Source organism: Oncorhynchus nerka, linkage group LG28 (genome assembly GCF_034236695.1).
Source record: "Oncorhynchus nerka isolate Pitt River linkage group LG28, Oner_Uvic_2.0, whole genome shotgun sequence".
NCBI lineage: Eukaryota > Metazoa > Chordata > Actinopteri > Salmoniformes > Salmonidae > Oncorhynchus > Oncorhynchus nerka.
Window position 1 is genome coordinate 20987701 of NC_088423.1, and position 144179 is coordinate 21131879.

The window sequence follows — 144179 nt, forward strand, 5'->3', positions numbered from 1 at the left end:
TTTTATCAATACAGCTAACAACATCATTTATAACTAGGGATACAGCAGAGATAGTGCTATAACCTGGTCTAAAACCTGGCTGTTTTATCAATACAGCTAACAACATCATTTATAACTAGGGATACAGCAGAGATAGTGCTGTAACCTGGTCTAAAACCTGGCTGTTTTATCAATACAGCTAACAACATCATTTATAACTAGGGATACAGCAGAGATAGTGCTGTAACCTGGTCTAAAACCTGGCTGTTTTATCAATACAGCTAACAACATCATTTATAACTAGGGATACAGCAGAGATAGTGCTGTAACCTGGTCTAAAACCTGGCTGTTTTATCAATACAGCTAACAACATCATTTATAACTAGGGATACAGCAGAGATAGTGCTGTAACCTGGTCTAAAACCTGGCTGTTTTATCAATACAGCTAACAACATCATTTATAACTAGGGATACAGCAGAGATAGTGCTGTAACCTGGTCTAAAACCTGGCTGTTTTATCAATACAGCTAACAACATCATTTATAACTAGGGATACAGCAGAGATAGTGCTGTAACCTGGTCTAAAACCTGGCTGTTTTATCAATACAGCTAACAACATCATTTATAACTAGGGATACAGCAGAGATAGTGCTGTAACCTGGTCTAAAACCTGGCTGTTTTATCAATACAGCTAACAACATCATTTATAACTAGGGATACAGCAGAGATAGTGCTATAACCTGGTCTAAAACCTGGCTGTTTTATCAATACAGCTAACAACATCATTTATAACTAGGGATACAGCAGAGATAGTGCTGTAACCTGGTCTAAAACCTGGCTGTTTTATCAATACAGCTAACAACATCATTTATAACTAGGGATACAGCAGAGATAGTGCTGTAACCTGGTCTAAAACCTGGCTGTTTTATCAATACAGCTAACAACATCATTTATAACTAGGGATACAGCAGAGATAGTGCTATAACCTGGTCTAAAACCTGGCTGTTTTATCAATACAGCTAACAACATCATTTATAACTAGGGATACAGCAGAGATAGTGCTATAACCTGGTCTAAAACCTGGCTGTTTTATCAATACAGCTAACAACATCATTTATAACTAGGGATACAGCAGAGATAGTGCTATAACCTGGTCTAAAACCTGGCTGTTTTATCAATACAGCTAACAACATCATTTATAACTAGGGATACAGCAGAGATAGTGCTGTAACCTGGTCTAAAACCTGGCTGTTTTATCAATACAGCTAACAACATCATTTATAACTAGGGATACAGCAGAGATAGTGCTGTAACCTGGTCTAAAACCTGGCTGTTTTATCAATACAGCTAACAACATCATTTATAACTAGGGATACAGCAGAGATAGTGCTGTAACCTGGTCTAAAACCTGGCTGTTTTATCAATACAGCTAACAACATCATTTATAACTAGGGATACAGCAGAGATAGTGCTGTAACCTGGTCTAAAACCTGGCTGTTTTATCAATACAGCTAACAACATCATTTATAACTAGGGATACAGCAGAGATAGTGCTATAACCTGGTCTAAAACCTGGCTGTTTTATCAATACAGCTAACAACATCATTTATAACTAGGGATACAGCAGAGATAGTGCTGTAACCTGGTCTAAAACCTGGCTGTTTTATCAATACAGCTAACAACATCATTTATAACTAGGGATACAGCAGAGATAGTGCTGTAACCTGGTCTAAAACCTGGCTGTTTTATCAATACAGCTAACAACATCATTTATAACTAGGGATACAGCAGAGATAGTGCTGTAACCTGGTCTAAAACCTGGCTGTTTTATCAATACAGCTAACAACATCATTTATAACTAGGGATACAGCAGAGATAGTGCTGTAACCTGGTCTAAAACCTGGCTGTTTTATCAATACAGCTAACAACATCATTTATAACTAGGGATACAGCAGAGATAGTGCTGTAACCTGGTCTAAAACCTGGCTGTTTTATCAATACAGCTAACAACATCATTTATAACTAGGGATACAGCAGAGATAGTGCTGTAACCTGGTCTAAAACCTGGCTGTTTTATCAATACAGCTAACAACATCATTTATAACTAGGGATACAGCAGAGATAGTGCTATAACCTGGTCTAAAACCTGGCTGTTTTATCAATACAGCTAACAACATCATTTATAACTAGGGATACAGCAGAGATAGTGCTGTAACCTGGTCTAAAACCTGGCTGTTTTATCAATACAGCTAACAACATCATTTATAACTAGGGATACAGCAGAGATAGTGCTATAACCTGGTCTAAAACCTGGCTGTTTTATCAATACAGCTAACAACATCATTTATAACTAGGGATACAGCAGAGATAGTGCTGTAACCTGGTCTAAAACCTGGCTGTTTTATCAATACAGCTAACAACATCATTTATAACTAGGATACAGCAGAGATAGTGCTGTAACCTGGTCTAAAACCTGGCTGTTTTATCAATACAGCTAACAACATCATTTATAACTAGGGATACAGCAGAGATAGTGCTGTAACCTGGTCTAAAACCTGGCTGTTTTATCAATACAGCTAACAACATCATTTATAACTAGGGATACAGCAGAGATAGTGCTGTAACCTGGTCTAAAACCTGGCTGTTTTATCAATACAGCTAACAACATCATTTATAACTAGGGATACAGCAGAGATAGTGCTGTAACCTGGTCTAAAACCTGGCTGTTTTATCAATACAGCTAACAACATCATTTATAACTAGGGATACAGCAGAGATAGTGCTGTAACCTGGTCTAAAACCTGGCTGTTTTATCAATACAGCTAACAACATCATTTATAACTAGGGATACAGCAGAGATAGTGCTGTAACCTGGTCTAAAACCTGGCTGTTTTATCAATACAGCTAACAACATCATTTATAACTAGGGATACAGCAGAGATAGTGCTATAACCTGGTCTAAAACCTGGCTGTTTTATCAATACAGCTAACAACATCATTTATAACTAGGGATACAGCAGAGATAGTGCTGTAACCTGGTCTAAAACCTGGCTGTTTTATCAATACAGCTAACAACATCATTTATAACTAGGGATACAGCAGAGATAGTGCTGTAACCTGGTCTAAAACCTGGCTGTTTTATCAATACAGCTAACAACATCATTTATAACTAGGGATACAGCAGAGATAGTGCTATAACCTGGTCTAAAACCTGGCTGTTTTATCAATACAGCTAACAACATCATTTATAACTAGGGATACAGCAGAGATAGTGCTGTAACCTGGTCTAAAACCTGGCTGTTTTATCAATACAGCTAACAACATCATTTATAACTAGGGATACAGCAGAGATAGTGCTATAACCTGGTCTAAAACCTGGCTGTTTTATCAATACAGCTAACAACATCATTTATAACTAGGGATACAGCAGAGATAGCTATAACCTGGTCTAAAACCTGGCTGTTTTATCAATACAGCTAACAACATCATTTATAACTAGGGATACAGCAGAGATAGTGCTGTAACCTGGTCTAAAACCTGGCTGTTTTATCAATACAGCTAACAACATCATTTATAACTAGGGATACAGCAGAGATAGTGCTATAACCTGGTCTAAAACCTGGCTGTTTTATCAATACAGCTAACAACATCATTTATAACTAGGGATACAGCAGAGATAGTGCTGTAACCTGGTCTAAAACCTGGCTGTTTTATCAATACAGCTAACAACATCATTTATAACTAGGGATACAGCAGAGATAGTGCTATAACCTGGTCTAAAACCTGGCTGTTTTATCAATACAGCTAACAACATCATTTATAACTAGGGATACAGCAGAGATAGTGCTATAACCTGGTCTAAAACCTGGCTGTTTTATCAATACAGCTAACAACATCATTTATAACTAGGGATACAGCAGAGATAGTGCTATAACCTGGTCTAAAACCTGGCTGTTTTATCAATACAGCTAACAACATCATTTATAACTAGGGATACAGCAGAGATAGTGCTATAACCTGGTCTAAAACCTGGCTGTTTTATCAATACAGCTAACAACATCATTTATAACTAGGGATACAGCAGAGATAGTGCTGTAACCTGGTCTAAAACCTGGCTGTTTTATCAATACAGCTAACAACATCATTTATAACTAGGGATACAGCAGAGATAGTGCTGTAACCTGGTCTAAAACCTGGCTGTTTTATCAATACAGCTAACAACATCATTTATAACTAGGGATACAGCAGAGATAGTGCTGTAACCTGGTCTAAAACCTGGCTGTTTTATCAATACAGCTAACAACATCATTTATAACTAGGGATACAGCAGAGATAGTGCTATAACCTGGTCTAAAACCTGGCTGTTTTATCAATACAGCTAACAACATCATTTATAACTAGGGATACAGCAGAGATAGTGCTGTAACCTGGTCTAAAACCTGGCTGTTTTATCAATACAGCTAACAACATCATTTATAACTAGGGATACAGCAGAGATAGTGCTGTAACCTGGTCTAAAACCTGGCTGTTTTATCAATACAGCTAACAACATCATTTATAACTAGGGATACAGCAGAGATAGTGCTATAACCTGGTCTAAAACCTGGCTGTTTTATCAATACAGCTAACAACATCATTTATAACTAGGGATACAGCAGAGATAGTGCTATAACCTGGTCTAAAACCTGGCTGTTTTATCAATACAGCTAACAACATCATTTATAACTAGGGATACAGCAGAGATAGTGCTGTAACCTGGTCTAAAACCTGGCTGTTTTATCAATACAGCTAACAACATCATTTATAACTAGGGATACAGCAGAGATAGTGCTGTAACCTGGTCTAAAACCTGGCTGTTTTATCAATACAGCTAACAACATCATTTATAACTAGGGATACAGCAGAGATAGTGCTGTAACCTGGTCTAAAACCTGCTGCTGTTTTATCAATACAGCTAACAACATCATTTATAACTAGGGATACAGCAGAGATAGTGCTATAACCTGGTCTAAAACCTGGCTGTTTTATCAATACAGCTAACAACATCATTTATAACTAGGGATACAGCAGAGATAGTGCTGTAACCTGGTCTAAAACCTGGCTGTTTTATCAATACAGCTAACAACATCATTTATAACTAGGGATACAGCAGAGATAGTGCTGTAACCTGGTCTAAAACCTGGCTGTTTTATCAATACAGCTAACAACATCATTTATAACTAGGGATACAGCAGAGATAGTGCTGTAACCTGGTCTAAAACCTGGCTGTTTTATCAATACAGCTAACAACATCATTTATAACTAGGGATACAGCAGAGATAGTGCTATAACCTGGTCTAAAACCTGGCTGTTTTATCAATACAGCTAACAACATCATTTATAACTAGGGATACAGCAGAGATAGTGCTATAACCTGGTCTAAAACCTGGCTGTTTTATCAATACAGCTAACAACATCATTTATAACTAGGGATACAGCAGAGATAGTGCTGTAACCTGGTCTAAAACCTGGCTGTTTTATCAATACAGCTAACAACATCATTTATAACTAGGGATACAGCAGAGATAGTGCTGTAACCTGGTCTAAAACCTGGCTGTTTTATCAATACAGCTAACAACATCATTTATAACTAGGGATACAGCAGAGATAGTGCTATAACCTGGTCTAAAACCTGGCTGTTTTATCAATACAGCTAACAACATCATTTATAACTAGGGATACAGCAGAGATAGTGCTGTAACCTGGTCTAAAACCTGGCTGTTTTATCAATACAGCTAACAACATCATTTATAACTAGGGATACAGCAGAGATAGTGCTGTAACCTGGTCTAAAACCTGGCTGTTTTATCAATACAGCTAACAACATCATTTATAACTAGGGATACAGCAGAGATAGTGCTATAACCTGGTCTAAAACCTGGCTGTTTTATCAATACAGCTAACAACATCATTTATAACTAGGGATACAGCAGAGATAGTGCTGTAACCTGGTCTAAAACCTGGCTGTTTTATCAATACAGCTAACAACATCATTTATAACTAGGGATACAGCAGAGATAGTGCTATAACCTGGTCTAAAACCTGGCTGTTTTATCAATACAGCTAACAACATCATTTATAACTAGGGATACAGCAGAGATAGTGCTGTAACCTGGTCTAAAACCTGGCTGTTTTATCAATACAGCTAACAACATCATTTATAACTAGGGATACAGCAGAGATAGTGCTGTAACCTGGTCTAAAACCTGGCTGTTTTATCAATACAGCTAACAACATCATTTATAACTAGGGATACAGCAGAGATAGTGCTGTAACCTGGTCTAAAACCTGGCTGTTTTATCAATACAGCTAACAACATCATTTATAACTAGGGATACAGCAGAGATAGTGCTATAACCTGGTCTAAAACCTGGCTGTTTTATCAATACAGCTAACAACATCATTTATAACTAGGGATACAGCAGAGATAGTGCTGTAACCTGGTCTAAAACCTGGCTGTTTTATCAATACAGCTAACAACATCATTTATAACTAGGGATACAGCAGAGATAGTGCTGTAACCTGGTCTAAAACCTGGCTGTTTTATCAATACAGCTAACAACATCATTTATAACTAGGGATACAGCAGAGATAGTGCTGTAACCTGGTCTAAAACCTGGCTGTTTTATCAATACAGCTAACAACATCATTTATAACTAGGGATACAGCAGAGATAGTGCTGTAACCTGGTCTAAAACCTGGCTGTTTTATCAATACAGCTAACAACATCATTTATAACTAGGGATACAGCAGAGATAGTGCTATAACCTGGTCTAAAACCTGGCTGTTTTATCAATACAGCTAACAACATCATTTATAACTAGGGATACAGCAGAGATAGTGCTGTAACCTGGTCTAAAACCTGGCTGTTTTATCAATACAGCTAACAACATCATTTATAACTAGGGATACAGCAGAGATAGTGCTGTAACCTGGTCTAAAACCTGGCTGTTTTATCAATACAGCTAACAACATCATTTATAACTAGGGATACAGCAGAGATAGTGCTATAACCTGGTCTAAAACCTGGCTGTTTTATCAATACAGCTAACAACATCATTTATAACTAGGGATACAGCAGAGATAGTGCTATAACCTGGTCTAAAACCTGGCTGTTTTATCAATACAGCTAACAACATCATTTATAACTAGGGATACAGCAGAGATAGTGCTATAACCTGGTCTAAAACCTGGCTGTTTTATCAATACAGCTAACAACATCATTTATAACTAGGGATACAGCAGAGATAGTGCTATAACCTGGTCTAAAACCTGGCTGTTTTATCAATACAGCTAACAACATCATTTATAACTAGGGATACAGCAGAGATAGTGCTGTAACCTGGTCTAAAACCTGGCTGTTTTATCAATACAGCTAACAACATCATTTATAACTAGGGATACAGCAGAGATAGTGCTGTAACCTGGTCTAAAACCTGGCTGTTTTATCAATACAGCTAACAACATCATTTATAACTAGGGATACAGCAGAGATAGTGCTATAACCTGGTCTAAAACCTGGCTGTTTTATCAATACAGCTAACAACATCATTTATAACTAGGGATACAGCAGAGATAGTGCTGTAACCTGGTCTAAAACCTGGCTGTTTTATCAATACAGCTAACAACATCATTTATAACTAGGGATACAGCAGAGATAGTGCTATAACCTGGTCTAAAACCTGGCTGTTTTATCAATACAGCTAACAACATCATTTATAACTAGGGATACAGCAGAGATAGTGCTGTAACCTGGTCTAAAACCTGGCTGTTTTATCAATACAGCTAACAACATCATTTATAACTAGGGATACAGCAGAGATAGTGCTATAACCTGGTCTAAAACCTGGCTGTTTTATCAATACAGCTAACAACATCATTTATAACTAGGGATACAGCAGAGATAGTGCTATAACCTGGTCTAAAACCTGGCTGTTTTATCAATACAGCTAACAACATCATTTATAACTAGGGATACAGCAGAGATAGTGCTATAACCTGGTCTAAAACCTGGCTGTTTTATCAATACAGCTAACAACATCATTTATAACTAGGGATACAGCAGAGATAGTGCTGTAACCTGGTCTAAAACCTGGCTGTTTTATCAATACAGCTAACAACATCATTTATAACTAGGGATACAGCAGAGATAGTGCTATAACCTGGTCTAAAACCTGGCTGTTTTATCAATACAGCTAACAACATCATTTATAACTAGGGATACAGCAGAGATAGTGCTATAACCTGGTCTAAAACCTGGCTGTTTTATCAATACAGCTAACAACATCATTTATAACTAGGGATACAGCAGAGATAGTGCTGTAACCTGGTCTAAAACCTGGCTGTTTTATCAATACAGCTAACAACATCATTTATAACTAGGGATACAGCAGAGATAGTGCTGTAACCTGGTCTAAAACCTGGCTGTTTTATCAATACAGCTAACAACATCATTTATAACTAGGGATACAGCAGAGATAGTGCTGTAACCTGGTCTAAAACCTGGCTGTTTTATCAATACAGCTAACAACATCATTTATAACTAGGGATACAGCAGAGATAGTGCTATAACCTGGTCTAAAACCTGGCTGTTTTATCAATACAGCTAACAACATCATTTATAACTAGGGATACAGCAGAGATAGTGCTATAACCTGGTCTAAAACCTGGCTGTTTTATCAATACAGCTAACAACATCATTTATAACTAGGGATACAGCAGAGATAGTGCTATAACCTGGTCTAAAACCTGGCTGTTTTATCAATACAGCTAACAACATCATTTATAACTAGGGATACAGCAGAGATAGTGCTATAACCTGGTCTAAAACCTGGCTGTTTTATCAATACAGCTAACAACATCATTTATAACTAGGGATACAGCAGAGATAGTGCTGTAACCTGGTCTAAAACCTGGCTGTTTTATCAATACAGCTAACAACATCATTTATAACTAGGGATACAGCAGAGATAGTGCTATAACCTGGTCTAAAACCTGGCTGTTTTATCAATACAGCTAACAACATCATTTATAACTAGGGATACAGCAGAGATAGTGCTGTAACCTGGTCTAAAACCTGGCTGTTTTATCAATACAGCTAACAACATCATTTATAACTAGGGATACAGCAGAGATAGTGCTATAACCTGGTCTAAAACCTGGCTGTTTTATCAATACAGCTAACAACATCATTTATAACTAGGGATACAGCAGAGATAGTGCTATAACCTGGTCTAAAACCTGGCTGTTTTATCAATACAGCTAACAACATCATTTATAACTAGGGATACAGCAGAGATAGTGCTATAACCTGGTCTAAAACCTGGCTGTTTTATCAATACAGCTAACAACATCATTTATAACTAGGGATACAGCAGAGATAGTGCTGTAACCTGGTCTAAAACCTGGCTGTTTTATCAATACAGCTAACAACATCATTTATAACTAGGGATACAGCAGAGATAGTGCTGTAACCTGGTCTAAAACCTGGCTGTTTTATCAATACAGCTAACAACATCATTTATAACTAGGGATACAGCAGAGATAGTGCTATAACCTGGTCTAAAACCTGGCTGTTTTATCAATACAGCTAACAACATCATTTATAACTAGGGATACAGCAGAGATAGTGCTATAACCTGGTCTAAAACCTGGCTGTTTTATCAATACAGCTAACAACATCATTTATAACTAGGGATACAGCAGAGATAGTGCTATAACCTGGTCTAAAACCTGGCTGCTAACAACATCATTTATTTTATCAATACAGCTAACAACATCATTTATAACTAGGGATACAGCAGAGATAGTGCTATAACCTGGTCTAAAACCTGGCTGTTTTATCAATACAGCTAACAACATCATTTATAACTAGGGATACAGCAGAGATAGTGCTATAACCTGGTCTAAAACCTGGCTGTTTTATCAATACAGCTAACAACATCATTTATAACTAGGGATACAGCAGAGATAGTGCTATAACCTGGTCTAAAACCTGGCTGTTTTATCAATACAGCTAACAACATCATTTATAACTAGGGATACAGCAGAGATAGTGCTATAACCTGGTCTAAAACCTGGCTGTTTTATCAATACAGCTAACAACATCATTTATAACTAGGGATACAGCAGAGATAGTGCTATAACCTGGTCTAAAACCTGGCTGTTTTATCAATACAGCTAACAACATCATTTATAACTAGGGATACAGCAGAGATAGTGCTATAACCTGGTCTAAAACCTGGCTGTTTTATCAATACAGCTAACAACATCATTTATAACTAGGGATACAGCAGAGATAGTGCTGTAACCTGGTCTAAAACCTGGCTGTTTTATCAATACAGCTAACAACATCATTTATAACTAGGGATACAGCAGAGATAGTGCTATAACCTGGTCTAAAACCTGGCTGTTTTATCAATACAGCTAACAACATCATTTATAACTAGGGATACAGCAGAGATAGTGCTATAACCTGGTCTAAAACCTGGCTGTTTTATCAATACAGCTAACAACATCATTTATAACTAGGGATACAGCAGAGATAGTGCTATAACCTGGTCTAAAACCTGGCTGTTTTATCAATACAGCTAACAACATCATTTATAACTAGGGATACAGCAGAGATAGTGCTATAACCTGGTCTAAAACCTGGCTGTTTTATCAATACAGCTAACAACATCATTTATAACTAGGGATACAGCAGAGATAGTGCTGTAACCTGGTCTAAAACCTGGCTGTTTTATCAATACAGCTAACAACATCATTTATAACTAGGGATACAGCAGAGATAGTGCTATAACCTGGTCTAAAACCTGGCTGTTTTATCAATACAGCTAACAACATCATTTATAACTAGGGATACAGCAGAGATAGTGCTGTAACCTGGTCTAAAACCTGGCTGTTTTATCAATACAGCTAACAACATCATTTATAACTAGGGATACAGCAGAGATAGTGCTATAACCTGGTCTAAAACCTGGCTGTTTTATCAATACAGCTAACAACATCATTTATAACTAGGGATACAGCAGAGATAGTGCTATAACCTGGTCTAAAACCTGGCTGTTTTATCAATACAGCTAACAACATCATTTATAACTAGGGATACAGCAGAGATAGTGCTGTAACCTGGTCTAAAACCTGGCTGTTTTATCAATACAGCTAACAACATCATTTATAACTAGGGATACAGCAGAGATAGTGCTATAACCTGGTCTAAAACCTGGCTGTTTTATCAATACAGCTAACAACATCATTTATAACTAGGGATACAGCAGAGATAGTGCTGTAACCTGGTCTAAAACCTGGCTGTTTTATCAATACAGCTAACAACATCATTTATAACTAGGGATACAGCAGAGATAGTGCTGTAACCTGGTCTAAAACCTGGCTGTTTTATCAATACAGCTAACAACATCATTTATAACTAGGGATACAGCAGAGATAGTGCTATAACCTGGTCTAAAACCTGGCTGTTTTATCAATACAGCTAACAACATCATTTATAACTAGGGATACAGCAGAGATAGTGCTGTAACCTGGTCTAAAACCTGGCTGTTTTATCAATACAGCTAACAACATCATTTATAACTAGGGATACAGCAGAGATAGTGCTGTAACCTGGTCTAAAACCTGGCTGTTTTATCAATACAGCTAACAACATCATTTATAACTAGGGATACAGCAGAGATAGTGCTATAACCTGGTCTAAAACCTGGCTGTTTTATCAATACAGCTAACAACATCATTTATAACTAGGGATACAGCAGAGATAGTGCTATAACCTGGTCTAAAACCTGGCTGTTTTATCAATACAGCTAACAACATCATTTATAACTAGGGATACAGCAGAGATAGTGCTATAACCTGGTCTAAAACCTGGCTGTTTTATCAATACAGCTAACAACATCATTTATAACTAGGGATACAGCAGAGATAGTGCTATAACCTGGTCTAAAACCTGGCTGTTTTATCAATACAGCTAACAACATCATTTATAACTAGGGATACAGCAGAGATAGTGCTATAACCTGGTCTAAAACCTGGCTGTTTTATCAATACAGCTAACAACATCATTTATAACTAGGGATACAGCAGAGATAGTGCTATAACCTGGTCTAAAACCTGGCTGTTTTATCAATACAGCTAACAACATCATTTATAACTAGGGATACAGCAGAGATAGTGCTATAACCTGGTCTAAAACCTGGCTGTTTTATCAATACAGCTAACAACATCATTTATAACTAGGGATACAGCAGAGATAGTGCTATAACCTGGTCTAAAACCTGGCTGTTTTATCAATACAGCTAACAACATCATTTATAACTAGGGATACAGCAGAGATAGTGCTATAACCTGGTCTAAAACCTGGCTGTTTTATCAATACAGCTAACAACATCATTTATAACTAGGGATACAGCAGAGATAGTGCTATAACCTGGTCTAAAACCTGGCTGTTTTATCAATACAGCTAACAACATCATTTATAACTAGGGATACAGCAGAGATAGTGCTATAACCTGGTCTAAAACCTGGCTGTTTTATCAATACAGCTAACAACATCATTTATAACTAGGGATACAGCAGAGATAGTGCTATAACCTGGTCTAAAACCTGGCTGTTTTATCAATACAGCTAACAACATCATTTATAACTAGGGATACAGCAGAGATAGTGCTATAACCTGGTCTAAAACCTGGCTGTTTTATCAATACAGCTAACAACATCATTTATAACTAGGGATACAGCAGAGATAGTGCTGTAACCTGGTCTAAAACCTGGCTGTTTTATCAATACAGCTAACAACATCATTTATAACTAGGGATACAGCAGAGATAGTGCTATAACCTGGTCTAAAACCTGGCTGTTTTATCAATACAGCTAACAACATCATTTATAACTAGGGATACAGCAGAGATAGTGCTATAACCTGGTCTAAAACCTGGCTGTTTTATCAATACAGCTAACAACATCATTTATAACTAGGGATACAGCAGAGATAGTGCTGTAACCTGGTCTAAAACCTGGCTGTTTTATCAATACAGCTAACAACATCATTTATAACTAGGGATACAGCAGAGATAGTGCTATAACCTGGTCTAAAACCTGGCTGTTTTATCAATACAGCTAACAACATCATTTATAACTAGGGATACAGCAGAGATAGTGCTGTAACCTGGTCTAAAACCTGGCTGTTTTATCAATACAGCTAACAACATCATTTATAACTAGGGATACAGCAGAGATAGTGCTGTAACCTGGTCTAAAACCTGGCTGTTTTATCAATACAGCTAACAACATCATTTATAACTAGGGATACAGCAGAGATAGTGCTATAACCTGGTCTAAAACCTGGCTGTTTTATCAATACAGCTAACAACATCATTTATAACTAGGGATACAGCAGAGATAGTGCTGTAACCTGGTCTAAAACCTGGCTGTTTTATCAATACAGCTAACAACATCATTTATAACTAGGGATACAGCAGAGATAGTGCTATAACCTGGTCTAAAACCTGGCTGTTTTATCAATACAGCTAACAACATCATTTATAACTAGGGATACAGCAGAGATAGTGCTATAACCTGGTCTAAAACCTGGCTGTTTTATCAATACAGCTAACAACATCATTTATAACTAGGGATACAGCAGAGATAGTGCTGTAACCTGGTCTAAAACCTGGCTGTTTTATCAATACAGCTAACAACATCATTTATAACTAGGGATACAGCAGAGATAGTGCTGTAACCTGGTCTAAAACCTGGCTGTTTTATCAATACAGCTAACAACATCATTTATAACTAGGGATACAGCAGAGATAGTGCTATAACCTGGTCTAAAACCTGGCTGTTTTATCAATACAGCTAACAACATCATTTATAACTAGGGATACAGCAGAGATAGTGCTGTAACCTGGTCTAAAACCTGGCTGTTTTATCAATACAGCTAACAACATCATTTATAACTAGGGATACAGCAGAGATAGTGCTATAACCTGGTCTAAAACCTGGCTGTTTTATCAATACAGCTAACAACATCATTTATAACTAGGGATACAGCAGAGATAGTGCTATAACCTGGTCTAAAACCTGGCTGTTTTATCAATACAGCTAACAACATCATTTATAACTAGGGATACAGCAGAGATAGTGCTATAACCTGGTCTAAAACCTGGCTGTTTTATCAATACAGCTAACAACATCATTTATAACTAGGGATACAGCAGAGATAGTGCTATAACCTGGTCTAAAACCTGGCTGTTTTATCAATACAGCTAACAACATCATTTATAACTAGGGATACAGCAGAGATAGTGCTATAACCTGGTCTAAAACCTGGCTGTTTTATCAATACAGCTAACAACATCATTTATAACTAGGGATACAGCAGAGATAGTGCTGTAACCTGGTCTAAAACCTGGCTGTTTTATCAATACAGCTAACAACATCATTTATAACTAGGGATACAGCAGAGATAGTGCTATAACCTGGTCTAAAACCTGGCTGTTTTATCAATACAGCTAACAACATCATTTATAACTAGGGATACAGCAGAGATAGTGCTGTAACCTGGTCTAAAACCTGGCTGTTTTATCAATACAGCTAACAACATCATTTATAACTAGGGATACAGCAGAGATAGTGCTATAACCTGGTCTAAAACCTGGCTGTTTTATCAATACAGCTAACAACATCATTTATAACTAGGGATACAGCAGAGATAGTGCTATAACCTGGTCTAAAACCTGGCTGTTTTATCAATACAGCTAACAACATCATTTATAACTAGGGATACAGCAGAGATAGTGCTGTAACCTGGTCTAAAACCTGGCTGTTTTATCAATACAGCTAACAACATCATTTATAACTAGGGATACAGCAGAGATAGTGCTGTAACCTGGTCTAAAACCTGGCTGTTTTATCAATACAGCTAACAACATCATTTATAACTAGGGATACAGCAGAGATAGTGCTATAACCTGGTCTAAAACCTGGCTGTTTTATCAATACAGCTAACAACATCATTTATAACTAGGGATACAGCAGAGATAGTGCTATAACCTGGTCTAAAACCTGGCTGTTTTATCAATACAGCTAACAACATCATTTATAACTAGGGATACAGCAGAGATAGTGCTGTAACCTGGTCTAAAACCTGGCTGTTTTATCAATACAGCTAACAACATCATTTATAACTAGGGATACAGCAGAGATAGTGCTATAACCTGGTCTAAAACCTGGCTGTTTTATCAATACAGCTAACAACATCATTTATAACTAGGGATACAGCAGAGATAGTGCTGTAACCTGGTCTAAAACCTGGCTGTTTTATCAATACAGCTAACAACATCATTTATAACTAGGGATACAGCAGAGATAGTGCTGTAACCTGGTCTAAAACCTGGCTGTTTTATCAATACAGCTAACAACATCATTTATAACTAGGGATACAGCAGAGATAGTGCTGTAACCTGGTCTAAAACCTGGCTGTTTTATCAATACAGCTAACAACATCATTTATAACTAGGGATACAGCAGAGATAGTGCTGTAACCTGGTCTAAAACCTGGCTGTTTTATCAATACAGCTAACAACATCATTTATAACTAGGGATACAGCAGAGATAGTGCTGTAACCTGGTCTAAAACCTGGCTGTTTTATCAATACAGCTAACAACATCATTTATAACTAGGGATACAGCAGAGATAGTGCTGTAACCTGGTCTAAAACCTGGCTGTTTTATCAATACAGCTAACAACATCATTTATAACTAGGGATACAGCAGAGATAGTGCTGTAACCTGGTCTAAAACCTGGCTGTTTTATCAATACAGCTAACAACATCATTTATAACTAGGGATACAGCAGAGATAGTGCTGTAACCTGGTCTAAAACCTGGCTGTTTTATCAATACAGCTAACAACATCATTTATAACTAGGGATACAGCAGAGATAGTGCTGTAACCTGGTCTAAAACCTGGCTGTTTTATCAATACAGCTAACAACATCATTTATAACTAGGGATACAGCAGAGATAGTGCTGTAACCTGGTCTAAAACCTGGCTGTTTTATCAATACAGCTAACAACATCATTTATAACTAGGGATACAGCAGAGATAGTGCTGTAACCTGGTCTAAAACCTGGCTGTTTTATCAATACAGCTAACAACATCATTTATAACTAGGGATACAGCAGAGATAGTGCTATAACCTGGTCTAAAACCTGGCTGTTTTATCAATACAGCTAACAACATCATTTATAACTAGGGATACAGCAGAGATAGTGCTGTAACCTGGTCTAAAACCTGGCTGTTTTATCAATACAGCTAACAACATCATTTATAACTAGGGATACAGCAGAGATAGTGCTATAACCTGGTCTAAAACCTGGCTGTTTTATCAATACAGCTAACAACATCATTTATAACTAGGGATACAGCAGAGATAGTGCTGTAACCTGGTCTAAAACCTGGCTGTTTTATCAATACAGCTAACAACATCATTTATAACTAGGGATACAGCAGAGATAGTGCTATAACCTGGTCTAAAACCTGGCTGTTTTATCAATACAGCTAACAACATCATTTATAACTAGGGATACAGCAGAGATAGTGCTATAACCTGGTCTAAAACCTGGCTGTTTTTATCAATACAGCTAACAACATCATTTATAACTAGGGATACAGCAGAGATAGTGCTGTAACCTGGTCTAAAACCTGGCTGTTTTATCAATACAGCTAACAACATCATTTATAACTAGGGATACAGCAGAGATAGTGCTATAACCTGGTCTAAAACCTGGCTGTTTTATCAATACAGCTAACAACATCATTTATAACTAGGGATACAGCAGAGATAGTGCTATAACCTGGTCTAAAACCTGGCTGTTTTATCAATACAGCTAACAACATCATTTATAACTAGGGATACAGCAGAGATAGTGCTGTAACCTGGTCTAAAACCTGGCTGTTTTATCAATACAGCTAACAACATCATTTATAACTAGGGATACAGCAGAGATAGTGCTGTAACCTGGTCTAAAACCTGGCTGTTTTATCAATACAGCTAACAACATCATTTATAACTAGGGATACAGCAGAGATAGTGCTATAACCTGGTCTAAAACCTGGCTGTTTTATCAATACAGCTAACAACATCATTTATAACTAGGGATACAGCAGAGATAGTGCTGTAACCTGGTCTAAAACCTGGCTGTTTTATCAATACAGCTAACAACATCATTTATAACTAGGGATACAGCAGAGATAGTGCTATAACCTGGTCTAAAACCTGGCTGTTTTATCAATACAGCTAACAACATCATTTATAACTAGGGATACAGCAGAGATAGTGCTGTAACCTGGTCTAAAACCTGGCTGTTTTATCAATACAGCTAACAACATCATTTATAACTAGGGATACAGCAGAGATAGTGCTGTAACCTGGTCTAAAACCTGGCTGTTTTATCAATACAGCTAACAACATCATTTATAACTAGGGATACAGCAGAGATAGTGCTATAACCTGGTCTAAAACCTGGCTGTTTTATCAATACAGCTAACAACATCATTTATAACTAGGGATACAGCAGAGATAGTGCTGTAACCTGGTCTAAAACCTGGCTGTTTTATCAATACAGCTAACAACATCATTTATAACTAGGGATACAGCAGAGATAGTGCTATAACCTGGTCTAAAACCTGGCTGTTTTATCAATACAGCTAACAACATCATTTATAACTAGGGATACAGCAGAGATAGTGCTATAACCTGGTCTAAAACCTGGCTGTTTTATCAATACAGCTAACAACATCATTTATAACTAGGGATACAGCAGAGATAGTGCTATAACCTGGTCTAAAACCTGGCTGTTTTATCAATACAGCTAACAACATCATTTATAACTAGGGATACAGCAGAGATAGTGCTATAACCTGGTCTAAAACCTGGCTGTTTTATCAATACAGCTAACAACATCATTTATAACTAGGGATACAGCAGAGATAGTGCTATAACCTGGTCTAAAACCTGGCTGTTTTATCAATACAGCTAACAACATCATTTATAACTAGGGATACAGCAGAGATAGTGCTATAACCTGGTCTAAAACCTGGCTGTTTTATCAATACAGCTAACAACATCATTTATAACTAGGGATACAGCAGAGATAGTGCTGTAACCTGGTCTAAAACCTGGCTGTTTTATCAATACAGCTAACAACATCATTTATAACTAGGGATACAGCAGAGATAGTGCTGTAACCTGGTCTAAAACCTGGCTGTTTTATCAATACAGCTAACAACATCATTTATAACTAGGGATACAGCAGAGATAGTGCTGTAACCTGGTCTAAAACCTGGCTGTTTTATCAATACAGCTAACAACATCATTTATAACTAGGGATACAGCAGAGATAGTGCTGTAACCTGGTCTAAAACCTGGCTGTTTTATCAATACAGCTAACAACATCATTTATAACTAGGGATACAGCAGAGATAGTGCTGTAACCTGGTCTAAAACCTGGCTGTTTTATCAATACAGCTAACAACATCATTTATAACTAGGGATACAGCAGAGATAGTGCTGTAACCTGGTCTAAAACCTGGCTGTTTTATCAATACAGCTAACAACATCATTTATAACTAGGGATACAGCAGAGATAGTGCTGTAACCTGGTCTAAAACCTGGCTGTTTTATCAATACAGCTAACAACATCATTTATAACTAGGGATACAGCAGAGATAGTGCTATAACCTGGTCTAAAACCTGGCTGTTTTATCAATACAGCTAACAACATCATTTATAACTAGGGATACAGCAGAGATAGTGCTATAACCTGGTCTAAAACCTGGCTGTTTTATCAATACAGCTAACAACATCATTTATAACTAGGGATACAGCAGAGATAGTGCTGTAACCTGGTCTAAAACCTGGCTGTTTTATCAATACAGCTAACAACATCATTTATAACTAGGGATACAGCAGAGATAGTGCTATAACCTGGTCTAAAACCTGGCTGTTTTATCAATACAGCTAACAACATCATTTATAACTAGGGATACAGCAGAGATAGTGCTGTAACCTGGTCTAAAACCTGGCTGTTTTATCAATACAGCTAACAACATCATTTATAACTAGGGATACAGCAGAGATAGTGCTGTAACCTGGTCTAAAACCTGGCTGTTTTATCAATACAGCTAACAACATCATTTATAACTAGGGATACAGCAGAGATAGTGCTGTAACCTGGTCTAAAACCTGGCTGTTTTATCAATACAGCTAACAACATCATTTATAACTAGGGATACAGCAGAGATAGTGCTGTATAACCTGGTCTAAAACCTGGCTGTTTTATCAATACAGCTAACAACATCATTTATAACTAGGGATACAGCAGAGATAGTGCTAACAACATCATTTATAACTAGGGATAGCAGAGATAGTGCCGCTGTTTTATAACCTGGTCTAAAACCTGGCTGTTTTATCAATACAGCTAACAACATCATTTATAACTAGGGATACAGCAGAGATAGTGCTATAACCTGGTCTAAAACCTGGCTGTTTTATCAATACAGCTAACAACATCATTTATAACTAGGGATACAGCAGAGATAGTGCTATAACCTGGTCTAAAACCTGGCTGTTTTATCAATACAGCTAACAACATCATTTATAACTAGGGATACAGCAGAGATAGTGCTATAACCTGGTCTAAAACCTGGCTGTTTTATCAATACAGCTAACAACATCATTTATAACTAGGGATACAGCAGAGATAGTGCTATAACCTGGTCTAAAACCTGGCTGTTTTATCAATACAGCTAACAACATCATTTATAACTAGGGATACAGCAGAGATAGTGCTGTAACCTGGTCTAAAACCTGGCTGTTTTATCAATACAGCTAACAACATCATTTATAACTAGGGATACAGCAGAGATAGTGCTGTAACCTGGTCTAAAACCTGGCTGTTTTATCAATACAGCTACAACAATTTATAACATCATTTATAACTAGGGATCAAAAACATCAATACAGATAACTAGGGATACAGCAGAGATAGTGTAACCTGGTCTAAAACCTGGCTGTTTTATCAATACAGCTAACAACATCATTTATAACTAGGGATACAGCAGAGATAGTGCTATAACCTGGTCTAAAACCTGGCTGTTTTATCAATACAGCTAACAACATCATTTATAACTAGGGATACAGCAGAGATAGTGCTGTAACCTGGTCTAAAACCTGGCTGTTTTATCAATACAGCTAACAACATCATTTATAACTAGGGATACAGCAGAGATAGTGCTGTAACCTGGTCTAAAACCTGGCTGTTTTATCAATACAGCTAACAACATCATTTATAACTAGGGACACAGCAGAGATAGTGCTGTAACCTGGTCTAAAACCTGGCTGTTTTATCAATACAGCTAACAACATCATTTATAACTAGGGATACAGCAGAGATAGTGCTGTAACCTGGTCTAAAACCTGGCTGTTTTATCAATACAGCTAACAACATCATTTATAACTAGGGATACAGCAGAGATAGTGCTGTAACCTGGTCTAAAACCTGGCTGTTTTATCAATACAGCTAACAACATCATTTATAACTAGGGATACAGCAGAGATAGTGCTGTAACCTGGTCTAAAACCTGGCTGTTTTATCAATACAGCTAACAACATCATTTATAACTAGGGATACAGCAGAGATAGTGCTGTAACCTGGTCTAAAACCTGGCTGTTTTATCAATACAGCTAACAACATCATTTATAACTAGGGATACAGCAGAGATAGTGCTATAACCTGGTCTAAAACCTGGCTGTTTTATCAATACAGCTAACAACATCATTTATAACTAGGGATACAGCAGAGATAGTGCTATAACCTGGTCTAAAACCTGGCTGTTTTATCAATACAGCTAACAACATCATTTATAACTAGGGATACAGCAGAGATAGTGCTATAACCTGGTCTAAAACCTGGCTGTTTTATCAATACAGCTAACAACATCATTTATAACTAGGGATACAGCAGAGATAGTGCTATAACCTGGTCTAAAACCTGGCTGTTTTATCAATACAGCTAACAACATCATTTATAACTAGGGATACAGCAGAGATAGTGCTGTAACCTGGTCTAAAACCTGGCTGTTTTATCAATACAGCTAACAACATCATTTATAACTAGGGATACAGCAGCTATAGATAGCTAACAACATCATTTATAACCTGGTCTAAAACCTGGCTGTTTTATCAATACAGCTAACAACATCATTTATAACTAGGGATACAGCAGAGATAGTGCTATAACCTGGTCTAAAACCTGGCTGTTTTATCAATACAGCTAACAACATCATTTATAACTAGGGATACAGCAGAGATAGTGTTATAACCTGGTCTAAAACCTGGCTGTTTTATCAATACAGCTAACAACATCATTTATAACTAGGGATACAGCAGAGATAGTGCTGTAACCTGGTCTAAAACCTGGCTGTTTTATCAATACAGCTAACAACATCATTTATAACTAGGGATACAGCAGAGATAGTGCTGTAACCTGGTCTAAAACCTGGCTGATTTATCAATACAGCTAACAACATCATTTATAACTAGAGATACAGCAGAGATAGTGCTATAACCTGGTCTAAAACCTGGCTGTTTTATCAATACAGCTAACAACATCATTTATAACTAGGGATACAGCAGAGATAGTGCTATAACCTGGTCTAAAACCTGGCTGTTTTATCAATACAGCTAACAACATCATTTATAACTAGGGATACAGCAGAGATAGTGCTGTAACCTGGTCTAAAACCTGGCTGTTTTATCAATACAGCTAACAACATCATTTATAACTAGGGATACAGCAGAGATAGTGCTGTAACCTGGTCTAAAACCTGGCTGTTTTATCAATACAGCTAACAACATCATTTATAACTAGGGATACAGCAGAGATAGTGCTGTAACCTGGTCTAAAACCTGGCTGTTTTATCAATACAGCTAACAACATCATTTATAACTAGGGATACAGCAGAGATAGTGCTGTAACCTGGTCTAAAACCTGGCTGTTTTATCAATACAGCTAACAACATCATTTATAACTAGGGATACAGCAGAGATAGTGCTGTAACCTGGTCTAAAACCTGGCTGTTTTATCAATACAGCTAACAACATCATTTATAACTAGGGATACAGCAGAGATAGTGCTGTAACCTGGTCTAAAACCTGGCTGTTTTATCAATACAGCTAACAACATCATTTATAACTAGGGATACAGCAGAGATAGTGCTGTAACCTGGTCTAAAACCTGGCTGTTTTATCAATACAGCTAACAACATCATTTATAACTAGGGATACAGCAGAGATAGTGCTGTAACCTGGTCTAAAACCTGGCTGTTTTATCAATACAGCTAACAACATCATTTATAACTAGGGATACAGCAGAGATAGTGCTGTAACCTGGTCTAAAACCTGGCTGTTTTATCAATACAGCTAACAACATCATTTATAACTAGGGATACAGCAGAGATAGTGCTATAACCTGGTCTAAAACCTGGCTGTTTTATCAATACAGCTAACAACATCATTTATAACTAGGGATACAGCAGAGATAGTGCTATAACCTGGTCTAAAACCTGGCTGTTTTATCAATACAGCTAACAACATCATTTATAACTAGGGATACAGCAGAGATAGTGCTATAACCTGGTCTAAAACCTGGCTGTTTTATCAATACAGCTAACAACATCATTTATAACTAGGGATACAGCAGAGATAGTGCTATAACCTGGTCTAAAACCTGGCTGTTTTATCAATACAGCTAACAACATCATTTATAACTAGGGATACAGCAGAGATAGTGCTGTAACCTGGTCTAAAACCTGGCTGTTTTATCAATACAGCTAACAACATCATTTATAACTAGGGATACAGCAGAGATAGTGCTATAACCTGGTCTAAAACCTGGCTGTTTTATCAATACAGCTAACAACATCATTTATAACTAGGGATACAGCAGAGATAGTGCTATAACCTGGTCTAAAACCTGGCTGTTTTATCAATACAGCTAACAACATCATTTATAACTAGGGATACAGCAGAGATAGTGCTATAACCTGGTCTAAAACCTGGCTGTTTTATCAATACAGCTAACAACATCATTTATAACTAGGGATACAGCAGAGATAGTGCTATAACCTGGTCTAAAACCTGGCTGTTTTATCAATACAGCTAACAACATCATTTATAACTAGGGATACAGCAGAGATAGTGCTGTAACCTGGTCTAAAACCTGGCTGATTTATCAATACAGCTAACAACATCATTTATAACTAGAGATACAGCAGAGATAGTGCTATAACCTGGTCTAAAACCTGGCTGATTTATCAATACAGCTAACAACATCATTTATAACTAGGGATACAGCAGAGATAGTGCTATAACCTGGTCTAAAACCTGGCTGTTTTATCAATACGGCTAACAACATCATTTATAACTAGGGATACAGCAGAGATAGTGCTGTAACCTTGTCTAAAACCTGGCTGTTTTATCAATACGGCTAACAACATCATTTATAACTAGGGACACAGCAGAGATAGTGCTGTAACCTGGTCTAAAACCTGGCTGTTTTATCAATACAGCTAACAACATCATTTATAACTAGGGATACAGCAGAGATAGTGCTGTAACCTGGTCTAAAACCTGGCTGTTTTATCAATACAGCTAACAACATCATTTATAACTAGGGATACAGCAGAGATAGTGCTATAACCTGGTCTAAAACCTGGCTGTTTTATCAATACAGCTAACAACATCATTTATAACTAGGGATACAGCAGAGATAGTGCTGTAACCTGGTCTAAAACCTGGCTTTTTTATCAATACAGATAACAACATCATTTATAACTAGGGATACAGCAGAGATAGTGCTATAACCTGGTCTAAAACCTGGCTGTTTTATTAATACAGCTAACAACATCATTTATAACTAGGGATACAGCAGAGATAGTGCTGTAACCTGGTCTAAAACCTGGCTGTTTTATCAATACAGCTAACAACATAATTTATAACTAGGGATACAGCAGAGATAGTGCTGTAACCTGGTCTAAAACCTGGCTGTTTTATCAATACAGCTAACAACATCATTTATAACTAGGGATACAGCAGAGATAGTGCTGTAACCTGGTCTAAAACCTGGCTGTTTTATCAATACAGCTAACAACATCATTTATAACTAGGGATACAGCAGAGATAGTGCTGTAACCTGGTCTAAAACCTGGCTGTTTTATCAATACAGCTAACAACATCATTTATAACTAGGGATACAGCAGAGATAGTGCTATAACCTGGTCTAAAACCTGGCTGTTTTATTAATACAGCTAACAACATCATTTATAACTAGGGATACAGCAGAGATAGTGCTATAACCTGGTCTAAAACCTGGCTGTTTTATCAATACAGCTAACAACATCATTTATAACTAGGGATACAGCAGAGATAGTGCTATAACCTGGTCTAAAACCTGGCTGTTTTATCAATACAGCTAACAACATCATTTATAACTAGGGATACAGCAGAGATAGTGCTGTAACCTGGTCTAAAACCTGGCTGTTTTATCAATACAGCTAACAACATCATTTATAACTAGGGATACAGCAGAGATAGTGCTGTAACCTGGTCTAAAACCTGGCTGTTTTATCAATACAGCTAACAACATCATTTATAACTAGGGATACAGCAGAGATAGTGCTATAACCTGGTCTAAAACCTGGCTGTTTTATCAATACAGCTAACAACATCATTTATAACTAGGGATACAGCAGAGATAGTGCTATAACCTGGTCTAAAACCTGGCTGTTTTATCAATACAGCTAACAACATCATTTATAACTAGGGATACAGCAGAGATAGTGCTATAACCTGGTCTAAAACCTGGCTGTTTTATCAATACAGCTAACAACATCATTTATAACTAGGGATACAGCAGAGATAGTGCTGTAACCTGGTCTAAAACCTGGCTGTTTTATCAATACAGCTAACAACATCATTTATAACTAGGGACACAGCAGAGATAGTGCTATAACCTGGTCTAAAACCTGGCTGATGTACATTTAGAATACATTTCACAGATAACAAAGATCTTAGCTGAAAATGTATCAACTATTCTAATATTTTAACTAGCTAAGAAAGTTTTTGAAATAGGGCAATAGTTATTTAGGCCACAAGGGTCACAACGGGGCGGCAGGGTAGCCTAGTGGTTAGAGCGTTGGACTAGTAACCGGAAGGTTGCGAGTTGAAACCCCCGAGCTGACAAGGTACAAATCTGTCGTTCTGCCCCTGAACAGACAGTTAACCCACTGTTCCTAGGCTGTCATTGTAAATAAGAATTTGTTCTTAACTGACTTGCCTGGTTAAATATTAATTATGATTAAAAGCATCACTTATTCCATTCTTCTCAGTTATGATGCCAAAGAGTCTCTAATGCATTGTGTTGTGTCTACAATCCTAGGTTTCGGTACGCTGGTGGCTGTGTGACAGCTAGATTCTGCCTTTGCCAACGTGTTTTTGTCTTGCCAACGCATTGAGATGTTCTTAAATGCAAAACATTTATCTGCAGCATCTTTAAGTTGTCTTATATTCGTAAGAATGTACACTAGAGTTCTACAGAGGAGTTTCCTAGACTGGAGCGAGTTACAAATGTTTTGCCCTTTCTCTAAGACCTCTCCTCCCTCTTTGCTCTCTCCCTTCCTCTCCCCCTTCTCTCTCTCCACTCTCTCTCCGCCTCTCCCCAGAGTGCTGTCAGAGGTCTGTGTGGAGGCTAGAAATCGCCCCCTGTCCCGGCCGCTCCAGTATTATTGATAAACGTTTATTGTGCGGCAGGCCACTGTGAGTTGTGGGTAAGTCCAGGCGGAATGCTCTGGTGGCAGCATCATTTTTCTTGGTGACAGCCCCAGAGGGAGAGTCTTTTCCCCATTCTTCTTCTTTTAACTGGCATCTCTCTAGAAACCAACTCCCTAAGAATGGCTGCTTTTTGAGAGACACACATAAGTATGTTTCTGTGCATGGCATGCATATTAGTGGAAATCATTGTGTGCATGCATTGTGTGTGTGCTTGCGTGCGCATGCATTCATGTGTCAGAATTTGCTTGCATGCAAGCATGTGTGTGTTTAGTAGGTTATCCGTGGCTCTTTTCATTGAGTTACATTTGATTAATCAAAATTAGTCAATTTTTCCTCTACTCTGAATAAAAAAGACCAATGCATTTCAGTGTCTTAAGTTCTGCATCGGATAACATTGAGATGGACTTTCACCTGATGACAGTGTGTGCAGGGGGAAGAATCACAATCTAGCATTGTGTCAAAAGGCTCATATTTGAGCACAGACTTAATTTTCTGTCTCAATGCTCCTGGAGAGACTGTTGTCGCCGAAGGCAACCAAAGACAGAGGGTATTGTGGACCGGCGGAACACTGGATTCAGCGACAGTTGCTTTTTGGATAGACATCTAGAGAGACAGGCGGACAGAAGGACAGACGGACGGACAGACATCAGACAGACAGACAGGCAGACAGACAGGCTGACAGACAGATGGACAGATGGGCAGACAGGTGGAAAGGTTGGACAGAGAGACAGACCGACGGACAGTCAGGCAAACATTTAGAGGTGTCTGTATGCATCCTCAGTAGAGTCAGTAGAGTCTTCCTCTCTCTCTCTCTGTCTCTGTCTCCCTGATTTATTGACCAGTCTGTCTCTACCCTCAGCCCTAAGCCCTCGGCCTGGCCCCTGTGTGTGCGTGTGTGGTGTGTGTGTATCCTCTCCAGGTCTTTCTCTCTCTGTCTGTCGTATTGACCAGTCTGTCTAGGCCCTCTACCCGCTCTGTTCTCAGTCAGCCCATGCATCACAATACCACGTAACTGTCCTTCAGGGAAAGACCTGGCCCTGAGTGGGGCACAGGGGACAGATTTAACGTTGACACACACCTAGTTAGATCACAGAGGTCAGACAGCTGCGCTCGTTACCTGCCTGGTCCGTCCCTGTAATGGACCCTCCAGTGTCAGGGGGGAAGGAGATGTGTGTCGCGCAGCCGACCCTTGCCAATTTGGAAAATAGCGTTTTGGCTTGTCCAATGGGAGTCCTCAGGCTTTCTGCGATATGATTGGAGGATGAACTTGGGACTGTCTCTGTCTTGTTTCTCTCTCTCCTGATTGGTTGCCCTCACTGTCTGTAACTCCAGTGTATTTAAAAACACTTACCTCACCCCCTCTAAACTTTAGGCCAACAACTCTATAAGCACTTCAACATTTCCTATAGAACAGATATTGTAGGTCTCTGCTTGCCTACAGTAGGTGTGTATATTTTTGTGGGGTAAATTGCTAAGCCTACTCCCCACCACATTTCTCTCATAATGCAGTTCCACTAGCCAAAAGCCGCTCACTCATGAAACACTATTGTGTGTCCAATTTGTTGTGTTTCTTTCACACAGGGAGTGACGTTGGTTGGCCAACGTGTTGTGTGATTTATCTTGCCCATATCCCGAGGTTGTGTAGCGATCCATCACGTTTTGTACATCAGATCATTGAGATGAATGTATCGTCACTAAGGCTCCACTAATTATCACACACACTCAGATTTACAGCCCATACTGTCGCCTTCAATTCAACTTTTATTTCCACATCGTAATAATTTACATCTGGAGTCATAAATACACATTTATTACGGAGAGTTCTAATTGGTCATCTTGGTGGGTTTATTAGAGATGCTTAATGAGAGTGAGTGTGTTTGTGTGTGTGTTCCTGAGAGCAGCATATTAAAGGAGTTGTTAGTCACACTGCTGCTTGTTTTTCTGGTGAATAATTATGGAGGCGGTGGTTTTGGAGGATTTCTAGATGTGTTTTCTCTCTGTGTTGCTGTTTGGTGTTGTTTTACTGTATGTGAGAGAAAGAGGGAAAGAGAAAGCGGGAGTGAGAGAACGAGAGAGAGTGAGTGAGAGAGAACAAGAGACAGAGTGCATGAGTGAATGAGAGAAAAAGAGAGAGCAAGTGAGGAAAAAAGCGAGAGAGGAATAGAAAGTGCATCTGCACGCCCATGTTTTTCAAGATCCTAGAAAACTTTTATGTGAATTATTTTCCCAAAACAATATCCATTTCATGATGGTAGTTTGAGAAATTGAAATATATTCTTCATTCTGCTTACTTCTCCTCTGGCCAAGGTTTCCTAGGCATGTTTGATTTCTGGGTGTAGCTGGGCTATGGATCTCATTGATTTTATTGTTTTATCCAAGGACAGAATGTGTGTAAAGTACAAGACCTTGAGGAGCCCTGCTCTGCTGCAGGTTTCACACAATCCAAATATGATATTTGTGTGCCTGCATGTGCGTGTGCGTGTGTGGGGGTGGGGGTGTTGATGTGTGTGTGTGTGTGTGTGTGTGTGTGTGTGATGTTACTGTTCAGGGGATCGAGACAGTGATTTATTTATTCATTCCTTTGTGTCTGGAATGTTATTTTCTGCTGTACTCATCTCCTTTCATACCCCTGGAATAGCCCACATGCTTATTTGTGTGCGTTTGTGTGTGTGTGTGTATGTCTTTTCGACTTGTCAGTTTTGGTTTGTTTGTATATTCTGTTTTCTTCTGTGTGTGTTTTTTTCCATGTGTGTGTGTGTGTGTGTGTGTGTGTGTGTGTGTGTGTGTGTGTGTGTGTGTCTGTGTATGTGTTATTTGTCAATTTGAGTTGTCTGTGTGTGTATGTGTGTGTGCATGTTTTTTCTGTCCATTTGTGCGTGTGTGTGTGTTATCTGCTGTCAGACCTGTCACACTACACTCATCCTTAGGATGACGGTCCAGCGGAGGAAGAGAAAATGAAGGAGAGTGAAAAGTGTTATTAATCCTACAGCCTGCCAGACTGTTGGAGAGTATGCTGAGATGACCACAGAGACAGGCCACATATACACACACACACACACGCACGCACGCACGCACACACACACACACACACACACACACACACACACACACACACACACACACACACACACACACACACACACACACACACACACACACACACACACACACATATATACACATACACATACACACACACACACACACACACACATACATGCCCTCACACATGCACAAAGTGTGTAGGGGGATGGTATTGTCTGATGAATGGAGGGTTACAGGAGAGTTACATGAGGTAGGTAGCAGGTTTGGAGCACAGGAGAATCCCGAAGAGACACCGTTTCATTTGTCCCTAATTGTAACCTCCAATTCCTTCTCCCCAATCCCTATCTCTTCTCACTCTGTGTGTGTGTGTTCATGTGAGTGTGTGTGTGCATGCGTGTCTGTGTGTGTATGTGTATGTGTACAGGGAGTTGAAGTGATGCTGGCGTTGTGCCTGGACAGAGGCTGAGAGACTTGACATCTGGTAGAGAGAGAAAAGAAGGCAGAACAAGGCTATTAGATAATGAGAGAGAAAGGCAGATGAGAGGAGAGGAGAGGAGAGGATAGGAGAGAGGAGAGGAGAGGAGAGGAGAGGAGAGGAGAGGAGAGGAGAGAGGAGAGGAGAGGAGAGGAGAGATCAGAACATGGGGCACTGGCAAGTGCCCTGACACTGTGTCTGGAATGTTGATAGGTCAACAGTGTGTGCGTGCATGCGTGTGTGTGTGTGTGTGTGTGTGTGTGTGTGTGTGTGTGTGTGTGTGTGTGTGTGTGTGTGTGTGTGTGTGTGTGTGTGTGTGTGTGTGTGTGTGTGTGAGACAGAGAGCATGTCAGAACACACACTGCTCTGACAGTGATTTAGGCTCTGTCCGTCTCTAAACTGCAAGCAGAACACACAATCCCATCCAAAGCCAAGGCACTCAATATCCAATGGCTACAAATCACTGGCACCTTCAGTGCCAGACAGACAGAGAGACAGATAGGGAGGGGAGAAACCAGAGGCTAGCTCAAAGTCTGTGTCTTAAATGGCACCCTGTTCTCTATATAGTGCACTACTTTTGGTCAAAAGTACACTCTGAGAATTAATGGTGACTCGAGGAACCCTGGAGATACTCAAGGAATACCTGGAGTTTTTCAAGGAACCATTGCTAGTCAATGTTTCATATTTGCAACTTTGTTTAATTGAGGGGTTCTTGGAGGAACCTTTAATGGTTCAACGTAGTGGAGGCAAGGCTTAGTAGGGGTGTGGCTTGAAGATATATATTTTTTGGGCCACCTGTTAGAGTAAATGTCATTCCTGTTCAAACCCCTACAACTCATCCAGAACGCCGCAGCCCGTCTGGTGTTCAACCTTCCCAAGTTCTCTCACGTCACCCCGCTCCTCCGCTCTCTCCACTGGCTTCCAGTTGAAGCTCGCATCCGCTACAAGACCATGGTGCTTGCCTACGGAGCTGTGAGGGGAACGGCACCTCACTACCTCCAGGCTCTGATCAGGCCCTACACCCAAACAAGGGCACTGCGTTCATCCACCTCTGGCCTGCTCGCCTCCCTACCACTGAGGAAGTACAGTTCCCGCTCAGCCCAGTCAAAACTGTTCGCTGCTCTGGCCCCCCAATGGTGGAACAAACTCCCTCACGACGCCAGGACAGCGGAGTCAATCACCACCTTCCGGAGACACCTGAAACCCCACCTCTTTAAGGAATACCTAGGATAGGATAAAGTAATCCTTCTCCCCCCCCCCCTTAAAAGACCTAGATGCACTATTGTAAAGTGGCTGTTCCACTGGATGTCATAAGGTGAAAGCACCAATTTGTAAGTCGCTCTGGATAAGAGCGTCTGCTAAATGACTTAAATGTAAATGTAAATGTATGTGTTCCTGTGTATTGTCATGGCATGTTTCAGTTAGCTTCAACAAGGCTAACTGAGGCGTGTGAGTACCTTGAGAGCGAATGCAACCTAAAGTTAGAACAGTAACCACTTCATTACTGTATACAATGCTAATATTATATTACCGTATGAAATATGAAGAACTATGCAAGGACATTTTATCATGCAGTATACAAACTTAACATGAACAGAAATGATCCAAATTTAATCATCTGAAAACCACACCTCCAATAAGCCTTCAATATGATAGGCGGCCTCCTCTACGATATATTATTAAAATGGTCAAAAGAAACGTGACCTCTCCCGTCACAAAAAGGTTCTGGTTTGAACCTTTACCCAGGGGTTCCTCGATGACCCTTTTCAGAGGGGTTCCTCTGGGAACCTTTTTCAACTGGAAAGGTTCCGCCAGTGAGGCAACCCAAGCACATTTACTTCTAAGAGTGTAGTGCACTATATATTGAATAGGGTGCCATTTCAGATGCAGCCAGAGAGACCTGGGCCCGTATCCACAAATCATCTCAGAAAACCTCCCAGGAATCGTGTTAAAACAACAAACAAATCCCAGCTCAGAGTAGGTTTTAGGATGATAAGACACTGCTCAGACAAACTCTGAGCCATTCAAATTCAAATCGACTCATAAAAGTTTATCTCAGCTGGTAATCACAACAGTTTGCGGTACCGCAAAATAAAATACATTGTTGCAAATGATGGGGAATAACTAATTACGATAAGGCATCACCAGCTGTGAACTCTATACAGCACCCTTCAGACATCCACAGTGAATGTGACTGTACATCAAATGTTGTCATGGTAAAACATTTGAAATCATTTTCGCCTGACACGATCACTTTGCCTCCTCTTAATTATTGCCTAATGTTTTGGCATGCCTAGCCTTTTTTTTGTAAAATGTTGATGGTTGTTAAAAGCGAAATTTTCATAATATCACCTTTATCAACACACTCGTCGTCACTCCCATTTAACAACTCTAAGTCTCTTCGGTACAGTAGACATCAAGCAACTTGCTGATAATGTTGCTACATTTTTTCCATGTTTTGAAAGGTCTATCATTTTCCTTTAACACTATTAAAGTTAACATAATGCCTTTAATTGCAGTCTTCTGCATGGGCATGACCAATTTAGATCAGTTTTGTAGTAGAATGGCCTTACTTACTTTCAATCTGGTACCGTCATAGGATGCTACCTTTCCAACAAGTCAGTTGGTCAAATTTCTCCCCTGGTAGACAACACAAGCTCACAGAACTGGACCGCCAAGTGTTGGAGAGTGCTGAAGCGTGTAAAAATCGCCTGTCCTCAGTTGCAACACTCACTGCTGAGTTCCGAACTGCATCTGGAAGCAATGTCAGCACAAGAGTTGTTCGTCGGGAGCTTCATGAAATGGGTTTCCATGGCCAGTCAGCCACACACAAGCCTAAGTTCACCATGCACAACGCCAAGGGCCGACTGGTGTTAAGCTCACCGCAATTGGACTCTGGAGCAGTGGAATGGTGTTCACTGGAGTGATGAATCACGCTTCCCCATCTGGCAGTCCGAAGGACGAATCTGGGTCTGGCGGATGTCAAGAAAACGCTACCTGCCCAAATGCATAGTGTCAAATGTAAAGTTTGATGGAGGAATAATGGCCTGGGGCTGTTTTTCATGGTTCAAACTAGGTCCCTTACTTCCAGTGAAGGGAAATCTTAACACAAGAGCATACAATTACATTCTAGACGATTCTGTGCTTCCAACTTTGTGGCAACAGTTTGGGGATGCCCTTTCCTGTTTCAGCATGTCAATGCCCCTGTGCACAAAGCGAGGTCAGTACAGAAATGGATCTGTGTGGCAGAAGTAGATTGGCCTGCACAGAACCCTGACCTGAACTCCATGGAACACATGTGGGATGAATTAGAACGCCCAACATCAGTCCAGACCTCACTAATGCCCTTGTGGCTGAATGGAAGCAAGTCCGCGCAGCAATGTTCCAACATCTAGTGGAAAGTCATCTCAGAAGAGTGGAGGCTCTTATAGCAACCAATGGGGGAGCAACTCCATATTAATGACAAGCATGTGTCCACGTACTTTTGTTCATGTAGTGTATCTGTCGACTAGGAGTGACTCTGATGACTAAAGAGGCTTTGCTCAACGCTTTTATTTTTACCCATAAGAGTAGGAGTAAAATGTCTCTATTATCAGCACGTACGACCAGTGTTCTACTCTGAGATGCTTTGTAGATACCAGTGGTGTAAAGTACTTAAGTAACATTTTCAAATCAAAATAAATTGTATGTGACACATGATTACAACAATACAACAAACCTTATAGTGAAATGCTTACTTACAAGCCCTTAACCAACAATGCAATTTTAAGAAAATACAAAAATAATAATAATAATATGGCTTTGGGGTAGAAGCTGTTTAGAAGCCTCTTGGACTTAGACTTGGTGCTCCGGTACCATTTGCCGTGCGGTAGCAGAGAGAAGAGTCTATGACTCCGGCGCCGACAGAGATGGCCGCCTCGCTTCGCGTTCCTAGGAAACTATGCAGTTTTTAGTTTTTTTACGTGTTATTTCTTACATTAGTACCCCAGGTCATCTTAGGTTTCATTACATACAGTCGAGAAGAACTACTGAATATAAGATCAGCGTCAACTCACCATCAGTACGACCAAGAATATGTTTTCCGCGACGCGGATCCTGTGTTCTGCCTTACAAACAGGACAACGGAATGGATCGCATGCAGCGACCCAAGGAAACGACTCCGAAAAAGAGGGAAACGTAGCGGTCTTCTGGTCAGACTCAGGACAAGGGCACATCACGCACCACTCCCCAGCATTCTTCTTGCCAATGTCCAGTCTCTTGACAACAAGGTTGATGAAATCCGAGCAAGGGTAGCATTCCAGAGGGACATCAGAGACTGCAACGTTCTCTGCTTCACGGAAACATGGCTTACTGGGAAGACGCTATCCGATGCGGTGCAGCCAACGGGTTTCTCCACGCATCGCGCGGACAGAAACAAACATCTTTCTGGTAAGAAGAGTGGCGGGGGCGTATGCCTCATGACTAACGAGACATGGTGTGATGAAGGAAACATACAGGAACTCAAATCCTTCTGTTCACCTGATTTAGAATTCCTCACAATCAAATGTAGACCGCATTATCTTCCAAGAGAATTCTCTTCGATTATAATCACAGCCGTATATACCCCCCCCCAAGCAGACACGTCGATGGCTCTGAACGAACTTTATTTAACTCTTTGCAAACTGGAAACCATTTATCCGGAGGCTGCATTCATTGTAGCTGGGGATTTTAACAAAGCTAATCTGAAAACAAGACTCCCTAAATTTTATCAGCATATCGATTGCGCAACCAGGGGTGGTAAAACCCTGGATCACTGTTACTCTAACTTCCGCGATGCATATAAGGCCCTGCCCCGCCCCCCTTTCGGAAAAGCTGACCACGACTCCATTTTGTTGATCCCTGCCTACAGGCAGAAACTGAAACAAGAGGCTCCCACGCTGAGGTCTGTCCAACGCTGGTCAGACCAAGCTGACTCCACACTCCAAGACTGCTTCCATCACGTGGACTGGGACATGTTTCGTATTGCGTCAGATAAAAATATTGACGAATACGCTGATTCGGTGTGCGAGTTCATTAGAACGTGCGTTGAAGATGTCGTTCCCATACAACGATAAAAACATTCCCTAACCAGAAACCGTGGATTGATGGCAGCATTCGCGTGAAACTGAAAGCGCGAACCACTGCTTTTAATCAGGGCAAGGTGTCTGGCAACATGACCGAATACAAACAGTGCAGCTATTCCCTCCGCAAGGCTATTAAACAAGCTAAGCGTCAGTACAGAGACAAAGTAGAATCTCAATTCAACGGCTCAGACACAAGAGGCATGTGGCAGGGTCTACAGTCAATCACGGACTACAAGAAGAAACCCAGCCCAGTCACGGACCAGGATGTCTTGCTCCCAGGCAGACTAAATAACTTTTTTGCCCGCTTTGAGGACAATACAGTGCCACTGACACGGCCTGCAACGAAAACATGCGGCCTCTCCTTCACTGCAGCCGAGGTGAGTAAGACATTTAAACGTGTTAACCCTCGCAAGGCTGCAGGCCCAGACGGCATCCCCAGCCGCGCCCTCAGAGCATGCGCAGACCAGCTGGCCGGTGTGTTTACGGACATATTCAATCAATCCCTATACCAGTCTGCTGTTCCCACATGCTTCAAGAGGGCCACCATTGTTCCTGTTCCCAAGAAAGCTAAGGTAACTGAGCTAAACGACTACCGCCCGTAGCACTCACTTCCGTCATCATGAAGTGCTTTGAGAGACTAGTCAAGGACCATATCACCTCCACCCTACCTGACACCCTAGACCCACTCCAATTTGCTTACCGCCCAAATAGGTCCACAGACGATGCAATCTCAACCACACTGCACACTGCCCTAACCCACTTGGACAAGAGGAATACCTATGTGAGAATGCTGTTCATCGACTACAGCTCGGCATTCAACACCATAGTACCCTCCAAGCTCGTCATCAAGCTCGAGACCCTGGGTCTCGACCCAGCCCTGTGCAACTGGGTACTGGACTTCCTGAGGGGCCGCCCCAGGTGGTGAGGGTAGGCAACAACATCTCCTCCCGCTGATCCTCAACACGGGGCCCCACAAGGGTGCGTTCTGAGCCCTCTCATGTACTCCCTGTTCACCCACGACTGCGTGGCCACGCACGCTCCAACTCAATCATCAAGTTTGCGGACGACACAACAGTGGTAGGCTTGATTACCAACAACGACGAGACGGCCTACAGGGAGGAGGTGAGGGCCCTCGGAGTGTGGTGTCAGGAAAATAACCTCACACTCAACGTCAACAAAACTAAGGAGATGATTGTGGACTTCAGGAAACAGCAGAGGAACACCCCCTATCCACATCGATGGATCAGTAGTGGAGAGGGTAGCAAGTTTTAAGTTCCTCAGCATACACATCACAGACAAACTGAATTGGTCCACTCACACTGACAGCGTCGTGAAGAAGGCGCAGCAGCGCCTCTTCAACCTCAGGAGGCTGAAGAAATTCGGCTTGTCACCAAAAGCACTCACAAACTTCTACAGATGCACAATCGAGAGCATCCTGGCGGGCTGTATCACCGCCTGGTACGGCAACTGCTCCGCCCTCAACCGTAAGGCTCTCCAGAGGGTAGTGAGGTCTGCACAACGCATCACCGGGGGCAAACTACCTGCCCTCCAGGACACCTACACCACCCGATGTTACAGGAAGGCCATAAAGATCATCAAGGACATCAACCACCCGAACCACTGCCTGTTCACCCCGCTATCATCCAGAAGGCGAGGTCAGTACAGGTGCATCAAAGCTGGGACCGAGAGACTGAAAAACAGCTTCTATCTCAAGGCCATCAGACTGTTAAACAGCCACCACTAACATTGAGTGGCTGTTGCCAACACACTGTCATTGACACTGACCCAACTCCAGCCACTTTAATAATGGGAATTGATGGGAAATGATGTAAATATATCACTAGCCACTTTAAACAATGCTACCTTATATAATGTTACTTACCCTACATTATTCATCTCATATGCATACGTATATCCTGTACTCTACATCATCGACTGCATCCTTATGTAATACATGTATCACTAGCCACTTTAACTATGCCACTTTGTTTACTTTGTCTACATACTCATCTCATAGGGATATACTGTACTCGATACCATCTACTGTATGCTGCTCTGTACCATCACTCATTCATATATCCTTATGTACATATTCTTTATCCCCTTACACTGTGTATAAGACAGTAGTTTTGGAATTGTTAGTTAGATTACTCGTTGGTTATCACTGCATTGTCGGAACTAGAAGCACAAGCATTTCGCTACACTCGCATTAACATCTGCTAACCATGTGTATGTGACAAATAAAATGTGATTTGATTTGATTTGATTTGACTAGAGTGTCTGGAGTCTTTGACAATTTTTAGGGCCTTCCTCTGACACCGCCTGGTATAGAGGTCCTGGATGGCAGGAAGCTTGGCCCCGGTGATGTACTGGGCCGTACGCACAAGCTTCTGTAGTGCCTTGCAGTCGGAGGCCGGGCAGTTGCCATACCAGGCAGTGATGCAACCCGTCAGGATGCTCTCGATGGTGCAGCTGTAAAACCTTTTGAGGATCTGAGGGCCCATGCCAAATCTTTTCAGTCTCCTGAGGGAGAATAGGTTTTGTCGTGCCCTCTTCACGACTGTCTTGGTGAGCTTGGCCCATGTTAGTTTGTTGGTGATGTGGACGCCAAGGAACTTGAAGCTCTCAACCTGCACCACTACAGCCTCGTCGATGAGAATGGAGGCGTGTTTGGTCCTCCTTTTCTTGTAGTCCAGAATCATCTCCTTTGTCTTGATCACGATGAAGGAGAGGTTGTTATCCTGGCACCACCCGGCCAGGTCTCTGACCTCCCTATAGGCTGTCTCATCATTGTCGGTGATCAGGCCTACCACTGTTGTGTCATCAGCAAACTTAATGATGGTGTCGTGCCTGGCTGTGCAGTCATGAGTGAACAGGGAGTACAGGAGGGGACTGAGCATACACCCCTGAGGGGCCCCCGTGTTGAGGATCAGCATGGCGGATGTGTTGTTACCTAACCTTACCACCTAGGGCCGGCCCATCAGGAAGTCCAGGATCTAGTTGCAGAGGGAGGTGTTTAGCTTAGTGATGATCTTTGAGAGCACTATGATGTTGAACGCTGAGCTGTAGTCAATGAATAGCATTCTCACATAGGTGTTCCTTTCGTCCAGGTGGGAAAGGGCAGTGTGGAGTGCAATAGAGATTTCGTCATCTGTGGATCTGTTTGTGCTGTATGCAAATTAGGGTGGGTGTAGGGTTTCTGGGATAGTGGTGTTTATGTGAGCCATGACCAGCCGTTCAAAGCATTTCATGGCTACAGACGTGAGTGCTACGGTTCGGTAAGTACTACTTAAGTAGTTTTTTGAGGTATCTGTCCTTAACTATTAATATTTTTGACAACTTTTACTTTTACTCTGCTACATTTCTAAACAAAATAATGTACTTTTTACTCCTTACATTTTCCTTGACACCCAAAAGCACTCGTTACATTTTGAATGCTTAGCAGGACAGGAAAATTATCTAATTCACTCACTTATCAAGAGAACACCCCTGGTCATCCCTACTGCCTCTGATCTGGCGGACTCACTAAACACAAATTCTTTGTTTGTAAATTATGTCTGAGTGTTGAACTGTGCCCCGGACTATCCGTAAATAAAAATTTAAAATAAAATTGTGTCGTCTGGTTTGCTTAATATAAGGAATTTTAAATGATTTATACTTTTACTTTGTATACTTAAGTACATTTAAAACCAAATACTTTTTGACTTTTACTCAAGTAGTATTTTACTTTTACTTTTACTTTTACTCAATAATGAAAATTGGGTACTTTTTCCTACATTGGTGGATACGGGCCCTGGTCTTTCCCCTCAGACTCTCTTTAATTCATCTGGACCAGGGCCACACTGTAGAAGGTTAAGAAGATATCTGCTGTAAGGCGTCTGTCTCCCCAGCCTTGTCCCAAGGCCTGTGACACACTAATCTACATAACATGAATAAGAATGAATGGAAATTAATGGGAGGACCAAGGCTAACGTTTGCGCCCTGTAATCAGGAAGAAGAGATGGTTGATGGGAAGGCTGACCTATGTGACTTTCAGGGTCAGGTGTGTGTGTGTGTGTTCATATGGATTATATGGAAAATGCCTTTTGTCATTTAATGATCCTGTTAAACATTAGTCATATTAGGAATCATTAACATGACTTTTTAACAGCCTGAACATACAACCTGAACATAAATGTACCCCTATTGGACATTCATATATGCAAATATATTATGTAATGTTAATATATTTTTGACCATATGCATGTATGAACATAATTATTACTTTGAATGTCACTCTGAAAATCACGTAACCTCTGCCTGGCTGGGCTTTGGATAGATACCACTTATGAGTTGTCATAAACAGCTTATGAACAAATCAAATCAAATTGTATTGGTCTCATACACGTGTTTAGCAGATGTTATTGCGAGTGTAGCGAAATGCTGGTGTTCCTAGCTCCGAAACAAGCATTTCGCTACACCAACAATAACATCTGCTAAACACGTGTATTTGACCAATTCAATTTGATTTGATTTGTTTATAAAAACTAAAATAAAAATATTTGACCTTTATTTATTTTATTTGTTTATACGTTGTTTATGACAACTCATAAGCCATTTCTGAAACTTTTATAAGTGGTATCTCTCCAAAGCCCAGCCAGGCAGAGGTTACGTGATTTTCAGAGTGACATGCAAATTAATCATTATGTTCATACATGCATATAGTCATATGAATATTAACATTAGATAATATATTTGCATATATGAATGTACATTTATGTTCAGGCTGATTTAAAAAAATGTTAATGATTTATAACTGTTCCTAATTTGACTAATGTTCAACAGGATCAGTAAACTGTCATAAAGGGCTTGTAAACTGTTATGATGTGTAATCATGCTTTATCTTTCTGATTTGTTATCTGACCCAGCTATTAGAGACAGTCAGATAGTTTATAGTTTTTCATAAAGACTTATACAGTAGGCTGTGATTTTCAATTTGGTCCACACTCTTGCAAAGATCTGTCCAGTGAAATGACCCTCTGCTGTCACCCCTACATTCTGTTTGCCACTGTTTTGACACCGGCCTTTCTCACCCAGGCACACGGACAGACAGATGTAAACACACACAGACGGACAGGCGGATGTTTACAGACATGCACACTTATACACAAACACACTACTCTCTCCTTTGCCTGAGTGAACAGTAACCTCAACAGACACACAGACTCCATTAGTTTCCTCTTCTCGTTACATGACACACGTATGTTGCCGTCCGGGTAGAAGAGGAGACACAAGGAGTCCCACTACACGCTAGTCTACACACCAAGCCTCCCTCCCTCCCTCTCTCCCTCTCCCTCTCTTTCTCTTCCTCCACTCCACTTTACTGAGTATCAGTAACCTGTTAGGACTTTTAGTTGAGATGAAAACAACATGATCTGGGAAAATATTGAATAATCAATGCAGAGTAATTCTCTGTGATTATCCCAGTACGTGTGCAGGGCGGCTAAACGGAGTCGGGGCCTTGTAAACCATACACCTCTTTGCTCTGGCTGCTTTCTGAAGGGGAAAAAATCCATAACCAGCAAATACAATCTAATTTCTGCCTGCCCTGCCAGTTTAAATAGGCGGTATTGAATTAAGCTGGTAAAAACAGAAATTGATCTTTCCGTCATCCATTTCTGTGCTGCCGCACCTCGCTCCGCCGCGCCCGTAATCACCACTGATCTCAGAGAGAAATTAACCCAGAGAGAAAGAGAGAGACCAGAGGGTTGGGGTGGGGGGGGGGGGATTTGTGTGGTGATAAGGGCAAGGCTATTGAGGAGTGAGGACATTGGTTCTACATTATCTCCCAACCAAGAATCATACCCACTCCTGAAAACACACACAAACACTGCCATCCCCCTCACAAAACACACACCTCTCTCACTCTCTCTCTCTCACACACAGACAAGTACCCATAGCCATCTCCCTCACAAAACACACAGGCCTCTCTCTCTCTCTCTCTCTCCCACTCTCACTCTCTCTCTTTCTCTCCTTCTGCTCACCCGACCTAGAATTCCTTACAATCAAATACCGGCCATATTATCTCCTAAGAGAATTCTCGTCAGTTATCGTCACAGCGGTGTACACCCCCCCACACACACACCCACTGTTTCTCTCTATCGTCTTTCTCTCTTGTCTTTTTCACTCTGAGACACTCATTACCTCTGTGCTCGTCTCTGTTCCCAACAAACTGAGAAGAGATACACAGATCAATAAAAGTTTGTGAGTGCTTTTCTCTCTCTCTCTCTAATCTCTGACTCTCTCTTTCGCTCTGGCTCTTTACTTCTCTCTCCCTCTCCCTTTCTCTCGCTCTTCACCTCTCTCTCACTCCCTATCTCTCGCTTTTTACCTCTCTCTCTCACTCCCTTTCTCTCGCTCTTTACCTCACTCTCTAACTCCCTTTCTCTTTACCTCTCTCTCACTCCCTTTCTCTTGCTCTTTACCTCTCCCTCTCGCTCCCTTATTTTCTGACTCTCACTGCCTCTCGTTCTTTCTCTCTGACTTTTCTCTTTTTTTCTCTCTCTCCTTATTTGCCTGTTCAGCATCTTTTTTTAACATTCAAATGCACGACCGCTTATGCTTATGGCAGATAATTGCCAGAAATCATGTGTGTAGAGAACAACTGTGTGCACAACTGTGTTAATGATTCCCAGTCATGCCGTAGAGAGCCATGTGATGTGTGTTTGGATGTGTCATCATGTGTATGGATGGCATTAAATACATTAATAAATGCTACACATCACAAACAGCCAGACCATGAATAAATAAGCTGTCATTCCTATTTCAATTAGGACATTTCTCTTTGATTCAGCCTGTGTGTTGGTGTGTGTGTGTGTGTGCGTGTGCGTGTGTGTGCGTGTGCGTGTGTGTGTGTGTTTGCGTGCGTGTGTGTCCATCCTCTGTCACAAACACATCTCAGCCACATAAAAATGGCTGTGGCCTGCAGCACCAACTGCCAACATCAATACACAGATACATTCTCACTCACAAGTCACAACTAGCCAACAATGCTCTGGCTTGGATATTTATTTCTATCACAATTCTACCTACTTTGGTGAACATATTTCAAGTTACAGTGAAATGTTTTTCTTGCAGCTCTAAACCCAATAATGCAGCAAAGAATATAAATGTAGTACTAAAAATAACAAGGTAGAACAAAAACACACAAGAGATAATAATAAGAAAGAGAACGAACAGAAAAAGTAAGTAAGTAGTGTCAGTTCCAATGCCATATTTACAATGTGCAGGGACACTCGAGTGATACAGGTAGATATGTACACTATAGAGGTCAGGTGACAAGACATCATACAGGGCCTTCAGAAATGATTCACACCCTTGGACTTTTTACACACTTTTACACTGCCTGAATTGAAAATGTATTCAATTGCGATTGTTTTGTCACTGGTCTACACACAATACCCCATACCCCATTTTTTATTTTTCATATAAAGTTGAAGTCAGAAGTTTACATACACCTTAGCCAAATACATTTAAACTCAGTGTTTCACAATTCCTGACATTTGATCCTAGTAAGAATTCCCTGTTTTAGGTCAGTTAGGATCACCACTTTATTTTAAGAATGTGAAATGTCAGAATAATAGTAGAAATAATGATTTCATTCAGCTTTTATTTCTTTCATCACATTCCCAGTGAGTCAGAAGTTTACATACACTTAATTAATATTTGGTAGCTTTGCCTGTAAATTGTTTAACTTGGGTCAAACGTTTCAGGTAGCCTTCCACAAGCTTCCCAGAATAAGTTGGGTGAATTTTGGCCCATTCCTCTTGACAGAGCTGGTGTAACTGAGTCAGGTTGTAGGCCTCCTTGCTCGCACATGCTTTTTCAGTTCTGCCCACATATTTTCTATAGGATTGAGGTCAGGGCTTTGTGATGGTCACTCCAATACCTTGACTTTGTTGTCCTTAAGCTATTTTGCCACAACTTTGGAAGTATGCTTGGGGTCATTGTCCATTTGGAAGACCCATTTGCGACCAAGCTTTAATTTCTTGACTGATGTCTTGAGATGTTGCTTTTATATATCCACAGAATTTTCCTCCGTCATTATGCCATCTATTTTGTGACGTTCACCAGTCCCTCCTGCAGCAAAGCACCTCCACAACATGATCGCCTGCTGCCCCCCGTGCTTCATGGTTGGGATGGTGTTATTGTCACTACTTCCAACGAAGTGGTTCCTCTCCTTGTTCGTTCGGCGGTCGAAGTCACCGACTTTCTAGCCATCGCTGATCCTCTTTTCATTTTCCTTTGGTTTTGTCTGGTCTTGTATCACACCTGGTTCCAATCCCATCAATTACATGTTGTGTATTTAACCCTCTGTTCCCCCTCATGTCCTTGTCGGTGATAGTTTGTTTGTAAGCTATGTGCAAGTTATGTTCTGGTGTGCGACGGGTTCTGAACCCACTTGTGTTATTTTGTAAATGTTGGTTTTCTGAGTTTTTGAGCACTTATTAAACTGCTCCGTTTATACCAAGTTCGATCTCCTGCACCTGACTTCCCTGCCACCAGCAAGCACCCTTACAGAATCACCGACCCAACACACCCTTAAAGTTATTCAGCTTGCAAGCCTCCCTCATTTTCCTCCAAACATGATGATGTTCATTATGGCCAACAGTTCTTTTTTTGTTTCATCAGACCAATGGACATTTCTCCGATAAGTAAAATTTTTGTCTCCATGCATAGTTGCAAACCGTAATCTGGCTTTTTTTATGGCGGTTTTGAAGCAGTGGCTTCTTCCTTGCTGATTGGCCTTTCAGGTTATGTCGGTATAGGACTTGTTTAACTGTGGATATAGATACTTTTGTACCTGTTTCCTTCAGCATCTTCACAAGGTCCTTTGCTGTTGTTCTGAGATTGATTTGCACTTTTCGCACCAAAGTCTGTTCATATCTAGGAGACAGAATGAGTCTCCTTCCTGAGCGGTATGACGGCTGCGTGGTCCCATGGTGTTTATACTTGCGTACAATTGTTTGTACAGATGAACTTGGTAACTTCAGGTGTTTGGAAATTGCTCCCAAGGATGAACCAGACTTGCGGAGGTCTACAATTTTTTTCTGAGGTCTTGGCTGATTTCTTTTGATTTTCCCATGGTGTCAAGCAAAAAGGCACTGAGTTTGAAGGTAGGCCGTGAAATACATCCACAGGTACAACAAAAATTTACTAAAATTATGTCAATTAGCCTATCAAAAACTTCTAAAGCCATGACATAATTTTCTGGAATTTTCCAAGCTGTTTAAAGGCACAGTCAACTTAGTGTATGTGAAATTCTGACCAACTGGAATTGTGATAAAGCGAATTATAAGTGAAATAATCTGTCTGTAAACCATTGTTGGAAGAATTACTTGTGTCATGCACGAAATATATGTCCTAACCAACTTGCCAAAACTATAGTTTGTTAACAAGAAATGTGTGGAGTGGTTGAAAAACGAGTTTTAATGACTTCAACCTAAGTGTATGTAAACATCCGACTTCAACTGTATATATTGTTTTACAGAAGTTAGAACTTTTCTTCCACTTTGACATTACAGATGATTTTGTGTAGATAATTGCCAAAAATGTCAATGAAATCCCTTTTATTCCCACCTTATCACACAACAACATTTTTAAATAATCAAGGGGTGTGAATATTTTCTAAAGGCACTGTATGGTAAACAGAGTAGCAGCAGCGTATATGATGATTGTATGTGACTGGGTGTGTAGAGTCAGTATAAATGTCTACCCCATGTGTGTGTAAGCAAATTAAGTGAGTATGTGTGTGTGTTGGCGTGTCAGTGTGCGTGCGTGTGTAGTGTCCTGTGAGTGTGCGTAGAGACAAGTGATACAAGTGTCAACAGATAGTCCATGTAGGCATTTAGTTAGCTATACAGAAGTTTTATGGCTTGGGGATAGAAGCTGTTCAGGGGCCTGTTGGTGTCAGACCACTTGTTGTGTGGAAGCAGAGAGAACAGTCTATGGTTTGCGTGGCTGGAGTCCTTCATGATTTTCCGAGCCTTCCTTTCACACCGCCTGATATAGAGGTTCTGAATGGCAGTGAGCTCAGCCCCAGTGATGTACTGGGTGGTCAACACCACCCTCTGCAGAGCTGTGCGATCGAGGGCAGTGCTATTGCTATTGGATTTACATTCGATTGCTTAACCTTATCACTGTGCGGGTGTGTGTGTGTGGACCATTTTACGTCCTTAGTAATTTGGACACAGAGAAACTTGATGCTCTCGACCCGCTCCACTGCAACCCCGTGGATGTGGACGGGGGCTCGCCCTACCTGTTTCCTGTAGTCGGCAATCACCTCTTTGGACCTCATCTATTTTTTTATATTAATACATACAATCTACTTGCAGTGAAGCCGCTCAACATTTACATTACATTCAGTCATCTAACAGACTCATTCATTAATCTCCCATCCAGAGCGACCACAGAAGCAACCAGGGTCAACGCCCTCCCCAGGGGCATTTCGACAGATCTCCCACAAGGTCAAAACTGGTATCCGAACCAGCGACCTATGGTCTTACTGACATTGAGGGAGAGGTTGTTGTCCTGGCACCACACTGACAGGTCACTGGCCACCTCCCTGTAGGCTGTCCCATCGTCACCGGTGATCAGGCCTACCACTGTGTCATTAGAAAACATGATGGTGTTGGAGTCGTGCATGGCCATGCAGTCGTGGGTGAACAGCGCGTACAGGAGGGGACTAAGTACACACCCCGGTGAGGCCTCTGTGTTGAGGGTCAGCGTGGCGGAGGGGATGTTGTCTAAACTCAACGCCTGCGGTCGGCCAGTCAGGAAGTCCAGGATCCATTTGCAGAGGGAGGTGTTCAGTCCCAGGGTCCTAAGCTTGGTGATGAGCATGAAGGGGACAAAGGCGTTGAACACTGAGATGTAGTCAAAGAACAGCATAGGTTCTCACATAGGTTTTCCTTTTATGTAGGTGAGGGCAGGTGTGGGGTGGAATTTAGATTGAGCAGTCTATGGATCTGTTGGGGCAGTGTGTAAATTGGAGTGGGTCTAGGGTGTCTAGGATGACAGAGTTGATGTGTTCCATAACCAACCTTTCAAAGCACTTGCTACAGGGTGGTAGCCATTGTCACATGAAGCCATAGAGGTCTTGGGAACAGGAATGATGGTGGTCATCTTAAGACGTGGGGATTAAAGACTGGGACAAGGAGAGGTTGAAAATGACCGTATCAGCTGTTCTGCGCATGCTCTGAGCATGCGTTCCTGGAATACCGTCCAGCCTCGTGGCCTTGCAAGTGTAGACCTGATTAAAGACCTTACTCACATCGGCTTCGGAGAGCGAGATTATCCAGTCCTCTGGGTCGGTGGGGCCTCTCACGCACGGCAAGGTGTTGTTTATAGGGACTCCAGAGAGAGAGAGAGAGAGAGAGAGGGAATGAGAGAAAGAAATGCAGCAAATATGCAACTTTTTCCCTGACACAATTTTACAACCAATGTCTCTGCAACTCTCAGAGGCTCTGTCTTTGGCAAAACTGATACTGAAGTCTCACTTAACAGGCAGGCAGGCAGACAGACAGACAGGCAGGCAGAGGCAGACAGACAGACAGACAGACAGGCAGGCAGACAGGTAGACAGACAGACAGACAGACAGACAGACAGACAGACAGACAGACAGACAGACAGACAGACAGACAGACAGACAGACAGACAGACAGACAGACAGACAGGCAGACAGGCAGGCAGACAGACAGACAGACAGACAGTAACTCCATCTCTTTCTCTCCAACAAACAAGCGCTCTTATTATCACCACAGAGATTAATTCATCACCATGGCGACTCCCTGACTTTTAAAAATGTATTTATTGCTTTGTAGAAAATTGCCTAAATCTGATGAAAATGTGCACACAGTCAATCTTCCGTGCCGTGCATACCGCATTCGCCAGCCCGTCATCCGGGAGTCATCAGAGCAACATCAATTAGAGAAAATGTGCGGCGAAGGCCTCATTTATAACAAAAAAAATAATCACGAAATATCGGCCGCAGGGGAAAGTCTTCAACACAATTTGGCTGTGCCACAGATCCCTCATTCTCCCCTCGCCTGTCACTTGCCCTACCTGTTCCACGTATATCTGGGAGCTATCATTACGCTAATTAGCAGGTAATCAATGTTTAATTAAAACTTGTCTGTTAATTAAAGTGACTGGTGGCAGAGGATTAGGTTGCAGAAACTTTTTTTTTTTTGGGGGGGCGACATCCCGACATTAAACGGGGATGCTATGGAGACGGAAGGGGAATGGGAGTGAGTCACAAAAGCCAAACTGTAACTTTGGGGAAAGAGTTAGTGTAACTTTTTAGAATAGGTATATCTCCTTAAGTAGGTGGTGTTGCAATCACTTCTTAGTTGCTTTGCAACTTTAATGATACTGATGAAGGATGATGAATTGCTTTCATATAGGCTCGTTCATCATTTAGGTCTCAAAGCACTTCACGTTGTTTGTAAGACTGACAACCACCTGGGTGTTGGTGATGCACGGCAGCCATTTTGTGCTAGAAGACTCAGTACACATCAGCTACAACATCTGGAAGGAAGGTGGAAGATAGGCAGTAACTGTTTTTTAGAGCAATCACATTCAGAATATATTTTGTGATTCAGGACTCAATTCAACTTCAACCAGTGTGCATATTTTAATTTTTTAATTTTTAATTTGACCTTTTAACTAGGCAAGTCAGTTAAGAACAAATTCTTATTTTCAATGACGGCCTAGGAACAGTGGGTTAACTGCCTGTTCAGGGGCAGAACAACAGATTTGTACCTTATCTGGGGGGGTTGAACTTGCAACCTTCCGGTTACTAGTCCAAAGCTCTAACCACTAGGCTACCTGCCGCCATGGCCTTGATGAGGAATCAAAACATTGTTGCATTTATGTTACTGATAAGATGGAGGGCCCAGCAGTCTATTAAAACCTTTACAGGATCGGTGGGTCCCCCATGGGACGGTTGAGCTAACGTAGGCTAATTTGATTAGCATGAGGTTGTAATTAAACAAGAACATTTCCCAGGACATAGACATATCTGATAATGGCAGAAGGCTTAAATTCTGGTTAAGTTGGTTGTGGAGAAGCAACAGTTGAGACTGAGGTTCAGGTGCACAAATAGGTGGTATTCATTGAGAGTGCAGGTGGAGAAGACTGGATTCAGAGGATGTATATATTAACAAAAATATACAAATGATGAAACATTGCTTGAGAAAAAATACATAATACTTTTTAGAGGACAAAAATAATATATTTTAAACTTGGCCAATGTCAATAACCCAACTCGGATTTGACATAATAATGTCCAATACTTCACACGTTGCTGAAAACAAAGATACAATATGCATTAACATTAGCCTTTACAACAAACTTTCATAACAAAACCGAAACGGAAGAAACCAATTAACAAAAGGTGCTCGCTCACCTAATACGGCAGGTCACTGTGGTGGTACTGTATGTACACGTCGAAGTAGTACCAGATAGTGGCTCTTTGGCTTGTAACCATAGTGGAACCCCTTTTCGTGCTACATAGAACCCTTTTTTGAATGCCCAATAAAGAGCCATTCTCATAAGGTTCTAAATGGAATATATATGGTGCTATAAAGAAGCCTATCCTAAGGTTCTATAAAGGACTTTGACTATGTTACAAACTCTAAATATGTTCAAACGGGGAACTCGTTAAGGCTGTCCAATGCCCAGCCTCCTATTTTCCCTATCAATAGAGCCTTTAGCTAAACAAATATGTACATCCCAAGATATTGGGCACATATCAGTTAATGACATGGACCACCAAATCTCATTATATGCAGATGACATACTATTGTACCTTGACAATGTATCACAATCCGTCCCTAATGTATTAAGTATATTCAGACAATTCAGCAGTATATCAAGTTATAAGATTAACCTCACTAAAACATCTCTGCTCCCACTTAACAAAGCAATGTTCAATCTCAATGTAGAATCGAAGATACTTTTTGTCATGTAGTGTATGTGGACACCTGCTCATCGAAACTTTCATTCCAAAATCATGGGCATCAAGATGGATTTGGTCCCCCCTTTGCTGCAGTAACAGCCTCCACTCTTCTGCGAAGGCTTTCCACTAGATGTTGGAATATTGCAGCGAGGATTTGCTTCTATTCATCCACAAGAGCATTAGTGAGGTCGGGCACTGATGTTGGGCGATTAGTCCTGCTTCGCAGTCAGCGTTCCAATTCATCCCAAAGGTGTTCGATGGGGTTGAGGTCAGGGCCAGTCAAGTTCTTTCACATTAATCTCAAACAATTTCTGTATGGATATCGGTTTGTGCACGGGGGCATTGTCATGCTGAAACCGGAAAGGGCCTTCCATAAACTGTTGCCATAAAGTTGGAAGCACAGAATCGGTTAGAATTTCATTGTAAGACTGTAGCGTTAGGATTTCCGTATACTGGAAGTAAGGGGCCTAGCCCGAACCACGACAAACAGCCCCAGACCATTATTCCTCTTCCCCCAAACTTTACAGCTGGCACTATGTATTTGGTCAGGTAGCGTTCACAATTGATAGGGGCAGTTGACAGGGGCAGCTTTAGCAGGGCAGAAATTTGACGAACTGACTTGTTGGAAAGGTGGCATCCTATGATAGTGAAACATTTAAAGTCACTGAGCTCTTCAGAAAGGTCATTTTACTGACATTGTTTGTCTATGGAGATTGCATGGCAGTGAGCTCGATTTTATAAGCTTGTCAGCAATGAATGTGGCTGAAATAGCCGAATCCACTAATTTGTGTCCGCATACTTTTGAATATATCATGTACCAATTGTGACCCATTTTAATACCTGGGCAATGATATTTTTTCCTCTCTAGATAAAATTACTTTGAAGAACTACAAACAAGTCACATCAGCAATTACAGCAGATCTCAACAGATGCTTTAATCTAACATGAACTTTATCAGGTCAAAATGAATGTCTCGCCTAGACTCAATTTCTTTGTTAGCATGTTTCCATTGCCCACCCCATTACAGTACTGGGAAAAGATTCAAAGATCAGTCTTGAATGTTGAATTTTATATAATTATAATATAATTTGATATAGTCTTGAATTTTATATGGAAAGGGAAACGTCCCAGAATGAAAACTACATTCCAGCAACCCAAAGGTTTTGGGGTCTATGTTTACCCAACTTGAAGATATATGCTTTGTCTCTAGAGCTCCCCCCATTAGGAAGTGGTTTTTCAAGATAAATGTCTTCCTTGGTTGGAAACAAAGTGTTACCATTTACATTGAAATATGTACTATTTTCCAGTGGTGTAGAGTACTTAAGTAAAAATACTTGAAAGTATTACTTAAGTTTTTTTGGGGGGGTATCTGTACTTTACTTTACTATTGATATTTTTGACTATTTTTACTTTTTACTTCACTTACATTCCTTAAGAAAATATTGTACTTTTTACTCCTTACATTTTCCTTGACAACCAAAGTACTTATTACATTTTGAATGCTTAGCAGGACAGGAAAATAGTCAAATTCCCTACTGCCTCTGATCTGGTGGACTCACTAAACACAAATATTTTGGTTGTAAATGATGTCTGAGTGTTGGAGTGTGCCCCTGGCTTTCCATAAAATAAAATAAACAAGAAAATGGTGACATCTGGATTGCTTAATATAATGAATTTGAAATGATCTATACTTTAACTTTTGATACTTACGTATATTAAAACAAAAACTTTTAGACTTTTACTCAAGTAGAATTTTACTCTGTGACTTTTACTCTTACTTGAGTCATTTTCTATGAAGGTATCTTTACTTTTACTCAAGTATGACAGTTGGGTACTTTTTCCACCATTGCTATGTTCGGCCTTATCTCGTAAGTTTTGCCGTACTCAGTTTGGACCGATCATTACCCACTCAATACAGACCTGGCAACAAATCGAAAAACTGGGTTATTGGGAAGTGCAATGCCATACCCAAACACCACTATCTATAAATAATTCCCCACCTATTATTTTTTAAACAACGTTTTAAACGTTGATCCAACTTTGATGTAATGTCCTTAAAACAAGTCAAAATGAGGCTCAGTAGTGTGTGTGGCCTCCACGTGCCTGTATGACCTCCCTACAACGCCTGGGCATGCTCCTGATGAGGTGGCGGATGGTCTCCTGAGGGATCTCCTCCCAGACCTGGACTAAAGCATCCGCCAACTCCTGGACAGTCTGTGGTGCAACGTGGCGTTGGTGGATGGAGTGAGACATGATGTCCCAGATGTGCTCAATTGGATTCAGGTCTGGGGAACGGGCGGGCCAGTCCATAGCATCAATGCCTTCCTCCTGCAGGAACTGCTGACACACTCCAGCCACATGAGGTCTAGCATTGTCTTGCATTAGGAGGAACCCAGGGCCAACCGCACCAGCATATGGTCTCACAAGGGGTCTGAGGATCTCATCTCGGTACCTAATGGCAGAGCACATGGAGGGCTGTGCGGTCCCCCAAAGAAATGCCATCCCACACCATGACTGACCCACCGCCAAACCGGTCATGCTGGAGGATATTGCAGGCAGCAGAACGTTCTCCACGGCGTCTCCAGACTCTGTCACGTCTGTCACATGTGCTCAGTGTGAACCTGCTTTCATCTGTGAAGAGTACAGGGCGCCAGTGACGAATTTGCCAATCTTGGTGTTCTCTGGCAAATGCCAAACGTCCTGCACGGTGTAAGCACAACCACCACCTGTGGACGTCGGGCCCTCATACCACCCTCATGGAGTCTGTTTCTGACCGTTTGAGCAGACACATGCACATTTGTGGCCTGCTGGAGGTCATTTTGCAGGGCTCTGGCAGTGCTCCTCCTGCTCCTCCTTGCACAAAGGCGGAGGTAGCGGTCCTGCTGCTGGGTTGTTGCCCTCCTACGGCCTCCTCCACGTCTCCTGATGTACTGGCCTGTCTCCTGGTAGCGCCTCCATGCTCTGGACACTACGCTGACAGACACAGCAAACCTTCTTGCCACAGCTCGCATTGATGTGCCATCCTGGATGAGCTGCACTACCTGAGCCACTTGTGTGGGTTGTAGACTCCGGCTCATGCTACCACTAGAGTGAAAGCACCGCCAGCATTCAAAAGTGACCAAAACATCAGCCAGGAAGCATAGGAACTAAGAAGTGGTCTGTGGTCACCACCTGCAGAACCACTCCTTTATTGGGGGTGTCTTGCTAATGGCCTATAATTTCCACCTGTTGTCTTTTCCATTTGCACAACAGCATGTGCAATTTATTGTCAATCAGTGTTGCTTCCTAAGTGGACAGTTTGATTTCACAGAAGTGTGATTGACTTGGAGTTACATTGTGGTGTTTAAGTGTTCCCTTTATTTTTTTGAGCAGTGTATAATTTACCTGGATCGTCCCAATCTCTGTTAAAAAGAATTGCAGTTAAGAACCACTATGCTCCCAAGCAGGTACAGTATATTTCACTGGTCATCCCCAAAGCCAACACCTACTTTTTTTAAATTTATTTTTTATTTCACCTTTATTTAACCAGGTAGGCTAGTTGAGAACAAGTTCTCATTTGCAACTGCGACCTGGCCAAGATAAAGCATAGCAGTGTGAACAGACAACACAGAGTTACACATGGAGTAAACAATTAACAAGTCAATAACACAGTAGAAAAAAGGGGCAGTCTATATACAATGTGTGCAAAAGGCATGAGGAGGTAGGCGAATAATTACAATTTTGCAGATTAACACTGGAGTGATAAATGATCAGATGGTCATGTACAGGTAGAGATATTGGTGTGCAAAAGAGCAGAAAAGTAAATAAATAAAAACAGTATAAAAACAGTATGGGAATGAGGTAGGTGAAAATGGGTGGGCTATTTACCAATAGACTATGTACAGCTGCAGCGATCGGTTAGCTGCTCAGATAGCTGATGTTTGAAGTTGGTGAGGGAGATAAAAGTCTCCAACTTCAGCGATTTTTGCAGTTTGTTCCAGTCACAGGCAGCAGAGTACTGGAACGAAAGGCGGCCAAATGAGGTGTTGGCTTTAGGGATGATCAGTGAGATACACCTGCTGGAGCGCGTGCTACGGATGGGTGTTGCCATCGTGACCAGTGAACTGAGATAAGGCGGAGCTTTACCTAGCATGGACTTGTAGATGACCTGGAGCCAGTGGGTCTGGCGACGAATATGTAGCGAGGGCCAGCCGACTAGAGCATACAAGTCGCAGTGGTGGGTGGTATAAGGTGCTTTAGTGACAAAACGGATGGCACTGTGATAGACTGCATCCAGTTTGCTGAGTAGAGTGTTGGAAGCCATTTTGTAGATGACATCACCGAAGTCGAGGATCGGTAGGATAGTCAGTTTTACTAGGGTAAGCTTGGCGGCGTGAGTGAAGGAGGCTTTGTTGCGGAATAGAAAGCCGACTCTTGATTTGATTTTCGATTGGAGATGTTTGATATGAGTCTGGAAGGAGAGTTTGCAGTCTAGCCAGACACCTAGGTACTTATAGATGTCCACATATTCAAGGTCGGAACCATCCAGGGTGGTGATGCTAGTCGGGCATGCGGGTGCAGGCAGCGATCGGTTGAAAAGCATGCATTTGGTTTTACTAGCATTTAAGAGCAGTTGGAGGCCACAGAAGGAGTGCTGTATGGCATTGAAGCTCGTTTGGAGGTTAGATAGCACAGTGTCCAAGGACGGGCCGGAAGTATATAGAATGGTGTCGTCTGCGTAGAGGTGGATCAGGGAATCGCCCGCAGCAAGAGCAACATCATTGATATATACAGAGAAAAGAGTCGGCCCGAGAATTGAACCCTGTGGCACCCCCATAGAGACTGCCAGAGGACCGGACAGCATGCCCTCCGATTTGACACACTGAACTCTGTCTGCAAAGTAATTGGTGAACCAGGCAAGGCAGTCATCCGAAAAACCGAGGCTACTGAGTCTGCCGATAAGAATATGGTGATTGACAGAGTCGAAAGCCTTGGCAAGGTCGATGAAGACGGCTGCACAGTACTGTCTTTTATCGATGGCGGTTATAATATCGTTTACTACCTTGAGTGTGGCTGAGGTGCACCCGTGACCGGCTCGGAAACCAGATTGCACACTTTTGCTGCCTTTCCTTCCAGTTCTCTGCTGCCAATGACTAGAACGAATTGCAAAAATCACTTATCTCCCTCACTAACTTTAAGCGTCGCTGCAGCTGTACACAGCCCATCTGTAAATAGCCCATCCAACCAACTAACTACTTCATACACATATTTGTTTTTGTTTTTCTGCCCTTTTGCAAACCAGTATTTCTACTTGCACATCCTCATTTGCGCATATATCACTCCAGTGTAAATTAATAAATTGTAATTACTTTGCCACTATGGCCTATTTATTGCCTTACCTCCTTACTTAATTTGCACACACTGTATACTGATTTTTCTATTGTGTTATTGACTGTACGTTTGTTTATCCCATGTGTATCTCTGTGTTGTTGTTTTTGTGACACTGCTTTGCTTTATCTTGGCCAGGACATAGTTGTAAATGAGAACTTGTTCTCAACTGGCCTACCTGGTTAAATAAAGGTGAAATAAAAAAGGTAATAAAAAAATATGCACACTTTTGAAGACCCATGGAGTCAACCACTCCCATTCCATTCACTAACTGAGTTTTTAGGTAGCCAGAACGCAAGGAGGTTTTGTATCCAATCTATGTGTCACGCCCTGACCTTAGTTATCTTTGTTTTCTTTATTATTTTTGTCAGGTCAGGGTGTGACGAGGGGGGTTTGTTTAGATTTTGTATTGTCTAGGGGTAGTTTGTATGTCATGGTTTTTTTGTAAGTCTAGGTGTTTATATGTCTATGGTTGCCAAGATTGGTTCTCAATCAAAGTCAGCTGTTTATCAAATCAAAGTGTGTGTGTGTGTGTGTGTGTGTGTGTGTGTGTGTGTGTGTGTGTGTGTGTGTGTGTGTGTGTGTGTGTGTGTGTGTATAAAGAAATAAAACAACTGTAGAAAGACATTTATAAAAAAAGAGTAGCAAGGCCACAAACAGACACCTGTTTGTCAGGCTTATTGAGGTAATATGTACATGTAGGTATCGAATGTGCATATATGATGAACAGAGAGTAGCAGAAGCGTAAAAAGAGGGGTTGGCAGGTGGTGGGACACAAAGCAAATAGTCCGGTTACCTGTTCAGGAGTCTTATGGCTTGGGGGTAAAAACTGTTGAGAAGCCTTTTTCTCCTAGACTTGGCACTCCGGTACCGCTTGCCATGCGGTAGTAGAGAGAACAGTCTATGACTGGGGTGGCTGGGGTCTTTGACAATTTTTAGGGCCTTCCTCTGACACCGCCTGGTGTAAAGGTCCTGGATGGCAGGCAGCTTTGCCCCAGTGATGTACTGGGCCGTATGTACTACCCTCTGAAGTGCCTTGCGGTCAGAGGCCGAGAAATTGGCGTACCAGACAGTGATGCAACCCGTCAGGATGCTCTCGATGTTGCAGCTGTAGAACCTTTTGAGGATCTCAGGACCCATGCCAAATCTTTTTAGTTTCCTGAGGGGGAATAGGCTTTGTCGTGCCCTCTTCACGACTGTCTTGATGTGTTTGGAACAATCTAGTTTGTTGGTGATATGGACACCAAGGAATTTGAAGCTCTCATCCTGCTTCACTACAGCCGCGTCGATGAGAATGGGGACGTGCTCCTTTTCCTGTAGGGAGGTGTTTAGTCCCAGGATCCTTAGCTTGGTGATGAGCTTTGAGGGTACTATGGTGTTGAACGCTGAGCTGTAGTCAATGAACAGCATTCTCACATAAGTGTTCCTTTTGTCCAGGTGGGAAAGGGCAGTGTGGAGTGCAATAGAGATTTCATCATCTGTGGATCTGTTTGGGCGGTATGCAAATTGGAGTGGGTCTAGGGTTTCTAGGATAATGGTGTTGATGTGAGCAATTACCACCCTTTCAAAGCACTTCATGGCTATGAATGTAAGTGCTACGAGCCTGTTGTCATTTAGGCAGGTTGCCTTTGTGTTCTTGGGCACAGGGACTATGGTGGTCTGCTTGAAGCATGTTGGTATTACAGACTCAATCAGGGACATGTTGAAAATGTCAGTGAAGACACCTGCCAGTTGGTCAGCACATCCCTGGTAATCCGTCTGGCCCCGCATGTATGTTGACCTGTTTAAATGTCTTACTCACGTCGGCTTGATCACACAGTCGTCCGGAACAGCTGATGCTCTCATGCATGCCTCAGTGTGGCTTGCCTCGAAGCGAGCAGAGAAGTGATTTAGCTCGTCTGGTAGGCTCGTGTCACTGGACAGCTTGCGGAGGTGCTTCCCTTTGTAGTCTGTAATACTTTGCAAGCCCTGCCACATCCAACGAGTGTTGGAGCCGGTATAGTATGATTCAATCTTAGCCCTGTATTGACACTTTGCCTGTTTGATGGTTAGTCGCAGGGCATAGCGGGGAGCTGATTGGAGACCATATATAGGTAGCCATATCCCTTGGGTATTTTGTGAGTTCTTAGTCTGTGTTTAGTTGCCTGTCTGCACTATCCATAATAGCTTCACGGTTCGTTTTGTTGTTCTGTTAGTTTTGCTCAGTGTTCTTTCTTTAATAAAGAAGTATGTACGCTTACAACGCTGTGCCTTGGTCTCCTCCATATGACGACCGTGACAGAAGAACCCACCAAAAAAGGACCAAGCAACATGCTAAAGAGAAATAGACATTTTGGACCCGGGAGAAAGAGGAGTGGAGGACATCCTGGACCTGGGAGGAGGTAATGGCAGGGGACAAGACCCTGCCATGGACGATACGAAGGGACTCGGCAAGCACGAGAGGCAGCCCCAATATTTTTTTTGGGGGGGAGCACACGAGGAGATTGCCTGAGTCAGGTTGGAGACCTGAGCCAACTCCTTGTGCTTACTGTGGGGAGCGTGTGACTGGTCAGGCACCGTGTTATGCAGGGATGCGCACGGTGTCTCCAGTTCGCATTCATAGCGCGGTGCTCTCTATTCCAGCTCCTCGCATTGGCCGGGCTAGGATGGGCATCCAGCCAGGAAGGAAGGTGCCGGCTCAGCGCTCCTGGTCTCCAGTATATACCTCCTTGGACCAGGATATCCTGCGCCGGCTCTGCGCACTATATCTCCGGTGAGGCTGCACAGCCCAGTGCGTCCTGTGCCAGCACCCTGCATTTGCAGGGCGAAAATAAACATCCAGCCAGGATGAGTTGTGTCAGCGCTACACTCCGGAACCTCCAACGACGGGCCACAGTCCAGAACCTCCAACGACGGGCCACAGTCCGGAACCTCCAACGACGGGCTACAGTCCGGAGCCTCCAGCGGCGATCCCCAGCCCGGAGCCTTCAGCGACGGTCCCCAGCCCTGGGCCTCCAGCGACGGTCCCCAGCCCGGGGCCACCAGTGACGGTCCCCGGCCGGGGTCCCCAGCCCGTGGTCTCCAGCGACGGTCCCCAGTCCAGAGCCTTCGGCGATGATCCACGGGTCAGTGCTACAAGGGCGGAGGGATCAGTGTAAAGAAGGGTGGCGTCGTCCAGAACCAGAGCCGCCACCAAAGTTAGATGCCCACCCAGACCCTCCCGTATAGGTTTAGGTTTGCGGCCGGGAGTCCGCACCTTTAGGGAAGGGTTCTGTCACGCCCTGACCTTAGTTATCTTTATTTTCTTTATTATTTTGGTTAGGTCAGGGTGTGACGAGGGTGGTTTGTTTAGTTTTTGTATTGTCTAGGTTTTTTTGTATGTCTAGGGCTTTTTGAAAGTATAGGTGTTTATATGTCTATGGTTGCCTAGATTGGTTCTCAGTCAGTGGCAGCTGTTTATCGTTGTCTCTGATTGGGGACCATATTTAGGTAGCCAAATTCCTTGGGTATTTTGTGGGTTCTTAGTCTATGTTTAGTTGGCTGTCTGCACTAGCCATAATAGCTTTACGGTTTGTTTTGTTAGTTTTGCTCAGTGTTCTTTCTTTAATAAAGAAGTATGTACGCTTACCACGTTGCGCCCTGGTCCCCTCCATATAACAACCGTGACACTATGTAAAAAACTACAAGAAGCCCTCTGAAATTGTGAAAATTATGATAATGCCCATTTAGTGTAAGAACTGTATGATAAGGGCCTGAAATTTCAGCCTGTTATGGTGGAATTGAGTTTTGGCCTTCGGCGGTGACATCACCATGCGGTAAATTAGTTAAAAGACCTGTAAGAAAGAGAGTTCCAATCCTCTCTGCCAAGAAAAGCACAATTTTAGTTGTCCCCTCCCTACCCAGACCACTCCCAGACAGTCCTATCTAAATTCTTGTGTGAAGAAAATGCTCTTTGCTAAGAAGCAATTTTTGTTTCTTTTTTATTTACAATTTAAATTAAAAAGAATCACAGTAAGGTACTTGATTGTTATATAGGAACATTTGATATTGAGATAAAAAACTGCTTCATTGGACCTTTATTAAACAAAGGTTAACGATGTGTTGGAAAACATTTATAACCAAGTCAAGAAAGCTAACCAGCAGCCAGCGACACTTGCTTTTTCAAAGACTACAGTATGTTAGATACTCCAGTGAGATGAATTGGCTCCAATGACTGTAATTTGCTCAATATTAAGAAATTAAAAATAAATAAATAGTAGGAAGATATGTTGCCTTGATGGCAGCTTTGCACATTCATGGCATTCTCTCAACCAACTTCACCTGGAATGCTTTTCTACAGTCTTGAAGGAGTTCCCACATATGCTGAGCACGTGTTGGCTGCATTTCCTTCACTCTGCAGTGCAACTCATCCCAAACCATCTCAACTGGGTTGATGTCTGTTGATTGTGGAGGCCAGGTCATCTGATGCAGCACTCCATCACTCTCCTGCTTGGTCAAATAGCCCTTACACAGCCTGGTGGTGTGTTGGGTCATTGTCCTGTTGAAAAATAAATTATAATCCCACTACGCACAAACCAGATGGGATGGAGTATCGCTGCAGAATGCTGTGGTTGTAACGGTTGTCTTCCATGGAAGGAGAGGAGGCCCAAGCGCAGCGTGGTAAGTGTTCATGATCATCAGAACACCGGCAGAACCGGAGTGAAGGGCGGCTCTGGCAGCTCCTCACTAAAGGGCGGCTCTGGCAGCTCAGGACAGACGGGCGGCTCTGGCAGCGCTGGACAGGAGGGAGACTCTGGCAGCGCTGGACAGAAGGGAGACTCTGGCAGCGCTGGACAGGAGGGAGACTCTGGCAGCGCTGGACAGGAGGGAGACTCTGGCAGCGCTGGACAGGATGAAGACTCTGGCAGCGCTGGACAGGCGGGAGCACCTGGAGGGGGCAGACGGAGAGACAGCCTGGTGCGTGGGGCTGCTACCGGAGGCATGGTGCTTGGAGGAGGCACTGTGGAGGCGCACTGGAGGTCTCTGCACCGAGTCTGCACAACCTGTCCAGGCTGGATACTCCCCGTAGCCCGGCCAGTGCGGCAGGGTGGAACAGACCACACTGGGCTGTGTTGGCGAACCGGGGACACCGTGCGTAGGGCTGATGCCATATACCCCTGGCCAAGGAGACGCCCTGGAGACCAGATGCGCTGAGCCAGCTTCATAGCACCTGGCTCGATGCCCACTCTAGGCGCTGCGATGTAGCGCACCGGGCTAAGTCTGCGCACTCAGGAAACCAAGCTGCTTACCTATTGCAGATTCAGCCTGGTGTTGAACTTGTTATCAGTATAAAAGACACCTGTCCACAACCTCAAACAGTCACACTCCAAACTACACTATGGCCAAGACCAAAGAGCTGTCAAAGGACACCAGAAACAAAATTGTAGACCACCAGCCTGGTGCAGGTCTACAATTTTGTTTCTGGTGTCCTTTGACAGCTCTTTGGTCTTGGCCATAGTGTAGTTTGGAGTGTGACTATTTGAGGTTGTGGACAGGTGTCTTTTATACTGATAACAAGTTCAAACAGGTGCTATTAATACAGGTAACGAGTGGAGGACAGAGGAGCCTCTTAAAGAAGAAGTTACAGGTCTGTGAGAGCCAGAAATCTTGCTTGTTTGTAGGTGACCAAATACTTATTTTCCACCATAATTTGCAAATAAATTCATTAAAAATCCTACAATGTGGTTTTCTGGATTTTTTTTTCTCATTTTGTCTGTCATAGTTGAAGTGTACCTATGACGAAAATTACAGGCGTCTCTCATCTTTTTAAGTGGGAGAACTTGCACAATTGTTGGCTGACTAAATACTTTTTTGCCCCACTGTATGTATATATATATTGTATATACAGTATTTTGTTTCTTCAGGATTTTGGAAACTCTCTCACGACCTAATTTTCATTTGCTTAATACATGATTCCATAAGTGTTATTTTATAGTTGTAAAACTCATTTTTCAACCACTCCACACATTTCTTGTTAACAAACCATAGTTTTGGCAAGTCGGTTAGGAAATCTACTTTGTGCATGACATAAGTAATTTTCCAACAATTGTTTACAGACAGATTATATCCCTTAATTCACTGTATCACAATTCCAGTGGGTCAGAAGTTTAAACAGCTCGGAAAATTCCAGAAAATGATGTCATGGCTTTAGAAGCTTCTGATAGGCTAATTGACATCATTTGAGTCAATTGGAGGTGTACCTGTGGATGTATTTCAAGGCCTACCTTCAAACTCAGTGCCTTTTTGCTTGACATCATAGGAAAATCAAAAGACATCAGCCAAGACCTCAGAAAAAAATGTGCAGACCTCCACAAGTCTGGTTCATCCTTGGGAGCAATTTCCAAATGACTGAAGGTTCCACTTTAATCTGTACAAACAATAGTACGCAAGTATAAACACCATGGGACCACACAGCCGTCATACCACTCAGGAATGAGAGGCGGTCTGTCTCCTAGAGATGAACGTGCGAAAAATGCAAAAAGTGCTAAATCAATCCCAGAACAACTGCAAAGGACCTTGTGAAGATGCTGGATGAAACGGGTACAAAATTATCTATATCCACAGTAAAACCACTCTATCGACATAACCTGAAAGGCCGCTCTGCAAGGAAGAAGCCACTGCTCCAAAACCGCCATAAAAAGTACAGTTTGTAACTGCACATGGGGACAAAGATGGTACTTTTTGTAGAAATGTCCTCTGGTCTGATGAAACAAAAATAAAACTGTTTTGCCATGATGACCATATGTTTGGAGGAAAAAGGGGGATGCTTGCAAGCTGAAGAACACCATCCCAAACGTGAAGCACGGAGGTGGCAGCATCATGTTGTGGGGGTGCTTTGCTGCAGGAGGGACTGGTGCCCTTCACAAAATAGTTGGCATCATGAGGAGGAAAATTATGTGGATATATTGAAGCAAAATCTCAAGACATCAGTCAGGAAGTTAAAGAGTGGTTGCAAATGGGTCTTCCAAATGGACAATGACCCTAAGCATGCTTTCAAATTTGTGGCAAAATGGCTTAAGGACAACAAAGTCAAGGTATTAGAGTGGCCATCACAAAGCCCTGACCTAAATCCTATAGAACATTTGTGGGCAGAACTGAAATGCGTGTGCGAGCAAGGAGGCCTACAAACCTGATTCAGTTAGACCTGCTCTGTCAGGAGGAATAGGCCAAAATTCACCCAACTTGTTGTGGGAAGCTTGTGGAAGGCTACTTGAAACGTTTGACCCAAGTTAAACAACTTAAAGGCAATGCTACCAAATACTAATTGAGTGTATGTAAACTTCTGACCCACTGGGAATGTGATGAAAGCAATAAAAGCTGAAATAAATAATTCTCTCAACTATTATTATTCTGACATTTCACATTCATAAAGTAAAGTGGTGATGCTAACTGACCTAAAACAGGGACATTTTACCAGGATTAAATTGTGAAACTGAGATTAAATGTTGTTGGCAAAGGTGTATGTAAACTTCTAACTTCAACTGTATATGCAGTACCAGTCAAAAGTTTGGACACACCTACACATTCCAGGATTTTTCTTTATTTTTACTATTTTCTACATTGTAGAATAATAGTGAAGACATCAAAACTATAAAATAACACATATGGAATAATGTAAAAACCAAAATAGTGTTCAACATATTTGAGATTTTTTAAAGTAGCCAACCTTTGTGTAGATGACAGCTTTGCACACTCTTGGCATTCTCACTCAATGGTTGATCAAAAAGAGATGTGCGCAAACCTTAAAATATTTGATTGAGCCGCCTTAAAATATTTGAATGAGCCGCCGTCTCCTACGTTTTAATTATCACTAAAAGAGCAAAGTTAATTTAGCAAGCAATGTTTTATGGGACTAGCGATAGCATAGTTAATTTAGGTAACAATGTTTGATGGGACAACCAATAGCATAGTTAATTTAGGAAGCTAGTTTGATGGGACTTGCGCCGGAAGAAATGGCAGTAGTTTTACGGACGCCCACCCTTGTGATACCTTGTGAGGATCCGCAGAAGGTGAATGGGAAAGCTGCTGTTACCGTCAATATTACTCACCAACGTGCAATCATTGTACAATAAATTAGACAAGGTACGATCATGAATATCCCACCAATGGGACATCAAAAACTGTAATATCCTATGTTTCATGAAATCGTGGCTGAATGATGACATGGGGCGGCAGGGTAGCTTAGTGGTTAGAGCGTTGGACTAGTAACCGAAAAGTTGCAAGTTCAAATCCCCGAGCTGACAAGGTCCAAATCTGTCGTTCTGCCCCTGAACAGGCAGTTAACCCACTGTTCCTAGGCCGTCATTGAAAATAAGAATTTGTTCTTAACTGACTTGCCTAGTAAAATAAAGGTAAAATAAAAAAATAAATATTTAGCAAGCGGGATATACGCTGCACTGGCAAGAAAGAACAGCACACTCCAGTAAGACAAGGGGGGGTCGGTCTGTGCATATTTGTAAACAACAGCTGGTGCACAAAAAGTCTCTAGATTTTGCTCACCTGAAGTAGAGTATCTTGTGATAAATTGCAGGCCACACTACTTGCCAAGAGAGTTTTCAGCTGTACTTTTCGTGGACGTTTATTTACCACTACAGACAGATGCTGCCACTAAGACCGCACTCAGTCAGCTGTATAAGGAAATAAGCAAACAGGAAACCACTCACCCAGAGGCGGTGGTCCTAGTGGCCGGAGACTTTAATGCAGGGAAACTTATATCAGTTCTACCTAATTTCTATCAACATGTTAAATGTGCTACCAGAGGAAAAACAATTCTCGATCACCTGTACTCCACACACACAGACACGTACAAACTCTCCCTCATCCCTCCATTTGGTAAATCCGACCACAACTCTATCCTCCTGATTCCTGCTTACAATCAAAAATTTAAGCAGGAAGCCTCAGTGACTCAGTCTATAAAAAAAGTGGTCAGATGAAGCAGATGCTAAACTACAGGACTGTTTTGCCATCACAGACTGAAATAGGCTATGTTTGATGGGACTAGCATTAGCATAGTTCATTTAGCAAGCAATGTTTGATCAGGCTAGCGATAGCATAGTTCATTTAGCAAGCAATGTTTTTACCAAACAACCAGCCCGTTTGTGTGGGGAAAAATGGATGTGATGGCTCACAGGCAGATAGATCTTCACAGTTCTGCGTTTAATTAAGTAAACATTTTTCAAGACATTATTTTGTCACATGAATAGACTTACAAGCATGTCTTCTTACAGCACAATAACAATATTATTTTCCAACTTGGTTAAATTTGAAGAGATTTGATTAAATATCTTGCCCTATTCTCTCTTTATTCCTGGCAGAAGAGATTAGTGCCTGTGCTCTAACTAGCCAGCAGCACAGCAGCACACACACCAACACGGGAGGCAGCTTGGGCCAAATTAGGTATTCATATATATCCTCTTTTGTCTCTTGCTGTGGAGTAAATTTAGGGCTGCTGTGTGTGTGTTGCCTGCGTGCATGCATGTGTGTGTTACGTGTGTGTGTGCCTGTGTTTTGTGTGTGTGTGTGTGTGTGTTGCATGCCTGTGTGTGTGTGCTCGCAGGCAACAAACTCCTCCTCATGACCGTGCCAAACCAGCATATTTACACCTAACCCCAGCTAGCTAATTGGAACCGGTGAATAAGGAGACTTGGTAATAAGAAAAATATCCCTTTTTATTGCACTTGGGTATTAAGAATGACCTTTTGAGAATGACAGGGAAATGTTTAAGCTGTGGGGTGAAAGAGAGAGAGAGATGGTGGACTTCAGAGATCTAGTCCACACAATCCAGACCAGAACAATCCCACAAAACAGACCAGCACAACAACACACCCCAACAAGACCCAGAGGGCCGAAGGTGGAAATGGACGGCTGTCTGAGAGAGCTGGCTGCTCTCTGGACTGAGTTGAGAGAACTTAAAGATGCACACATGGCACTGAAGGACGAGGTCAGAATGCTGAGAAATGTCAGAGAGCAGGACACTTCCCCCAGACAAGCCAGCAGAACAGCCCACCTCAGACCACAACCTCAACACCACAATGGGACAGACAACACAGGATCCCCCAACCCAACAAACCCCACCCCTCCTAACAGCCCTCCTGACAACCCACCCCCACATTTATTTATTTTTATTTTTTTTATTTCACCTTTATTTAACCAGGTAGGCTAGTTGAGAACAAGTTCTCATTTGCAACTGCGACCTGGCCAAGATAAAGCATAGCAGTGTGAACAGACAACACAGAGTTACACATGGAGTAAACAATTAACAAGTCAATAACACAGTAGAAAAAAGGGGCAGTCTATATACAATGTGTGCAAAAGGCATGAGGAGGTAGGCGAATAATTACAATTTTGCAGATTAACACTGGAGTGATAAATGATCAGATGGTCATGTACAGGTAGAGATATTGGTGTGCAAAAGAGCAGAAAAGTAAATAAATAAAAACAGTATAAAAACAGTATGGGAATGAGGTAGGTGAAAATGGGTGGGCTATTTACCAATAGACTATGTACAGCTGCAGCGATCGGTTAGCTGCTCAGATAGCTGATGTTTGAAGTTGGTGAGGGAGATAAAAGTCTCCAACTTCAGCGATTTTTGCAGTTTGTTCCAGTCACAGGCAGCAGAGTACTGGAACGAAGGCGGCCAAATGAGGTGTTGGCTTTAGGGATGATCAGTGAGATACACCTGCTGGAGCGCGTGCTACGGATGGGTGTTGCCATCGTGACCAGTGAACTGAGATAAGGCGGAGCTTTACCTAGCATGGACTTGTAGATGACCTGGAGCCAGTGGGTCTGGCGACGAATATGTAGCGAGGGCCAGCCGACTAGAGCATACAAGTCGCAGTGGTGGGTGGTATAAGGTGCTTTAGTGACAAAACGGATGGCACTGTGATAGACTGCATCCAGTTTGCTGAGTAGAGTGTTGGAAGCCATTTTGTAGATGACATCACCGAAGTCGAGGATCGGTAGGATAGTCAGTTTTACTAGGGTAAGTTTGGCGGCGTGAGTGAAGGAGGCTTTGTTGCGGAATAGAAAGCCGACTCTTGATTTGATTTTCGATTGGAGATGTTTGATATGAGTCTGGAAGGAGAGTTTGCAGTCTAGCCAGACACCTAGGTACTTATAGATGTCCACATATTCAAGGTCGGAACCATCCAGGGTGGTGATGCTAGTCGGGCATGCGGGTGCAGGCAGCGATCGGTTGAAAAGCATGCATTTGGTTTTACTAGCATTTAAGAGCAGTTGGAGGCCACAGAAGGAGTGCTGTATGGCATTGAAGCTCGTTTGGAGGTTAGATAGCACAGTGTCCAAGGACGGGCCGGAAGTATATAGAATGGTGTCGTCTGCGTAGAGGTGGATCAGGGAATCGCCCGCAGCAAGAGCAACATCATTGATATATACAGAGAAAAGAGTCGGCCCGAGAATTGAACCCTGTGGCACCCCCATAGAGACTGCCAGAGGACCGGACAGCATGCCCTCCGATTTGACACACTGAACTCTGTTTGCAAAGTAATTGGTGAACCAGGCAAGGCAGTCATCCGAAAAACCGAGGCTACTGAGTCTGCCGATAAGAATACGGTGATTGACAGAGTCGAAAGCCTTGGCAAGGTCGATGAAGACGGCTGCACAGTACTGTCTTTTATCCATGGTGGTTATGATATTGTTTAGTACCTTGAGCGTGGCTGAGGTGCACCCGTGACCGGCTCGGAAACCAGATTGCACAGCGGAGAAGGTACGGTGGGATTCGAGATGGTCAGTCACCTGTTTGTTGACTTGGCTTTCGAAGACCTTAGATAGGCAGGGCAGGATGGATATAGGTCTGTAACAGTTTGGGTCCATGGTGTCTCCCCCTTTGAAGAGGGGGATGACTGCGGCAGCTTTCCAATCCTTGGGGATCTCAGACGATATGAAAGAGAGGTTGAACAGGCTGGTAATAGGGGTTGCGACAATGGCGGCGGATAGTTTCAGGAATAGAGGGTCCAGATTGTCAAGCCCAGCTGATTTGTACGGTTCCAGGTTTTGCAGCTCTTTCAGAACATCTGCTATCTGGATTTGGGTAAAGGAGAACCTGGAGAGGCTTGGGCGAGTAGCTGCGGAGGGGGGGGGCGGAGCTGTTGGCCGAGGTTGGAGTAGCCAGGCGGAAGGCATGGCCAGCCGTTGAGAAATGCTTGTTGAAGTTTTCGATAATCATGGATTTATCGGTGGTGACCGTGTTACCTAGCCTCAGTGCAGTGGGCAGCTGGGAGGAGGTGCTCTTGTTCTCCATGGACTTCACAGTGTCCCAGACCTTTTTGGAGTTGGAGCTACAGGATGCAAACTTCTGCCTGAAGAAGCTGGCCTTAGCTTTCCTGACTGACTGCGTGTATTGGTTCCTGACTTCCCTGAACAGTTGCATATCGCGGGGACTATTCGATGTTATTGCAGTCCGCCACAGGATGTTTTTGTGCTGGTCGAGGGCAGTCAGGTCTGGAGTGAACCAAGGGCTATATCTGTTCTTAGTTCTGCATTTTTTGAACGGAGCATGCTTATCTAAAATGGTGAGGAAGTTACTTTTAATGAATGACCAGGCATCCTCAACTGACGGGATGAGGTCAATGTCCTTCCAGGATACCCGGGCCAGGTCGATTAGAAAGGCCTGCTCACAGAAGTGTTTTAGGGAGCGTTTGACAGTGATGAGGGTGGTCGTTTGACTGCGGCTCCGTAGCGGATACAGGCAATGAGGCAGTGATCGCTGAGATCCTGGTTGAAGACAGCGGAGGTGTATTTGGAGGGCCAGTTGGTCAGGATGACGTCTATGAGGGTGCCCTTGTTAACAGAGTTAGGGTTGTACCTGGTGGGTTCCTTGATGATTTGTGTGAGATTGAGGGCATCTAGCTTAGATTGTAGGACTGCCGGGGTGTTAAGCATATCCCAGTTTAGGTCACCTAACAGAACAAACTCTGAAGCTAGATGGGGGGCGATCAATTCACAAATGGTGTCCAGGGCACAGCTGGGAGCTGAGGGGGGTCGGTAGCAGGCGGCAACAGTGAGAGACTTATTTCTGGAGAGAGTAATTTTCAAAATTAGTAGTTCGAACTGTTTGGGTATGGACCTGGAAAGTATGACATTACTTTGCAGGCTATCTCTGCAGTAGACTGCAACTCCTCCCCCTTTGGCAGTTCTATCTTGACGGAAGATGTTATAGTTGGGTATGGAAATCTCAGAATTTTTGGTGACCTTCCTGAGCCAGGATTCAGACACGGCAAGGACATCAGGGTTAACAGAGTGTGCTAAAGCAGTGAGTAAAACAAACTTAGGGAGGAGGCTTCTGATGTTGACATGCATGAAACCAAGGCTTTTTCGATCACAGAAGTCAACAAATGAGGGTGCCTGGGGACATGCAGGGCCTGGGTTTACCTTCACATCACCCGCGGAACAGAGAAGGAGTAGTATGAGGGTGCGGCTAAAGGCTATCAAAACTGGTCGCCTAGAGCGTTGGGGACAGAGAATAAGAGGAGCAGGTTTCTGGGCATGGTAGAATATATTCAGGGCATAATGCGCAGACAGGGGTATGGTGGGGTGCGGGTACAGCGGAGGTAAGCCCAGGCACTGGGTGATGATGAGAGAGGTTGTATCTCTGGACATGCTGGTTGTAATGGGTGAGGTCACCGCATGTGTGGGGGGTGGAACAAAGGAGGTATCAGGGGTATGAAGAGTGGAACTAGGGGCTCCATTGTAAACTAAAACAATGATAACTAACCTGAACAACAGTATACAAGGCATATTGACATTTGAGAGAGACATACAGCGAGGCATACAGTAATCACAGGTGTTGAATTGGGAGAGCTAGCTAAAACAGTAGGTGAGACAACAACAGCTAATCAGCTAGCACAACAACAGCAGGTAGAATGGTGTTAGGCAGAGGGAGGGTCGGATTAACTACACACAGAGCCTGAGTGCGGCTGGGGCCGACAGATAAAACATAAACAAGCAGAATGGAGTACCGTGATTAATGGACAGTCCAGCATGCATCAGCTATGTAGCCAAGTGATCAGTGTCCAGGGGGCAGCGGTGGATGGGGCAGGGAAGCTGGACTGGCGAGTGTTATCCAGGTTAAAAAACTAACAATGACTAAATAGCTTGTAGCCAGTTAGCTGGTTAGCTTCTGGAGGTTCTTGAGTGTGTTCTAAAAATTACAAATAATAGCGATTCCGTATCACATTGGGTGAGGCAGGTTACCGGAAGGTATAAACAAATTAAAAATCGAAAAGAGATAGAAAGTAAATATGGGTCCAGTGAGTGTTTGGGACGCGGTGATTCAGACGGTTAGCAGGCCTGTGCTAACAAGCTAACAGTTAGTAGGCCGGGGCTAAACACGGTAGCAGTTAGCGGACCGGGGCTAAACAAGCTAGCAGTTAGCAGGCAGAATTTGCAAGCAAGGAGATAGCAAGGGCTAGAGAGTTAGCCTTTGGGGGACGTTGCGATGGGGTGAGTCTGTTTATTCCTCTTCATGCGGTGACATCGATAGACCGGTCGTGGGTCCGGATATTGTAGCCCAGGAGTATGCTACGGTGGTAGCACAGGAGCTCTGGCCGGGCTAGCTTCAAGCTGAGTGGGTGGAAACGCTAGCCAGGAGTAATCATCCGGGGTTGCGGTTAGCTAGATAGCTAGTTGTGAAGATCCAGCTGAAAATGTTCCGTTTGCGGTGGGAATCCGGGGATAAAAAAAAAAAAATAGGTTTGTTATGCTCTGGTTAGAGTCGCGTTGTTCGAACTGGCGAGAGCTTTCCGAGCTAAAGGTTAGCTGATGACCGGTTAGCTGAAGACCGCTAGCAATGTTTTGCTGACTGATAGCTGGTAGTTAGCTGGCTAGCTTCAGTTGAGGGGTTCCGGATCCGAAGTATATATAAATACTTTAGGAAAAATAGCTACATTGGGTGAGGCGGGTTGCAGGAGAGTATTTAGAAGTTGAGGTTTAGCAAAATGTTTTAAAAGATGTTTTAAAAGATATGCGATGAAAAATATGTTTAAAAAAACTAAAAAAACGATATATATGATATATACAAGGGACACGACACGACAAGACGTCTTACTGCTACGCCATCTTGAATCTACTGAGGACACACAAAAGCCAGAGATTCTGCTCCTCATTGACTCAAATGGCAAATACATTCAAGAGGATAAACTTTTTCCCAAACACCAAGTGGCTAAACTCTGGTACCCAAACACTAGGCATGTCCTGGAGCTGTTGTCAGAGGACAGACTATTGTCCCCCAGCCACATCATAATTCACACGGGCACAAATGACCTGAGGACCCAGCAGGAAACAGCACTCAAGGGAGTGATTGAAAATGCTTCTTCCACTTTCCCCAACACAGAAGTCAAATCAAATCAAATCAAATTTTATTGGTCACATACACATGGTTAGCAGATGTTAATACGAGTGTAGCGAAATTATTGTGCTTCTAGGTCCAATAATGCCGTAATATCTAACAAGTAATCTAACAATTTCCCAACAACTACCTAATACACACAAATCTAAATGTGTGAATGAGAATATGTACATACAAATATATGGATGAGCGACGGCCGAGCTGCATAGGCAAGGTGCAATACAGTATATACATATGATATGAGTAATGTAAGATATGTAAGCATTATTAAAGTGGCATTATTTAAAGTGGCATTATTTAAAGTGACTAGTGATCCCTTTATTAAAGTGGCCAGTGATTTGGTTTCAATGTAGGCAGCACCCTCTCTGAGTTGGTGATTGCTGTTTAGCAGTCTGATGGCCTTGAGATGGAAGCTGTTTCTCAGTCTCTCGTCCCAGCTTTGATGCACCTGTACTGACCTCGCCTTCTGAATGGTAGCAGTGTGATCAGGCAGTGGGTCGTGTGGTTGTTGTCCTTGATGATCTTTTTGGCCTTCCTGTGACATCGGGTGCTGTAGGTGTCATGGAGGGCAGGTAGTTTGCCCCCGGTGATGCGTTGTGCAGACCGCAACACTGTCACGCCCTGACCTTAGAGCCTTTTTATGTCTCTATTTGGTTTGGTCAGGGTGTGATTTGGGGTGGGCATTCTATGTGTTGTTTTCTATGATTTTATGTTTCTATGTTTTGGCCGGGTATGGTTCTCAATCAGGGACAGCTGTCTATCGTTGTCTCTGATTGGGAACCATACTTAGGTAGCCCTTTCCCTCCTTTCTGTGTGGGAAGTTGTCTCTGATTGTGGCACTATAGCCCTTAAGCTTCACAGTCGTGTTGTATGGTTTAATGTTTTGTTGGCGTCATTTTAAATAAAGGAAAAAATGTACACTCACCACGCTGGGCTTTGGTCCAGTTCTTTCGAAGGCCGTGACAACCACCCTCTGGAGAGCCTTGCGGATGAGGGCGGTGCAGTTGTCGTACCAGGCTGTGATACACCCTGACATGATGCTCTCGATTGTGAATCTGTAAAAGTTTGTCAGAGTTTTGGGTAACAAGCCAAATGTCTTCATTTGCGCCTTCTTCACCACACTTTCTCTTTGGGTGGACCATTTCAGTTTGTCTGTGATGTGTACGCCGAGGAACTTAAACCTTTACACCTTCTCCACTACTGTCCCTTCGATGTAGATAGGGGGGTGCTCCCTCTGCTGTTTCCCCAAGTCCAAAATTATCTCCTTTGTTTGGTTTTATTGATGTTGAGTGAGAGGTTGTTTTCTTGACACCACACTCCAAGTGCCCTCACCTCCTACCTGTAGACTGTCTCTTCATTGTTGGTAATCAAGCCCACTATTGTTGTGTCGTCTGCAAACTTGATGATTGAGTTGGAGGCGTGCATGGCCACGCAGTCATGGGTGAACAGGGAGTACAGGAGGGGGCTGAGCACTCACCCTTGTGGGGCACCAGTGTTGAGGGTCAGTGAAGTGGTGATGTTGTTTCCTACCTCCAGGACCCATTTGACAGGGCGGGACTGAGAACCAGGGCCTCAAGCTTGATGATGAGCTTGGAGAGTACAATGGTGTTGAACGTTGAGCTATTGTCAATGAACAGCATTCTTACATAGGTATTCCTCTTGTCCAGATGGGATAGGGCAGTGTGCAGTGTGATGGTGATTGCTTCTTTCTGTGGACCTGTTGGGGAAGGTATGCAAACTGAAGTGGGACTAGGGTGGCCGGTAAGGTGGAGGTGATATGATCCTTGACTAGTCTCATAGCACTTCATGATGACAGAAGTGAGTGCTACCAGGCGGTAGTCATTTAGTTCAGTTATCTTTGCATTCTTCGGTACAGGAACAATGGTGGCTATCTTGAAGCATGTGAGGACAGCAGACTGGGATAGAAGGCGATTGAATATGTCCGTAAACACACCAACCAGCTGTTCTGCACATGCTCTGAGGACTCTGCTAAGGATGTCGTCTGGGACAGCAGCCTTGCAAGGGTTGACACGTTTAAATGTTTTGCTCACGTCGGCCACGGAGAAGGAGAGGGTGGGTGTTGTCTTTGTTAGTGGGCAACGACGGTGGCTCTGTATTATCCTCAAAGCAGGCAATGAAAGTGTTTAGTTTGTCTGGAAGCGTGACGTCAGTGTCCGTGATGTGACTGGTTTTCTTATTGTAGTCCGTGATTTCCTGTAGTCTTGTGTCTGAGCCGTTGAATTGCGACTCCACTTTGTGTCTGTACTGACATTTTGCTTGTTTGATTGCATTGTGGAGGGAATAACTACACTGTTTATATTCAGTCATCTTCCCAGGTCTCGAGAGAACCCATGCCAAGAGGACCTACAGCCAAACCACAGCATCACCAGCCACACCCCAACCAGTCATGACCACCCCAAGCAAACCTTGGCCACACCCTATATAGGGCCCTCCATATCTGACCTATGCCCCTTCTGCCCACCCTATGTGCCCCACCCCTGCGGAGTTCCAGGATCTCCGGGAGGTGTTCAGGAAGGTCCGGACCACTTCCCTTCTGCTGCACTGACCATATGACTACGGGATTGACCTTCTCCCAGGCACCACTCCGCCCCAGGGACTGTACTCTCTGTCGGCCCGGAGACCAAATCTATGGAGACCTACATTGAGGACTCCCTAGCTGCAGGGTTCATACGTCCTTCTGCCTCCACTGCCGGCACAGGGTGCTTCTTTGTGGAGAAGAAGGACAAAATCCTGCACCCGTGCATTGACGACTGGGGTCTCATCGACATCACGGTGAAGAACCGCTACCCACTTCCACTCATCTCCTCGGCCTTTGAGCTGCAACAGGGGGCCACCGTGATCTCCAAACTGGACCACCTGGTGGGGTTACGGGATGGAGACAAGTGGAAGACTGCCTTCAACACAGCCAGCGGTCACTACGAGTATCTGGTCATGCCATTTGGCCTTATCATCGCCCCTGCTTGTTCCAGGCTCTGGTTAATGATGTTCTCCGCAACATATTGAACCGGTTCGTCTTCGTCTACCTCGATGACATCCTCATCTTCTCCCTCTCCGCCCAAGAACACGTGTTCCATGTCCGACAGGTTCTCCAACACCTCCTGGAGAACCAGCTCTTTGTAAAAGCAGAGAAGTGCGAATTACATCGCTCCATCATGCCCCTTCTGGGTTACATTATCGCTGCAGGGAGTGTACAGATGTATCCTGGAAAGGTCAGAGCAGTGGAGGATTGGCCCCAGTCTATGTCCAGGGTGTAGCTGCAATGTTTCCTGGGATTCGACAACTTTTTTCGCCGCTTTATCCAGGGTTACAGCACCCTGGCTTCCCCCCAGTCTGCACTCACCTCTCCCAAGGTTCCGTTCACGTGGTCCCCAGCTGCTGACCGGGCGTTCCGGGATCTCAAACACCGTTTCACCACAGCTCCCATCTTGGTTCATCCTGACCCGGTTCATCTTGACCCAGTTCGTGGTGGAGGCCGATGCTTTGGATGTCGGAGTGGGGGCTATCCTGTCCCAGCATTCTGCCCTGGACCTCAAGTTACATCCCTCCACTTTCTTCTCCCCCCGCCTCAATGCCATGGAGAGGAACTATGATGTGGGGAATCTTGAGCTTCTCGCGGTGAAGATGGCATTGGAGGAGTGGAGGCACTGGCTGGAGAGCGGAACATCTGTTCATTATGTGGACCGATCACAAGAATGTAGAATATCTCCGCACCACCAAGCGCCTCAATTCCAGGCAAGCTAGTTGGGCCCTGCTGTTCACCCGGTTCAACTTCTCCCTCTCATACCAGCTGAGGTCCAAGAATGTCAAGCTGGATGTGCTCTCACACCGCTATAGCCCTTCAACCCCGGAACCTGAGATCATTCCTTCACATGTCTGGTGACGGCACTCAGCTGGAAAATAGGGAAGCAGGTTCGTGAGGTGCAGTGTTCCGAGCCGAACCCCAGGGGGGTTGCCAGATAACCGGATGTTGGTTCCTGATGCGGTCTGCTCCTCGGTCCTGGAGTGGGCCCTCTTCTCCATGCTTACCTGCCACCCAGGCTCCCGGCAGACCCTGGCCTTTGTGCAACAATGCTTTTGGTGGCCTACCATGGTTCCTGATGTCTCCGCGTTCGTCACCACATGCACAATCTGTGCACAGAACAAGACTCCTCGGCAAGTTCCGTCTGGTCTCCTTCAACCTCTTCCTGTCCCTCCCTGCCCCTGGTCTCACATTTCCCTCGACTTTGTCACATGTGTCCCCCCGACTGATGGCCACACTGTCATCCTGACTGTAGTGGATTGGTTTTCCAAAGCCGCCCACTTCATTCCTCTCCACAAGCTACCCTCTGCCAAAGAGACAGCCCTGCACATGGTGCAGCACAACTTCTGGATCAATGGACTGCCAGTGGACATGGTCTCCGACCGGGGTCCTCAGTTCTTGACCCGGTTCTGGAAGGTGTTCTGCACACTCATTGGGTCGTCGGCCAGCCTGTCCCACAGGTTCCACCCCGACTCTAATCTGCCTGGTCTCCGCCAACCACAACACCTGGAGCCAGCAACTAGTGTGGGTTGAGTACGCATGCAACACCCGTCCTTGCTCTGCTACAGGTCTATCGCCTTTTGAGTGTTCCCTGGGGTATCAGCACCCACTCTTCCCTGAGCAGGAGGAAGAGGTCTGCACATCTCCAGGTATGGACGACAAGCGGTTCGCCACCGAACCCTGGCTCCCTGGTATCGTCTCGTGCAGAAGGTATGGCTGTCCACTTGGGTTCTGTCCCTCCGGGTGGGATCCCGCAATCTTTCTCCCTGGTTTATCGGCCCTTTCCCCATCTCCAAGGTCATTAGCCCCACTGCTGTCCATCTTCTGTTGCCCATACCCTCTGTTTACATCCCACTTTTTATATTTCCAGAATTAAACCCATGTCTCACAGCCCTTTGTCTCCTGTTTTCAACCTGTTCTAGTTCCTGTTTTCTAGTTTTTCCCGGTTTTGACCATTCTGCCTGCCCTGAACCTGAGACTGCCTGCCGTTCTGTACCTTGCCAAACCACACTGGATTGTTGACCGCCGCCTGCTCTGACCCTGAGACTGCCTGCTGTTCTGGACCTTTTGAACCCTATCTGGATTATTGACCTCTGCCTGCCCTTGACCTGTTGTTTTGTCTGTCCCTGTATTAGTAATACACTTTTGTTACTTCGACACTGTCGGCATCTGGGTCTTACCTGAAACATGATAGTCATCACATGTTAAGGTTGAACACTGACAGTTTTGTAACTTAAATAAGGCTAACAGAGGTGTATGAGTTCCTCAAGAGCCTATTTAAATTGCAAAGTTGGAACATTATATGTACAATATTCAATGTGTGTACTTAATGTGCATAAATATTCAGGATCAGGTTAAATTTGAGGTATACAAACCTAAAATGATTAACAGGAATAACAGGAATAACATCTACGTTAATGGGTGGCTGAAAATAACTATCTGAAAGCCATGCCTCCAATCTGATAAGCAGTCAATCAGAAATTGGCGCTGACAGACATGGCAGCTCTGCTTCTTGCTCCTAAGCAACTTTGCAGTATTTTGTTTTGTTGTGTGTTATTTCGTACATTATTAGCCCAGCATGCTTTGTTTGTTATTACTTACAGCTGGAAAAAAAGTTTGGATATCAGAGCGGTGGTAACTCACCAACATTACGACCAGAAATACAACTTTCCCGAATTGGATCTTTTGTTTCTACCCTCCATGGAAATTGAACTTATCCCAGAGGCTGCTTCAAGACACCACCGGCAGAGAAGAGGTATTCGGAATGGACTTATAGTCTGACTCAGGAGGTGTGCACACCATCCACTGCTTCTGAGTATATTACTCGCTAATGTTCAGTCCCTGGACAATAAAGTAGAAGAGGATCTCCTTCCAGAGAGACATCAGGGACTGTAACATATTCTGTTTCACAGAATCATGGCTCTCTCCAGCTCTCTCTCTGTCCCCATCCATACAGCCAGCTGGGTTCTCAGTACATTGCACATACAGGAATAAAGAACTCTCCGGGAAGAAGAAAGGCGGTTCATTTATGATTAACTACTCATGGTGTGATTGTGATAACGTACAGGAACTCAAGTCCTTTTGTTCACCCGACCTAGAATACCTCACAATCAAATGTCGACCGTATACCTCCCAAGATAATTCTCTTCAGTTATGGTCACAGTCGTGTATATTTCCCAACAACTGCCCTCAAGGAACCTCACTGGACTTTGTGGAAAACTGGAAACCACATATCCTGAGACTGTATTTATTGTAGCTGGGGATTTTAATGAAGCAAATTTGAGGAAAACGCCACTGAAGTTCTATCAATACATTGCCTGTAGTACTCGCACATCAAAAACTCTTGACCATTGTTACTCCCCCGCCGTCCCTTTGGCAAATCAGATCACACCTCTGTCCTACTCCTCCCTTCCTATAGGCATTAACTCAAACAGGAAGTACCCTTGCTAAGGTCTATACAACGATGGTCTGAGCAATCAGAATCTATGCTTTAAGATTGTTTTGACCACGTGGACTGGGATATGTTGTGGGTTGCCTCTAAGAATAACATTGACGTATACACAGACAAAGTGACTGAGTTCATCAGGAAGTGTATAGGGGATGTTGTTCCCACTGTGACTATTGATACCTTGCCAAACCAAACAACGTGGATATATGGCAGCATTCGTGCACAACTGAAAGCGCGAACCACCGCATTTAATCATGGCAAGGTGACTGGGGATATGGTTGAATACAAACAGTTTAGTTATTCCCTCCATAAGGCAATCAAACAGGCAAAATGTCAGCACAGAGACAAAGTGAAGTCGCAATTCAACAGTTCAGACACGAAACGTACAAACAATCATGGATTGCAAAGGGAAAACGAGCCACGTCGCAGACCCCCGACATTTTGCTCCTGGACATGCTAAACACCTTCTTCACCTACTTTGAGAATAACACAGTGCCACAGATGTGGCCCGCTCCCAAGACTGTGTGCTCTCGCTCTCCATGGCCGATGTGAGTAAGACATTTAAGCGTGTTAACCATCGCAAGGCTGCCAGACCAGAAGGTATCCCTCCGAGCATGCACTTCTGTCATCATGAAGTGCTTTGAGAAGCTAGTTAAGGATCACATCACCTCCACCTTACCTGACACCCTAGAACCACTCCAATTCGCTTACCGCCCAAATAGATCCACAGACGATGGAATTGCCATCGCACTGCCCCAACCCGTCTGGAGAAGAGGAATAACTAAGTAAGAATGCTTTTCATTGACCAAAACTCAGCCTTTAACACCATAGTACCCTCCAAGCTCATCATCAAGCTTGCGGGCCTGTGTCCGCACCTCACCCTGTGCAACTTGGTCTTCCACTTCTGGACTGGCCGCCCCCAGGTGGTGAAGGCAGGAAACAACACCCTCACTATGCTGATCCTCAACACAGGGGCTCCACAAGGGTGCATGCTCAGCCCCCTCCTGCACTCCCTGTTAACCCGTGACTGCATGGCCATGCACGCCTCCAACTCAATCATCAACTTAGCAAACAACACAAGAGTAGTAGGCCTGATTACCAACAATGACGAGATAGCCTACAGGGAGGAGGGGAGGGCCCTGCCAAGAAGATAACCTATTCATTAACATCAATAAAATGAATGAGCTGATTGTGGACTTCAGGAAACAGCAGAGGGAGCATGCCTCATCTACATCGACAGGACAGCAGTGGAGAAGGTGAAAAGCTTCAAAATCCTCAGAGTACACATAACTGACAATCTGAAATGGTCCACCCACACAGACAGTGTGGTGAAGAAGGCGCAACAGCGAAATTTAGGCTTGGTCCCTAACTTTTACAGATGTACAATTGAGAGCATACTGTCAGGCTGTATCACCCAGTGGCGGTGAGTGCCGTTTAAGATGAGGGAGGAAAATCTTTTTTCATGAGTATGGCCTTATTTCTTATTTAGAGTTCCAGTGGGCTAAACTAGCTAGCTGCATTTTCTAGCTAAGTAAGTGAAAGTGAAAGTTAAAAAAATTATGAAATCTCTCTCTCTCTTTCTTTCTTGCTTGTCCTTCATTTTGAAATACTTTTTTTCTCTCTCTTTGAGTCAACTACTCACCACATATTACACACTGCAGTGCTAGCTAGCTGTAGTTTATGCTTTCAGTTCTAGATTTATTCTCTGATCCTTTGATTGGGTGGACAAAATGTCAGTTCATGCTGCAGGAGCTCTGATAGGTTTAAGGGCGTCCTCAGGAAGTTGTCATATTTACTGCGTACCTCTATAGAAGGGGGTGAGAACCATAAGCCTGCTAGGTTTTGTGTTGAAGTCAATGTGCCCAGAGGAGGACAGAAGCTAGATGTCCTCTGGGTACACCATGGTGCTACCCTAAAGCGTGCTGCTGAGGCTACTGTGGACCTTCAATGCAAAACAATGTGTTTTATTAAATTGTTTGGTGACGTGAATATATTTAGTATAGTTTTTCCTAAAAAGGATAGCTTTTTAAATGTTTCACTATTTAAATTTTTATGAAATTCTCTGAGGATGATGGTCCTCTCATTCCTTCTTTGAGAAGCCTCCACTGGTGTGAACATGTGTTTGTGTGTGTGTGTGTGTGTGTGTGTGTGTGTGTGTGTGTGTGTATCTAAAGGCCAAAGGAAATTATCTATTTACAGACGCCACCCACAAAATCCCGTGACCCTCAGTGTGGGGGCTGAGAGAGGGAGAGAATATTTATTACCATTCTACACTGGACAAAACATTAACAACACCTTCCTAAGATAAACGGCCTCAATTTATCGGGGCGTGGACTCTACAAGGTGTCGAAAGCGTTCCACAGAGATACTGGCCCATGTTGACTCCAATGCTTCCCAGAGTTGTGTCAAGTTAGTTGGATGTCCTGTGGGTTCTTGATACACACAGGAAACAACTATTGAGTGTAGAAAATCCAGCAGCGTTGCAGTTCTTGACACACTAAAACTGGTGTGCCTGGCACCTACTACAAAACCCTGTTCAAAGGAACTTAAATATTTTCTCTTGCCCATTCACCCTCTGAATGGCATATATACACAATCCATGTCTCAATTGTCTCAAGGCTTAAAAATCCTTCTATAACCTGTCTCCTCCTCTTCATCTACACTGATTGAAGTGGATTTAACAAGTGACATCAATAAAGGATCATAGCTTTCACCTGTATTCACCTGGTCAGTCTATGTAATGTAAAGAGCAAGTGTTCTTAATGTTTTGTACACTCAGTGTATGTCCTTACTACAAAATACATTTTATTCTCTGCATCCTAAAACGGTTGGCTTGTCAACTTGCTCCTAACCACTGATACAGGGACAGTTATTTATCATCCCATTATGAATAGGAATATCTTCAGGGCTAAGGTATTTTGATCGTTGATCTGTGGTCAAGGGCAGCCTCTAGCTCTAGCAGACTAGTTGCATCCCAAATGGCACCCTATTCCCTATTGTTGTGTCTTTGGCTATGCCGGATTAAGTTATATGACATGCTATTCTATAAAATCAAATCCTTTCTCTGTAATTAATATTACCTGATTAAGCTAATCATGTAAGTGTAATTAACTAGAAGGTTGGGGCACCACGAAATAATGTTTATAGAGCTGTTATCTTCCGAATAAACCCTTAAAGACCTGGTAATATTTTACATGAATTGCAGTCAATATTAATCGTCACCTTATTTCAGTCTCATCTGAAAGTTGTAAATTCTTGGTTAACTTCACGAACCCTGGCTAAATGACTAATGATGATAAATACAATCCACCTGTGTGTAATCAAGTCTCCGTATAAATGCACCTGCACTGTGATAGTCTCAGAGGTCCGTTAAAAGCGCAGAGAGCATCATGAAGAACAAGGAACACACCAGGCAGGTCCGAGATACTGTTGTGAAGAAGCCGGATTTGGATACAAAAAGATTTCCCAAGCTTTAAACATCCCAAGGAGCACTGTGCAAGCGATAATATTGAAATGGAAGGAGTATCAGACCACTGCAAATCTACCAAGACCTGGCCGTCCCTCTAAACTTTCAGCTCATACAAGGAGAAGACTGATCAGAGATGCAGCCAAGAGGCCCATGATCACTCTGGATGAACTGCAGAGATCTACAGCTGAGGTGGGAGACTCTGTCCATAGGACAACAATCAGTCATATAGTGCACAAATCTGGCCTTTATGGAAGAGTGGCAAGAAGAAAGCCATTTCTTAAAGATATCCATAAAAAGTGTTGTTTAAAGTTTGCCACAAGCCACCTGGGAGACACACCAAACATGTGGAAGAAGGTGCTCTGGTCAGATGAAACCAAAATTGAACTTTTTGGCAACAATGCAAAACGTTATGTTTGGCGTAAAAGCAACACAGCTCATCACCCTGAACACAACATCCCCACTGTCAAACATGGTGGTGGCAGCATCATGGTTTGGGCCTGCTTTTCTTCAGCAGGGACAGGGAAGATGGTTAAAATTGATGGGAAGATGGATGGAGACAAATACAGGACCATTCTGGAAGAAAACCTGATGGAGTCTGCAAAAGACCTGAGACTGGGACGGAGATTTGTCTTCCAACAAGACAATGATCCAAAACATAAAGCAAAATCTACAATGGAATGGTTCAAAAATAAACATTTCCAGGTGTTAGAATGGCCAAGTCAAAGTCCAGACCTGAATCCAACCGAGAATCTGTGGAAAGAACTGAAAACTGCTGTTCACAAATGCTCTCCATCCAACCTCACTGAGCTCGAGCTGTTTTGCAAGGAGGAATGGGAAAAAATTTCAGTCTCTCGATGTGCAAAACTGATAGACATACCCCAAGCGACTTACAGCTGTAATCGCAGCAAAAGGTGGCGCTACAAAGTATTAACGTAAGGGGGCTGAATAATTTTGCACGCCCAATTTTTCAGTTTGTGATTTGTTAAAAAAGTTTGAAATATCCAATAAATGTCGTTCCACTTCATGATTGTGTCCCACTTGTTGTTGATTCTTCACAAAAAAATACAGTTTTATATCTTTATGTTTGAAGCCTGAAATGTGGCAAAAGGTCGCAAAGTTCAAGGGGGCCGAATACTTTCGCAAGGTACTGTATGGGGGGGTTATAAACCTTTCCCACAGGCCAACGTCATGACACTTTGTAAGGGGATATGGGCCTGGTCAAAGTACTGCACTATATAGGGAACAGGGTGGCATTTGGAGCACACGCTAAAAGGCAATCCCTGTCCCTCCAGGTATGAATGAATTAAGCTGTATGGAGGTGTTGAGTAGTAGTTACTGCATGGGACCGCCAGGGGACCAGGGGTGTGAGGGAGCAATCAGGTAGGCTTGGATGTGTCTCATGTCAGCCTATCTGGGTGGAGGGTGGAGGTGTTAACTGGCTGTGATAGAACATGCAAGGGACCCCTTCACACACACACACACACACACACACACACACACACACACACACACACACACACACACACACACACACACACACACACACACACACACACACACACACACACACACACACACACACACATTAATATTCCATTCACCTAATGCAATGTAACAGAGGTAGGTTTGGCTACGAAATCAAATTTTACCTATACCTATCATGACGTTGCTACAACCTTTGCAGATAGCTTCTGCTGCACGCACACACACACACACACACACACACACACACACACACACACACACACACACACACACACACACACACACACACACACACACACACACACATCTTGAACAGCTATCCTTGTGGGGACACACAATTCAGTCCCATTCAAAATATTTTCCCCCTAACCCTTACCTTAATCCTAAACCTAACCTTAGTTCCTAACCCTAGCCCTAAAACTAACCCTATCTCCTAACCCTAAACCTAATTATAACCCTAACACTAATTCCAACCGTAACCCTAAACCCCTCAGAAGTAGCATTTGACCTTGTGGGGACCAACAAAATGTCCCCAGTTGGTCAAATTTTTGATGGTTTACTATTCTTGTGGTCCCCACAAGAATATTTAAACATGTTCACACACACACACACACTAATATCCCCCCCCACCCGACACACACTCTGGGGTGAAAAACAAATCTTCAGAGTCAGTAAGACACCTCATGACAGTCTGATCCCTGAGGGAAGTAGCAGTCCGAGCAGAGTGGGGTAGGCAGCCAAGCAGAGCTACATTGGATCAGTGTTAGGTCATGAGCGCTGGGTAATTGCTAATCTCACTTTTAATTGAATCTGGTGGAGTGCAGTGTCTCGTATCGAGGAGAGAGAGAGAGGGCTGGGGAGAAGGCAGTGCAGCGACAGGGCCATCCAACCTGCCTCAATCTGCTATGAACTCACAACATTGGACTCCACATACGTGATGATGCCGCAGAATGACTAAAAACTATTTATTTGTAAATGAAGAGAGGAAGGGGGGATGGAGAGAATGGCGTAAATTAGGAGTGGAGCGAGAGATGCCTCTGTCTGTCTGTCCTCCGTGGCTCGTTACATGTCAGTGTGTGTTGCGTTGGGTCCCATTGAAGCACACACATCAAACTGGCACCAGGTCAGTGCTCTCTTTCTTCCCCCTCTCTCTCTCTCTCTCTCTCTCTCTCACTCTCTCTCTCTCTCTCTATTCCTCCTCTTTCCCGTCTCCTCCTCCTCCTCCTCTCTCTCTCCATCCCTCGTTCAACGAGTGCCAACCAGAACAGGCGTGTGTGTGAGCGCCTCATTCTTTATATCTTTTTCACTCCCCCTCTCTCTGTGTCAGCGCTGAATCCAGAGTCTGCTTGTGTGTGTGTGTGTGTGTGCTGGTGTGTGTGTGTTTCTTGTACCGTGCTGGCTCCGAGCAATTTGTGAGCGCTCACACACAAACACAGCACACTAGACCCACGCTACTGAGACACGCTAGCAACAGTAGAGCCTCTGAATCCGCTCTGCCCCAATCACACACTGGCTAACAGATCACTTCACACACACACAGCCCTCCCTTTTCCTCCTCTTCATCCTCCTCCTCTCTCTCTCTTTCGCTCACTCGCTCCTCTCGCTTACTCGCTTTCTCCATCACTCGCTCTCCATCGTTCTCTTGCTCTGAACACTTCCTTTGGTAGCGGAGGAGTGTGTGACTGTGTGTGTGTCCAGTGCAGGGATAGCAGCGGAGAGAGAGAGAGAGATAAAGACGGAGACAGAGACAGAATGTCAGCAGAGTGACAGCCAGCAGTCAGTAACAGGACAGAGAGAGAAGAGAGAGAACCTTGAGACTACGACTAACTGTGAGTACTCTTTTTTTCTATCGCATGCCAATTATTTTCTATCCTCTTCTCTCACTCTCTTACAATGGAGGACCCGGTAACTACTGTACTGGACTAGTTGTGTTTCTTATGGAGGAATGACACACACTGTACACACACAGACACACTGTACACACACACACACTGTACACACGCTGTAGACATACAGTAGAGCATATACAGTGATTACTGAACACACAGAGAAGCATGGGAAAGACTGGTCACACATGCTATTCATACTTACAGCAATACAGACATAGTACCCACATTTACAAGTGTATACAAGTGCAATTGCATATGAACTCAGACACACACACACATCCACAGATGTAAATAAACGTCTCATATTCAAACACATTTCATCGCGATAATACAGTAGGGCAAAACTGTGTGAATCACCGGCCATCACACGTTAATGCAATGTACATCCTACACTGTACGCATTTGTGCATACGAGGTGTATGCATACACATGCACCCGCAAACACGCAAACACGCACGCGCGCACACACACACACACACACACACACACACACACACACACACACACACACACACACACACACACACACACACACACACACATACACAGGTATGCAATCAAAGGTATGACATTCTCCTACAGAATTATGTACAGATAATTATGTGAGTTTATTTCATGCTGGTTGGTGGAAAAGTGGTATTTTCATGGATGTAGGTACACTTGGTCACACAGTATGTAAACATTTTTACTGAGACAACACTGGACTGTGTGTGTGTGTGTGTCTACTCAGGGTATCAATGTGAAGAGGTCTCAGAGATCCAACGACAAGGTCAGAAACAGACACAAGACCGGGACCAAGGTAAAGGGTCTAGGACCGACATGAAATACACAACGTGTGTGTGAATATGAGTCAGTGTGAGACTTAGTTTCAGGGGCTCTCTAGTGATTCTACGGTCTTACAGTTGGTGAAGAGGCATATTGAAGTGTCTAGTATTGTCTGTTTTATTATGGGAAACAACACTAGCTATTTTGTTCGCCTGAGCGGTATCTCTCTGTGGCTACACTAACCTATATCCCTCTCCTCCCCGAAGTGAAGCGTCTCATTTGTGGAATCACCAGTGTAGCACACAGACTTCACAGTAAGATAAGATTTATTCATTTCAGCTTTTCGCTTCTCTTTTGTAAAATATAGATGGATGGTGGCGAGGGAGGGAGGTAGGGAAGGGATAAGATATAGAGTGCTGCGTTGACGCTGAGGACAGCAGAGAGGAGTGAGAGTTAGAGCGAGAGAGAGAGAGCGAGAGAGAGATAGCGAAATAGAGTGAAAGACGATATTACCATTCCTGATTACTTTTTACAACTCAGAATTTTTTGTCTGTCATAGTCAAGTGTGGTATGTGTGAGTGTATTTTCTGTGTGTGTGTGGTACACATACTTAGCGTGACAGGATGTGTATTTTCTGTGTGTTCAATCAAGTCCATTTGAATAGATTAGGAATAGATTCTTTGTAGAGCTAAATACATTTAGTGATTTGTGACATTCTGTCTTTCCAGACCAACGTCCCACAGAAAAACCTATATGGGCCTTTAGCTTGTCAGCGGGGGCATATTCAATAGGAGTGTGCTCATGCATTGAGTTTATTGAGTTTGTTTTGTCTGATTTCACATGGCTACAGATGAAAAACAATCTGTTTACCTTCCATTTTGAACTTATTGTATTGTACTGATCAACAACATTTGCATAGAATAAGTAATTTTTATTTTATAAAAGTGTGTGCTGTCTCTTTAAGACGAATGACATCATTCACACACAAAGTCTGTTCCAGGCTTGAGCATGGATGATATTGACTGGGAGAGACGTGAGGCGGGGGAGACGAAGTGAATGAATAACGTTTGTGGTCGCAATCAGCTTTGTTATGAGCAAAATGTTCCTTTATGGTTTGCATATTATCGCAAACAAGGTACTAGGGTTGGCTTCAGCTGTAAGCTAGCAAGGAACGTTAGCCTACAAAGCTGGAAGCGGTATCTTCTTGCATAGTTGTGTTCCATACTGAACATTGTTTTGGGAACAGTAATTAGTAGATTCAACATCTCTACATGCTGTGTAGCATTATTCAAGTATGTTAACTTCTGTGCAGTGTGTTGATGCAAGTGGTGATGCAGCCCAGACTCCCAGTGATTGCGGTGTTTCCTAAGGACAGGCTAGAGCTAGCAATGAGTAAGGGGAGCAGGCACGGTGCTCTCGTGCTACAAGGGGACAATCAGTAGACGACATGAGACACATTTGACAAAAGTACCAAAAGTAACACACATTCTAGTACCAAACCATGTTTAATGTTCTAGTATCGTGAAAGTACAAACGTTTCCTCAAGAAAGTGTGTTTGTGAGCAGGAATGTATTGTCTTCAAGTAGTGTGTGTGTGTGTATCTGCTGGAGTTTTTGTGTTTGCATGTGAGTGTGTAAGCAGGGGTGTGTGTATCTGTGGGAGTGCACCTGCAGTGTTCGGCATTTTGCGGGTGTGTATGATCTATATGTCTTCAGGAGAGTGTGTCTGCAGGAGTTTGTGTGTGCAGTGTTTGTGGGTAGATTCTGGGCTTATATGGGGAGCGTGGTAGACAGCATGTCTGAAGCTTATGCAGGGATTTTCTCTGTAGGCCTATTTCTCTGAATTTTTCCCCATAATTATCAGTATTTGCCCTGTATTCTCTGTATTCCTACACAACAGGGAATTTCTGTGTCTGTTCACGTAAAAAAAAAAATCTAATATGTGATATGAGTTTGAGGTTTGAGCAATGGACATGAGAACTTGTGAAGATACCTTTTAGTTTTCATCTGTTCCAGGGTGTGTGTGTGTGTGTGTGTGTGTGTGTGTGTGTGTGTGTGTGTGTGTGTGTGTGTGTGTGTGTGTGTGTGTGTGTGTGAGCGCAGGTGTGTTTGATGGGATGAGAGAGTGTTTGCCTGTCTCAGTGAGGACAGTAACACTGGGAGCCATATCCCCTGGAGGCTCTTACTTTAGCCAGGAAGCAGAACATTGCAGTAGTGTTAAGTAGCTTGTAATTACAGTGAAAAGACACAGTTCTAAGTAGAGAGAGGAATGGAATTAGACTATATATGTTAGCTTCTAAAAAAGAAAGAAATAAGAAATGAAATGTTTAAAAGTGTTTCTGACCTTATTGCATGCAATTGCAACACTGTTAGCTAGCAAGCTATTTACCAGAATGCCGGCAAATGCACACAGTGTTGTGACTGGATACCATAGTGTAAATTTAACCTTATGCTATTTTCTGAAGAATGAAGACATCGGACAGCAGTGGCTGCTTTCATTTCGAGTGGACAGGCTGCACCGGAAATTACAATCATGTCGCGTCTGTGCAGTGCACATTTGGAATGAAGTTGCTTTATTAACTAGGGAGAACATTCAATGGGTATTGCCAGGAAGCTAATCCTGAAGACGGATGCTGTACCTTCATTGACAGTGAATCTTGCAAGTGCTGACCGTAACGTAAGTATCAGAGTTTGATGAGTCTGACACGGTAGCCCACATTTTTGGGGGGGAGGATCTGGGGGGCTAACATGAGAATGCAACTGTGACTGTGGCTGCTTTTGACTTGTGAATTATATATTTTCTGTAATAAACCTGATAGTCACTATGTGTTTTTTTGCGGTGTGTATAGTATTTGTAAATCACCCCTGAAAATCGTATTTTGCCATTCGAGTGTGTGGGTTGTTGTCTTACAGTTGATGCAGCTTTTGTCATTGGGGCTAATCATGATGATTAGGGAGGGGGTTATTAGTATTTCACTTTCCAAATCCTTACACTTCAGCGAGGTCACCTTGATCCAGCGCCGTATGTGGGGAGGCTGTGCTAGCTGTCCATCCCAGGACCCTTTTCTGTCCAGTGTGATAGGCCTAACAAGGAAGAGGCAATTGCTGGATTTGTCTCCTGCTTCAGTCTTGGGGATGACTGAAGCTAAGTGGGTGACTAAAGCCTGCTTGATTGAAGCAGGGTACATGGGTCAATCCCCACGCCATTACAACACCGCTCCCAGCCTATACCGTTGACACCAGGCAGGATGGGAACCGGGATTCATTGGACCAGGCAATGTTTCTCCACTCCTCAATTGATCGCGTGCACACTGGAGCCACTTCTTTTTGTTTTTAGCTGATAGGAGTAGAACCCGGTGAGCTCATCTGCTGCAATAGCCCATCCGTGAAAAGAATGGATGAGTTGTGCATTCCGAGATGCCGTTCTACACACCACTGTTCTCCTTTGTCCTGTCATCAACAAGGTTTTTTTTGCCCACAGGACTGCCGCTGACTGGATGTTTTTTGTTTGTCGCACCATTCTCGGTAACCCCTAGACACTGTCATGTGTGAAAATCCCAGGTTTCTGAAATACTGGAAATGTCAGGCCTGGCACCGACGGTCATAGCATGCTCAAAGACACTTAGGTAACTCATTTTGCCCATTCTAACATTCAATTGAACAGTAACTTAATGCCTTGATGCCTGTCTGCCTGCTTTATATAGCAAGCCACTGCCACGGGACTCACTGTCTGTAGGAGCGAAACATTTTCAAGAACGGGGTGGTGTACCTAATAGACTATTAGGCTTATAGTAAAAAACAAAATATTGTAGGGTGTCCGTACGTTACAGCCTTATTCTAAAATGGGTGAAATAAAAATAAAAACCTCATCAATCTACACAAAGTACCCCATAATGACAAAGCAAAAACAGGTTTTTAGTGTGTTTTTTTGTGCTAATTTATACAAAATAATAAACAGAAATACCTTATTTACATAAGTATTCAGACCCTTTGCTATGAGACACAAAATTGAGCTCAGGTGCTTCCTGTTTCCATTGATGATCCTTGAGCTGTTTCTACAACTTGATTGAAGTCCACCTATGGCAAATTCAATTCATTGGACATGATTTGGAAAGGCATACACCTGTCTATATAAGGCCCTACAGTTGACAGTGCATGTCAGTGCAAAAACCAAGCCATGAGGTCAAAGGAATTGTCCATAGAGCTCAATGGAGAGATATGGGGAAGGGTACCAAAACAAATCTACAGAAATCTACAGCATTGAAGGTCACCAAGAACACAGTGGCCTCCATCATTCTTAAATGGACAATGTTTGGAACCACCAAGACTCTTCCTAGACCTGGCCGCCAGGACAAACTAAGCAATCGGGGGAGATGGGCCTTGGTCAGGGAGGTGACCAAGAACATGATGGTAATTCTGACAGAGCTCCAGAGTTCCTCTGTGGAGATTGGAGAACCTTCCAGAAGGACAACCATCTGTGCAGCACTCTAACAATCAGGCCTTTTTGGTAGGGTGGCCAGACGGAAGCCACTCCTCAGTAAAAGGCACATGACAGCCCCCTTGGAGTTTGCCAAAAGGCACCTAAAGGATTCTCAGACCATGAGAAAGAAGATTCTCTGATCTGATAAAACTAATATTGAACTCTTTATCCTGAATGCCAAGCGTCACGTCTGGAGGAAACCTGGCACCATCCCTAAGGTGAATCATGGTGATGGCAGCATCATGCTGTGGGGATACTTTTCTACGGCAGGGACTGGGAGACAGGATTGAGGGAAAGATGAACGGAATGAAGTACAGAGAGATCCTTGATGAAAGCCTGCTCCAGAGGCTCAGGACTTCAGACTGTGGCGAAGGTTCACCTTCCAACAGGAAAATGACCCTAAGTTCACAGCCAAGATAATGCAGGAGTGGCTTCGGGACAAGTCTCTGAATGTCCTTGAGTGGCCCAGCCAGAGCCCTGACTTGAACCCGATCAGACATCTCTGTTGAGACCTGAAAATAGCTGTGCAGCGACCCTCTCCATCCAACCTGAAAGAGCTTGAGAGGATCTTCAGAAAAGAATGGGAGAAACTCCCCAAATACAGGTGTGTCAAGCTTGTATTGTCATACCCAATATGACTTAAGGCTGTAATCGCTGCCAAAGGTGCTTCAACAAAGTACAGAGTAATTGACCTGAATAATTGTAAATGTGATATTTCTGTTATTTTCTTTTGCAAAAAAATATAAAACACTATTTTTTCTTTGTTATTATGGGGTATTGTGTGCAGATTGGTGATGGGGAAAAACACAATTGAATCTGTTTTAGAATAAGGATGTAATAAAAAATGTTGGAAAAAGGGGTCTGAAAACGTTCCGAATGCGCTGTATATTAGGCTGTGATACATTTTTTCTGTCACATGATGTCTCACCATTATTTCGGAAGAGTGTTCATTTTGACAAATATTTTGGCTATGCTGGCCTATTGTAAAATTTAAAATAAATGTCTGATCAATATATGCAATTCGGAACATATTGTCAGCTATATTGCTAATGAAGAGGCATCAATAAATTGACCAGTACACTTATTGTATGCTGTTTTTATGTACAGTGCCTTCAGAAAGTATTCACACCCCATTACTTTTTACACATTTAGTTGTGTTACAGCCTGAATTTAAAATTGATTCAATATAGATTTTTTTTGTCACTGGTCTACACACAATAACCCATAATGTCAAAGTGTAATTAATGTTTTTCGGAATTTGTAAAAATGAATTAAAAAGGAAAAGCTGAAATGTCTTGAGTCAATAACTATTCAACCCCTTTATTATGGCAAGTCTAAATGAGTTCATATAATAAGTTGCATGGACTCTGTGTGCAATATTAGTGTTTAACATGATTTTTGAATGACTAGCTCATCTCTGTACCCTACACATACATATAATTGTAAGGTCCTTCAGTCGAGCAGTAAATTTCAAACACAGATTCAATAACAAAGACCAGGGAGGTTGTCCAATGCCTCGCTAAGAAGGGGACCAAAAAAAAAAGAGGCAATGAATATCCCTTTGAGCATGGTGAAGTTATTAATTACACTTTTAATAGTGTGTCAATACACCCATTCACTACAAAGATACAGGCGTCCTTCTTGACTTAGCTGCCGGAGAGGAAGGAAACTGCTCAGGTATTTCACCATGAGGCCAATGGTGACTTTAAAATAGTTACAGAGTTTAATGGCTGTGATATGAGAAAACTGAGGATGGATCAACAACATTTTTAGTTACTACACAATACTAACCTAATTGACATAGTCAAAAAAAAGAAGGAAGCTTGTACAGAATATAAATATTTTACACATTTAAAGTAATACTGCAAACAATGTGGCAAGGTAATACACTTTTTGTCCTAAATACAAAGTGTTATGTTTAGGGTAAATTCAATACAACACATTACTGAGTACCACTCTCCACATTTTCAAGCATAGTGGTGACTGCATCATGTTATGGGTATGCTTGTAATCGTTAAGGACTGGGAGTTTTTCAGGATAAAAAAAAGAAACGGAATGGAGCTAAGCACCGGCAAAATCCTAGAGGAAAACCTGGTTCAGTCTGCCGTCCACCACCCACTTGCAGATTAATTCAACTTTCAGCAGGACAATAATCTAAAACACAAGACCAAATCTACACTGGAGTTGCTTACCAAGAAGACAGTGAATATGCCTGGGTGGCCGAGTTACAGTTTGTCTTAATTCTACTTGAAAATCTATGGCAAGACATGGAAATCTTTGTCTAGCAATGATCAAAAACCAATTTAGAGCTTGAACAATTTTAAAAATAATAATGTGCAAATGTTTCACAATCCAGGTGTGGAAAGCTCTTCGAGACTTACCCAGAAAAACTAACAGCTGTAATCGCTACCAAAGGTGTTTCTACAAAGTATTGACTCAGGGGTGTGAATACCTACGTAAATTATTTCTGTATTTCATTTTCAATCATTTGTGGCAAAACATTTGAAAAAACATATTTTCACTTTGTCATTATGGAGTATTATGTGTGAGAAAAACGTTTTAAATTTGGCTGAAACATCAACATGTAAATTAAGTCAAGGGGCATGAATGCTGTCTGATGGCACTGTACATTCCCTTATGTCTAAGCTTCTAAGTTGATTTACTAATTCTTGTGAAGAAGTGTATAAGTGAACTGTGTTCTGTAATTAGGTACAAAACAATAGAATTGCAATTGGGTATTGCTGCTGTTTGTCTGATATTCAACAGTCCATGATCTGTTGACCATGAGAGCATTTTGCAGAGAAAATGGGTTGAGGCATACTATTTATGCTCGGAATGACATGTTGCCCATTGTTTACCTCGTCATTAATGACATGTGGCCAATTGTTTAGCTTGTTACCTGGCAACGACCACAAGGAGCAGTCAGTCAAGGCAAGCTCATGAATAAAAACTCCCCCCCCCCTCCACTCAGCCTATTCTTTCGGGCTTCCTGATAGTTAGAGGTGAGAGAAAAGATACCATTTCTTAAATTCTGAGCATTTTCTAGTGTAAAAATATTATGGTTGTGTCACGATCGTCGTAATGATTGGACCAAGGTGCAGCATGGTAGGCGTACATTATCCTTTAATAACTGAATACCGAACAAAAACAACAAACTACCAAATGAAACGTGAAGCTACTGGTGTGCACACAGGCAACTAACTGTAGACAAGATCCCACAAAACACAATGGGGAAAATGGCTACCTAAATATGATCCCCACTCAGAGACAACGATAAACAGCTCTCTCTGATTGGGAACCACACCATACCAGGCCAACATAAAATCATTAATCACCTAGATGACCAAGCCTAGTCACTATCACGCGCCAACCAACACAGATAATAAACGGCTCTCTGGTCAGGGCATGACATGGTGACGTTTTGGTCATTCAAAGTTTTTTTTTACTAGCGAAATAGCTTGACTGGGCAGGACCTTAAAGTTTTGGGATAGAAAAAAATGTCTACCATTGTGATTGAACACGCAAATATCGGATCCAGAGTAATGGGATTATGTTTTAGCAAAACCCAAGCCTATTTGATGTTAACAGCACTTACTGTTGTCCCTAGTGGCCAGATTTGAGGGCATTTTCTGGCATCTTCAGGACATGGACAGACATGCTATTTCAAAGTCAATCTTGCTGTATGTTCAGACAACAGACACTGCCTAGGATTAATTATTTGTTGTATATTTCAATTAAATGTTTAATCTAAGTAATTGATTAGACAGATTATATACAAACTGCTAATATACAGTGGGGCAAAAAAGTATTTAGTCAGCCACCAATTGTGCAAGTTCTCCCACTTAAAAAGACGAGAGAGGCCTGTAATGTTCATCACAGGTACACTTCAACTATGACAGACAAAATGAGAAAAAAAATCCAGAAAATCACATTGTAGGATTTTTAATGAATTTATTTACAAATTATGGTGGTCAATAACAAACGTTTATCTCAATTCTTTGTTATATACCCTTTGTTGGCAATGACAGAGGTCAAACGTTTTCTGTAAGTCTTCACAAGGTTTTAACACACTGTTGCTGGTATTTTGGCCCATTCCTCTATGCAAATCTCCTCTAGAGCAGTGATGTTTTGGGGCTGTTGCTGGGCAACACGGACTTTCAACTCCCTCCAAAGATTTTCTATAGGGTTGAGATCTGGAGACTGGCTAGGCCACTCCAGGACCTTGAAATGCTTCTTACGAAGCCACTCCTTCGTTGCCCGGGTGGTGTGTTTGAGATCATTGTCATGCTGAAAGACCCAGCCACGTTTCATCTTCAATGCACTTGCTGATGGAAGGAGGTTTTCACTCAAAATCTCACGATACATGGCCCCATTCATTCTTTCCTTTACACGGATCAGTCGTCCTGGTCGCTTTGCAGAAAAACAGCCCCAAAGCATGAGGTTTCCACCCCCATGCTTCACAGTAGGTATGTTGTTCTTTGGATGCAACTCAGCATTCTTTGTCCTCCAAACACGACGAGTTGAGTTTTTACCAAAAAGTTATATTTTGGTTTCATCTGACCATATGACATTCTCCCAATCTTCTTCTGCTCTCTAGCAAACTTCAGACGGGCCTGGACATGTACTGGCTTAAGCAGGGGGACACGTCTGGCACTGCAGGATTTGAGTCCCTGGCGGTGTAGTGTGTTACTGATGGTAGGCTTTGTTACTTTGGTCCCAGCTCTCTGCAGGTCATGCACTAGGTCCCCCCGTGTGGTTCTGGGATTTTTGCTCACCGTTCTTGTGATCATTTTGACCCCACGGGGTGAGATCTTGCATGGAGCCCCAGATCGAGGGAGATTATCAGTGGTCTTGTATGTCTTCCATTTCCTAATAATTGCTCCCACAGTTGATTTCTTCAAACCAAGCTGCTTACCTATTGCAGATTCAGTCTTCCCAGCCTGGTGCAGGTCTACAATTTTGTTTCTGGTGTCCTTTGACAGCTCTTTGGTCTTGGCCATAGTGTAGTTTGGAGTGTGACTGTTTGAGGTTGTGGACAGGTGTCTTTTATACTGATAACAAGTTCAAACAGGTGCCATTAATACAGGTAACGAGTGGAGGACAGAGGAGCCTCTTAAAGAAGAAGTTACAGGTCTGTGAGAGCCAGAAATCTTGCTTGTTTGTAGGTGACCAAATACTTATTTTCCACCATAATTTACAAATAAATTCATTAAAAATCCTACAATGTAATTTTCTGAAATGTTTTCTTCACATTTTGTCTGTCATAGTTGAAGTGTACGTAAGATGAAAATTACAGGCCTCTCTCATAATTTTAAGTGGGAGAACTTGCACAATTGGTGGCTGACTAAATACTTTTTTGCCCCACTGTATATGTTGTATTTCTTTCCCACTATGATATCAGGACAACCTTCCAGCTGACAAAACTGTACAGTCCCTTGTAGTAAACTTGTAGATGATTTAATATTATATTCAAAATTTAAATCTCCAAAATATGATGTTTTATTTTGTACGCCAGCAAAGCAACATCCAACAACATCCAGCTTTGCTATTTATTACCTGTCCAGGGGGTTGGTGGTGTATTTGAGAAGGAGATTGTTGCATTATGAGAGGGTTACTGTACACAGGCATTGCGTCCAAACTCCAGTCCTCCAGTATCAGGTGAGATTGTCTCGGGCTACAACACAAATGTGTGCTGTTGGGAGTACTGGAGGACTGGAGTTGGGAAACACTGCCCTATATAATGTTTTTGTAGTGATCAATATAGGGAAGTAGTTCTTTATTTTTACTATTTTCTACATTGTATAATTATAGTGAAAATAAACTATGAAATAAAACATATGGAATCATGTAGTAACCCAAAAAGTGTTGAACAAATCTAAATATATTTTATAATTTGGAATCTTCAAAGTAGCCACCCTTTGCTTTGATGACAGCTTTGCACACTCCTGACAATCTCTCAACCAGCTTCATGAGGTAGTCACCTGGAAAGAATTTCAATTAACAGATGTGCCTTGTTAAAAGGTAATTTGTGGAATTTCTTTCATTCTTAATATGTTTCAGCCAATCAGTTGTGTTGTGACAAGGTAGGGGTGGTATACAGAAGATAGCCCTATCTGGTAAAAGACCATGTTCATATTATGGCAGGAACAGTGCAAATAAGTAAAGGGAAATGAAAGTCCATCATTACTTTAAGACATGAAGGTCAGTCAATCCGGAAAATGTCAAGAACTTTGAAAGTTTCTTCAAGTGCAGCCGCAAAAACCATCAAGCGCTATGATGAAACTGACTCTCATGAGGACCGCCACAGGAAAGGAAGACCCATAGTTATCTCTGCTGCAGAGGAAAGTTCATTAAAGTTACCAGCCTCAGAAATTGCAGCCTAAATAAATGCTTCACAGAGTTTTAATATAGTTATTTAACCTTTATTTAACTAGGCAAGTCAGTTAAGAACAAATTCTTATTTACAATGGCGGCTTACCAAAAGGCAAAAGGCCTCCTGCAAGGACGGGGGCCCGGGATTTAAAAAATAAAAAATAAATACAACATAAATATAGGACAAAACACACATCACAACAAGAGAGACACAACACTACATAAAGAGCGACCTAAGACAACAACTTAACAGCAAAACATGACAACACAGCATGGTAGCAACACAACATGACAACAACATGGTAGCATCACAACATGACCACAACATGGTAGCAACACAACATGGTAGTTCATGTAACAGACACATCTCAACATCAACTGTTCAGAGGAGACTGCATGAAACAGGCCTTCATGGTCGAAATGCTGTAAAGAAACCACTACTAAATGACGCCAATAATAAGAGGAGACTTGTTTGGACGAGGAAACACGAGCAAAGGACATCAGACCGGTGGAAATTTGTCCTTTGGTCCGATGAGTCCAAATTGAAGATTTTTGGTTCCAATCACCGTGTCTCTGTGTGGGTGAACGGATGTTCTCCGCATGTGTATTAACCACCGTAAAGCATGGAGGAGGAGGTGTTATGGTGTGGGGGTGCTTTGCTGGTGCCATTGTCTGGGATTTATTTTGAATTCGAGTCACACTTAACCAGCATGGCTACCATAGCATTCTGCAGCGATACGCCATTCCATCTGGTTTGTGCTTAGTGGGACTCATTTGTTTTTCAACAGAACAATGACCCAACACACCTCCAGGATGTGTAAGAGCTATTTTACCAAGAAGGAGAGTGATGGAATGCTGTATCAGATGACCTGGCCTCCACAATCGCCCGACCTCAACCAAATTGAGATGGTTTGGGATGAGTCGGACCGCAGAGTGAAGGAATAGCAGCCAACAAGTGCTCAGCATATGTGGGAACTCCTTCAAGACTGTTGGAAGAGCATTCCAGGTGAACCTGATTGAGAGAATGCCAAGAGTGTGCAAAGCTGTCATCAAAGCAAAGGTTGGCTATTTGAAGAATATCAAATATAAAATATATTTTGATTTGTTTAACATTGCTTTGGTTACTACATGATTCTATGTGTTATTTCATAGTTTTTATGTCTTCAGTAATATCCGACAATGTAGAAAAACCCTTGAATGAGTAATGTTCTTATCAAAGCACAAGGCAAGACCCAGTTGCAGACACAGGGGGCAGATGGTTGGAGTCTTACAATGTTTATGAATCCAAAAAGTGGTAGGCAAGAAAATGGCCATGTACAGGCCAAAGGTCAAAACCAGTTCAGAGTCCAATAGGTACCGAAGGGCAGGCAGATTCAAGGTCAGGGCAGGCAGGATGATCAGGCAGGCGGGAAAGTAGTCCAGAGTCAGGCAGTGGTCAAAACCGGGAAGACTAGCAAAAGAAAATAGAAAAGGAGTATGGGGAAAAACACGCTGGTTGACTTGACTAAACATACAAGACGAACTGGCACAGAGAGACAGGAAACACAGGGATAAATACACTGGGGAAAATAATCGACAATCACAGGGAAACAGATCAGGGCGTGACAGTTCTAAAACTTTTAACCGGTAGTGTATGTTGTATTATACAGGATACATTTCAAAAAGAGACCTAGGTCTCAATTATTTTTACCATTATTTAACTAGGCAAGTCGGTTAAGAACAAATTATTTTCAATGTCAGCCTAGGAACAGTGGGTTAACTGCCTTGTTCAAGGATAGAACAACAGATTTTTACCTTGTTAGCTCGGGGATGCGATCTCACAACATTCCGGTTACTAGCCCAAAGCTTTAACCACTAGGCTACCTGCCGCCCCAGTATGTATTTGCTGCTAAAATAAAGGTTTAAAAGTTAAATGAAAGGTTATACATAGTGTATATATATATATATGTATTATATGTCTTCGCAAATTTACACAAAATAAAAAACTGAATCATCACATTGCATAGGTATTCAGACCCTTTACTCAGTACTTTGTTGAAACACCTGTGGCTGTGATTACAGTCTCAAATCTTCTTGGGCATGACGCTACAAGCTTGTCACGCCTGTATTTGGGAGTTTCTCCCATTCTTCTCTGCAGATCCTCTCATGCTCTCTCAGGTTGGATGGGGAGCATCGCTCAACAGCTATTTTCAGGTCTCTTCAGAGACATTTGATGGGGTTCAAGTTCGGGCTCTGGCTGGGCCACTCAAGGACATTCAGAGTTTTGTCCCGAAGCCACTCCTGCATTGTCTTGGCTGTGTGCTTAGGGTCATTTTCCTGTTGGAAGGTGAACCTTCACCCCAGTCTGAGGTCCTGAGTGCTCTGGAGCAGGTTTTCATGAAGGATCTCGCTGTACTTTGCTCTGTTAATCTTTCCCTCGATCCTGTCTAGTCTCCCAATCCCTACTGCTGAAAAACATCCCCACAGCATGATGCAACCACTACCATGCTTCATCATAGGGATGGTGCCAGGTTTCCTCCAGATGTGAGATTTGACATTCAGGCCAAAGAGTTCAATCTTGGTTTCATCAGACCAGAGAAACTTGTTTCTCATGGCCTGAGAATCCTTAAGGTGCCTTTTGGCAAACTCCAAGCGGGCTGTCATGTGCCTTTTACTGAGGAGTGGCTTCCGTCCGGCCACTCTACCACAACGGCTTGATTGGTGGAGTGCTGCAGAGATGGTTGTCCTTATGGAATGATCTCCCATCTCCACAGAGGAACTCTGGAGCTCTGTCAGAGTAACCATCAGGTTTTTGGTCACCTCCCTGAACAAGGCCATTCTCACCCTTCTGTGTTCAGACATTTTTTGGTACCCTTCCCCAGATCTGTGCCTCTACACAATCCTGTCTCGGTTTTCTACCGTCAATTCCTTTGACCACATGGCTGGGTGTTGGATCTGACATGCACTGTCAACTGTGGTACCTTATATAGATAGGTGTGTGCCTTTCCAAATCATGTCCAATCAATTGAATTTACCACAGGTGGACTCCAATCAAGTTGTAGAAACATCTCAAGGATGATCAATGGAAACAGGGTGCACCTGAGCTCAATTTCATGTGTCATAGCAAAGGTTCTGAATACTTATGTAAATACGTTTTTCTTTTTTATAAATTTGCTAAAATGTGACTGACCACCTTGTTCCGGTCTTATGTAGCAACATTTTAAACTCTGTTGTTTACATTTGATAAAAGTAGAGACACAGCGTTACAAAATGGTATATTGTTCACTGCATTTTGAAGAACAATGGGAAAGTTGATAAATCTCACTTCTGAGAAAATGGTCTTTGAATGTTTTGGGACTACTGCTGGAGGGCTCTCTTTTGTCTACACCCATTCAGCATTGTTCACACCCTTTTAAGCCAGCCCCACCCATCTCTTTAAGGATTCACATGTGAGGTCATGTGCTAAACAATGAGTAGTGTAGTAAAGATTAAGACTAAAAGTGGTAAAAGCAGTAGCCTAAAATCAGTGATGGAAAAAGTACCCAATTGTCAAACTTGAGTAAAAGTAAACATAACTTAAGTACTTTACACCACTGCTTACAATAAGGAAAAATCCCAGGTAAACAGAAAGTGTCCAGATAAAAATATTTTATAAATATTAGATGACGCTTACCCAGACACACTTGTCTATATTGATGGGTCATATGAAAGAAAGGCTGTAACACCAGCCACATCTTGCTAAGTGGATGGGTTTCTACAGAAACTGTAAACGGTACAGCCAAATGGTTACGTGCATAGTACCAATATCAGATATAGATAGTGTCAATATAAATCAATTAATATACAGTATGTTCAAGAACAATATCAATAACAATATCAGTGATAGATGAGGTAGTTATATGCATACAATCAGGGGTAAAGTGGCTGAGCAGCAGAAAAAAAAGTCATTTGAATAGAGGCACTGCAGATAATGTTGATGACTGGTCCGTATGAACCACGCATGAACAAGGGAATCTATATTTGGAAAGCCTGTTTCTGTCCTGCCCTTGACTTTGGTGCAGGGCATGTGATGTCCATAGTCTCTTTGTCGCTAAACTCCCGGATCTTCTGAAAAAGATACGTTTGTCTAGCTGTGTCCAGTCCAGGTGGTGCTTGAACAGGCAGACCATCTATGGGAGGAAGGATGTCCGCGTTGCACAGCAGTTGAAACCTGAGTCAGAACGCTCCTTGGCGACAACAACACCAGGCTCCAGAGCATCGAAGCTGTTAAACAGGAAATAACTAAAACAAATATGTGAGATCAATAAATGTCAATCATGTTGGAGGTAAATGAAATGATCAAAACGTTGTTTATGCTTTTACATACCAAGTGTTGTCATCGATTCCTTGTGGTGACACCACACCGCTGCTTTTCTCACATGGGATGGCAGCAGCTTTCCACCAAAGTGTTTGTGTCCTGGGTGGCTTTGTGGTAATATTCTTGCATTATCCTCTGCATAGTAGTTGATGAAGTTCACAACTCGTTGCAAGTCCACATGCTTCATGTGTAACCTGTGCTTGCTTGGGCCAGCTCTCTTTTTGATTGGAGGCATTAGACAATTATCCTTGTATGAATGGTGGAGGAGAGTCAGGTGTGTTCTACTGATGCTGAAAGACAAATTCCAGATACAAATATTTTGTAATTATTATACAACAGATAGCCATAATCACCGTCAGACTCACCTGGCTAACTTGATGGGTGATGTAATCCCCTGGTGAAGTGGAGTATTTTGTTTAGACATGCTAGCTAGACAATTAACCATAATCCCAATCCATAGAGTACTAGCAATACAAACCGATTGTCGTAGCTAGCTAAAGTTAACCAAATAAGTTAAATGTTAGCTAATTTAGTGAGCTAGCTAACATTAGGTTATAACTAGCAATGCAAAATGGCATTCTGAGATAACACTACTACACACAGATTATAAACGTAATGTTAGCTAGCGAGCCAGCCATCGAACGTCAGCTCGCTAGCTAACAGTAAGCTTTAACTTGGGGTCTTTTGTTTAGACATGTAGCTGGCTAGCTAGCTAAACAAACAATGAACCATAATCCCAATCCATAGAGTACTAGCAATACAAACCGATTGTCATATCTAGCTAAAGTTAACCAAATATGTTCAATGTTAGCTAATTTAGTTAGCTAGCTAACATTAGGCTATAATTAAGCAATAAGGCCCGAGGAGTAGTAGTATATGGCCAATATACCATGGCTAAGGGATGTTCTTAGTCACGATGCAAATTTGAGTTTCTGGACACAGCCCTTAGCCGTGGTATATTGGCTATATACCACAAACCCCCGAGGTGCATTATTGCTATTATAAACTGGTTAATTAGAGCAGTTAAAATAAAGTTTTTGACATACCCATGGTATGCGGTCTGATATACCATGACTGTAAGCCAATCAGCATTCAGGGCTTGAATCTCACAGTTTTTAACTAGCAATGTGAAATGGCATTCTGAGATAACATTACTGTACACAGATCATAAACGTAATGTTAGCCAGCGAGCCAGCCATCTAACGTCAGCTAGCTAGCTAACAGTAAGCTTTAACAAAATTAGAAACGTACATTATCTGAAACTGTAGCTAGACTCTTACCCGTATACATGGATGAACAATTCACGGCAGACTGCAACCTCTTTCATAAATTGGACACCCTGTGTTGTTTCTGTTTTTGTTTGTACAGCTTGTTTGGCTCATTGTTTCAAGTCACTCTGGTTCACAATGACCATGTGCAATGCCATAAGAATCATCTAGGTTTAGCTCCCACCCAAACGCTGACCTTTTTACTTGCCCTAGCAGAGCTGGTTAGGCTGTTTTCATGTTATCCAGAGCGTTGGTGACTAACTGTAATTAAGCTTTTTTGCTGATGTTTACTGACACCGGCCATATTCAACCGATGTTGAGCATTTGTAAATTCATAAGTTATTCTGTGCTCTGGCACAAGAGTCTGAAACATTTGTTGCAGTGACATTCTATTAAAATGGATACTTGCATATTGGAGTCTTTTGTTAAGTTTTGCTATGCAATACATAAAAAAAGCTGTGTTAGATAGGATTACCTACACATACTGACCAGCTCATATCGACAGAAGCATGCTATATGGCAGACCAATCCAAACTCATCTCTCGGAATGTTCAGCCCACTCATTATCTCAGCCAATCATGGCTAGCGGGAAGGTTGCTGACTTTTTCTGTGGCTTAATTAACCAACTAGGTTTGTAATTTAAACATTATGTTTGTATTTTCAGAAGGCATACACGCTTGTTATTAAGGCACATGACATTTCTGCCAAGAAACACATTTTGATTTAAAAAAAGTTTATGTTCACACAGCTCTCCTGTGAAGTAGTGACGCGCGACATACGCCTAGATTCCTGAAACGGGTCACAAGTACAAAATAAACAGTTTTCGCTTAGTCATTATGGGGTATAGTGTGTAGATTGAGTTTATTTTTATTTTTATATTGAATCCATTTTAGAACAAGGCTGTAACGTAACAAAAAAAAAAATCAAATTTGGGAAAAAGGGAAGGGGTCTGAATACTTTCCGATTGCACTGAGCCATTTTAAGATGCTAGCCAGAGACTATGGTTCTCCTTCCTGTCTGTAAGTATTTAGAAGAGAGAAATTACGCTGTATTCAGAGGCTGTACTGAGAGGCTTTAGAGAGAGGAGACAGGAAGTAAAGACCACTGGATGTACACTGAGACTTACATGTGAACGAGGTTTTAACCGCATTACCACCACCTTGAGAGTTAGCTCCTATCCTCAGCACAGGTGTGTGTGTGTGTGTGTGATTGAGTGGTGCGTGTGGTGCGTGTGTGTGTGACATTTCACTCACTGAGTGGGTGTGTAGAGAATGATTATAGAACTCTGTGTTCTATTCTAGAATTGTCTTCTTCTGTAATTCTCAGTGTTGTATTGTAACTTCAGAGGACTAAGCCACGACACAGTGATACGCTGACCTCTCCTTGGCCATTGCTGTTTGGGTGTGCGTGTGCGTGTGCATGTGCATGTGTGCGTGAGTGTGTGTGTGTGTGTGTGAGAGAGAGAGAGAGAGAGATAAATGGTCTTCTAAAGGATCCACTTGATTATGTTCAGAGCTTTCTCCCCTCGGCCTTATTTATGCCTGCTCTCCCACCGCCTGGACATACACACATAAATCTACTGCTGCAGAGGCTTCAGGCACACACACACACACACACACACACACACACACACACACACACACACACACACACACACACACACACACACACACACATTTTGCTACACCCTCAATAACATCTGTTAAATATGTGTATGTACCAATAAAATTTGATTTGTTTTGACATGCACATACACCCATGCACACACACCATCAAACATCCACATGGACACACACACACACACACACACACACACACACACACACACACACACACACACACACACACACATCCTCAATACAAACACACAGTCCTTTCTTCCATGTTGTCACTCTGGCATTCTTTTACAGTGTCTTGTCTTTTAGTCTCCCACTGAGAAAGAGAGACAAAGAGAGAAAGACAGGAGGTGGGCGAAAGAGAGGAATTGAAAGAGACAGAGAGAGTGAGCATTTTGTTCAAGGTGACGCTCGTTGCAGTAATGGGGACAACCAAATCTTTCTCTCTACTCCCTTCTTTCATTCCTTCCTTCCTCTTTTTTCAGAAAACCATGGGGTTTTGGAATACTTCAGAAGTGATGATATTTCACATGACGTTTCATGGGTGATGCCCTACAAACAGGTCATTAGGGTGTCCCCCAGAATGTCAATTTACATATTTGACACACATGACTACATTGTTCGTTTATTTATACATGAATTATTATTCAACATGTCCTTACCTGGTTTTGAACTCACAGCCTCTTGGTTCACTGCTACGCCACTATGTCTGTGTCAATAACTGATTTCACCTGTATTCCTACACTTTGGACTTCAATGTAAATCTCAGCTTTGTTAAAAATATACTCAAAAAACGATTATATTTATCATAGAATAATTTACCCCTCCAAAATTAGACAACTATGCAGAAAACCCTGTTATTGCCGAAATAAGTCAAAAGTAAAAAAAAATCAGAGATTAAGTCAGATTAACTAAAATAGTAGTAGAGATGGCACTCTTTTCCAAAGTGATACATTTTATTTAACTAGGGAAGTCAATTAAGAATAAATTCTTATTTTACAATGACTGCCTACCCCGGGCAAACCCTAACGACGCTGGGCCAATTGTGCGCCATCCTATCGGACTTCCGATCACAGCTAGTTGTGATATAGCCTGGAATCAAACCAGGGTCTCTAGTGATGCCTCTAGCACTGAGATGCAGTGCCTTAGACCACTACGCCACTCGGGAGCCCAAAATTATTGGTAATGAATCTGTAGAGGACTTCTTAGCATGATGCAGACTTTGTTGCGTAGCAGAACAATCAGTGTACCTGAGATTGAGAGTTCAAATCCCAGGTGGGGTCATATTGAACAGTGCTTCTACACCTGCATTGCTTGCTGTTTGGGGTTTTAGGCTGGGTTTCTGTACAGCACTTTGAGATATCAGCTGATGTACGAAGGGCTATATAAATAAATACATTTGATTTGATTTGATTTGATTTGAACAGTCAGCACTTGGTGGCCATGTCAAATGTAAACATATTTATACTATTTTAACTGAACAACGTACCACTTACCTTAAAACCCCAATATCATTTAATTATTTCCCTTACAAATTTAAAAAAACAAAAAACAACCTTTAAATCGTGTTGAGCTGAAACTTTCAATTGTGAAAACAAAAGAGACACATGTAAGGTCAATGGTATTACATTTAGAGTTTACATGTTAACACCAACTTTTCACATGTGAGGAGAATAACATGTTTTCACCTCCCATGTGAATTGCAGTTTCACATGTGAAAATGTAATTCATAAATACATTTGATTGTATCTTGTTATGTGGGTCCAAAATGAAAGCTTCAATACAACAACAATGTATACCAGGGGTATTTAACTCTTACCGTATGATGACAGGAGGCTGCCAATAATGAATCTCACACACCTGGTGCCCCAGGTCTAAATCAGTCCCTTAAATCAGGGTTGAGATCGAGGGGTGTAAACAATAGGAGATATACAGTTGAAGTGGGAAGTTTACATACACACAGGTTGGAGTTATTAAAACTCGGTTTTCAACCACTCCACAAATTTCTTGTTAACAAACTATAGTTTTGGCAAGTCGGTTAGGGCATCTACTTTGCATGACACAAGTCACTTTTTAAACAATTGTTAACAGACAGATTATTTCACTGTATTATTATTTCACGTTTCCACTGGGTCAGAAGTTTACAGACACTAAGTTGACTGTGCCTTTAAACAGCTTGGAAAATTCCAGAAAATGATGTCATGGCTTTAGAAGCCTCTGATTCTGGCTAATGTCATGGCTAATTGACATCATTTGAGTCAATTGGAGGTGTACCTGTAGATGAATTTCAAGGCCTACCTTCAAACTCAGTACCTCTTTGCCTGACATCATGGGAAAATCAAAAGAAATCAGCCAAGACCTCAGAAATAAAATGTGTAGACCTCCACAAGTCTGGTTCATCCTTGGGAGCAATTTCCAAATGCCTGAATGCACCACGTTCATCTGTACAAACAATAATACGCAAGTATAAACACCATGGGACCACGCAGCCATCATAGCCTGAAAGGCCACTCAGCAAGGAAGAAGCCACTGCTCTGAAACTGTCAGAAAAAAAGCCAGACTACGGTTTGCAACTGCACATGGGGACAACTATTGTACTTTTTGAAGAAATGTCCTCTGGTCTGATGAAACAAAAAATGTAAATGTCTGGCCATAACGACCATCTTTATGTTTGGAGGAAAAGGGGAGGCTTGCAAGCCGAAGACACCATCCCAACCCTGAAGCACAGGGGTGGCAGCATCATGTTGTGGAGGGGCTTTGCTGCAGGAGGGACTGGTGCACTTCAAAAAAATAGATGGCATCATGAGGGAGCAAAATTACGTGGATATATTGACGCAATATCTCAAAACATCAGTCAGGAAGTTAAAGCTTGGTCGCAAATGGGTCTTCCAAATGCATACTTCCAAAGTTGTGGAAAAATGGCTTAAGGACAACAAAGTCAAGGTATTAGAGTGGCCATCACAAAGCCCTGACCTAAATACTATAGAAAATTTGTGGGCAGAACTGAAAAAGCATGTGCGAGCCAGGAGGCCTACAAACCTGACTCAGTTACACCAGCCCTGTCAGGAGGAATGGGCCAAAATTCACCCAACTTATTGTGGGAAGCTTGTGGAAGGCTACCCGAAACGTTTGACCCACATTAAACAATTTCAAGGCAATGCTACCAAATACTAATTGAGTGTATGTAAACTTCTGACCCACTGGGAATGTGATGAAATAAATAAAAGCTGTAATATATAATTCTCTCTACTATTATTATGACATTTCACATTCTGAAAATGAAGTGGTGATCCTAACTGACCTAAGACAGGAATTTTTACTAGGATTAAATGTCAGGAATTGTGAAAAACTGAGTTTAAATGTACTTGGCTAAGGTGTATGTAAACTCCCGACTTCAACTGTATCTCCTGCCGGGAGTTAAATCTTCAGAAAAGGAGTAAATATTTGTAAACTCAGCAAAAAAAGAAAAGTCCCCTCACTGTCAACTGTATTAATTTTCAGCAAACTTAACATGTGTAAATATTTGTATGAACATAACAAGAGGCAACAACTGAGACATAAAATGAACAAGTTTCACAGACATAACAGACATGGAATAATTTGTCCCTGAACAAAGGGGGGGTCAAAATTCAAAGTAACTGTCAGTATCTGGTGTGGCCACCAGCTGCATTAAGTACTGCAGTGCATCTCCTCCTCATTGACTGCACCAGATTAGCCAGTTCTTGCTGTGAGATGTTGTCCCACTCTTCCACCAAGGTACCTGCAAATTCCTGGACATTTCTGGGTGGAATGGCCCTAGACCTCACTCTCCGATTCAATTGGTCCCAGACATGCTCAATGGGATTGAGATCCGTGCTCTTCGCTGGCCATGGCAGAACACTGCCATTCCTGTCTTGCAGGAAATCACGCACAGAACTAGTAGTATGGCTTGTGGCATTGTCATGCTGGAGGGTCATGTCAGGATGAGCCTGCAGGAAGGGTACCACATGAGGGAGGAGGATGTCTTCTCTGTAACGCACAGCGTTGCGATTGCCTGCAATGACAACAAGCTCAATCCGATGATGCTGTGACACACCCCAGACCATGACGGACCCTCTACCTCCAAATCTATCCCGCTCCAGAGTACAGGCCTCGGTTTAACGCTCATTCCTTCGATGATAAACATGAATCCAACCATCAACCCTGGTGAGTCAAAACAACGACTCGTCAGTGAAGAGCACTTTTTGCCAATCCTGTCCGTTCCTGCGATGGTGGGTTTGTGCCCATAGGCGACGTTGTTGCCGGTGATGTCTGGTGAGGACCTGGCTTACAACAGGCCTACAAGCCATTAGTCCAGCGTATCTCAGTTTATTGGGGTAGGTCTGAGCACGAATGGAGGGATTGTGTGTTCCTGGTGTAACTCGGGCAGTTTCGGGCAAATGTTGTGACCATCCTGTACCTGTCCCGCTGGTGTGATGTTTGGATGTACCAATCCTGTGCAGGTTTTGTTACACATGGTCTGTCACTGCGAGGACGATCAGCTTTCCGTCCTGTCTCCCTTTAGCGCTGTCTTAGGCGTCTCACAGAACGGACATTGCAATTTATTGCCCTGGCCACATCTGCAGTCCTCATGCCTCCTTGCAGCATGCCTAAGGCACGTTCACGCAGATGAGCAGGGACCCTGGGCATCTGTCTTTTGGTGTTTTTCAGAGTCATTAGAAATGCCTCTTTAGTGTCCTAGGTTTTCATAACTGTGACCTTAATTGCCTACGACCTGTAAGCAGTTAGTGCCTTAATGACCATTCCACAGGTGCATGTTAATTGTTTATGGTTCATTGAACAGGCATGGGAAACAGTGTTTAAACCCTTTACAATGAAGATCTGTGAAGTCCTTTGGATTTTTACGAATTATCTTTGAAAGACAGGGTCCTGAAAAAGGGACGTTTCTTTTTTACTGAGTTTATATGGTATCAAAAGCAAACTCGATTAATGAAATATCCAAAGAGGACACAATAGCTACCCCCCAAACCCCCTCAGGAAACATGCTGGTACAGTTACAACCCAAAGCCAGACTGGTGCACAGACAGAGACAGAGAGACAATGGCTACTGGAGACTCACAGACAATGGTCAGCTAATCTGACTGTTCCCCTGACTGGAGAGAGAGAGAGAGAGGAAAAGAGAGAGAAAGAGAGAGAGAGAGAGATGGAGAGAGAGAAGGGGTGGAGAGAAAGGGGGATAGAGAGATATTGATGGAGAGAGAGGGGGGGAGAGCGATGGAGAGAGCAATGGAGAGAGAGAGAGAGAGAGAGAGCGATGGAGAGAGAGAGAGAGAGAGAGAGAGAGAGAGAGCTTATCCTACAGAACGTTTGATGTGGGATTTCTGTGTGGGCTATCCTCTACCATTGAACCCCTACTTTTCCCTGTCCTTTGCTCTCTCCCTCTCTCTCCAGCTCTCAATCCCTTTTCCCCTCCTTCGCGGCTGTCACGTTCTACCTTTCCACCACTCCAACCTTTAACCCTCAACCCCTTTATTCTTCCTCTGCCCCATCCCTCCTTCCTTCCTTACCCTCCTCTACCTCTCCATCCTTTTATCCTTTGACTCCTCCAGTCTCTATCCTCTTCACCAAGATATCCCTATCTTCTCCACCCTCCCCTCCCTCCATCCCCCTCTCTCCGTGGGCTGATTTGCTTCGCTCGGCGGCGGCAGCGGGCATTTGACAGGCCTGCTGTGGGAAGATAGTGCCATTGAATAAGGGCCCATGGGGGAGGAGGGTAAAAACGGGTGAAGTGGTATTAGCTGGTGAAAGGGTTGGCACGGCCTACACCGAAGGATCCCAGGGAGGAGACTTAGCCAAGCACACAGCTTATACCCGTCTGTGACAGTACTGCTAACCAGACTGACTTTTCTACCCTGGACCAGGCCGGACAGACAGAAGAGAGGAGAGGAGAGGAGAGGAGAGGAGAGGAGAGGGAGAGAGGAGAGGAGAGGAGGATGATAAGAGGGAGGGGAGGAGGATAGGGTAGGAGAATAGAGAATAGGAGACAATACCTGTGAAAATAATCTACAACAAAGCTACAACTGCTACAGAAAACAAGATCAGATACACTCTTACCGATTCCATACCCAGACACTGGAAACAATGTAGAGGGTATTGATATGAATTATTTTGTCTGTTTCCTCGTGAGATGTCACAGTCTAGGAGAGGTCAGGGTGACCTACCTGGTCAACGGTCAAGTCAGGGCTAGGGCTCAGCGGTTAGCGGTTAGAAGTCAGGGTGTAAGTGATTGGCCCCTAGCAGCCATCGACGCAGAGGGTCGGGGGTCCAGCATCCATCAGTCTTTATCTGCATCCCAAATGGCACTCTATTCCCAATATAGTGCATTACTTTTGACTCAATGCTGACCAGGGCCCATAGGGTCAAAAGTAGTGCACTGTACAGGGAAAAGGGTACCATTTCGGACACAGTTGTTGGACACAGCCCGGTGACACGTTTGTTTGGCTGACAGCCACCTTCCTTCGCCTCTGACATGACGTCCTGACCTTAAATCTCCTGAGACAGAGAAAGTCACTGAGCCCCAGCCACTCTGTTATACAAGAGCTATATATAGACTGGAGAGGAGGAGGAAAAGGGATGGGAGAGGAAGATAGGAGAGGACAGAGGATAAGAGGAGAGGAAGATAGGAGAGGACAGAGGATAAGAGGAGAGGGGGAGGAGAGGAAGATAGGAGAGGACAGAGGAGAAGAGGAGAGGGGGAGGAGAGGAAGATAGGAGAGGACAGAGGAGAAGAGGAGAGGGGGAGGAGAGGAAGATAGGAGAGGACAGAGGATAAGAGGAGAGGGGGAGGAGAGGAAGATATGAGAGGACAGAGGATAAGAGGAGAGGGGGAGGAGAGGAAGATAGGAGAGGACAGAGGATAAGAGGAGAGGGGGAGGAGAGGAGAAAGTAGGAGGACATGAAGAGAGGAGAGGAGGAGGAGAGAGGAGGACAAGAGGGGAAGAAGAGAGAAGGGGAAGAAGAAAGGAGGGGAAGAGGAGAGTAGGGAACGAGAGGAGAGGACCTCATTTAATCATTTGGACAGTCTGGATTAGTGATTGGTTCAATGTCCATCTCGCTCAGCTCTCACTCTCCTTTCTTTCTTTCTTTCTTTCTTTCTTTCTTTCTTTCTTTCTTTCTTTCTTTCTTTCTTTCTTTCTTTCTTTCTTTCTTTCTTTCTTTCTTTCTTTCTTTCTTTCTTTCTTTCTTTCTGTCTCTCTTTCTCTCTGTCTCTGTGTGTCTGTGTGTCTGATGGTGGGTGCTTTTATTTAGCAGGATGTGTCATTGTTTATAAATCCTGATCCTGCCTCTGCCCTGACCAGCCATGCCAGTTGAGAGATAAAGATGGAGAGAGAGAAGAGTGAGAGACAAAACGAGAGAGAGCAGATCTATCTGTTTGTCTGTTTGTTTGTCTATCTATCTATTTATCTATCTATATATCTACAGTATCTCTCTAATTCTCTCTCTTCCTCCGTCTCTCTGCTTGTTGTATAATATGACCTGTAGTCGTGTTAATACCAATCCCTTCCTGACTTCACCCACACACAGACTGTTCTCTAGGTCACTGACTGGCAATTGACATTTTACGCACCATGATTGTAGGATTACTTAGTTGTCGGTGCCTTGCAATACAAGCAGAGAAAAACCTAACTTCTCTCAGCTGTGAGACATGCACGCAGGGCAGTGGAGGACATTTGGCCAGTGCTCTAACACACTGTAGGCAGGTGTCAATTGGTTTATTCAACAAAAGCAATGTTGCAAAAAAGATTGTTGCGACATATGCATTGGAAACGGCAGATATAAATTAACAAAAATGTTCATTCATTCGACAGGGGTGGATTTTTGTTTTGTCAAACTTTATTGCCACAAATTTGAATGGAAACAGTGTTTTTTGAATAAATTATGATTGCCAGATATTTTTGAAGGTATGCGGGCACGTGATGTCATCACGTAACTATAAACACCACTCCACATTGAATTCTAAATGCCTACTGCTTGCTAAATATTTTTTTTTTTAACTATAAAAAATAATGTTTCTTTGCAGGACAAGGATTGTCCTGACTTTCAAGAATGCCTGACTTGTGTTTCACTATCAAATTATTCCAGATCTACAGGAGTGTAAGTCTCACCATGCCACAGACCATGGCGATACGTTGGCACATGAGAATTATTAGAATATGGCAAATATTAGTCCATTTCTGCATTCTATCCATGCTGGATTTTCGCGGACTACCTGAGACATGAAACAGATAGGTGGGAGGGCATACAGGCTACCTGAGACATGAAACAGATAGGTGGGAGGGCATACAGGCTACCTGAGACATGAAACAGATAGGTGGGAGGGCATACAGGCTACCTGAGACATGAAACAGATAAGTGGGAGGGCATACAGGCTACCTGAGACATGAAACAGATAGGTGGGAGGGCAGACAGGCTACCTGAGACATGAAACAGATAGGTGGGAGGGCATACAGGCTACCTGAGAAATGAAACAGATAGGTGGGAGGGCATACAGGCTACCTGAGACATGAAACAGATAGGTGGGAGGGCAGACAGGCTACCTGAGACATGAAACAGATAGGTGGGAGGGCATACAGGCTACCTGAGACATGAAACAGATAGGTGGGAGGGCATACAGGCTACCTGAGACATGAAACAGATAGGTGGGAGGGCATACAGGCTACCTGAGACATGAAACAGATAGGTGGGAGGGCAGACAGGCTACCTGAGACATTAAACAGATAGGTGGGAGGGCAGACAGGCTACCTGAGACATTAAACAGATAGGTGGGAGGGCATACAGGCTACCTGAGACATGAAACAGATAGGTGGGAGGGCATACAGGCTACCTGAGACATGAAACAGATAGGTGGGAGGGCATACAGGCTACCTGAGACATGAAACAGATAGGTGGGAGGGCATACAGGCTACCTGAGACATGAAACAGATAGGTGGGAGGGCAGACAGGCTACCTGAGACATGAAACAGATAGGTGGGAGGGCATACAGGCTACCTGAGAAATGAAACAGATAGGTGGGAGGGCATACAGGCTACCTGAGACATGAAACAGATAGGTGGGAGGGCAGACAGGCTACCTGAGACATGAAACAGATAGGTGGGAGGGCATACAGGCTACCTGAGACATGAAACAGATAGGTGGGAGGGCATACAGGCTACCTGAGACATGAAACAGATAGGTGGGAGGGCATACAGGCTACCTGAGACATGAAACAGATAGGTGGGAGGGCAGACAGGCTACCTGAGACATGAAACAGATAGGTGGGAGGGCAGACAGGCTACCTGAGACATTAAACAGATAGGTGGGAGGGCATACAGGCTACCTGAGACATGAAACAGATAGGTGGGAGGGCATACAGGCTACCTGAGACATGAAACAGATAGGTGGGAGGGCATACAGGCAACCTGAGACATGAAACAGATAGGTGGGAGGGCATACAGGCTACCTGAGACATGAAACAGATAGGTGGGAGGGCATACAGGCTAACTGAGACATGAAACAGATAGGTGGAAGGGCATACAGGCTACCTGAGACATGAAACAGATAGGTGGGAGGGCATAACGGCTACCTGAGACATGAAACAGATAGGTGGGAGGGCAGACAGGCTACCTGAGACATGAAACAGATAGGTGGGAGGGCATACAGGCTACCTGAGACATGAAACAGATAGGTGGGAGGGCATACAGGCTACCTGAGACATGAAACAGATAGGTGGGAGGGCATACAGGCTACCTGAGACATGAAACAGATAGGTGGGATGGCATACAGGCTACCTGAGACATGAAACAGATAGGTGGGAGGGAATACAGGCTACCTGAGACATGAAACAGATAGTGGGAGGGCATACAGGCTACCTGAGACATGAAACAGATAGGTGGGATGGCATACAGGATACCTGAGACATGAAACAGATAGGTGGGATGGCATACAGGCTACCTGAGACATGAAACAGATAGGTGGGAGGGCATACAGGCTACCTGAGACATGAAACAGATAGGTGGGAGGGAATACAGGCTACCTGAGACATGAAACAGATAGGTGGGAGGGCATACAGGCTAACTGAGACATGAAACAGATAGGTGGGAGGGCATACAGGCTACCTGAGACATGACACAGATAGGTGGGAGGGCATACAGGCTACCTGAGACATGAAACAGATAGGTGGGAGGGCATACAGGCTACCTGAGACATGAAACAGATAGGTGGGAGGGAATACAGGCTACCTGAGACATGAAACAGATAGGTGGGAGGGCATACAGGCTACCTGAGACATGAAACAGATAGGTGGGAGGGCATACAGGCTACCTGAGACATGAAACAGATAGGTGGGAGGGCATACAGGCTACCTGAGACATGAAACAGATAGGTGGGAGGGCATACAGGCTACCTGAGACATGAAACAGATAGGTGGGAGGGAATACAGGCTACCTGAGACATGAAACAGATAGGTGGGAGGGCATACAGGCTACCTGAGACATGAAACAGATAGGTGGGAGGGCATACAGGCTACCTGAGACATGAAACAGATAGGTGGGATGGCATACAGGCTACCTGAGACATGAAACAGATAGGTGGGAGGGCATACAGGCTACCTGAGACATGAAACAGATAGGTGGGAGGGAATACAGGCTACCTGAGACATGAAACATATAGGTGGGAGGGCATACAGGCTACCTGAGACATGAAACAGATAGGTGGGATGGCATACAGGCTACCTGAGACATGAAACAGATAGGTGGGATGGCATACAGGCTACCTGAGACATGAAACAGATAGGTGGGAGGGCAGACAGGCTACCTGAGACATGAAACAGATAGGTGGGAGGGCATACAGGCTACCTGAGACATGAAACAGATAGGTGGGAGGGCATACAGGCTACCTGAGACTTGAAACAGATAGGTGGGAGGGCATACAGGCTACCTGAGACATGAAACAGATAGGTGGGATGGCATACAGGCTACCTGAGACATGAAACAGATAGGTGGGAGGGCATACAGGCTACCTGAGACATGAAACAGATAGGTGGGAGGGAATACAGGCTACCTGAGACATGAAACAGATAGGTGGGATGGCAGACAGGCTACCTGAGACATGAAACAGATAGGTGGGATGGCAGACAGGCTACCTGAGACATGAAACAGATAGGTGGGAGGGCATACAGGCTACCTGAGACATGAAACAGATAGGTGGGAGGGAATACAGGCTACCTGAGACATGAAACAGATAGGTGGGAGGGCATACAGGCTACCTGAGACATGAAACAGATAGGTGGGAGGAATACAGGCTACCTGAGACATGAAACAGATAGGTGGGATGGCATACAGGCTACCTGAGACATGAAACAGATAGGTGGGAGGGCATACAGGCTACCTGAGACATGAAACAGATAGGTGGGAGGGCAGACAGGCTACCTGAGACATGAAACAGATAGGTGGGAGGGCATACAGGCTACCTGAGACATGAAACAGATAGGTGGGAGGGAATACAGGCTACCTGAGACATGAAACAGATAGGTGGGAGGGAGGCTACCTGAGACATGAAACAGATAGGTGGGAGGCTAGGCTACCTGAGACATGAAACAGATAGGTGGGAGGGCATACAGGCTACCTGAGACATGAAACAGATAGGTGGGAGGGCATACAGGCTACCTGAGACATGAAACAGATAGGTGGGAGGGAATACAGGCTACCTGAGACATGAAACAGATAGGTGGGAGGGCATACAGGCTACCTGAGACATGAAACAGATAGGTGGGAGGGCATACAGGCTACCTGAGACATGAAACAGATAGGTGGGATGGCATACAGGCTGTCAACAACATATACTTTCATAATTGGCCTAAATGGGTAATGTAAACACTACATTTTTATTTGACACTATAGGTTTTTGCAAAAACATATTTTTTGGGGGGTGTGACGCACCCTAGCAGGCAATTGTTGCATCTATTTTCTATGCAAACTTTCTAATTGTTGCCAAAATATCACTGGACAAGTTAATGGAAACAAAGCTAGTGACTTTTGGAAAGATTGCACACAAAAGAACAAGGGTTCCTCAAAGGTTCTTTGGGAAGGGTGATGGTTTTATGTGGAACCATTCTGCCCCAAATAACCCTTTGAGCCCTTCAATGGTTCTTTGCAGTTTAGAAAGGGTTCTTTAATCTTGTAGTGATGATTAAAATATAGGGTTGGCGTCTCAATATAATATTTGGGGGGGGGGGGGGCATGGTTTGAGAACAACTGTGAGTAAGAGTGTCATGTCAGTTTATCTCATTTGCGGTGTTATGCCATTACATTTTAAAATAACTATGGCCAGTGACAGTGTCTTGAGAAAGATGCACATATGGCCTTGTGTCAATTGAGAAATGACATCTAAGTCAGTGGTTATAAAACCTCTTCTCAGGGACCCCCAGCTGTTCCAGGGCTAGCACACCTTATTCAACTGGTCAATTAACACAATAATAACACCAATGGAATTTTAACAATATAATATGCCTAACCAGAATAAAAAACATGTATGGTTCTTCATATGATTCGTTGTTGAACCTTTGAGATTGAGAAAGATCCTCACAAGGATAGTAAAGCCAAAACACGCAGGCAGGCAGGCAGGCAGGCAGGCAGGCACGCAGGCAGGCAGACAGACAGACAGACAGACAGACAGACAGACAGACAGACAGACAGACAGACAGACAGACAGACAGACAGACAGACAGACAGACAGACAGACAGACAGACAGACAGACAGACAGACAGACAGACAGACAGACAGACAGACAGACAGACAGACAGACAGACAGACAGACAGACAGACAGACAGACAGACAGACAGACAGACAGACAGACAGACAGACAGACAGACAGACAGACAGACATGGAGAGTCTCCCTATCAGGTGGCCATGGCACATTCAGGATAATGTGGTTAATGTGAGTTGAGACAGGAACAAGGGTCAGCTAGTCCCCCAGACAGATACAATAGTTCTGAATGACAGTGGAGACTATGAATTGATAGAAATAGACATTAGACTATTAGAGAATGTCAGGGCTGAGAGAGAACCAGAGAGTGAACGAGGCATGTGTGTGTGTGTGTGTGTGTGTGTGTGTGTGTGTGTGGCACACATGCATACCTACACAGTCTTGCACAGCTAACCTTGTGGGGACATACAATTCAGTCCCATTCAAAATCGTATTTTCCCTAAACCTAACCTGTACCCTAACCCTATCCCTAACTCCTAAACCTAAAACTAACCCCAGCTCCTAACCCTAAACCCAATTCTAACCCTAACACTAATTCTAACCTTAACCCTAAACCCCCTAGATATAGCATTTGACCTTATGGGGACCAACAAAATGACCCCAGTTCGACGCCAAACATGGTTTACTCTTCTTGTGGGGACTTCTGGTCCCTACAAGTTTGGTTAAAAATGTCCACACACACACACACACACACACACACACACACACACACACACACACACACACACACACACACACACACACACACACACACACACACACACACACACACACACAGGGGTCAATGTACCCAGGGCTTGAGGAGACATTATTGGATTGGATGACAAGGCAAAGCTACCAATAACATGTCACCTCTAAGGAGTCGTATGCCCTGTGCCCTGTCCCGTCTTAACCACAGCCTGTCAATATCACATAGTACACAACTCATCAGGCCAGGCTTTCATAGGAACACACACACAAACACACCCAGCACACACACACACACGCAAGCAAAATTGAATGGCATACATAACCCTCTCTTTAACACTCTCTCTCGCTCTCTTTTTTTTCTCTCTCTATACTGCAAACACACACTCAAATACCAAGAGCATGTCAATTTTTGAGGTTTACTAGCAGGCCACTGGCTCTGTGGCATGACAAGTTGCTTAGTTAAACTTGAAATAAAAAAGACAAAAATAGAAAATATTTTTGAAAAACCTGCAATTTCCTGATTTAAATTTCTAATACCTGAAATGAATTAATTGCATAGAATGTCTCACACTGTGGTATATTTCAATTCCATTAAAATCATATATCTGTGTATCAGGGTTTCTGTTAACTGGTAATTGCCAGCTTTTGGCCGATAAAAACAATGAAAAGCAAATTAATAAAATTATTGTCGGCCAAAAATCATGCTTTTTATTCATTAATGAAAATGTCAGTTGATGGAAAAACATTTCATGCTTATCGGTTTCTAAGTTCATTTGGTACATTTTGTGCAATTAAATTGTGGCGTGGGTACTTTCGTTAGCCGTCATGTATCTTGTTTTTTACACGCGCTCAACATCCAGACCCTATTTTGAGTGGAAAATTCCTATCAATTGTCAGACAGCGCTAGAGCTGCTGCTGCTCCTCTGCTTGTTGCTGCTGGAGTGAAACCTGCTTTTATGAGCGCCAGTCATTGCTCAACAATCTTAAATGTAAGAGTGTGTTAATCTTAAGGATTGTACCCTTTTTTTTAAATGTTCACCTAAAATGACATACCTAAATCTAACTGCCTGTAGCTCAGGACCTGAAGCAAGGATATGCATTTTCTTGATACCATTTGAAAGGAAACACTTTGAAGGTTGTGGAAATTTGAAATTATTTTAGGAGAATATAACACATTAGATATGGTAATTATTTGTATCATCTTTGAAATGCAAGAGAAAGGCCATACTTTCAGATAGCAGTCTACTGTAGGTGTAATTTAGATTTTGGCCAACAGATGGCAGCAGTGTGTGTGCAAAGTTTCAGACTGATCCAGTGAAGAATTACATTACTGCACAATATTTTGTATCAAGTCTGCCAGGAGTTTGGCCAAATGTACCGAATTGGTCAACTGATACATTTTCAAGTAAATAACAATGGAGAACTATGGTAATAATTTCTATGGTAATAAAAAATTCAAGTTTTCACACCTAGGAATGTCATTAATTATGGAACATTATCTCAAACACATTCACACATCTAAATCAAATCAAATCCAATTTTATTTGTCACATACACATGGTTAGCAGATGTTAATGCGAGTGTAGCGAAATGCTTGTGCTTCTAGTTCCGACAATGCAGTAATAACCAACAAGTAATCTAACTAACAATTCCAAAACTACTGTCTTATACACAGTGTAAGGGGATAAAGAATATATACATAAAGATATATGAATGAGTGATGGTACAGAGCAGCATAGGCAAGATACAGTAGATGGTATCGAGTACAGTATATACATATGAGATGAGTATGTAAACAAAGTGGCATAGTTAAAGTGGCTAGTGATACATGTATTACATAAGGATGCAGTAGATGATATAGAGTACAGTATATACGTATGCATATGAGATGAATAATGTAGGGTATGTAACATTATATTAGGTAGCATTGTTTAAAGTGGCTAGTGATATATTTTACATCATTTCCCATCAATTCCCATTATTAAAGTGGTTGGAGTTGAGTCAGTGTGTTGGCAGCAGCCACTCAATGTTAGTGGTGGCTGTTTAAAGGTCTGATGGCCTTGAGATAGAAGCTGTTTTTCAGTCTCTCGGTCCCAGCTTTGATGCACCTGTACTGACCTCGCCTTCTGGATGATAGCGGGGTGAACAGGCAGTGGCTCGGGTGGTTGTTGTCCTTGATGATCTTTATGGCCTTCCTGTAACATCGGGTGGTGTAGGTGTCCTGGAGGGCAGGTAGTTTGTCCCCGGTGATGCGTTGTGCAGACCTCACTACCCTCTGGAGAGCCTTACGGTTGTGGGCGGAGCAGTTGCCGTACCAGGCGGTGATACAGCCCGCCAGGATGCTCTCGATTGTGCATCTGTAGAAGTTTGTGAGTGCTTTTGGTGACAAGACAAATTTCTTCAGCCTCCTGAGGTTGAAGAGGCGCTGCTGCGCCTTCTTCACGATGCTGTCTGTGTGAGTGTACCAATTCAGTTTGTCTGTGATGTGTATGCCGAGGAACTTGAAACTTGCTACCCTCTCCACTACTGTTCCATCGATGTGGATAGGGGGGTGTTCCCTCTGCTATTTCCTGAAGTCCACAATCATCTCCTTAGTTTTGTTGACGTTGAGTGTGAGGTTATTTTCCTGACACCACACTCCGAGAGCCCTCACCTCCTCCCTGTAGGCCGTCTCGTCGTTGTTGGTAATCAAGCCTACCACTGTTGTGTCGTCCGCAAACTTGATCTAAATGACCGGGTGGGGTGGGTGTGGAGCCAGAGACAGCAGTGGGGTCAAACTGTAGACCCCAGTTCCTATATTTCAACATAAAAATGTATTTTATCAAACAAAACTAAGCTACATTTTGTTTACGTTAGCGACAACGGTCCTGGTTTAGGGACACCCATCCCATAGAGGTTAAAAACAGTTTTGATGCCCAAGATTAAAATAGATACTATTTTTATTTCTAAACTGGTAATTGAAGAGAGCCTCCATTTGCCATTCAAGTGCATAGGCAATGGTAAGCAGGCTAACAGTGCGTCATGGTCCATCCTATTTGTTGCATCTTTACATTCCCCCTCTTTCTAAGTTTCTAACGATAATTTTGATCTCGGTCCCATAATGAACCGCTCACATCAGGTGCACTGTTTAGAATGGTGTGTTCCGCTGAATTGCATTTTGGCAGATGAATTACCATAATCTGAATTTGTGTTATTGTCATTCTGAGGAACCATGGGTGGACACCATCATGGGTTACGCACCCAATGCATATGGGTACGGTAAATTCCTCAAATGGCCAGTAAATTAAAATGTTACCGGTCATGTTGTCCGGTGCAACATTTTCCTAAAGGAATCCCTGCTATGTATATAGTCATATGCTGCTATAACCACATTTTCTGGGTGACCTATGATGGCCAATATTTTTTTAAATAATAATTTTATTTAACTAGGCAAGTCAGTTAAGAACAGGTTCTTATTTACAATGACGGCCTACCCTGGCCAAACCCTTACCCGGATGACACTGGGCCAATTGTGCACTGCCCTATGGGACTGCCAATCACAGCCAGTTGTGATACAGCTTGGAATCGAACCAGGGTCTGTAGTGACACCTTGAGCACTAAGATGCAGTGCCTTAGACCGCTGCACTACTCGGGAGCCTATAGAGTACATAGTAACAAAATAAACTATGGTTGCACCCTAAACGGCACCCCATTCCCTGTATACAGTGGGGCAAAAAAGTATTTAGTCAGCCACCAATTGTGCAATTTCTCCCACTTAAAAAGATGAGAGAGGCCTGTAATTTTCATCATAGGTACACTTCAACTATGACAGACAAAATTAGAAAAAAAATCCAGAAAATCACATTGTAGGATTTTAAATTAATTTATTTGCAAATTATGGTGGAAAATAAGTATTTGGTCACCTACAAACAAGCAAGATTTCTACAATGTGATTTTCTGGATTTTTTTTCTCATTTTGTCTGTCACAGTTGAAGTGTACCTATGATGAAAATTACAGGCCTCTCTCATCTTTTTAAGTGGGAGAACTTGCACAATTGGTGGCTGACTAAATACTTTTTTGCCCCACTGTAGATCACTATTTCATTTCTCACAGAGCGTGAAACACTTATGAATGCAAAGGAAATAGTAGTGATTATTCATGTATAGCTAAGTCTAATCTACTACCATATCACTATAAGTATCTGCGACGAAAGCATATGAGATCCATCATGTTCCCTCTCTTAATTCCTGTAATATTTCATTTGTTATGTAAATGTGATTCATTCACCGTCTGCTCGGCTGAAGATAACTTCCACTCTTAAAGTGACGGTGCTTCTTTTACTCTTTTGTTCTCTTCTGGACCCGTTGGAGAGTTTGCCAAATAACCTTTCTTGTCCCGCCTGCCTTAATGGATACTTGGGGGTCTAATCTACCTCTAAGAACAGATCTAGGATTAGCCTAAACCACACCTAATCTTAGCCACAAAACTGACCTCAAATCAGTTCTTGGGGCTTCTACTTCTTTTCAAACCTTCCTGGAGCATGCTTTAGTCACAACAGGGGCCGGAGGTGTTTCAGAGGCACAGGGAGGGAGTGTTTGGAGTGTGTAAAAACACACAAAGAGGATGTGTATGTGGAGAGTTTGTTTGTGTGAGGGTGGAGTGTGTGGGGATTAGTGAAAGGAACACTGATGAGGGATTAGTCTGTGCCAAGGAGAGACGTTAATCCAGCTCTCACATGGTGACAGCCAGAGAGAGAGGGGTGTCCACACCCCCTCCACACACCGCTCCGCACCCCCAGAGAGCCCCTCTCAGAAGCTCCCAAGGTGGGCAACACCGTAACACATACCTCTACTTCACCCTTCCTCCTATGGGCCACACGAACACACGCACACAGAGGTGAGCAGGTGGAGAGACACACAGGCAAGCAGACTCTCACACACGCAGAGAGGAAGAGTAGGAGTCTGAAAATGGATAGCGGATGTCTTTGAAGCAATATATCACTTTGTTATACTTCTTTTTTTATACTTCTTTCAGCGTGTGCTTGTGTGTTTTTGTGTTTGTTTATGTATGTGTGTGTGTGTGTTTATTTTATTGTGCTGTAGAGAGGCGTATCCTCTATGCCTCCCTCTCTTCATCTCCCCTCCATCCTCCCCTCCATCCTCCCCTGTCCTCCCCCCTCTCCTCCCTCCTCTCCTCCCTCCATCCTCCCCCTGTCCCCCATAGTTCTGGTACATGGTATTAGTTTAAAGGCAGTGAGGGGAGACTAAGCTGTCCGTAAACTCGGAGAGACAATGCATTCTTTTTAATTAAGCAATTAATATAACTTGACAACTTTGTTGGGCGCATTAGTTATTCTAATGTGTCTGAGAGACGTTCACTTTGGTAAATGAGTCGTAAGAAGGAGAGGAGAGTGCTATCTGACTGAAGTCCTGTTTCCACATAAAGGATCCTCTATATCTCTCTCTATCTCTCTTTTTCTTTCTCTCTCTCTCTTTCTCTGGCACGCTATTCGGCTAAAAGTGTCCACATTTTTTTCACGTGGAAAATAATTTGCACTTTCACAAACATTTTATGTGAAAATGTAACTCTCACATGTGAAATTGCATTTTCACAACTTTCAAATGTCAAAGTCATGGAATCACATGTTGAAAATTTGCATCCCAATGTTGTCATATTTTTGAACATGAAATCATGTTTTCACATGTTATCACATTAGCTCATAACTGTCTCATAAGTTATGCCTACTGTCTCATAAGATCACACGTAATCACAAGTCAAATCAAATAAACTGTTATTTGTCACATGCGGTGAATACAACCATTACTAGATGTCAGAAATGGACTTCAACTGTACATGTGGGTAGAGTTATTAAAGTGACTTATGCATAGATAATAACAGAGAGTAGCCTTGGCGCTCCGGTTCCTCATGCCATGCGGTAGCAGAGAGGACAGTCTATGACTAGGCTGGCTGGAGACTTTGACCATTTTTAAGGCCTTCCTCTGACACCGCCTGGTATAAAGGTCCTGGATGGCAGGAAGCTTGGCCACAGTGATGTGCTGGGCTGTACACACTAGCCTCTATAGTGTCATGTGGTCGGAGGCAGAGCAGTTGCCATACCAGGCAGTGATGCAACCAGGATGCTCTCAATGGTGCAGCTGTAGAACCCTTTGAGGATCTGAGGACCCATGCCAAATATTTTTAGTCTCCTGAGGGGGAATAGGTTTTGTTGTGCCCTCTTCACGGCTGTCTTGGTGTGCTTGGACCATGTTAGTTTGTTGGTGATGTGGACACCAAAGAACTCGAAGCTCTCAAACTGCTTCACTACAGCCCCATCGATGATAATGGGGGTGTGCTCGGTCCTCCTTTTCCTGTAGTCCACAATAATCTCCTTAGTCTTGATCATGTTGAAGGAGAGTTTGTTGTCCTGACACCACAAGGCCAGGTCTCTGACCTCCTCCCTACGTGCTGTCTCGTCGTTGTTGGTGATCAGGCCTACCACTGTTGTGTCATCGGCAAACTAGACAAAAAGTAATAACATCCAGAGAGCCTCTGTATTGCCCAACCCACTCCCTCTATTTACATGAAAAGGTTCAGTCCTGCCCCCCAAAAAAGGCGCTAACGGTACTTCCTACCAGAGAATTGCGAGTAAGGAGTGCTGGTGGAGCATCATGTCTCAGCTTCCTAAAGAAAAATCTGGCTTCCAAAAACGAAACAAAATAAAAGAAAGACAGGAGAGAGAAAAGAAAGGGCGACAGTAGGTGACCCAATCCTTCACAAAGGAAGGTGGGTGTAGTCCATGACTGGTGGAAATGAACCTGTTAGCTTAGTCCATAGTGAAATAGGCAACTTTTGCTTTCCTAACATTAGTTACTCAATATCTTCACAGTGTTTACATTTCGCTCCTCTTTTAGCCAACATTTAATAAATGCAGGCAAACTTTTAGCAAGCTATTCATACTAAATGAGTTGTCGCTGCCCCTGCCTGGTGCCAGGCCCAACAGATGCAGCTTCAGGCTCAGCAGCCCTGTCTCCCCATCCGCATACCCCTGAACCAGCCCTGTCTCCCCATCCCCATACCCCTGAACCAGCCCTGTCTCCCCATCCCCATACCCCTGAACCAGCCCTGTCTCCCCATCCCAATACCCCTGAACCAGCCCTGTCTCCCCATCCCCCTGAACCAGCCCTGTCTCTCCATCCCCCTGAACCAGCCCTGTCTCTCCATCCCCATACCCCTGAACCAGCCCTGTCTCCCCATCCCCCTGAACCAGCCCTGTCTCTCCATCCCTATCCCCCTGAACCAGCCCTGTCTCCCCATCCCCCTGAACCAGCCCTGTCTCTCCATCCCCATACCCCTTAACCAGCCCTACTCCCAACTGAAGAAGGAGGTGAACAGCATTGTATTGAATGACATGTCAGTTGGCATAATTGCAGGTACTGCAATGTATTGAGATCAGGAATGTGATTCTCCAGTCAGGAAAAACCTCACTTGACTCAGAGGCAGCCAATATCAGAGCCTTAAATGCAGGCTCTTAGAGATGGATGGGAGTCTCTCCTGTCTGAGGCAACACTGATTGCTATGATGTTGCACCTCAATTTAGCAAGGGACACAGCCGCCAGAGGAAAAGGAAGAGATTCCATGATGAGACCTCTCAAGAGGAGACAGCTCAGGGCTTTGCACCAACGGTGTTTCGGAACACAGTGTTTTCTATGGCTATGGACAACATCATAAGTGACTTGGACATTAGGTTCCACACCACTGCAAAACTATAGAAGCATTTTCTGCTGTTCTGAAAGTTGGGCAGATTAGTGAGGATAAAGTCCTTTCTGTGTGCCAACCACTGATCATGAAGTATTCCAGAGTATTCTTACACCTGAGTTTCAACACAAAGTAAGACACCTGAACATTGTATATCCTGCCAGTTTCCTCCTTAACTTGTCCCCTCTTGGTCTCCCGAATGCAATTTGCAATTTTGGAGAAGTGTGCATTGCTTTACATATATTTTGCACACTGCCTGTGTCTGTTGCTGGTGATAAAAAGCTCTTTGAGGTCCACTATGTCCCAGGACAGGCTTTGCAGTCTTGCCATGCTGTCCATTGAAAGTCAGTTAGCTAGAAAGCTGGACTTCAAAGACTTGATCAGTGACTTTGCTCACAAGAATGTTCGGCGCTGGGCTCTTGATGAATAAGGCTGTGCAAGGGCCAGTGATAACTGTTAAATGGCATGTCTATGGATATTGGATCACTACACACATGATGCCCACAGGCCGAGAACAAGACTGAGAACAGACTGAGAACAAGATAAATCACAAAGTAATGGCTGGATTCCATAAAATTTGATGTGCACAATCAAGACCCCAAGTGGAAGAAACCTATTGATTTGGTGACCACTTGACCTTTCCTCTAGCGCCACCTTCAGACCTTTTCATTTAAATTTCCATTTTGTTTTCCATTTTCCATTTCCACTTGTACATTTGCTTATTTTCTAGTTGATATGTACAGTTGAAGTTGGAAGTTAACATACACCTTAGCAAAATACATTTCAACTCAGTTTTTCACAAGGCCTGACATTTAATCCGAGTAAGAATTCCCTGTTTTAGGTCAGTTAGGATCACCACTTCATTTTAAGAATGTGAAATGTCAGAATAATAGTAGAGAGAATTAATTATTTCAGATTTTATTTCTTTCATCACATTCCCAATGGTTCAAACGTTTAAATACACTCAATTAGTATTCGGTAGAATTGCCATTAAATTGTTTAACTTGGGTCAAAAGTTTCGGGTAGCCTTCCACAAGCTTCCCACAATATGTTGGGTGGATTTTGGCCCATTCCTCCTGATTGAGCTTGTGAAACTGAGTCAGGTTTGTAGGCCTCCTTGCTCGCACACGCTTTTTCAGTTCTGCCCACAAATTTTCTACAGGATTGAGGTCAGGGCTTTGTGATGGCCACTTCAATACCTTGACTTTGTTGTCCTTAAGCCATTTTGCCACAACTTTGGAAGTATGCTTGGGGTCATTGTCCATTTGGGAAGACCCATTTGCGACCTCTCTTTAACTTCCTGACTGATGTCTTGAGATGTTGCTTCAATATATCCACATAATTTTGCTTCCTCATGATGTCATCTATTTTGTGAAGTGCACTGGTCCCTCCAGCAGCAAGCACCCCCACAACATGAATCTGCCACCCCCGTGCTTCAAGGTTGGGATGGTGTTCTACGACTTGCAACCTCCCCCTTTTCCTCCGAACATAACGTTGGTCATTATGGACAAACAGTTCTATTTTTGTTTCATCAGACCAGAGGACATTTTTCCAAAAAGTACAATCTTTGTCCCCATGTGAAGTTGCAAACCGTAGTCTGCCTTTTTTATGGCGGTTTTGGAGCAGTGGCTTCTTCCTTGCTGAGTGGCCTTTCAGGTTATGTCGATATAGGACTTGTTTCACTGTGGATACAAATACTTTTGTACCTGTTTCCTCTAGCATCTTCACAACGTCCTTTGCTGTTGTTCTGAGATTGATTTGCACTTTTCGCACCAAAGTACATTCATCTCCAGGAGACAGAACACATCTCATTCCTGAGCGGAATGACTGCTGTGTGGTCCCATGGTTTTTATACTTGCGTACTATTGTTTGTACAGATGAACATGGTACCTTCAGGCATTTGGAAATTGCTCCCAAGGATGAACCAAATTTGTAGTCTACAACTTTTTTTTCTGGGGTCTTGGCTGATTTCTTCTGATTTTCCCATAATGTCAAGCAGAGAGGCACTGTGTTTGAAGGTAGGCCTTGAAATACATCCACAGGTACAGCTCCAATTGACTCAAATGATGTCAATTAGCCTATCAGAAGCTTCTAAAGCCATGACATAATTTTCTGGAATTTTCCAAGCTGTTTAAAGGCACAGTCAGCTTAGAGTATGTAAACTTCTGACCCATTGGAAATGTGAAGCGAAATAATCTGTCTGTAAACATTTGTTGGAAACATTACTTGTGTCATGCACAAAGTATATATCCTAACCGACTTGCCAAAATTATAGTTTGCTAACAAGAAATTTGTGGAGTGGTTGAAAAAACTAGTTTTTATGACTCCAACCTAAGTGTATGTAAACTTCCGACTTCAACTGTGTACTTAGTTCAGAAACTGCTGCTGTTTTTTTTTGTTATATCATTCTACAGATGATAATGTTAATTTATTTTAATTGAAGAGGTTAATGTATATTTAAGTTATATTTATTTGAAGTTATTCATTAATGTTAAGAGAATTTTCCATTCAATATTTTTCACATTAAAATTACATTTAGACTGTAAAATGTATTTCTTATAGAGGGTATCAGTCTTGCATCAATTAGTGAATTCCAATGTATGCAGAATGTTACATGCATGTCTGCACAGTGTTACATTTTCACAGCTCACTGTCAGTAAATATCGTACAGTAAATATTGGACCACAAGAGAGTTATTTAAAGCTCTGAATGGGTCGATTGGGTTCTGGAGGTGTGTGGTTACAGCAATTGCACAGGGTTGGTGTGGCCTGTCGTGGTGGGGCCCAATGTGATGTCTTTTCATGGGGCCCAAAATCCCTGGCAGCGCCCCTGGGTGTTGGAGTCGTGCCTGGTCATGCAGTGATGTGAAACACGTGATCACGTGAAATTCATGTCGTTTTTCCGTAAAGGAACACACACACACCACATACACGTCTCAGGCATTTAGTTTATGTTGTATTTAGTTTAAGAGCCGCCATGTTTTTGCAAGTAAAATGAAGGACGCAGGGTAGAAACCATTTGCCTCTGTCTGACAGGGGCCATTTGTGTCAAGGAGGGAAGGGATATGAAACACACAACTTTTAACCACAGTTTATTGTGGGCTTGGCAGGGACACTGATGGGGACTGACCGGCTGGAAAAGGCCGCTCGCTCCTCCTGAAACAGGGAATTATGGGTGAAAGAAAGGGCTGACCTCAGAGTTTAAGGAACTGAATGGTTGCCATAGTAGCCAGGCTGGACTTCACTCTAGTGCAGGGTATTTCTCAAGCCTACACATATTTGTTTATTTGTTCCAGAACCAACATTAACACCCCTGATTCAACGGGTACTCAAGGGCTTGTGTTGGTGTGTGTATGTGTTCAGTGTCTTCACCCAACCTCACTGGACCTCTAAAGAAATGGTATTTTCTCACTTTCTTGTGTTATAGTTCATATAATAATTCATATTGAATGTGAAGTAAATTGCATCTTCATTATTATTACAAATAAATAGCATATTATACAGTAATATGCATGAGCGTGTCTGGCTCCCCTCCTTATCCCTATACCAGCCAGGTCACACAAGATAGATTTCAGTATTCAACGTTTGCCCAGGTCCGTAGGATGTCGGGAGATGCCTTCAAGACCGTCCACTAGGGGCAACTTGAGCGCCTATTACCATCTAGTAGGCTGGCAGCTTGCTAGGGTGTTGTGGATGGAGATAGAGGAGGGGCTTAAACCTGTCGCACCGACTCCTCCACCTCATCCCTTTAGTCTTGCCCTACTCCCCCACCTCTTCCCTTTAGTCTTGCCCTACTGTCCCACCTCATCCCTTTAGCCTTGTCCTACTCCCCCACCTCATCCCTTTAGTCTTGCCCTACTGTCCCACCTCATCCCTTTAGCCTTGTCCTACTCCCCCACCTCATCCCTTTAGCCTTGCCCTACAGTCCCTCCTCATGCCTTTAGCCTTGTCCTACTCGCCCACTTCATCCCTTTAGTCTTGCCCTACTGTCCCACCTCATCCCTTTAGCCTTGTCCTACTCCCCCACCTCATCCCTTTAGCCTTGCCCTACAGTCCCTCCTCATGCCTTTAGCCTTGTCCTACTCCCCCACCTCATCCCTTTAGCCTTGTCCTACTGTCCCACCTCATCTCTTTAGCCTTGTTCTACTCCCCCACCTCATTCCTTTAGCCTTGTCCTACTCACCCACCTCATCCCTTTAGCCTTTCCCTACTGTCCCACCTCATCCCTTTAGCCTTGTCCTAATCCCCCACCTCATCCCTTTAGCCTTGCCCTACTGTCCCACCTCATCTCTTTAGCCTTGTCCTACTCCCCCAACTCATCCCTCTAGCCTTGCCCTACTCACCCACCTCATCCCTTTAGCCTACAAGTATTTGTGTGTGTGTGTGTGTGTGTGTGTGTGTGTGTGTGTGTGTGTGTGTGTGTGTGTGTGTGTGTGTGTGTCTGTGTCTCTGTCTGTGTCTGTGTGTTTGTGTGTGTGTGTGAGCGCCCGTGTGTGTATGGCAGTCTGAGGTCCCTTTTTCTTCATCTTTGTTGGAGTTGTAGAAATGAAATTGTGCACAGTAAATGGATTTGCTGGGGTTTATCCAGTCCATTTTACTGCCTCTATTTTCTCCCTGTTCCAGTTTGCTGCCTCTTTATAATGAAGTAGAGGCTAAATATGCACCAGGAAATGTGGTAACCTCGCTCTCTCTCTGTTTCTCTCTCTCGCTCAATCTTTCTCACATTCTTTCTCTCTCACTCTTCCTCCCCTCCAATCTTTCTTTCCCTCTCCCTCCCTCTCTCCCCTGCACTCTCTCTCCCCCTCCTCTCTTCCCCCCCTCTCTGTGTCTCCTTCTCTCGACTGAGTGAGTGATCTAATTCAATTCCTATTACAGAATGACAGTTCATGGTAATTGCTGCTGTTCTAATGTCCTCCATTACGTCTGACCGTAGAGCCTGAGACGCTGTAATTTTCTGCCTGTGGATAGAGAGAGGAGGATGGGAGGGAGGGAAAGACAGAGAGGGAGAGAGGGAGACCACTAGACCTGAACAGGTTTCAATGCAGGCTACACAGACAAGAGCAGGAAGGTGGAAAAAAGGTATACCCACAGGCGCTTCAGCCCAGCTTAAATGAAAAAGGGGGGATCAGGTGCTCATCTGAGGGACTTGAAAATCCCCAAAACATTCCTTACCCAAGGATACTTCACTGGTGACTGTCACGGAGGATAAAGAAATAGGAGCACTCTGTTGCTACGTAAATCTGACAAAGAAACAATATGCTTACGTTTCAGCATGAAGCAGGGCTTCAAGTGTTATCACTAACACTGATGTTGGCTGCACCGTAAACCCCAATGTGCTGTCATTACTCAAAACTTCTCAGGAAACCCATTGCACTTAATATATCTGACTACAGTTACTGGATTTTGTAATTGTGACCCTGTAGGGGGTCCGGATTTGAGTTGTATCAGCTTGATATTTTTGAGTAATGCCCCCACTAATCCAAGCCTCCAATATAATCCCTCTGTGTGCCTTGCTTTTTCGAGTGAATTGTAGAGTTACGACCAATGACTGTATTCGTTAGTGACAGAGACATGGTTGTTGAATTCGATCATTTTCAGTCCTGTGGCAAATATTATCATTATAATTAAACTCTTTATACCAATACATTACATACAGTATCTCATAAGGCCTTGTTTTGAGGCCTAGTTTTACCCTCATACAGTGGCATGAAACTCATGTTTTACAGGCCACATCAGGCCCACAAGTAGGGTTGTAACATTCCGGGAAAAACAATCATGGTTGGAATTCTGGAAAACCTGGGAAATTGAACAGAAAATTGCAACCTATCTGCATGTCACATTATGCTGGTTTGCAAAGTGATGTGTAATTCCTATTGGACTCCAGCCAGTAACGACATCCAACATATGTCTTTCTCTAACCTGCATTCATAATGATTGCCAGGATTACAAACAGCGTGAGGAGAATACCTGAACAATATAAACTGGAACAACCATTTCAGTAACAGGTGGAAAAAATCTGACTAAAGGATTGGATTAGTTAAGAAAAATGTATGTTGTTTATATTTGTGTAGCTTAAGATGAATCAATCAATCGCTCAATGTACATGCAAAAACACAGACGTTTAACTATTCCAAAATATCTACAGTTGAAGTCGGAAGTTTACATACACTTAGGTTGGAGTCATTAAAACTTGTTTTTCAACCACACCACACATTTCTTGTTAACAAACTATAGTTTTGGCAAGTGGGATAGGACATCTACTTTGTGCATGGCACAAGTAATTTTTCCAACAATTGTTTACAGACAGATTATTTCACTTATAATTCACTGTATCACAATTCCAGTGGGTCAGAAGTTCACATACACTAAGTTGACTGTGCCTTCAAACAGCTTGGAAAATTCCAGAAAATTATGTCATGGCTTTAGAAGCTTCTGATAGGCTAATTGACATCATTTGAGTCAATTGGAGGTGGACCTGTGGATGTATTTCAAGGCCTACCTTCAAACTCGGTGCCTCTTTTCTTGACATCATGGGAAAACCAAAATAAATCAGCCAAGACCTCACCCCATGGGGTAAAAATGATCACAAAAATCCCAGAACCACACGGGGGGACCTAGTGAATGACCTGCAGAGAGCTGGGACCAAAGTAACAAAGCCTACCATCAGTAACACACTACGCCGCCAGGGACTCAAATCCTGCAGTGCCAGACGTGTCCCCCTGCTTAAGCCAGTACATGTCCAGGCCTGTCTGAAGTTTGCTAGAGAGCATTTGGATGATCCAGAAGAAGATTGGGAGAATGTCATATGGTCAGATGAAACCAAAATATAACTTTTTGGTAAAAACTCAACTCGTCGTGTTTGGAGGACAAAGAATGCTGAGTTGCATCCAAAGAACATCATACCTACCGTGAAGCATGGGGGTGGAAACATCATGCTTTGGGGCTGTTTTTCTGCAAAGGGACCAGGACGACTGATCCGTGTAAAGGAAAGAATGAATGGGGCCATGTATCGTGAGATTTTGAGTGTAAACCTCCTTCCATCAGCAAGGGCATTGTAGATGAAACGTGGCTGGGTCTTTCAGCATGACAATGATCCCAAACACACCGCCCGGGCAACGAAGGAGTGGCTTCGTAAGAAGCATTTCAAGGTCCTGGAGTGGCCTAGCCAGTCTCCAGATCTCAACCCCATAGAAAATCTTTGGAGGGAGTTGAAAGTCCGTGTTGCCCAGCAACAGCCCCAAAACATCACTGCTCTAGAGGAGATCTGCATTCAGGAATGGGCCAAAATAACAGCAACAGTGTGTGAAAACCTTGTGAATACTTACAGAAAACATTTGACCTCTGTCATGTCATTGCCAACAAAGGGTATATAACAGAGTATTGAGATAAACTTTTGTTATTGACCAAATACTTATTTTCCACCATAATTTGCAAATAAATTCATTAAAAATCCTACAATGTGATTTTCTGGATTTTTTTCTCTCATTTTGTCTGTCATAATTGAAGTGTACCTATGATGAAAATTACAGGCCTCTCTCATCTTTTAAGTGGGAGAACTTGCACAATTTGTGGCTGACTAAATACTTTTTTGCCCCACTGTACACTCCCAACTTCAACTGTACCTGCAGTAGAGCATGCTGGGCACAAAGGTTCTTTGTTGTCATAACTTATTTTTTTAACTGTTGATGTGTCTTCTCATTTAGTCTTCTCATTTAGTTTTTAAGTAATATTTACTTTTAATTGACTTTGAGTTCAACTATAATAAGTATTTGAGTAAACATGCCTTATGGTTTACAGTGTATTGTAAATTGTGCAATACACGTTAGGTCTTTCAGTGAAACAATGGCTTTAACATCTGGTCAAATTAATAGATTTTAGTCTGTTAGTAACTTTTTCACAACTGAATTGTACTCTTATATTGTTATACAGCACTGCATAAAAAGCAAGTAATATTGGAATTGATCATGCTCCTCATCCATTGGGATCTGAGGACACCCTGTTGTTTTCAGATGAAAGAAAGTGTCAGCGATGCTCTATTTACTGAACATCACACTCATCTATGTCTAAGACTGAGACTAAGGATCTTTTCACACTTGGTCCCTTTCAGACAATTTTTGTGAACTGAGTGCGGTTCTACCCGGACTATTTGCATTGTTGGTTAAGGGCTTGTAAGTAAGCATTTCACTGTAAAGTTTGATTTGATTACATGTTTTTGTCTAGTGTGAACAATCCAAAGGAACTCAGACCACTCAAAAGATATTGAATATGGTTCAATCTATGCTGTATATTGTGGATAAAGACATGGACATAATTGTTCATTGTTTTCTGAAAGGTATTCTTTTGCCGAAGCAAACCGAAGTGAGACCATCTCGAGAGGTGGTCTGTTCGGTTGGCTTGAAATCCTTGTTCCAGTTCCCTTTTTTTAGGGCAATGTGAACACAAAGCTACCCAGGTTCACTTGTCATTATTCCCGCCACCACACACTAGACTACGGCAACACAGTTCCCCCTGCAATAACCCCTCACATTGTTGCCACAAAAGAGAGTAGATGATGATTTTTTATTTTTGTATTTATTTAACCTTTATTTAACTAGGTAAGTCAGTTAAGAACAAATTCTTATTTACAATTACGTCCTTCCATAAGGCCTCCTGCGGGGACGGGGGATACAAAAAAAAAGTATATTTATAAAATGATAAGTTCAACAGTAGATTGACGAGTGTCAGAACATAGTACTTTGATTCTGATCATTGTGAGCCTGTAATGGAACCCACAACCGCTGATGCTCCAGATACTCAACTAGTCTAAAGATGGCCAGTTTTATTGCTTCTTTAATCAGCGCTAACATAATTGCAAAAGGGTTTCCTAATGATCAATTAGCCTTTTAAAATGATAATCTTGGATTAGCTAACACAACGTGCCATTGGAACACAGGAGTGATGATTGCTGATAATGGCCTCTGTACACCTATGTAGATATTCCATAAAAAATCTGCCATTTCCAGCTACAATGATCATTTACAACATTAACAATGTCTACTACTTTGGGCTAGCCATTGTAAGTTCAGAGTCACTCGTCCTAACAGTACCTGTGTGCTGGAGGAAAGCGAAAGCTCAGGAGAGAGGGGGGTGTGTGGTGGGGGTACGTGTACCAGACAGGGTGAGACAGGCCAGGGAAGATTGTGAACAGATTGCCAGGTGGAATCCAAGCAGCAGTGCGGCATTCAATAGGAGTAGGTGCGCAACCCACTTGGGAGAAGCTTTTATTTCTGGAGGCAGATTTCTCGTAGAAAATGCCAGTGGATGGTCGTTGAACAGCAGGAGGAGGCTTCAAAGACTCCAGCCACTTGTTGGGCCCAAAGGCCTTGACACCTTTCACTTCACACCTCAGTGTAGTTGTATCTGGTCTGTCCTTGCAAGCCTGGCAGCCTTAACTCAGCATTCAGTCCCCATGAAGTAAAATAAATCATTGTATTGTACTTTATTTAAAAAACATTTATTTGTCTTTTTCTTCTTGGCTTTCGAAATAGCATTGGACCAAACAATACTTACTCAGTTCCATGTTGGATGGTGTCCTCAGGTCTCTGCTGTTTGTTGGAAACAGGAAACCTTAGTAGCAGTAATCTAGCCAGTTAGTTTCGGCCAAAATGAGGTTGTAGGTTTGGAGTTTTGATCTGGAGCGAAGGCCATGCAGGTGGAGGGTAGCATCATGCATATGTCCCTGCTAAAAAATCCAAGTTTATCTAACTCCAAATCTATCATTTTGTAAAAAAATATGTTGAAAAATGTGAGAGCTCACATGCAGCTGTGTCTCTCTCTCTGCGTCTCCACATACAGGTTTGCAGAAAAAAGCGTGCTGTTTTTGGATATTGATTAGTGATTATCAAGGATGCAAAGACATTACAATATATGTGTGGAGTTTTTAGTTCAGATTATTTGTTTGCAATATGTGATCTATAGGCTAAGAGAGCTTCATAAGATGTTTATTCACTTGTGGGGTTTTAATAGTGTGCGACCACGACAACATTTTTGGTGAGAATCACGGCATAGAGTACAAAATCAATTCAAGCCTACATTGGGTGAAACATTTTCAAATTTTGTAAACATGTTCAGCATTATTTAACATGCAGCTATTTATTCTGTTACCAATAATATTTCCATGTTAAAATTATGAGTATCTTCTGATTACAATTATTATGTCTTATTTTTGAACTAAATGCAATCTGTTAGCTTCCAGAATGTACGAAGGTAAATACAGCTGTCTGATAACATGTTCTGATGGCTTTCCTGCACTTTATAAACAAACATGCATTGAGTGAATGTTGGAAAAACACCTTGGTTCCTTTTTAAACAAATGAATATGAATGCAAAGAGGGCTTGACGCCAGGGCCGATTCTAGCATTTTGGGGGCCCTAATCGAGATTTGGTTGAGACCAAACAGGCAAAATATCTTGACCTTGGAGAGAAAAATGTAAGTTTTCAAGTAAATACTACACATTTTTCCAAGTTTTCTACAGTTCTACATCTTTTGCAGTTGGGTGGAGAGAAATTGTAGCAATTTTATACAAATGTCATGCTATTCTACTTATTTTGCCATGGGGCAATGATACATTTTTGAGGTTCAAAGCACATTATCTGCAGTTCTACACATTTTGCCGTGGGGCAGAAATAACATTTAACAAGTTTATAACAAATGTCATGCAATTCTACTCATTTTGACACGGGGCAGAGATACATTTGAGAAGTTTTAAAGCTAATTACCTGCAATTCTACCCATCTTGCCATTACTAATGCCATGTTAATGATATCTGAGTGTGAGTGACTAACAAAATCAATGGAGGCCCCCTGGAGGTCAGGGCCTCTGGGCACGTCAGTATTCGGCCATGATTCCTAAGTTTAGATAACTGGCTAGACGAACTTACCAATACAAAAATTGTTATTTGATATTGCCAATTGAGTTACTGTCAGTGAAAGACAAAACAAGAGATAAACTGTTGATGCACAGCTAAATATCGAACCTACACCTTGTGTATTCTACTATTGTAACTCTCAACAGTAAGTTGAAACCCAGACGAGTTGTTTATCTTTATTAGTTGGGGGGCATCTAGGGGGCGGGGGCCCTTAGCGACCGCTTATGTCACTAATGCCTGGAGTGGGTCCTGCTCGGTCCAGAAGATAGGTGAAGTGATCTGGCAAAAGAGTTGAGTCCTCATTCAAATGCAAGGGCAGTGTGAATACAAAAAGAACTGAGTTGTATTGCTTATTTTTACCCCAGACTTCACTTTAAAGAGGACTGAGATCGGTTATTTTAAAGAGGACTATATTTGAAAACAACCTAAGAAGACAGTGACATTAAGAAGATACTCTCTAGCCTCATCCATGTCAAAGAGTGACACTAAGAAAGTCTATGAGGGCTCTCATCACTGCATTCTCTTCAGTTCACCCTGTGATTTCCCTCTCCACCACCCTCCAAACACCCCCATCCCAAAAGGCTCCCTACAGCTAGCTCTCCATCTCTCACAGTGTAGCTGTGAAATCTCATTTAGAGCGTAGAGAAAGTACAGAGGAGCTACAGGCCTGCTTTGTCTAAAGCCTGAGGGAATACAAAAACCAAGAGCTGAATGCTATCAGTCTGTTAAACACATCACAGAGGCTGCGTCCAAAATGGCACCCTATTCCTTACATAGTGCACTACTTTTGACCAGGGCCCATAAGGCGCTGGTGAAAAGTTGTGCACTATGTAGGCAATAGGGTGTCAATTTGGACAATGTGAGAGTGTGTTCTGGGGGTTTTCATACAGTCACTACTTCGCAGTCCAAGCAAGATGCATGAAATGAGAAGAACAAACTAGCTATATCTACAAAAGATGTTCAGCCACTCTGTCTTCGGAGGGACATGTATGTTAAAAAAAATGTTTTTGTATTGTTGCAAAAACCAAAACGTTTCAGCTTAAAAGCTATCAAGGTTTGTTCAAACCCCATAAGGGGCAAATGTTTTCTGGTTGTTGTTGAAGTGAAACACTATGAGCAAAATAAGGTCTTCTGTTTCTGTTGTCTTTAAGTTCATTTCCACTAAGTTCGGAATATATTCATGGATTGCACGTTGCGTCACCATATGGTTGTAAAGAATCTCAACTGAACGTTCTACTTAATGCATTCTTAACGTTCTACTCAATGTGTACTGAACATTCTACTCAATACATTCTGAAAGTTCTACTCAATACATTCTGAACATTCTCCTCAATGCATTCTGAACATTCTACTCCAAGTGCTTGTAATGTTCAACTCAATACATTCTGAACAATGTACTCAATGCATTCTTAACGTTCTACTCAATAGCATTCTACTCAATACATTCTGTACTGAACATTCTACTCAATACATTCTGAAAGTTCTACTCAATGCATTCTTAACGTTCTACTCAATGTGTACTGAACATTCTACTCAATGTGTACTGAACATTCTACTCAATACATTCTGAAAGTTCTACTCAATGCATTCTTAGCATTCTACTCAATACATTCTGAACATTCTCCTCAATGCATTCTGAACATTCTACTCCAAGTGCTTGTAATGTTCAACTCAATACATTCTGAACAATGTACTCAATGCATTCTTAACGTTCTACTCAATGTGTACTGAACATTCTACTCAATACATTCTGAAAGTTCTACTCAATGCATTCTTAACGTTCTACTCAATGTGTACTGAACATTCTACTCAATGTGTACTGAACATTCTACTCAATACATTCTGAAAGTTCTACTCAATGCATTCTTAACATTCTACTCAATACATTCTGAACATTCTCCTCAATGCATTCTGAACATTCTACTCAAGTGCTTGTAATGTTCAACTCAATACATTCTGAACAATGTACTCAATGCATTCTTAACGTTCTACTCAATGTGTACTGAACATTCTACTCAATACATTCTGAAAGTTCTACTCAATGCATTCTTAACGTTCTACTCAATGTGTACTGAACATTCTACTCAATGTGTACTGAACATTCTACTCAATACATTCTGAAAGTTCTACTCAATGCATTCTTAACATTCTACTCAATACATTCTGAACATTCTCCTCAATGCATTCTGAACATTCTACTCCAAGTGCTTGTAATGTTCAACTCAATACATTCTGAACAATGTACTCAATGCATTCTTAACGTTCTACTCAATGTGTACTGAACATTCTACTCAATACATTCTGAAAGTTCTACTCAATGCATTCTTAACGTTCTACTCAATGTGTACTGAGCATTCTACTCAATACATTCTGAAAGTTCTACTCAATGAATTCTTAGCATTCTACTCAATACATTCTGAACATTCTACTCAATACATTCTGAACCTTCTACTCAATACTTTCTAAACGTTCTATTCAATATGTTCTGAACATTCTACTCAATGCATTCTGAACCTTCTACTCAATACTTTCTTAACGTTCTATTCAATGCGTTCTAAATGTTAGACTCAATGCGTTCTGAACATTCTACTCAATGCGTTCTGAACATTCTACTCAATGCGTTCTGAACATTCTACTCAATGCGTTCTGAACATTCTACTCAATGCGTTCTTAACGTTCTATTCAATGCGTTCTCAATGGGTGCTGATGTAGATTTTGTCTGAAGTGTATTATAGGGGCTTGGAATCACAATGACATTTCAAAAGCAAGCAAATAATTTGTATCAAAACCTTTTGTGATGTTGCCAGATTTACTTCAGATGCAGTTTAACCTTAGCGATAGCTAAGATTGAGGGGACAGCACTGGAATTTAGCTAACTAACTAATTTGGACAAAACAACCAGGTGTTTTTAGAACGTTCATTATAAAGGCATGACGTGACAGATTGATGGAGTTGGAACCATGAATACAACAATAGATCATTCGTGAATGAGAACATTTCAGAAATCACTTCTAAATTCGCTTCTCACACAGTTGATGATGCAGAAAGGAAAACTTAACTTTACCGTGAGGAGAAATCCCAGTCTCATGGTTTTATTGTATAACCACTATTCACACCATTCACATCCGACAGCTTCCCCGGCTTTGTCTCGTCATGCGCTGACGTGATCACATATTATTATTGTATCCGATCTGCTTAATCGCAGCTTAATCTCTTCCAAGGTAATGCCTTATTATGCCTGGTGCTCGTTGAAGGATGACAAAGCCTTGGCCAGGTTTTAATCTGAATAACTGAAGTGCCTGTAGTTGAGCATATTAACCTAATCTCCCAGCAGATGACAGTGGATCTCTCTCTCTCCATCTCTGTCTCTGCCTCTATCTATAAATTATGTTGTTTATTGTTTTCTGGCGCTCATTGGCTTACCATGTACGATTTGACAAGAATAAGCTCAGTGGTTTTAAACAGATAAGGAGGGCTTAGCTCCAAAGCAGTGTTTTCCCTGCAGAGGCTTCCCTCCTTCTTTCCCCCTTCATTTTGGTACCACTCTATCCATCTTTATTGATTGATAGAGAGAGAGAGAGGGTGAGTATAAAGAGAGAGAGAAAGACAGAGAGGGAAGGAACATGAAGGGAAAGAGGGTGAGTATAAAGAGAGAGAAAGACAGAGAGGGAAGGAACATGGAGGGAAAGAGGGTGAGTATAAAAAGAGAGAAAGACAGAGAGGGAAGGAACATGGAGGGAAAGAGGGTGAGTATAAAGAGAGAGAAAGACAGAGAGGGAAGGAACATGGAGGGAAAGAGGGTGAGTATAAACAGAGAGAAAGACAGAGAGGGAAGGAACATGGAGAGAGAGAGGGTGAGTATAAAGAGAGAGAAAGACAGAGAGGGAAGGAACATGGAGAGAGAGAGGGTGAGTATAAAGAGAGAGAAAGACAGAGAGGGAAGGAACATGAAGGGAAAGAGGGTGAGTATAAAGAGAGAGAAAGACAGAGAGGGAAGGAACATGAAGGGAAAGAGGGTGAGTATAAAGAGAGAGAAAGACAGAGAGGGAAGGAACATGGAGGGAAAGAGGGTGAGTATAAAGAGTGAAAGAGAGAAAATATATAAATATTCTAATTTCTGCAGGGGCTGGATGCTGCTCTCTCTATCTACTAATAGTATCGACTCTGATACACACACACACACACACACACACACACACACACACACACACACACACACACACACACACACACACACACACACACACCAAAAACCACCCAACAGTGTGTGTGTTCTGTGTTGTCGTTTTGAACTAGGTTAGCGACCTTCATCTCGCCGTGGCGACGGCACGCACTCGGGGCACGCCAGCAAACGACGAAAACACCTCAGCTCGGCGATGCTCTGACTTTTAATCAGACAATTTGGTGCTAAATAATTAAAACATGAAAACAAATGTGTTGTGGAGTCTCCTGTGTATCCCAAATGGCACCCTATTCCCTATATAGTGAACTGCTTTTGACCACAGCTTTGGTCAAAAGTAGTGCACTATGATGCAGTACCATTTGGGACACAGTCTCTGTGTGTATCGAGCCACCTTGCTGGGTGTTAGTGTTAGCACTATTTAATTGTGTGCTTATTGTTGCAAATGCTTCAGGGGGAGAATAGATAACGGTGTTTGAGAAAGCAGATGCTTCGATGTTTAATATGCACATGATCAGAAACCTATGTGAATATAGTATTCCCTCATGTGAGTGTAGATAGCACGCTTACGTTGTTGTTCCTTGGTCCAAAGGGGAATTCTGCTCCCAACCTCTCTGGAAAATCTGAGCGAACTGTAAACTTTTAGAACTTAGAATAAAAAAGGATGTTTAAGGAAACAATGCAAGGGACGGATTACATGCCTCAGTACATACCATTGTTCTCATGGGTTAATTTTACAGTCTTAATCCTACTGTTACTGTGATTCCTATAGCTCTTCTAAGAGGTAAGATGTGTACCAGCCCAGGTATGGAGGGGTGAATCTCACAGGAGAGGCGTGGAATGCAGACATAGTCACCCTCACTAGGCCTTAGAGAGAGACAAAGTGAAGGAGGAGAAATATAGAGGCAGAGAGTGAGAGCGATGGAGAGAGAAAGAGGGACAGAGAAAGGTACAGAGATGGAGAGAGAAAGAGGGACAGAGAAAGGTACAGAGATGGAGAGAGAAAGAGGGACAGAGATGGAGAGAGAAAGAGGGACAGAGAAAGGTACAGAGATGGAGAGAGAAAGAGGGACAGAGATGGAGAGAGAAAGAGGGACAGAGATGGAGAGAGAAAGAGGGACAGAGAAAGGTACAGAGATGGAGAGAGAAAGAGGGACAGAGATGGAGAGAGAAAGAGGGACAGAGATGGAGAGAGAAAGAGGGACAGAGATGGAGAGAGAAAGAGGGACAGAGAAAGGTACAGAGATGGAGAGAGATAGAGGGACAGAGAAAGGTACAGAGATGGAGAGAGAAAGAGGGACAGAGAAAGGTACAGAGATGGAGAGAGAAAGAGGGACAGAGAAAGGTACAGAGATGGAGAGAGAAAGAGGGACAGAGATGGAGAGAGAAAGAGGGACAGAGAAAGGTACAGAGATGGAGAGAGAAAGAGGGACAGAGATGGAGACAGAAAGAGGGACAGAGATGGAGAGAGAAAGAGGGACAGAGATGGAGAGAGAAAGAGGGACACAGATGGAGAGAGAAAGAGGGACAGAGAAAGAGAGAGAGAAAAAGAGAAAGAGAAGGTGAAGAGGGACAGAGTGGAAGTAGACAGAGAGAAAATGAGAGAGTGAGAGTGATGGAGAGGGAGAGAAAGAGAGAGTAGAGAGAGAGAGATAAAGAAAGAGAGATAAGGGGAGAAAGAGAGAGAGAGAGATGCAGTGTCCCAGTGTGCTCGTTGCCGACACCTCCTTTAAAGCATTTCATTCATCAACCAAACTCTGGCTGCAGCTCTGTGAAAACAAACCTGCGAAACGGGATTGAATTGTAAGGGAGAGCGGGTAACACACACACGCACTAAAGCGAGCACACACACACAACCTGCAAATGGGGAATAAATTGTGAGGTCTAACACACACACACACACACATACAAAGACACACACACACCGCACACACACACACACATAGGGCATTGTTAAGCATTATCACTAGCAGACAGAGACTCGGAGATCGTTGTATTCATCTGTCTGTCTTCCACTGCCCAGGGCCTAGTGCTTGGTTTAAGAGTGTTTATGGGAATGAGAGAGAGAGAGAGAGATTTAATAGATTAGGGGGATAACATAGGAAAATAGGAGAGAGAGGTCAGTCTTTTCCTTATATCCGTTTGCATCATTACTTTAATAATAATAATCCGACATCTTGCTTCAAGAAAACATTTCATTGGATCATCCCTTTTAACTGGAACTTGCCATTTAAGGGTGACAGTCAATTATTGGAGATAAAAGTCAGGACATCTTTTAGCTCTCTGGATCTCTCTCCCTCTCTCTCTCTTTCTCTAGATTGTATTTGGGTGATGTCCAGTATAATTTACTCACTCTCTCTATAATTGAACTTTATGAGATGCCAGTGGACTCTAACAGTTCCCTACTGTTCATTGATAATATTTTACAGAGCAGTTTTGTCAGACTTGTAGAGCAAGTCTCTGCTACCCTCAGAGGAGAAAAGTCAAAGAGAATAAATATGAAAAAAGTAGAGGAAGAGAGAAGTGTAGATTTTTTCTTCTGTTGTTTGTCTGACACTGGTAACCAGGGTGGAGAAGGCAAACCTTTGTAGTGGCAGCGCAGCGAGCGCCTCGGAACCCAAAGCAGGACAAGACGAGATGAGACGAGACTGCTGAAAGGAAGCGAGGACCAGAAAACCAATCTGGTGAGATTTAAAGGCAGAAAAGTTGAGACTGGCAGCAAAAAAAAAAATAAGAAAAAGAAAAAAAGAGACTGAGCATCCAGAGGACATAGAGTGGAGGTCACACGTACCACTCCTACTTCCTCCCTCCATCCCTCCATCCACTGCTCTCCTACACCCTCCCCACTGCTCTCCTACACCCTCCCCACTGCTCTCCTACACCCTCCCCACTGCTCTCCTACACCCTCCCCACTGCTCTCCTACACCCTCCCCACTGCTCTCCTACGCCCTCCCCACTGCTCTCCTACGCCCTCCCCACTGCTCTCCTACACCCTCCCCACTGCTCTCCTACACCCTCCCCACTGCTCTCCTACACCCTCCCCACTGCTCTCCTACACCCTCCCCACTGCTCTCCTACGCCCTCCCCACTGCTCTCCTACACCCTCCCCACTGCTCTCCTACACCCTCCCCACTGCTCTCCTACGCCCTCCCCACTGCTCTCCTACACCCTCCCCACTGCTCTCCTACACCCTCCCCACTGCTCTCCTACACCCTCCCCACTGCTCTCCTACACCCTCCCCACTGCTCTCCTACGCCCTCCCCACTGCTCTCCTACACCCTCCCCACTGCTCTCCTACACCCTCCCCACTGCTCTCCCTACGCCCTCCCCACTGCTCTCCTACACCCTCCCCACTGCTCTCCTACACCCTCCCCACTGCTCTCCTACACCCTCCCCACTGCTCTCCTACACCCTCCCCACTGCTCTCCCACGCCCTCCCACTGCTCTCCTACGCCCTCCCCACTGCTCTCCTACACCCTCCCCACTGCTCTCCCACACCCTCCCCACTGCTCTCCTACGCCCTCCCCACTGCTCTCCTACACCCTCCCCACTGCTCTCCTACACCCTCCCCACTGCTCTCCTACGCCCTCCCCACTGCTCTCCACACCCACCCCCTCCCACTGCTCTCCTACACCCTCCCCACTGCTCTCCCACACCCCCCACTGCTCTCCTACACCCTCCCCACTGCTCTCCTACACCCTCCCCACTGCTCTCCTACACCCTCCCCACCTGTCAGTTTTCTAGCTCCTTTGCTCCGTTAGGAAACAAGTATTTTTTTTTGCATGACATCCCTCTCTGCATATACAAAGTGTCTGGCTTGGCGTGCATCGCCACGGCAGCAAGCAGACGACCTGATGTTTAATTCATTGTCAGGGTGCCGGAGGACAGCAGGAAATAAAGAAGCAGGGAAGAAAAAGAGATTGACATTCTGTTTCTCACCCCTTTTACTTCCCTCTTTTTCCCGTGGTCGGGATAGAATGAAAAAGGAAGGACAGAGAGGGAGAGAGAGAGGGGACAGAGAGTGAAAAAGGAAGGACAGAGAGGGAGAGAGAGAGGGGACAGAGAGTGAAAAAGGAAGGACAGAGAGGGAGAGAGAGAGGGGACAGAGACTGAAAAAGGAAGGAAAGAGAGGGAGAGAGAGAGGGGACAGAGAGTGAAAAAGGAAGGAAAGAAAGGGAGAGAGAGAGGGGACAGAGAGTGAAAAAGGAAGGACAGAGAGGGAGAGAGAGAGGGGACAGAGAGTGAAAAAGAGATTTAAAAAAACTGGAGATTGAGAAAGAGAGAAAGAGAGAGAGTGATAGATAAAATAAGAAAAAGAGAGAGAAAAAGAGGAATGAAAGAAGTGGGACAACATATAGTACTGAAAGCCAGAGAGTAGTGTGAGAGGAGTGAACGGGTACTTTAGTATTACAGAGGTCATCCTCTCTGTTTGCCTGTCTGCTTGGGGACACCGGGGGACACAAGATTGGGTTTGTGTGTGTGTGTGTGTGTGTGTGTGTGAGTGAGTGAGTGCGTATATGGTTGCATTCATGTTTGTGTCAGTCTGTGTTTGTGTGTGTGTGCAATCGCTCTGCCACACTTGCGTTAATAATCAGTGCTTGATTAAACAGCCATTCAGAGAGACAGTATTTGGGAAGTCCCCTCAGAGCTGCAAGGATGGGCCGGGAACAACCTGATGTGTGTGCGTATGTGTAATTGTGTCTCTGTGTGTGTCCATGTAAAATGTTACCAAGTGGGGGATCTGTTTGAGTTCATACTGACCCAGAGGAATGGCTAATACTACACCATACACCCTCCGACAAACACTCAGTCACACACCCAGTCACACCCACATACATAGACACACACACATATACACACACACACACCATATAGCCCTCAGCCCTGCCTCACACACTCCGTAAACTGACATTGTATGACCTTTTAGTGCAAATAGTGAGAGAGAAAAGGATGCTGCTCGCTCTCGTTATGTTAAGGCGATCATTATACTCTTTGACAGAGAGTTCCTAAAAGCAACAAAATGAATTTCACTTACTGTCAAGCCCTGGAAGTTTAAATTGCAATTAACACAAACGTCTAAAAGACAGTGGATTAATTGAGGATCTATCACAGTAATTGTTTGTGTCAGTCTGTTTTCGTGTCTCCTCCGTTTGTGTTAGGAGCTGATTGCACCTATGTCCCAAACGGCACCCTAATCCATAAAAGTGTACTACTTTTAACCAGAGCCCTGTTTAAAAGTAGTGCCCTATACAGGAAATAGGGTGCCATTTGGGACAAAGATAAGATTTGGATGTGTTAAGAGGGTTCTGAGACTGTTCTTTGAGCGTTCTTTGAGCGTTTGATGCAATTCCATGAATATCACGTTGGTTTTTCTGACATTTGCTCAAATGCAGCCTTGGGCAGATTCATCCCCACACACTCTACAGGAACTACGGAAGGCCTTCCTAATGATCCATTAAAACATGTATGTTGTTCTGAGTGAAATCAATAGCCTGGAAAACGAATGTAATATAAAACACTGCAGTGTATAGAATAATAATGATTCTAAAAAACAATGGCAGGGGATGGGAGAGGATGGCTCGCTGTGGGTATTTGGCCCTCAGTGTGAGAGGGAGAATGTTGTTTTGTACAATTTTAGATTAATACTTTGTGCTCACCACAGGGGGTGGTAATTGTCGTGCCTCATCTCGAGAATTTCCTGATGCAGGTTTTGATTGAGTGAGACCCCATTGGATTGAATGTGGATGATGTCGTCCCAAAAGATTTGACAGAAGTGTTCTCAAAATGGTACCCTTTTCCCTTTGTAGTGCATGACTAGAGCCATATTGGCGCTATTACCATTTAGGATGCAGACAGTCACTAGAATAACTAGAGGCATAGATCTACAGTGTAATTGATAGATAACCAGATACCTGTACGACACCAACGTTCACATAAACAATATTAATTTCTCAGCTGAATTGGTCTTAATGATTTAAAATGATATCTAGTCTGCCTTTCTCCAATGTCTGTTCTCCAATCTATTCATGGAGATTTCAAGTGGGGGCATTTCTAAGAAGTTGCAACTGCTGAATGTGATGCTGTAAGTCTCTGAGATTTGGGAGGGGAGAAATACTGGTATGACACTTAGACAGGGTACGTTCCAAACAGCACCCTACCCTCTACACACAGCAAAATCAATGGTGTACTTCTAAATCTGGAAGTGTTAAATGTACACTATTTTCAGTGAACATATGAGTCCCACAGAACTGGTGTTAAAATAACACTTTTGAAAGTGTTACAAATGTTACTCTGTTGCAGTGTTCCCTCTTTAACTCTTAAAGTATTCATAGGAACTCTATTGTGGTGTTTGCATAGCTCTACTGTAGAGTTATATGCAACACCTAAGTGTAAAACATAACACTTTACTTAGAGTAAACTGGAC